Source organism: Pan paniscus, chromosome 20 (assembly GCF_029289425.2).
Source record: "Pan paniscus chromosome 20, NHGRI_mPanPan1-v2.0_pri, whole genome shotgun sequence".
Classification (NCBI taxonomy): Eukaryota; Metazoa; Chordata; class Mammalia; order Primates; family Hominidae; genus Pan; species Pan paniscus.
This window is the reverse complement of record NC_073269.2, coordinates 68,387,487-68,531,665: the sequence shown is the minus strand read 5'-3', so window position 1 is coordinate 68,531,665 and position 144,179 is coordinate 68,387,487.

Sequence of the window (144,179 nt, the reverse complement as noted above, 5' to 3'; positions counted from 1 at the left end):
GTATAAACATGGAAATATCTACAGCGCCTTCTCTATAAACATTGAAATATCTACACTGAAATCCGTAAAAACATGGAAATATCTACACAGTCATCTGAATAAACATGGAAATATCTTCACCACCATGTGTATAAACATGGAAATACCTACAATACCATCTGTATACACATGGAGATATCTACACAGACATCTGTATAAGTATGGAAATATCTACACCGCCATCTGTATAAACATGGAAATATCTACACTGCCATCTGTAGAAAGATGGAAATATCTACACCGCTATCTCTATAAATATGGAAATATCTACACCACCATCTCTATAAACATGAAAATATCTGCACTGCCATCTCCATAAAGATGGAAGTATCTACTCCGCCATGTGTATAAACACGGAAATATCTACACCAACATCTGTGAAAACATGGAAATATCTACACCGCTCTCTGTATAAACATGGAAATATCTACACCGCCATCTGCATGTCCATGGAAATATCTACGCTGCCATCTGTATAAACATGGAAATATCTACACGGCCATGTGTGTATAGATGGAAATATCAACAACGCCATCTGTACAAACATGGAAATATCTACACCGCTATCTCTATAAACTTGGAAATATCTGCACAGCCATCTGTAAAACATGGAAATACCTCTACAGTCATCTGTATAAACATGGAAATATCTACAATGCCATCTGTATACACATGGAAATATCTACACTGCCATCTCTATAAACATGAAAATATCTACACTGCCATCTCCATAAACATGGAACTAACTACTCCGCCATCTGTATAAACATGGAAACATCTACACCGCCATCTGTGTGAATAAGGAAATATCTAAAATGCCATCTGTATAAAGATATAAATATCTGCACCGCGAGCTGTGTAAACATGGAAATATCTACATCGCTATCTGTATAAACGTGGAAATACCAACACATCTATCGGTATAAACATGGAAATATCTACACCGCGATCTGTATAAACATGGAAATATCTACACCGCGATCTGTATATACATGGAAATATCTTCACCACGATCTGTATAAACATGGAAATATCTACACCGCTATCTGCATGTCCATGGAAATATCTACGCTGCCATCTGTATAAACATGGAAATATCTACACGGCCATCTGTGTATAGATGGAAATATCAACAACGCCATCTGTACAAACATGGAAATATCTACACCGCTATCTCTATAAACATGGTAATATCTGCACAGCCATCTGTAAAACATGGGAATACCTCTACAGTCATCTATATAAACATGGAAATATCTACAATGCCATCTGTCTACACATGGAAATATCTACACCGCCATCTCTATAAACATGAAAATATCTACACTGCCATCTGCATAAACATGGAACTAACTACTCCGCCGTCTGTATAAACATGGAAACATCTACACCGCCATCTGTGTGAGAAAGGAAATATCTACAATGCCATCTGTATAAAGTTATAAATATCTGCACCGTGAGCTGTATAAACATGGGAATATCTACATCGCTATCTGTATAAACGTGGAAATACCAACACATCTATCGGTATAAACAGGGAAATATCTACAACGCCATCTATATAAACATGGAAATATCTACACCGCTATGTCTATAAACATGGAAATACCTACACCGCTATCTCTATAAACATGGAAATATCTACACCGCGATCTGTATAAACATGGAAATATCTACACCGCCATCAGCATGCCCATGGAAATATCTACGCTGCCATCTGTATAAACATGGAAATATCTACACGGCCATCTGTGTATAGATGGAAATATCAACAACGCCATCTGTACAAACCTGGAAATATCTACACCGCTATCTCTATAAACATGGAAATATCTGCAGAGCCATCGGTAAAACATGGAAATACCTCTACAGTCATCTGTATAAACATGGAAATATCTACAATGCCATCTGTATACACATGGAAATATCCACACAGCCATCTGTATAAACACGTAAATATCTACACTGCTATCTCTATAAACATGGAAATATCTACACCGCCATCTCTATAAACTTGAAAATATCTACACTGCCATCTCCATAAACATGGAACTAAGAACTCCGCCATCTGTATAAACATGGAAACATCTACAAAGCCATCTGTGTGAATAAGGAAATATCTACAATGCCATCTGTATAAAGATATAATTATCTGCACCGCGAGCTGTGTAAACATGGAAATATCTACATCGCTATCTGTATAAACGTGGAACTACCAACACATCTATCGGTATAAACATGGAAATATCTACAACGCCATCTATATAAACATGGAAATATCTACACCGCTATGTCTATAAACATGGAAATACCTACACCGCTATCTCTATAAACATGGAAATATCTACACCGCTATCTGTATAAACATGGAAATATCTACACAGCGATCTGTATAAACATGGAAATATCTTCACCACGATCTGTATAAACATGGAAATATCTACACCGCTATCTGTATAAACATGGTAATATCTACACCACCATCTATATAAACATGGAAATATCTACACCGCCATCTGCATAAACATGGAAATATCTACAATGCCATCTGTAGAAAGATGGAAATATCTACACCACAATCTGTGTAAACATGGAAATATCTACACCGATATCTGTAAAAACATGGAAATATCTACACCGCTCTCTGTATAAACATGGAAATATCTACACCGCGATCTGTGTAAACATGGAAATATCTACAGCGCCATCTCTATAAACACTGAAATATCTACACTGCCATCTGTAAAACATGGAAATATCTACACAGTCATCTGAATAAACATGGAAATATCTACACCACCATCTGTATAAACATGGAAACACCTACAATACCATCTGTATACACATGGAAATATCTACACAGACATCTCTATAAGTATGGAAATACCTACACCGCCATCTGTATAAACATGGAAATATCTACACTGCCATCTGTAGAAAGATGGAAATATCTACACCGCTATCTCTATAAATATGGAAATATCTATACCGCCATCTCTATAAACATGAAAATATCTACACTGCCATCTCCATAAAGATGGAAGTATCTACTCCGCCATGTGTATAAACACGGAAATATCTACACCACCATCTGTGAAAACATGGAAATATCTACACCGCTCTCTCTCTAAACATGGAAATCTCTACACCGCCATCTGCATGTCCATGGGAATATCTACGGTGCCATCTGTATAAACATGGAAATATCTACACGGATATCTGTGTATAGATGGAAATATCAACAACGCCATCTGTACAACATGGAAATATCTACACCGCGATCTGTATAATCATGGAAATATCTACACCGTGATCTGTATAAACATGGAAATATCTTCACCACGATCTGTATAAACATGGAAATATCTACACCACTATCTGTATAAACATGGTAATATCTACACCACCATCTATATAAACATGGAAATATATACACCGCCATCCGCATAAACATGGAAATATCTACAATGCCATCTGTAGAAAGATGGAAATACCTACACCGCAATCTGTGTAAACATGGAAATATCTACACCGATATCTGTAAAAACATGGAAATATCTACACCGCTATCTGTATAAACATGGAAATATCTACACCGCGATCTGTATAAACATGGAAATATCTACAGCGCCATCTCTATAAACATTGAAATATCTACACTGCCATCTGTAAAAACATGGAAATATCTACACAGTCATCTGAATAAACATGGAAATATCTTCACCACCATGTGTATAAACATGGAAATACCTACAATATCATCTGTATACACATGGAAATATCTACACAGTCATCTGTATAGGTATGGAAATATCTACACCGCCATCTGTATAAACATGGAAATATCCACACTGCCATCTGTAGAAAGATGGAAATATCTACACCGCTATCTCTATCAATATGGAAATATCTACACCGCCATCTCTATAAACATGAAAATATCTACACTGCCATCTCCATAAAGATGGAAGTATCTACTCCGCCATGTGTATAAACACGGAAATATCTACACCACAATCTGTGAAAACATGGAAATATCTACACCGCTCTCTGTATAAACATGGAAATATCTACACCGCCATCTGCATGTCCATGGAAATATCTACGCTGCCATCTGTATAAACATGGAAATATCTACACGGCCATGTGTGTATAGATGGAAATATCAACAACGCCATCTGTACAAACATGGAAATATCTACACCGCTATCTCTATAAACTTGGAAATATCTGCACAGCCATCTGTAAAACATGGAAATACCTCTACAGTCATCTGTATAAACATGGAAATATCTACAATGCCATCTGTATACACATGGAAATATCTACACTGCCATCTCTATAAACATGAAAATATCTACACTGCCATCTCCATAAACATGGAACTAACTACTCCGCCATCTGTATAAACATGGAAACATCTACACCGCCATCTGTGTGAATAAGGAAATATCTAAAATGCCATCTGTATAAAGATATAAATATCTGCACCGCGAGCTGTGTAAACATGGAAATATCTACATCGCTATCTGTATAAACGTGGAAATACCAACACATCTATCGGTATAAACATGGAAATATCTACACCGCGATCTGTATAAACATGGAAATATCTACACCGCGATCTGTATATACATGGAAATATCTTCACCACGATCTGTATAAACATGGAAATATCTACACCGCTATCTGTATAAACATGGTAATATCTACACCACCATCTATATAAACATGGAAATATCTACACCGCCATCTGCATAAACATGGAAGTATCTACAATGCCATCTGTAGAAAGATGGAAATATCTACACCGCAATCTGTGTAAACATGGAAATATCTACACCGATATCTGTAAAAACATGGAAATATCTACACCGCTATCTGTATAAACATGGAAATATCTACACCGCGATCTGTATAAACATGGAGATATCTACAGCGCCATCTCTATTAACATTGAAATATCTACACTGCCATCTGTAAAAACATGGAAATATCTACACAGTCATCTGAATAAACATGGAAATATCTACACCACCATCTGTATAAACATGGAAATACCTACAATACCATCTGTATACACATGGATATATCTACACAGACATCTGTATAAGTATGGAAATATCTACACCGCCATCTGTATAAACATGGAAATATCTACACTGCCATCTGTAGAAAGATGGAAATATCTACACTGCTATCTCTATAAATATGGAAATATCTGCACCGCCATCTCCATAAACATGAAAATATCTACACTGCCATCTCCATAAAGATGGAAGTATCTACTCCGCCATGTGTATAAACACGGAAATATCTACACCACCATCTGTGAAAACATGGAAATATCTACACCGCTATCTGTATAAACATGGAAATATCTACACCGCCATCTGCATGTCCATGGAAATATCTACGCTGCCATCTGTATAAACATGGAAATATCTACACGGCCATCTGTGTATAGATGGAAATATCAACAACGCCAACGCCATCTGTACAAACATGGAAATATCTACACCGCTATCTCAATAAACATGGAAATATCTGCACAGCCATCTGTAAAACATGGAAATACCTCTACAGTCATCTGTATAAACATGGAAATATCTACAATGCCATCTGTATACACATGGAATTATCTACACAGCCATATGTATAAACATGTAAATATCTACACTGCTATCTCTATAAACATGGAAATATCTACACCGCCATCTCTATAAACATGAAAATATCTACACTGCCATCTCCATAAACATGGAACTAACAACTCCGCCATCTGTATAACATGGAAACATCTACACCGCCATCTGTGTGAATAAGGAAATATCTACAATGCCATCTGTATAAAGATGTAAATATCTGCACCGCGAGCTGTATAAACATGGAGATATCTACATCGCTATCTGTACAAACAGGGAACTACCAACACATCTATGGGTATACGCATGGAAATATCTACAACGCCATCTATATAAACATGGAAATATCTACACCGCTATGTCTATAAACATGGAAATACCTACACCGCTATCTCTATAAACATGGAAATATCTACACCGCTATCTGTATAAACATGGAAATATCTACACAGCGATCTGTATAAACATGGAAATATCTTCACCACGATCTGTATAAACATGGAAATATCTACACCGCTATCTGTATAAACATGGTAATATCTACATCACCATCTATATAAACATGGAAATATCTACACCGCCATCTGCATAAACATGGAAATATCTACAATGCCATCTGTAGAAAGATGGAAATATCTACACCACAATCTGTGTAAACATGGAAATATCTACACCGATATCTGTAAAAACATGGAAATATCTACACCGCTATCTGTATAAACATGGAAATATCTACACCGCGATCTGTATAAACATGGAAATATCTACAGCGCCATCTCTATAAACATTGAAATATCTACACTGCCATCTGTAAAACATGGAAATATCTACACATTCATCTGAATAAACATGGAAATATCTACACCACCATCTGTATAAACATGGAAATACCTACAATACCATCTGTATACACATGGAGATATCTACACAGACATCTGTATAAGTATGGAAATATCTACACCGCCATCTGTATAAACATGGAAATATCTACACTGCCATCTGTAGGAAGATGGAAATATCTACACCGCTATCTCTATAAATATGGAAATATCTATACCGCCATCTCTATAAACATGAAAATATCTACACTGCCATCTCCATAAAGATGGAAGTATCTACTCCGCCATGTGTATAAACACGGAAATATCTACAGCACCATCTGTGAAAACATGGAAATATCTACACCGCTCTCTATCTAAACTTGGAAATATCTACACCGCCATCTGCATGTCCATGGAAATATCTACGCTGCCATCTGTATAAACATGGAAATATCTACACGGACATCTGTGTATAGATGGAAATATCAAGAACGCCATCTGTACAACATGGAAATATCTACACCGCTATCTCTATAAACATGGAAATACCTACACCGCTATCTCTATAAACATGGAAATATCTACACCGCTATCTATATAAACATGGAAATATCTACAACGCTATCTGTATAAACATGGAAATATCTACACCGCGATCTGTATAAACATGGAAATATCTACACCGTGATCTGTATAAACATGGAAATATCTTTACCACGATCTGTATAAACATGGAAATATCTACACCGCTATCTGTATAAACATGGTAATATCTACACCACCATCTATATAAACATGGAAATATATACAGCGCCATCTGCATAAACATGGAAATATCTACAATGCCATCTGTAGAAAGATGGAAATACCTACACCGCAATCTGTGTTAACATGGAAATATCTACACCGATATCTGTAAAAACATGGAAATATCTACACCGCTATCTGTATAAACATGGAAATATCTACACCGCGATCTCTATAAACATGGAAATATCTACAGCGCCATCTCTATAAACATTGAAATATCTACACTGAAATCCGTAAAAACATGGAAATATCTACACAGTCATCTGAATAAACATGGAAATATCTTCACCACCATGTGTATAAACATGGAAATACCTACAATACCATCTGTATACACATGGAGATATCTACACAGACATCTGTATAAGTATGGAAATATCTACACCGCCATCTGTATAAACATGGAAATATCTACACTGCCATCTGTAGAAAGATGGAAATATCTACACCGCTATCTCTATAAATATGGAAATATCTACACCACCATCTCTATAAACATGAAAATATCTGCACTGCCATCTCCATAAAGATGGAAGTATCTACTCCGCCATGTGTATAAACACGGAAATATCTACACCAACATCTGTGAAAACATGGAAATATCTACACCGCTCTCTGTATAAACATGGAAATATCTACACCGCCATCTGCATGTCCATGGAAATATCTACGCTGCCATCTGTATAAACATGGAAATATCTACACGGCCATGTGTGTATAGATGGAAATATCAACAACGCCATCTGTACAAACATGGAAATATCTACACCGCTATCTCTATAAACATGGAAATATCTGCACAGCCATCTGTAAAACATGGAAATACCTCTACAGTCATCTGTATAAACATGGAAATATCTACAATGCCATCTGTATACACATGGAAATATCTACACCTCCATCTCTATAAACATGAAAATATCTACACTGCCATCTCCATAAACATGGAACTAACTACTCCGCCGTCTGTATAAACATGGAAACATCTACACCGCCATCTGTGTGAATAAGGTAATATCTACAATGCCATCTGTATAAAGATATAAATATCTGCACCGCGAGCTGTATAAACATGGAGACATCTACATCGCTATCTGTACAAACGTGGAAATAACAACACATCTATCGGTATAAACATGGAAATATCTACAACGCCATCTATATAAACATGGAAATATCTACACCGCTATGTCTATAAACATGGAAACACCTACACCGCTATCTCTATAAACATGGAAATATCTACACCGCTATCTGTATAAACATGGAAATATCTACACAGCGATCTGTATAAACATGGAAATATCTTCACCACGATCTGTATAAACATGGAAATATCTACACCGCTATCTGTATAAACATGGTAATATCTACACCACCATCTATATAAACATGGAAATATCTACACCGCCATCAGCATAAACATGGAAATATCTACAATGCCATCTGTAGAAAGATGGAAATATCTACACCACAATCTGTGTAAACATGGAAATATCTACACCGATATCTGTAAAAACATGGAAATATCTACACCGCTATCTGTATAAACATGGAAATATCTACACCGCGATCTGTATAAACATGGAAATATCTACAGCGCAATCTCTATAAACATTGAAATATCTACACTGCCATCTGTAAAACATGGAAATATCTACACATTCATCTGAATAAACATGGAAATATCTACACCACCATCTGTATAAACATGGAAATACCTACAATACCATTTGTATACACATGGAAATATCTACACAGACATCTCTATAAGTATGGAAATATCTACACCGCCATCTGTATAAACATGGAAATATCTACACTGCCATCTGTAGAAAGATGGAAATATCTACACAGCTATCTCTATAAATATGGAAATATCTATACCGCCATCTCTATAAACATGAAAATATCTACACTGCCATCTCCATAAAGATGGAAGTATCTATTCCGCCATGTGTATAAACACGGAAATATCTACAGCACCATCTGTGAAAACATGGAAATATCTACACCGCTCTCTATCTAAACATGGAAATATCTACACCGCCATCTGCATGTCCATGGAAATATCTACGCTGCCATCTGTATAAACATGGAAATATCTACACGGACATCTGTGTATAGATGGAAATATCAACAACGCCATCTGTACAACATGGAAATATCTACACCGCTATCTCTATAAACATGGAAATACCTACACCGCTATCTCTATAAACATGGAAATATCTACACCGCTATCTATATAAACATGGAAATATCTACAACGCTATCTGTATAAACATGGAAATATCTACACCGCGATCTGTATAAACATGGAAATATCTACACCGTGATCTGTATAAACATGGAAATATCTTCACCACGATCTGTATAAACATGGAAATATCTACACCGCAATCTGTATAAACATGGTAATATCTACACCACCATCTATATAAACATGGAAATATATACAGCGCCATCTGCATAAACATGGAAATATCTACAATGCCATCTGTAGAAAGATGGAAATACCTACACCGCAATCAGTGTTAACATGGAAATATCTACACCGATATCTGTAAAAACATGGAAATATCTACACCGCTATCTGTATAAACATGGAAATATCTACACCGCGATCTGTATAAACATGGAAATATCTACAGCGCCTTCTCTATAAACATTGAAATATCTACACTGAAATCCGTAAAAACATGGAAATATCTACACAGTCATCTGAATAAACATGGAAATATCTTCACCACCATGTGTATAAACATGGAAATACCTACAATACCATCTGTATACACATGGAGATATCTACACAGACATCTGTATAAGTATGGAAATATCTACACCGCCATCTGTATAAACATGGAAATATCTACACTGCCATCTGTAGAAAGATGGAAATATCTACACCGCTATCTCTATAAATATGGAAATATCTACACCACCATCTCTATAAACATGAAAATATCTGCACTGCCATCTCCATAAAGATGGAAGTATCTACTCCGCCATGTGTATAAACACGGAAATATCTACACCAACATCTGTGAAAACATGGAAATATCTACACCGCTCTCTGTATAAACATGGAAATATCTACACCGCCATCTGCATGTCCATGGAAATATCTACGCTGCCATCTGTATAAACATGGAAATATCTACACGGCCATGTGTGTATAGATGGAAATATCAACAACGCCATCTGTACAAACATGGAAATATCTACACCGCTATCTCTATAAACATGGAAATATCTGCACAGCCATCTGTAAAACATGGAAATACCTCTACAGTCATCTGTATAAACATGGAAATATCTACAATGCCATCTGTATACACATGGAAATACCTACACCTCCATCTCTATAAACATGAAAATATCTACACTGCCATCTCCATAAACATGGAACTAACTACTCCGCCGTCTGTATAAACATGGAAACATCTACACCGCCATCTGTGTGAATAAGGTAATATCTACAATGCCATCTGTATAAAGATATAAATATCTGCACCGCGAGCTGTATAAACATGGAGACATCTACATCGCTATCTGTACAAACGTGGAAATAACAACACATCTATCGGTATAAACATGGAAATATCTACAACGCCATCTATATAAACATGGAAATATCTACACCGCTATGTCTATAAACATGGAAACACCTACACCGCTATCTCTATAAACATGGAAATATCTACACCGCTATCTGTATAAACATGGAAATATCTACACAGCGATCTGTATAAACATGGAAATATCTTCACCACGATCTGTATAAACATGGAAATATCTACACCGCTATCTGTATAAACATGGTAATATCTACAGCACCATCTATATAAACATGGAAATATCTACACCGCCATCAGCATAAACATGGAAATATCTAAAATGCCATCTGTAGAAAGATGGAAATATCTACACCACAATCTGTGTAAACATGGAAATATCTACACCGATATCTGTAAAAACATGGAAATATCTACACCGCTATCTGTATAAACATGGAAATATCTACACCGCGATCTGTATAAACATGGAAATATCTACAGCGCAATCTCTATAAACATTGAAATATCTACACTGCCATCTGTAAAACATGGAAATATCTACACATTCATCTGAATAAACATGGAAATATCTACACCACCATCTGTATAAACATGGAAATACCTACAATACCATTTGTATACACATGGAAATATCTACACAGACATCTCTATAAGTATGGAAATATCTACACCGCCATCTGTATAAACATGGAAATATCTACACTGCCATCTGTAGAAAGATGGAAATATCTACACCGCTATCTCTATAAATATGGAAATATCTATACCGCCATCTCTATAAACATGAAAATATCTACAATGCCATCTCCATAAAGATGGAAGTATCTACTCCGCCATGTGTATAAACACGGAAATATCTACAGCACCATCTGTGAAAACATGGAAATATCTACACCGCTCTCTATCTAAACATGGAAATATCTACACCGCCATCTGCATGTCCATGGAAATATCTACGCTGCCATCTGTATAAACATGGAAATATCTACACGGACATCTGTGTATAGATGGAAATATCAACAACGCCATCTGTACAACATGGAAATATCTACACCGCTATCTCTATAAACATGGAAATACCTACACCGCTATCTCTATAAACATGGAAATATCTACACCGCTATCTATATAAACATGGAAATATCTACAACGCTATCTGTATAAACATGGAAATATCTACACCGCGATCTGTATAAACATGGAAATATCTACACCGTGATCTGTATAAACATGGAAATATCTTCACCACGATCTGTATAAACATGGAAATATCTACACCGCAATCTGTATAAACATGGTAATATCTACACCACCATCTATATAAACATGGAAATATATACAGCGCCATCTGCATAAACATGGAAATATCTACAATGCCATCTGTAGAAAGATGGAAATACCTACACCGCAATCAGTGTTAACATGGAAATATCTACACCGATATCTGTAAAAACATGGAAATATCTACACCGCTATCTGTATAAACATGGAAATATCTACACCGCGATCTGTATAAACATGGAAATATCTACAGCGCCTTCTCTATAAACATTGAAATATCTACACTGAAATCCGTAAAAACATGGAAATATCTACACAGTCATCTGAATAAACATGGAAATATATTCACCACCATGTGTATAAACATGGAAATACCTACAATACCATCTGTATACACATGGAGATATCTACACAGACATCTGTATAAGTATGGAAATATCTTCACCGCCATCTGTATAAACATGGAAATATCTACACTGCCATCTGTAGAAAGATGGAAATATCTACACCGCTATCTCTATAAATATGGAAATATCTACACCACCATCTCTATAAACATGAAAATATCTGCACTGCCATCTCCATAAAGATGGAAGTATCTACTCCGCCATGTGTATAAACACGGAAATATCTACACCAACATCTGTGAAAACATGGAAATATCTACACCGCTCTCTGTATAAACATGGAAATATCTACACCGCCATCTGCATGTCCATGGAAATATCTACGCTGCCATCTGTATAAACATGGAAATATCTACACGGCCATGTGTGTATAGATGGAAATATCAACAACGCCATCTGTACAAACATGGAAATATCTACACCGCTATCTCTATAAACATGGAAATATCTGCACAGCCATCTGTAAAACATGGAAATACCTCTACAGTCATCTGTATAAACATGGAAATATCTACAATGCCATCTGTATACACATGGAAATACCTACACCTCCATCTCTATAAACATGAAAATATCTACACTGCCATCTCCATAAACATGGAACTAACTACTCCGCCGTCTGTATAAACATGGAAACATCTACACCGCCATCTGTGTGAATAAGGTAATATCTACAATGCCATCTGTATAAAGATATAAATATCTGCACCGCGAGCTGTATAAACATGGAGACATCTACATCGCTATCTGTACAAACGTGGAAATAACAACACATCTATCGGTATAAACATGGAAATATCTACAACGCCATCTATATAAACATGGAAATATCTACACCGCTATGTCTATAAACATGGAAACACCTACACCGCTATCTCTATAAACATGGAAATATCTACACCGCTATCTGTATAAACATGGAAATATCTACACAGCGATCTGTATAAACATGGAAATATCTTCACCACGATCTGTATAAACATGGAAATATCTACACCGCTATCTGTATAAACATGGTAATATCTACACCACCATCTATATAAACATGGAAATATCTACACCGCCATCAGCATAAACATGGAAATATCTACAATGCCATCTGTAGAAAGATGGAAATATCTACACCACAATCTGTGTAAACATGGAAATATCTACACCGATATCTGTAAAAACATGGAAATATCTACACCGCTATCTGTATAAACATGGAAATATCTACACCGCGATCTGTATAAACATGGAAATATCTACAGCGCAATCTCTATAAACATTGAAATATCTACACTGCCATCTGTAAAACATGGAAATATCTACACATTCATCTGAATAAACATGGAAATATCTACACCACCATCTGTATAAACATGGAAATACCTACAATACCATTTGTATACACATGGAAATATCTACACAGACATCTCTATAAGTATGGAAATATCTACACCGCCATCTGTATAAACATGGAAATATCTACACTGCCATCTGTAGAAAGATGGAAATATCTACACCGCTATCTCTATAAATATGGAAATATCTATACCGCCATCTCTATAAACATGAAAATATCTACACTGCCATCTCCATAAAGATGGAAGTATCTATTCCGCCATGTGTATAAACACGGAAATATCTACAGCACCATCTGTGAAAACATGGAAATATCTACACCGCTCTCTATCTAAACATGGAAATATCTACACCGCCATCTGCATGTCCATGGAAATATCTACGCTGCCATCTGTATAAACATGGAAATATCTACACGGACATCTGTGTATAGATGGAAATATCAACAACGCCATCTGTACAACATGGAAATATCTACACCGCTATCTCTATAAACATGGAAATACCTACACCGCTATCTCTATAAACATGGAAATATCTACACCGCTATCTATATAAACATGGAAATATCTACAACGCTATCTGTATAAACATGGAAATATCTACACCGCGATCTGTATAAACATGGAAATATCTACACCGTGATCTGTATAAACATGGAAATATCTTCACCACGATCTGTATAAACATGGAAATATCTACACCGCAATCTGTATAAACATGGTAATATCTACACCACCATCTATATAAACATGGAAATATATACAGCGCCATCTGCATAAACATGGAAATATCTACAATGCCATCTGTAGAAAGATGGAAATACCTACACCGCAATCTGTGTTAACATGGAAATATCTACACCGATATCTGTAAAAACATGGAAATATCTACACCGCTATCTGTATAAACATGGAAATATCTACACCGCGATCTGTATAAACATGGAAATATCTACAGCGCCATCTCTATAAACATTGAAATATCTACACAGAAATCCGTAAAAACATGGAAATATCTACACAGTCATCTGAATAAACATGGAAATATCTTCACCACCATGTGTATAAACATGGAAATACCTACAATACCATCTGTATACACATGGAGATATCTACACAGACATCTGTATAAGTATGGAAATATCTACACCGCCATCTGTATAAACATGGAAATATCTACACTGCCATCTGTAGAAAGATGGAAATATCTACACCGCTATCTCTATAAATATGGAAATATCTACACCACCATCTCTATAAACATGAAAATATCTACACTGCCATCTCCATAAAGATGGAAGTATCTACTCCGCCATGTGTATAAACACGGAAATATCTACACCAACATCTGTGAAAACATGGAAATATCTACACCGCTCTCTGTATAAACATGGAAATATCTACACCGCCATCTGCATGTCCATGGAAATATCTACGCTGCCATCTGTATAAACATGGAAATATCTACACGGCCATGTGTGTATAGATGGAAATATCAACAACGCCATCTGTACAAACATGGAAATATCTACACCGCTATCTCTATAAACATGGAAATATATGCACAGCCATCTGTAAAACATGGAAATACCTCTACAGGCATCTGTATAAACATGGAAATATCTACAATGCCATCTGTATACACATGGAAATATCTACACCGCCATCTCTATAAACATGAAAATATCTACACTGCCATCTCCATAAACATGGAACTAACTACTCCGCCGTCTGTATAAACATGGAAACATCTACACCGCCATCTGTGTGAATAAGGTAATATCTACAATGCCATCTGTATAAAGATATAAATATCTGCACCGCGAGCTGTATAAACATGGAGACATCTACATCGCTATCTGTACAAACGTGGAAATAACAACACATCTATCGGTATAAACATGGAAATATCTACAACGCCATCTATATAAACATGGAAATATCTACACCGCTATGTCTATAAACATGGAAACACCTACACCGCTATCTCTATAAACATGGAAATATCTACACCGCTATCTGTATAAACATGGAAATATCTACACAGCGATCTGTATAAACATGGAAATATCTTCACCACGATCTGTATAAACATGGAAATATCTACACCGCTATCTGTATAAACATGGTAATATCTACAGCACCATCTATATAAACATGGAAATATCTACACCGCCATCAGCATAAACATGGAAATATCTAAAATGCCATCTGTAGAAAGATGGAAATATCTACACCACAATCTGTGTAAACATGGAAATATCTACACCGATATCTGTAAAAACATGGAAATATCTACACCGCTATCTGTATAAACATGGAAATATCTACACCGCGATCTGTATAAACATGGAAATATCTACAGCGCAATCTCTATAAACATTGAAATATCTACACTGCCATCTGTAAAACATGGAAATATCTACACATTCATCTGAATAAACATGGAAATATCTACACCACCATCTGTATAAACATGGAAATACCTACAATACCATTTGTATACACATGGAAATATCTACACAGACATCTCTATAAGTATGGAAATATCTACACCGCCATCTGTATAAACATGGAAATATCTACACTGCCATCTGTAGAAAGATGGAAATATCTACACCGCTATCTCTATAAATATGGAAATATCTATACCGCCATCTCTATAAACATGAAAATATCTACACTGCCATCTCCATAAAGATGGAAGTATCTACTCCGCCATGTGTATAAACACGGAAATATCTACAGCACCATCTGTGAAAACATGGAAATATCTACACCGCTCTCTATCTAAACATGGAAATATCTACACCGCCATCTGCATGTCCATGGAAATATCTACGCTGCCATCTGTATAAACATGGAAATATCTACACGGACATCTGTGTATAGATGGAAATATCAACAACGCCATCTGTACAACATGGAAATATCTACACCGCTATCTCTATAAACATGGAAATACCTACACCGCTATCTCTATAAACATGGAAATATCTACACCGCTATCTATATAAACATGGAAATATCTACAACGCTATCTGTATAAACATGGAAATATCTACACCGCGATCTGCATAAACATGGAAATATCTACACCGTGATCTGTATAAACATGGAAATATCTTCACCACGATCTGTATAAACATGGAAATATCTACACCGCAATCTGTATAAACATGGTAATATCTACACCACCATCTATATAAACATGGAAATATATACAGCGCCATCTGCATAAACATGGAAATATCTACAATGCCATCTGTAGAAAGATGGAAATACCTACACCGCAATCAGTGTTAACATGGAAATATCTACACCGATATCTGTAAAAACATGGAAATATCTACACCGCTATCTGTATAAACATGGAAATATCTACACCGCGATCTGTATAAACATGGAAATATCTACAGCGCCTTCTCTATAAACATTGAAATATCTACACTGAAATCCGTAAAAACATGGAAATATCTACACAGTCATCTGAATAAACATGGAAATATCTTCACCACCATGTGTATAAACATGGAAATACCTACAATACCATCTGTATACACATGGAGATATCTACACAGACATCTGTATAAGTATGGAAATATCTACACCGCCATCTGTATAAACATGGAAATATCTACACTGCCATCTGTAGAAAGATGGAAATATCTACACCGCTATCTCTATAAATATGGAAATATCTACACCACCATCTCTATAAACATGAAAATATCTACACTGCCATCTCCATAAAGATGGAAGTATCTACTCCGACATGTGTATAAACACGGAAATATCTACACCACAATCTGTGAAAACATGGAAATACCTACACCGCTCTCTGTATAAACATGGAAATATCTACACCGCCATCTGCATGTCCATGGAAATATCTACGCTGCCATCTGTGCAAACATGGAAATATCTACACGGCCATGTGTCTATAGATGGAAATATCAACAACGCCATCTGTACAAACATGGAAATATCTACACCGCTATCTCTATAAACATGGAAATATCTGCACAGCCATCTGTAAAACATGGAAATACCTCTACAGTCATCTGTATAAACATGGAAATATCTACAATGCCATCTGTATACACATGGAAATATCTACACCGCCATCTCTATAAACATGAAAATATCTACACTGCCATCTCCATAAACATGGAACTAACTACTCCGCCGTCTTTATAAACATGGAAACATCTACACCGCCATCTGTGTGAATAACGAAATATCTACAATGCCATCTGTATAAAGATATAAATATCTGCACTGCGATCTGTATAAACATGGAGATATCTACACCGCTATCTGTACAAACGTGGAAATACCAACACATCTATCGGTATAAACATGGAAATATATACAACGCCATCTATATAAACATGGAAATATCTACACCGCTATGTCTATAAACATGGAAATACCTACACCGCTATCTCTATAAACATGGAAATATCTACACAACTATCTGTATAAACATGGAAATATCTACACAGCGATCTGTATAAACATGGAAATATCTTCACCACGATCTGTATAAACATGGAAATATCTACACCGCTATCTGTATAAACATGGTAATATCTACACCACCATCTATCTAAACATGGAAATATCTACACCGCCATCTGCATAAACATGGAAGTATCTACAATGCCATCTGTAGAAAGATGGAAATATCTACACCGCAATCTGTGTAAACATGGAAATATCTACACCGATATCTGTAAAAACATGGAAATATCTACACCGCTATCTTTATAAACATGGAAATATCTACACCGCAATCTGTATAAACATGGAGATATCTACAGCGCCATCTCTATAAACATAGAATTATCTACACTGCCATCTGTAAAAGCATGGAAATATCTACACAGTCATCTGAATAAACATGGAAATATCTACACCACCATCTGTATAAACATGGAAATACCTACAATAACATCTGTATACACATGGAAATATCTACACAGACATCTGTATAAGTATGGAGATATCTACACCGCCATCTGTATAAACATGGAAATATCTACACTGCCATCTGTAGAAAGATGGAAATATCTACACCGCTATCTCTATAAATATGGAAATATCTACACCGCCATCTCTATAAACATGAAAATATCTACACTGCCATCTCCATAAAGATGGAAGTATCTACTCCGCCATGTGTATAAACACGGAAATATCTACACCACCATCTGTGAAAACATGGAAATGTCTACACCGCTATCTGTATAAACATGGAAATATCTACACCGCCATCTGCATGTCCATGGAAATATCTACGCTGCCATCTGTATAAACATGGAAATATCTACACGGCCATCTGTGTATTGATGGAAATATCAACAACGCCATCTGTACAAACATGGAAATATCTACACCGCTATCTCTATAAACATGGAAGTATCTGCACAGCCATCTGTAAAACATGGAAATACCTCTACAGTCATCTGTATAAAAATGGAAATATCTACAATGCCGTCTGTATACACTTGGAATTATCTACACAGCCATATGTATAAACATGTAAATATCTACACTGCTATCTCTATAAACATGGAAATATCTACACCGCCATCTCTATAAACATGAAAATATCTACACTGCCATCTCCATAAACATGGAACTAACAACTCCGCCATCTGTATAAACATGGAAACATCTACACAGCGATCTGTATAAACATGGAAATATCTTCACCACGATCTGTATAAACATGGAAATATCTACACCGCTATCTGTATAAACATGGTAATATCTACACCACCATCTATAGAAACATGGAAATATATACACCGCCATCTGCATAAACATGGAAATATCTACAATGCCATCTGTAGAAAGATGGAAATATCTACACCACAATCTGTGTAAACATGGAAATATCTACACTGATATCTGTAAAAACATGGAAATATCTACACCGCTATCTGTATACACATGGAAATATCTACACCGCGATCTGTATAAACATGGAAATATCTACAGCGCCATCTCTATAAACATTGAAATATCTACACTGCCATCTGTAAAACATGGAAATATCTACACAGTCATCTGAATAAACATGGAAATATCTACACCACCATCTGTATAAACATTGAAATACCTACAATACCATCTGTATACACATGGAAATATCTACACAGACATCTCTATAAGTATGGAAATATCTACACCGCCATCTGTATAAACATGGAAATATCTACACTGCCATCTGTAGAAAGATGGAAATATCTACACCGCTATCTCTATAAATATGGAAATATCTATACCGCCATCTCTATAAACATGAAAATATCTACACTGCCATCTCCATAAAGATGGAAGTATCTACTCCGCCATGTGTATAAACACGGAAATATCTACAGCACCATCTGTGAAAACATGGAAATATCTACACCGCTCTCTATCTAAACATGGAAATATCTACACCGCCATCTGCATGTCCGTGGAAATATCTACGCTGCCATCTGTATAAACATGGAAATATCTACACGGACATCTGTGTATAGATGGAAATATCAACAACGCCATCTGTACAACATGGAAATATCTACACCGCTATCTCTATAAACATGGAAATACCTACACCGCTATCTCTATAAACATGGAAATATCTACACCGCTATCTATATAAACATGGAAATATCTACAACGCTATCTGTATAAACATGGAAATATCTACACCGCGATCTGTATAAACATGGAAATATCTACACCGCTATCTGTATATACATGGTAATATCTTCACCACGATCTGTATAAACATGGAAATATCTACAGCGCCATCTCTATAAACATTGAAATATCTACACTGAAATCCGTGAAAACATGGAAAAATCTACACAGTCATCTGAATAAACATGGAAATATCTTCACCACCATGTGTATAAACTTGGAAATACCTACAATACCATCTGTATACACATGGAGATATCTACACAGACATCTGTATAAGTATGGAAATATCAACACCGCCATCTGTATAAACATGGAAATATCTACACTGCCATCTGTAGAAAGATGGAAATATCTACAACGCTATCTCTGTAAATATGGAAATATCTACACCGCCATCTCTATAAACATGAAAATATCTACACTGCCATCTCCATAAAGATGGAAGTATCTACTCCGCCATGTGTATAAACACGGAAATATCTACACCACAATCTGTGAAAACATGGAAATATCTACACCGCTCTCTGTATAAACATGGAAATATCTACACCGCCATCTGCATGTCCATGGAAATATCTACGCTGCCATCTGTATAAACATGGAAATATCTACACGGCCATCTGTGTATAGATGGAAATATCAACAACGCCATCTGTACAAACATGGAAATATCTACACCGCTATCTCTATAAACATGGAAATATCTGCACAGCCATCTGTAAAACATGGAAAAACCTCTACAGTCATCTGTATACACATGGAAATATCTACACCGCCATCTGTATATACATGGAAATATCTACACTGCCATCTGTTGAAAGATGGAAATATCTACACCGCTATCTCTATAAATATGGAAATATCTATACCGCCATCTCTATAAACCTGAAAATATCTACACTGCCATCTCCATAAAGATGGAAATATCTACTCCGCCATGTGTATAAACACGGAAATATCTACACCACCATCTGTGAAAACATGGAAATATCTACACCTCTCTCTGTATAAACATGGAAATATCTACACCGCCATCTGCATGTCCATGGAAATATCTACGCTGCCATCTGTATAAACATGGAAATATATACACGGCCATCTGTGTATAGATGGAAATATCAACAACGCCATCTGTACAACATGGAAATATCTACACCGCTATCTCTATAAACATGGAAATACCTACACCGCTATCTCTATAAACATGGAAATATCTACACCGCTATCTATATAAACATGGAAATATCTACAACGCTATCTGTATAAACATGGAAATAACTACACCGCGATCTGTATAAACATGGAAATATCTACACCGTGGTCTGTATAAACATGGAAATATCTTCAACACGATCTGTTTAAACATGGAAATATCTACACCGCTATCTATATAAACATGGTAATATCTACACCACCATCTATATAAACATGGAAATATATACAACGCCATCTGCATAAACATGGAAATATCTACAATGCCATCTGTAGAAAGATGGAAATACCTACAGCGCTATCTGTGTAAACATGGAAATATCTACACCGATATCTGTAAAAACATGGAAATATCTACACCACTATCTGTATAAACATGGAAATATCTACACCGCGATCTGTATAAACATGGAAATATCTACAGCGCCATCTCTATAAACATTGAATTATCTACACTGCCATCTGTAAAAACATGGAAATGTCTACACAGACATCTGAATAAACATGGAAATATCTGCGCAGCCATCTGTAAAACATGGAAATACCTCTACAGTCATCTGTATAAACATGGAAATATCTACAATGCCATCTGTATACACATGGAAATATCTACACAGCGATCTGTATAAACATGTAAATATCTACACTGCAATCTCTATGAACATGGGATTGTCTACACCGCCATCTCTATAAACATGAAAATATCTACACTGCCAACTCCATAAACATGGAACTAACTACTCCGCCATCTGTATAAACATGGAAACATCTACACCGCCATCTGTGTGAATAAGGAAATATCTACAATGCCATCTGTATAAAGATATAAATATCTGCACCGCGAGCTGTATAAACATGGAAATATCTACATCGCTATCTGTTTAAACGTTGAAATACCAACACATCTATCGGTATAAAGATGGAAATATCAACAACGCCATCTATATAAACATGGAAATATCTACACCGCTATGTATATAAACATGGAAATACCTACACTGCTATCTCTATAAACATGGAAATATCTACACCGCTATCTGTATAAACATGGAAATATCTACAACGCTATCTGTATAAACATGGAAATATCTACACCGCTATCTGTATAAACATGGAAATATCTACACCGCGATCTGTATAAACATCGAAATATCTTCACCACGATCTGTATAAACATGGAAATATCTACACCGCTATCTGTATAAACATGGTAAAATCTACACCACCATCTATATAAACATGGAAATATATACACCGCCATCTGCATAAACATGGAAATATCTACAATGCCATCTGTAGAAAGATGGAAATATCTACACCGCAATCTGTGTAAACATGGAAATATCTACACCGATATCAGTAAAAACATGGAAATATCTACACCGCTATCTGTATAAACATGGAAATATCTACACCGCGATCTGTATAAACATGGAAATATCTACAGCGCCATCTCTATAAACATTGAAATATCTACACTGCCATCTGTAAAAACATGGAAATATCTACACAGTCATCAGAATAAACATGGAAATATCTACACCACCATATGTATAAACATGGAAATACGTACAATACCATCTGTATACACATGGAAATATCTACACAGACATCTGTATAAGTATGGAAATGTCGACACCGCCGTCTGTATAAACATGGAAATATCTACACTGCCATCTGTAGAAAGATGGAAATATCTACACCGCTATCTCTATAAATATGGAAATATCTACACCGCCATCTCTATAAACATGAAAATATCTACACTGCCATCTCCATAAAGATGGAAGTATCTACTCCGCCATGTGTATAAACACGGAAATATCTACACCACCATCTGTGAAAACATGGAAATATCTACACCGCTATCTGTATAAACATGGAAATATCTACACCGCCATCTGCATGTCCATGGAAATATCTACGCTGCCATCTGTATAAACATGGAAATATCTACATGGCCATCTGTGTATAGATGGAAATATCAACAACGCCATCTGTACAAACATGGAAATATCTACACCGCTATCTCTATAAACATGGAAATATCTGCGCAGCCATCTGTAAAACATGGAAATACCTCTACAGTCATCTGTATAAACATGGAAATATCTACAACGCCATCTGTATACACATGGAAATATCTACACAGCCATCTGTATAAACATGTAAATATCTACACTGCAATCTCTATGAACATGGGAATATCTAACCGCCATCTCTATAAACATGAAAATATCTACACTGCCATCTCCATAAATATGGAACTAACTACTCCGCCATCTGTATAAACATGGAAACATCTACACCGCCATCTGTGTGAATAAGGAAATATCTACAATGCCATCTGTATAAAGATATAAATATCTGCACCGCGAGCTGTATAAACATGGAAATATCTACATCGCTATCTGTTTAAACGTTGAAATACCAACACATCTATCGGTATAAAGATGGAAATATCTACAACGCCATCTATATAAACATGGAAATATCTACACCGCTATGTATATAAACATGGAAATACCTACACCGCTATTTCTATAAACATGGAAATATCTACACCGCTATCTGTACTAACATGGAAATATCTACACCGCTATCTGTATAAACATGGAAATATCTACACCGCGATCTGTATACACCTGGAAATATCTACACCACGATCTGTATGAACATGGAAATACCTTCACCACGATCTGTATAAACATGGAAATATCTGCACCGCTATCTGTATAAACATGGTAATATCTACACCACCATCTATATAAACATGGAAATATCTACACCGCCATCTGCATAAACATGGAAATATCTACAATGCCATCTGTAGAAAGATGGAAATATCTACACCGCAATCTGTGTAAACATGGAAATATCTACACCGATATCAGTAAAAACATGGAAATATCTACACCGCTATCTGTATAAACATGGAAATATCTACACCGCGATCTGTATAAACATGGAAACATCTACAGCGCCATCTCTATAAACATTGAAATATCTACACTGCCATCTGTAAAAACATGGAAATATCTACACAGTCATCAGAATAAACATGGAAATATCTACACCACCATATGTATAAACATGGAAATACCTACAATACCATCTGTATACACATGGAAATATCTACACAGACATCTGTATAAGTATGGAAATATCGACACCGCCATCTGTATAAACATGGAAATATCTACACTGCCATCTGTAGAAAGATGGAAATATATACACCTCTATCTCTATAAATATGGAAATATCTACACCGCCATCTCTATAAACATGAAAATATCTACACTGCCATCTCCATAAAGATGGAAGTGTCTACTCCGCCATGTGTATAAACACGGAAATATCTACACCACCATCTGTGAAAACATGGAAATAGCTACACCGCTCTCTGTATAAACATGGAAATATCTACACCGCCATCTGCATGTCCATGGAAATATCTACGCTGCCATCTGTATAAACATGGAAATATCTACACGGCCATCTGTGTATAGATGGAAATATCAACAACGCCATCTGTACAAACATGGAAATATCTACACCGCTATCTCTATAAACATGGAAATATCTGCAGAGCCATCGGTAATACATGGAAATACCTCTACAGTCATCTGTATAAACATGGAAATATCTACAATGCCATCTGTATACACATGGAAATATCTACACAGCCATCTGTATAAACATGTAAATATCTACACTGCTATCTCTATAAACATGGAAATATCTACACCGCCATCTCTATAAACATGAAAATATCTACACTGCCATCTCCATAAACATGGAACTAACTACTCCGCCATCTGTATAAACATGGAAACATCTACACCGCCATCTGTGTGAATAAGGAAATATCTACAATGTCATCTGCATAAAGATATAAATATCTGCACCGCGAGCTGTATAAACATGGAAATATCTACATCGCTATCTGTATAAACGTGGAAATAACAACACATCTATCGGTATAAACATGGAAATATCTACAACGCCATCTATATAAACATGGAAATATCTACACTGCCATCTCCATAAAGATGGAAGTATCTACTCCGCCGTGTGTATAAACACGGAAATATCTACACCACCATCTGTGAAAACATGGAAATATCTACACCGCTCTCTGTATAAACATGGAAATATCTACACCGCCATCTGCATGTCCATGGAAATATCTACGCTGCCATCTGTATAAACATGGAAATATCTACACCGCTATCTCTATAAACATGGAAATATCTGCAGAGCCATCGGTAAAACATGGAAATACCTCTACAGTCATCTGTATAAACATGGAAATATCTACAATGCCATCTGTATACACATGGAAATATCTACACTGCCATCTCCATAAACATGGAACTAACTACTCCGCCATCTGTATAAACATGGAAACATCTACACCGCCATCTGTGTGAATAAGGAAATATCTACAATGCCATCTGTATAAAGATATAAATATCTGCACCGCGAGCTGTATAAACATGGAAATATCTACATCGCTATCTGTATAAACGTGGAAATACCAACACATCTATCGGTATAAACATGGAAATATCTACAACGCCATCTATATAAACATGGAAATATCTACACCGCTATGTCTGTAAACATGGAAATACCTACACCGCTATCTCTATAAACATGGAAATATCTACACCGCTATCTGTACTAACATGGAAATATCTACACCGCTATCTGTATAAACATGGAAATATCTACACCGCGATATGTATACACATGGAAATATCTACACCACGATCTGTATGAACATGGAAATACCTTCACCACGATCTGTATAAACATGGAAATATCTACACCGCTATCTGTATAAACATGGTAAAATCTACACCACCATCTATATAAACATGGAAATATCTACACCGCCATCTGCATAAACATGGAAATATCTACAATGCCATCTGTAGAAAGATGGAAATATCTACACCGCAATCTGTGTAAACATGGAAATATCTACACCGATGTCAGTAAAAACATGGAAATATCTACACCGCTATCTGTATAAACATGGAAATATCTACACTGCGATCTGTATCAACATGGAAATATCTACAGCGCCATCTCTATAAACATTGAAATGTCTACACTGCCATCTGTAAAAACATGGAAATATCTACACAGTCATCGGAATAAACATGGAAATATCTACACCACCATATGTATAAACATGGAAATACCTGCAATACCATCTGTATACACATGGAAATATCTACACAGACATCTGTATAAGTATGGAAATATCTACACCGCCATCTGTATAAACATGGAAATATCTACACTGCCATCTGTAGAAAGATGGAAATATCTACACCGCTATCTCTATAAATATGGAAATATTTACACCGCCATCTCTATAAACATGAAAATATCTACACTGCCATCTCTATAAAGATGGAAGTATCTTCTCCGCCATGTGTATAAACACGGAAATATCTACACCACCATCTGTGAAAACATGGAACTATCTACACCGCTATCTGTATATACATGGAAATATCTACACCACCATCTGCATGTCCATGGAAATAACTACGCTGCCATCTGTATAAACATGGAAATATCTACACGGACATCTGTGTATAGATGGAAATATCAACAACGCCATCTGTAGAAACATGGAAATATCTACACCGCTATCTATATAAACATGGAAATATCTGCACAGCCATCTGTAAAACATGGAAATACCTCTACAGTCATCTGTAAAACATGGAAATACCTCTACAGTCATCTGTATAAACATGGAAATATCTACAATGCCATCTGTATACTCATGGAAATATCTACACCGCCATCTCTATAAACATGAAAATATCTACACTGCCATCTCCATAAACATGGAACTAACTACTCCGCCATCTGTATAAACATAGAAACATCTACAGCGCCATCTGTGTGAATAAGTAAATATCTACAATGCCATCTGTATAAAGATATAAATATCTGCACCGCGGGCTGTATAAACATGGACATATCTACTTCGCTATCTTTATAAACGTGGAAATACCAGCACATCTATCGGTATAAACATGGAAATATCTACAACGCCATCTATATAAACATGGAAATATCTACACCGCTATGTCTATAAACATGGAAATACCTACACCGCTATCTCTATAAACATGGAAATATCTACACCGCTATCTGTATAAACATGGAAATATCTACACCGCTATCTGTATAAACATGGAAATATCTATACCGTGATCTGTATAAACATGGAAATATCTACACCGCGATTTGTATAAACATGGAAATATCTTCACCACGATCTGTATAAACATGGAAATATCTACACCGCTATCTGTATAAACATGGTAATATCTTCACCACCATCTATAAAAACATGGAAATATATACACCGCCATCTGCATAAACATGGAAATATCTACAATGCCATCTGTAGAAAGATGGAAATATCTACACCGCAATCTGTGTAAACATGGAAATATCTACACCGATATCTGTAAAAACATGGAAATATCTACACCGCTATCTGTATAAACATGGAAATATCTTCACCACGATCTGTATAAACATGGAAATATCTTCACCACGATCTGTATAAACATGGAAATATCTACACCGCTATCTGTATAAACATGGAAATATCTACACCGCCATCTGCATGTCCATGGAAATATCTACGCTGCCATCTGTATAAACATGGAAATATCTACACGGACATCTGTGTATAGATGGAAATATCAACAACCCCATCTGTACAAATATGGAAATATCTACACCGCTATCTCTATAAAGATGGAAATATCTGCACAGCCATCTGTAAAACATGGAAATACATCTACAGTCATCTGTATAAACATGGAAATATCTACAATGCCATCTGTATACACATGGAAATATCTACACAGCCATCTGTATAAACATATAAATATCTACACTGCTATCTCTATAAACATGGAAATATCTACACCGCCATTTATATAAAAATGAAAATATCTACAATGCCATCTCCATAAACATGGAACTAACTACTCCGCCATCTGTATAAACATGGAAACATCTACACCGCCGTCTGTGTGAATAAGGAAATATCTACAATGCCATCTGTATAAAGATATAAATATCTGCACCGCGAGCTGTATAAACATGGAAATATCTACATCGCTATCTTTATAAACGTGGAAATACCAACACATCTATCGGTATAAACATGGAAATATCTACAACGCCATCTATATAAACATGGAAATATCTACACCGCTATGCCTATAAACATGGAAATACCTACACCGCTATCTCTATAAACATGGAAATATCTACAACGCCATCTATATAAACATGGAAATATCTACACTGCTATGCCTATAAACATGGAAATACCTACACCGCTATCTCTATAAACATGGAAATATCTACACCGTGATCTGTATAAAGATGGAAATATCTACACCGCGATCTGTATAAACATGGAAATATCTTCACCACGATCTGTATAAACATGGAAATATCTACACCGCTATCTGTATAAACATGTTAATATCTACACCACCATCAATATAAACGTGGAAATATATACACCGCCATCTGCATTCACATGGAAATATCTACAATGCCATCTGTAGAAAGATGGAAATATCTACACCACAATCTGTATAAACATGGAAATATCTACACCGCTATCTGTATAAACATGGAAATATCTACACTGCGATTTGTATAAACATGGAAATATCTAAAGCGCCATCTCTATAAACATTGAATTATCTACACTGCCATCTGTAAAAACATGGAAATATATACACAGTCATCTGAATAAACATGGAAATAAATACACCACCATCTGTATAAACATGGAAATACCTACTATACCATCTGTATACACATGGAAATATCTACACAGACATCTGTATAAGTATGGAAATATCTACACCGCCATCTGTATAAACATGGAAATATCTACACTGCCATCTGTACAAAGATGGAAATATCTACTCCGCTATCTCTATAAATACGGAAATAACTACACCGCCATCTCTATAAACATGAAAATATCTACACTGCCATCTCCAGAAAGATGGAACTATCTACTCCGCCATGTGTATAAACACGGAAATATCTACACCACCATCTGTGAAAACATGGAAATATCTACACCGCTATCTGTATAAACATGGAAATATCTACAACGCGTTCTGTATAAACATGGAAATAACTACAGCGCCATCTCTATAAACATTGAAATATCCACACTGCCGTCTGTAAAAACATGGAAATATCTACACAGTCAACTGAATAAACATGGAAATATCTACACCACCTTCTGTATAAACATGGAAATACCTACAATACCTTCTGTATACACATGGAAATATCTACACAGACATCTGTATAAGTTTGGAAATATCTACACCGCCATCTGTATACACATGGAAATATCTTCACCGCTATCTGTATAAACATGGAAATATCTTCACCACGAGCTGTATAAACATGGAAATATCTACACCGCGATCTGTATAAACATGGAAATATCTACACCGCGATCTGTATAAACATGGAAATATCTACACCGCTATCTGTATAAACATGGAAACATCTACACCGCGATCTGTATAAACATGGAAACATCTACAGCGCCATCTCAATAAACATTGAAATATCTACACTGCCATCTGTAAAAACATGGAAATATCTTCACAGTCATCACAATAAACATGGAAATATCTACACCACCATATGTATAAACATGGAAATACATACAATACTATCTGTATACATATGGAAATATCTACACAGACATCTGTATAAGTATGGAAATATCGACACCGCCATCTGTATAAACATGGAAATATCTACACTCCCATCTGTAGAAAGATGGAAATATCTACACCGCTATCTCTATAAATATGGAAATATCTACACCGCCATCTCTATAAACATGAAAATATCTACACTGCCATCTCCATAAAGATGGACGTATCTACTCCGCCATGTGTATAAACACGGAAATATCTACACCACCATCTGTGAAAACATGGAAATATCTACACCGCTCTCTGTATAAACATGGAAATATCTACACCGCCATCTGCATGTCCATGGAAATATCTACGCTGCCATCTGTATAAACATGGAAATATCTACACGGCCATCTGTGTATAGATGGAAATATCAACAACGCCATCTGTACAAACATGGAAATATCTACACCGCTATCTCTATAAACATGGAAATATCTGCAGAGCCATCGGTAAAACATGGAAATAACTCTACAGTCATCTGTATAAACATGGAAATATCTACAATGCCATCTGTATACACATGGAAATATCTACACAGCCATCTGTATAAACATGTAAATATCTACACTGCTATCTCTATAAACATGGAAATATCTACACCGCCATCTCTATAAACATGAAAATATCTACACTGCCATCTCCATAAACATGGAACTAACTACTCCGCCTTCTGTATAAACATGGAAACATCTACACCGCCATCTGTGTGAATAAGGAAATATCTACAATGCCATCTGTATAAAGATATAAATATCTGCACCGCGAGCTGTATAAACATGGAAATATCTACATCGCTATCTGTATAAACGTGGAAATACCAACACATCTATCGGTATATACATGGAAATATCTACAACGCCATCTATATAAACATGGACATATCTACACCGCTATGTCTGTAAACATGGAAATACCTACACCACTATCTCTATAAACCTGGAAATATCTACACTGCTATCTGTACAAACATGGAAATATCTACACCGCTATCTGTATAAAGATGGAAATATCTACACCGCGATCTGTATACACATGGAAATATCTACACCACGATCTGTATGAACATGGAAATATCTTCACCACGATCTGTATAAACATGGAAATATCTACTCCGCTATCTGTATAAACATGGTAATATCTACACCACCATCTATATAAACATGGAAATATCTACACCGCTATGCCTATAAACATGGAAATACCTACACCGCTATCTCTATAAACATGGAAATATCTACAACGCCATCTATATAAACATGGAAATATCTACACCGCTATGCCTATAAACATGGAAATACCTACACCGCTATCTCTATAAACATGGAAATATCTACACCGTGATCTGTATAAACATGGAAATATCTACACCGCGATCTGTATAAACATGGAAATATCTTCACCACGATCTGTATAAACATGGAAATATCTACACCGCTATCTGTATAAACATGTTAATATCTACACCACCATCAATATAAACGTGGAAATATATACACCGCCATCTGCATTCACATGGAAATATCTACAATGCCATCTGTAGAAAGATGGAAATATCTACACCACAATCTGTATAAACATGGAAATATCTACACCGCTATCTGTATAAACATGGAAATATCTACACTGCGATTTGTATAAACATGGAAATATCTAAAGCGCCATCTCTATAAACATTGAATTATCTACACTGCCATCTGTAAAAACATGGAAATATATACACAGTCATCTGAATAAACATGGAAATAAATACACCACCATCTGTATAAACATGGAAATACCTACTATACCATCTGTATACACATGGAAATATCTACACAGACATCTGTATAAGTATGGAAATATCTACACCGCCATCTGTATAAACATGGAAATATCTACACTGCCATCTGTACAAAGATGGAAATATCTACTCCGCTATCTCTATAAATACGGAAATAACTACACCGCCATCTCTATAAACATGAAAATATCTACACTGCCATCTCCAGAAAGATGGAACTATCTACTCCGCCATGTGTATAAACACGGAAATATCTACACCACCATCTGTGAAAACATGGAAATATCTACACCGCTATCTGTATAAACATGGAAATATCTACAACGCGTTCTGTATAAACATGGAAATAACTACAGCGCCATCTCTATAAACATTGAAATATCCACACTGCCGTCTGTAAAAACATGGAAATATCTACACAGTCAACTGAATAAACATGGAAATATCTACACCACCTTCTGTATAAACATGGAAATACCTACAATACCTTCTGTATACACATGGAAATATCTACACAGACATCTGTATAAGTTTGGAAATATCTACACCGCCATCTGTATACACATGGAAATATCTTCACCGCTATCTGTATAAACATGGAAATATCTTCACCACGAGCTGTATAAACATGGAAATATCTACACCGCGATCTGTATAAACATGGAAATATCTACACCGCGATCTGTATAAACATGGAAATATCTACACCGCTATCTGTATAAACATGGAAACATCTACACCGCGATCTGTATAAACATGGAAACATCTACAGCGCCATCTCAATAAACATTGAAATATCTACACTGCCATCTGTAAAAACATGGAAATATCTACACAGTCATCACAATAAACATGGAAATATCTACACCACCATATGTATAAACATGGAAATACATACAATACTATCTGTATACATATGGAAATATCTACACAGACATCTGTATAAGTATGGAAATATCGACACCGCCATCTGTATAAACATGGAAATATCTACACTCCCATCTGTAGAAAGATGGAAATATCTACACCGCTATCTCTATAAATATGGAAATATCTACACCGCCATCTCTATAAACATGAAAATATCTACACTGCCATCTCCATAAAGATGGACGTATCTACTCCGCCATGTGTATAAACACGGAAATATCTACACCACCATCTGTGAAAACATGGAAATATCTACACCGCTCTCTGTATAAACATGGAAATATCTACACCGCCATCTGCATGTCCATGGAAATATCTACGCTGCCATCTGTATAAACATGGAAATATCTACACGGCCATCTGTGTATAGATGGAAATATCAACAACGCCATCTGTACAAACATGGAAATATCTACACCGCTATCTCTATAAACATGGAAATATCTGCAGAGACATCGGTAAAACATGGAAATAACTCTACAGTCATCTGTATAAACATGGAAATATCTACAATGACATCTGTATACACATGGAAATATCTACACAGCCATCTGTATAAACATGTAAATATCTACACTGCTATCTCTATAAACATGGAAATATCTACACCGCCATCTCTATAAACATGAAAATATCTACACTGCCATCTCCATAAACATGGAACTAACTACTCCGCCTTCTGTATAAACATGGAAACATCTACACCGCCATCTGTGTGAATAAGGAAATATCTACAATGCCATCTGTATAAAGATATAAATATCTGCACCGCGAGCTGTATAAACATGGAAATATCTACATCGCTATCTGTATAAACGTGGAAATACCAACACATCTATCGGTATAAACATGGAAATATCTACAACGCCATCTATATAAACATGGAAATATCTACACCGCTATGTCTGTAAACATGGAAATACCTACACCACTATCTCTATAAACCTGGAAATATCTACACTGCTATCTGTACAAACATGGAAATATCTACACCGCTATCTGTATAAACATGGAAATATCTACACCGCGATCTGTATACACATGGAAATATCTACACCACGATCTGTATGAACATGGAAATATCTTCACCACGATCTGTATAAACATGGAAATATCTACTCCGCTATCTGTATAAACATGGTAATATCTACACCACCATCTATATAAACATGGAAATATCCACACCGCCATCTGCATAAACATGGAAATATCTACAATGCCATCTGTAGAAAGATGGAAATATCTACACCGCAATCTGTGTAAACATGGAAATATCTACACCGATATCTGTAAAAACATGGAAATATCTACACCGCTATCTGTATAAACATGGAAATATCTACACCGCGATCTGCATAAACTTGGAAATATCTACAGCGCCATCTCTATAAACATTGAAATATCTACACTGCCATCTGTAAAAACATGGAAATATCTACACAGTCATCTGAATAAACATGGAAATAAATACACCACCATCTGTGTAAACATGGAAATACCTACAATACCATCTGTATACACATGGAAATACCAACACAGACATCTGTATAAGTATGGAAATATCTACACCGCCATCTGTATAAACATGGAAATATCTACACTGCCATCTGTAGAAAGATGGAAATATCTACACCGCTATCTCTATAAATATGGAAATATCTACACCGCCATCTCTATAAACATGAAAATATCTACACTGCCATCTCTATAAAGATGGAAGTATCTTCTCCGCCATGTGTATAAACACGGAAATATCTACAGCACCATCTGTGAAAACATGGAACTATCTACACCGCAATCTGTATAAACATGGAAATATCTACACCGCCATCTGCATGTCCATGGAAATATCTACGCTGCCATCTGTATAAACATGGAAATATCTACACGGCCATCTGTGTATAGATGGAAATATCAACAACGCCATCTGTACAAACATGGAAATATCTACACCGCTATCTATATAAACATGGAAATATCTGCACAGCCATCTGTAAAACATGGAAATACCTCTACAGTCATCTGTATAAACATGGAAATATCTACAATGCCATCTGTATACACATGGAAATACATAAACAGCCATCTGTATAAACATGCAAATATCTACACTGCTATCTCTATAAACATGGAAATATCTACACCGCCATCTCCATAAGCATGGAACTAACTACTCCGCCATCTGTATAAACATGGAAACATCTACACCGCCATCTGTGTGAATAAGGAAATATCTACAATGCCATCTGTATAAAGACATAAATATCTGCACCGCAAGCTGTATAAACATGGAAATATCTACATCGCTATCTGTATAAACGTGGAAATAACAACACATCTATCGGTATAAACATGGAAATATCTACAACGCCATCTATATAAACATGGAAATATTTACACCGCTATGTCTATAAACATGGAAATACCTACACCGCTATCTCTATAAACATGGAAATATCTACACCGCTATCTGTATAAACATGGAAATATCTACAACGATATCTGTATAAACATGGAAATATCTACACCGCGATCTGTTTAAACATGGAAATATCTACACCGCGATCGGTATAAACATGGAAATATCTTCACCACGATCTGTATAAACATGGAAATATCTACACCGCAATCTGTATAAACATGGTAATATCTACACCACCATCTATATAAACATGGAAATATATACACCGCCATCTGCATACACATGGAAATATCTACAATGCCATCTGTAGAAAGATGGAAATATCTACACCGCAATCTGTGTAAACATGGAAATATCTACAACGATATCTGTATAAACATGGAAATATCTACACCGCGATCTGTATGAACATGGAAATATCTACAGTGCCATCTGTAGAAAGATGGAAATATCTACACCGCAATCTGTGTAAACATGGAAATATCTACACCGATATCTGTAAAAACATGGAAATATCTACACCGCTATCTGTATAAACATGGAAATATCTACACCGCGATCTGTATAAACATGGAAATATCTACAGCGCCATCTCTATAAACATTGAAATATCTACACTGCCATCTGTAGAAACATGGAAATATCTACACAGTCATCAGAATAAACATGGAAATATCTACACCACCATCTGTGTAAACATGGAAATAACTACAATACCGTCTGTATACACATGGAAATATCTACAGAGACATCTGTATAAGTATGGAAATACCTACACCGCCATCTGTATAAACATGGAAATATCTACACTGCCATCTGTAGAAAGATGGAAATATCTACACCGCTATCTCTATAAATATGGAAATATCTACACCGCCATCTCTATAAACATGAAAATATCTACACTGCCATCTCCATAAAGATGGAAGTATCTACTCCGCCATGACTATAAACAAGGAAATATCTACACCACCATCTGTGTAAACATGGAAATATCTACACCGCTATCTGTATAAACATGGAAATATCTACAACGCCATCTGCATGTCCTTGGAAATATCTACGCTGCCATCTGTATAAACATGGAAATATCTACACGGCCATCTGTGTATAGATGGAAATATCAACAACGCCATCTGAACAAACATGGAATTATCTACACCGCTATCTCTATAAACATGGAAATATCTACACCGCTATCTCTATATACATGGAAATATCTGCAGAGCCATCTGTAAAACATGGAAATACCTCTACAGTCATCTGTATAAACATGGAAATATCTACAATTCCATCTGTATACACATGGAAATATCTACACAGCCAACTGTATAAACATGTAAATATCTACACTGCTATCTCTATAAACATGGAAATATCTACACCGCCATCTCTATAAACATGAAAATATCTACACTGCCATCTCCATAAACATGGAACTAACTACTCCGCCTTCTGTATAAACATGGAAACATCTACACCGCCATCTGTGTGAATAAGGAAATATCTACAATGCCATCTGTATAAAGATAAAAATATCTGCACCGCGAGCTGTATAAACATGGAAATATCTACATCGCTATCTGTATAAACGTGGAAATACCAACACATCTATTGGTATAAACATGGAAATATCTACAACGCCATCTATATAAACATGGAAATATCTACACCGCTATGTCTGTAAACATGGAAATACCTACACCACTATCTCTATAAACCTGGAAATATCTACACTGCTATCTGTACAAACATGGAAATATCTACACCGCTATCTGTATAAACATGGAAATATCTACACCGCGATCTGTATACACATGGAAATATCTACACCACGATCTGTATGAACATGGAAATATCTTCACCACGATCTGTATAAACATGGAAATATCTACTCCGCTATCTGTATAAACATGGTAATATCTACACCACCATCTATATAAACATGGAAATATCTACACCGCCATCTGCATAAACATGGAAATATCTACAATGCCATCTGTAGAAAGATGGAAATATCTACACCGCAATCTGTGTAAACATGGAAATATCTACACCGATATCTGTAAAAACATGGAAATATCTACACCGCTATCTGTATAAACATGGAAATATCTACACCGCGATCTGCATAAACATGGAAATATCTACAGCGCCATCTCTATAAACATTGAAATATCTACACTGCCATCTGTAAAAACATGGAAATATCTACACAGTCATCTGAATAAACATGGAAATATATACACCACCATCTGTATAAACATGGAAATACCTACAATACCATCTGTATACACATGGAAATACCTACACAGACATCTGTATAAGTATGGAAATATCTACACCGCCATCTGTATAAACATGGAAATATCTACACTGCCATCTGTAGAAAGATGGAAAGATCTACACCGCTATCTCTATAAATATGGAAATATCTACACCGCCATCTCTATAAACATGAAAATATCTACACTGCCAACTCTATAAAGATGGAAGTATCTTCTCCGCCATGTGTATAAACACGGAAATATCTACACCACCATCTGTGAAAACATGGAACTATCTACACCGCAATCTGTATAAACATGGAAATATCTACACCGCCATCTGCATGTCCATGGAAATATCTATGCTGCCATCTGTATAAACATGGAAATATCTACACGGCCATCTGTGTATAGATGGAAATATCAACAACGCCATCTGTACAAACATGGAAATATCTACACCGCTATCTATATAAACATGGAAATATCTGCACAGCCATCTGTAAAACATGGAAATACCTCTACAGTCATCTGTATAAACATGGAAATATCTACAATGCCATCTGTATACACATGGAAATACATAAACAGCCATCTGTATAAACATGCAAATATCTACACTGCTATCTCTATAAACATGGAAATATCTACACCGCCATCTCCATAAGCATGGAACTAACTACTCCGCCATCTGTATAAACATGGAAACATCTACACCGCCATCTGTGTGAATAAGGAAATATCTACAATGCCATCTGTTTAAAGACATAAATATCTGCACCGCGAGCTGTATAAACATGGAAATATCTACATCGCTATCTGTATAAACGTGGAAATAACAACACATCTATCGGTATAAACATGGAAATATCTAAAACGCCATCTATATAAACATGGAAATATTTACACCGCTATGTCTATAAACATGGAAATACCTACACCGCTATCTCTATAAACATGGAAATATCTACATCGCTATCTGTATAAACGTGGAAATACCAACACATCTATCGGTATAAACATGGAAATATCTACAACGCCATCTATATAAACATGGAAATATCTACACCGCTATGTCTGTAAACATGGAAATACCTACACCGCTATCTCTATAAACATGGAAATATCTACACCGCTATCTGTACAAACATGGAAATATCTACACCTCTATCTGTATAAACATGGAAATATCTACACCGCGATTTGTATACACATGGAAATATCTACAGCACGATCTGTATGAACATGGAAATATCTTCACCACGATCTGTATAAACATGGAAATATCTACACCGCTATCTGTATAAACATGGTAATATCTACACCACCATATATATAAACATGGAAATATCTACACCGCCATCTGCATAAACATGGAAATATCTACAATGCCATCTGTAGAAAGATGGAAATATCTACACCGCAATCTGTGTAAACATGGAAATATCTACACTGATATCTGTAAAAACATGGAAATATCTACAACGCTATCTGTATAAACATGGAAATATGTACACCGCGATCTGTATAAACATGGAAATATCTACAGCGCCTTCTCTATAAACATTGAAATATCTACACTGCCATCTGTAAAAACATGGAAATATCTACACAGTCATCAGAATAAACATGGAAATATCTACACCACCATATGTATAAACATGGAAATACCTACAATACTATCTGTATACATATGGAAATATCTACACAGACATCTGTATAAGTATGCAAATATCGACACCGCCATCTGTATAAACATGGAAATATCTACACTGCCATCTGTAGAAAGATGGAAATATCTACACCGCTATCTCTATAAATATGGAAATATCTACACCGCCATCTCTATAAACATGAAAATATCTACACTGCCATCTCCATAAAGATGGAAGTATCTACTCCGCCATGTGTATAAACACGGAAATATCTACACCACCATCTGTGAAAACATGGAAATATCTACACCGCTCTCTGTATAAACATGGAAATATCTACACCGCCATCTGCATGTCCATGGAAATATCTACGCTGCCATCTGTATAAACATGGAAATATCTACACGGCCATCTGTGTATAGATGGAAATATCAACAACGCCATCTGTACAAACATGGAAATATCTACACCGCTATCTCTATAAACATGGAAATATCTGCAGAGCCATCGGTAAAACATGGAAATAACTCTACAGTCATCTGTATAAACATGGAAATATCTACAATGCCATCTGTATACACATGGAAATATCTACACAGCCATCTGTATAAACATGTAAATATCTACACTGCTATCTCTATAAACATGGAAATATCTACACCGCCATCTCTATAAACATGAAAATATCTACACTGCCATCTCCATAAACATGGAACTAACTACTCCGCCATCTGTATACACATGGAAACATCTACACCGCCATCTGTGTGAATAAGGAAATATCTACAATGCCATCTGTATAAAGATATAAATATCTGCACCGCGAGCTGTATAAACAAGGAACTATCTACATCGCTATCTGTATAAACGTGGAAATACCAACACATCTATCGGTACAAACATGGAAATATCTACACCGCTATGTTTGTAAACATGGAAATACCTACACCGCTATCTCTATACACATGGAAATATCTACACCGCTATCTGTACAAACATGGAAATATCTACACCTCTATCTGTATAAACATGGAAATATCTACACCGCGATTTGTATACACATGGAAATATCTACACCACGATCTGTATGAACATGGAAATATCTTCACCACGATCTGTATAAACATGGAAATATCTACACCACTATCTGTATAAACATGGTAATATCTACACCACCATATACATAAACATGGAAATATCTACACCGCCATCTGCATAAACATGGAAATATCTACAATGCCATCTGTAGAAAGATGGAAATATCTACACCGCAATCTGTGTAAACATGGAAATATCTACACCGATATCTGTGAAAACATGGAAATATCTACACCGCTATCTGTATAAACATGGAAATATGTACACCGCGATCTGTATAAACATGGAAATATCTACAGCACCTTCTCTATAAACATTGAAATATCTACACTGCCATCTGTAAAAACATGGAAATATCTACACAGTCATCAGAATAAACATGGAAATATCTACACCACCATATGTATAAACATGGAAATACCTACAATACTATCTGTATACATATGGAAATATCTACACAGACATCTGTATAAGTATGGAAATATCGACACCGCCATCTGTATAAACATGGAAATATCTGTACTGCCATCTGTAGAAAGATGGAAATATCTACACCGATATCTCTACAAATATGGAAATATCTACACCGCCATCTCTATAAACATGAAAATATCTACACTGCCATCTCCATAAAGATGGAAGTATCTACTCCGCCATGTGTATAAACACGGAAATATCTACACCACCATCTGTGAAAACATGGAAATATCTACACCGCTCTCTCTATAAACATGGAAATATCTACACCGCCATCTGCATGTCCATGGAAATATCTACGCTGCCATCTGCATAAACATGGAAATATCTACAATGCCATCTGTAGAAAGATGGAAATATCTACACCGCAATCTGTGTAAACATGGAAATATCTACACCGATATCTGTAAAAACATGTAAATATCTACACCGCTATCTGTATAAACATGGAAATATCTACACCGCAATCTCTATAAACATGAAAATATCTACACTGCCATCTCCATAAACATGGAACTAACTACTCCGACATCTGTATAAACATGGAAACATCTACACCGCCATCTGTGTGAATAAGGAAATATCTACAATGCCATCTGTATAAAGATATAAATATCTGCACCGCGAGCTGTATAAACATGGAAATATCTACATCGCTATCTGTATAAACGTGGAAATACCAACACATCTATCGGTATAAACATGGAAATAACTACAACGCCATCTATATAAACATGGAAATATCTACACCGCTATGTCTGTAAACATGGAAACACCTACACCGCTATCTCTATAAACATGGAAATATCTACACCGCTATCTGTATAAACATGGGAATATCTACACCGCGATCTGTATAAACATGGAAATATCTACACCGCAATCTGTATAAACATGGAAATATCTTCACCACGATCTGTATAAACATGGAAATATCTACACCGCTATCTGTATAAACATGGTAATATCTACACCACCATCTATATAAACATGGAAATATCTACACCGCCATCTGCATAAACATGGAAATATCTACAATGCCATCTGTAGAAAGATGGAAATATCTACACCGCAATCTGTGTAAACATGGAAATATCTACACCGATATCTGTAAAAACATGGAAATATCTACACCGCTATCTGTATAAACATGGAAATATCTACGCCACCATCTCTATAAACATGAAAATATCTACACTGCCATCTCCATAAACATGGAACTAACTACTCCGCCATCTGTGTAAACATGGAAACATCTACACAGACATCTGTGTGAATAAGGAAATATCTACAATGCCATCTGTATAAAGTTATAAATATCTGCACCGCGAGCTGCATAAACATGGAAATATCTACATCGCTATCTCTATGAACGTGGAAATACCAACACATCTATCAGTATAAACATGGAAATATCTACAACGCCATCTGTAGAAACATGGAAATATCTACACCGCTATGTCTATAAACATGGAAATACCTACACCGCTATCTATATAAACATGGAAATATCTACACCGCGATCTGTATAAACATGGAAATATCTACAGCGCCATCTCTATAAACTTTGAAATATCTACACTGCCATCTGTAAAACCATGGAAATATCTACACTGTCATCTGAATAAACATGGAAATATCTACACCACCATCTGTATAAACATGGAAATACCTACAATACCATCTGTATACACATGGAAATATCTACACAGACATCTCTATAAGTATGGAAATATCTACAACGCCATCTGTATAAACATGGAAATATCTACACTGCCATCTGTAGAAAGATGGAAATATCTACACCGCTATCTCTATAAATATGGAAATATCTACACCGCCATCTCTATAAACATGAAAATATCTACACTGCCATCTCCATAAAGATGGAAGTATCTACTCCGCCATATGAATAAACACGGAAGTATCTTCACCACCATCTGTGAAAACATGGAAATATCTACAGCGCTATCTGTATAAAGATGGAAATATCTACACCGCCATCTGCATGTCCATGGAAATATCTACGCTGCCATCTGTATAAACATGGAAATATCTACACGGCCATCTGTGTATAGATGGAAATTTCAACAACGCCATCTGTGTATAGATGGAAATTTCAACAACGCCATCTGTACAAACATGGAAATATCTACACCGCTATCTGTATAAACATGGAAATATCTACACCGCAATCAGTATAAACATGGAAATATCTACACCGCGATCTGTATAAACATGTAAATATCTACACCGCGATCTGTATAAACATGGAAATATCTTCACCACGATCTGTATAAACATGGAAATATCTACACCGCTATCTGTATAAACATGGTAATATCTACACCACCATCTATATAAACATGGAAATAGCTACACCGCCATCTGCATAAACATGGAAATATCTACAATGCCATCTGTAGAAAGATGGAAATAACTACAGCGCAGTCTGTGTAAACATGGAAATATCTACACCGATATCTGTAAAAACATGGAAATATCTACACCGCTATCTGTATAAACATGGAAATATCTACACCGCGATCTGTATAAACATGGAGATATCTACAGCGCCATATCTATAAACATTGAAATATCTACACTGCCATCTGTAAAAATATGGAAATATCTACATAGTCATCTGAATAAACATGGAAATATCTACACCACCATCTGTATAAACATGGAAATACCTACAATACCATCTGTATACACATGGAAATATCTACACAGACATCTGTATAAGTATGGAAATAACTACACCGCCATCTGTATAAACATGGAAGTTTCTACAGCGCCATCTCTATAAACGTTGAAATATCTACACTGCCATCTGTAAAACCATGGAAATATCTACACTGTCATCTGAATAAACATGGAAATATCTACACCACCATCTGTATAAACATGGAAATACCTACAATACCATCTGTATACACCTGGAAATATCTACACCGACTTCTCTATAAGTATGGAAATATCTACACCGCCATCTGTATAAACATGGAAATATCTACACTGCCATCTGTAGAAAAATGGAAATATCTACACCGCTATCTCTATAAATATGGAAATATCTACTCCGCCATCTCTATAGACATGAAAATATCCACACTGCCATCTCCATAAAGATGGAAGTATCTACTCCGCCATGTGAATAAACACGGAAATATCTACACCACCATCTGTGAAAACATGGAAATACCTACAGCGCTATCTGTATAAAGATGGAAATATCTACACCGCCATCTGCATGTCCATGGAAATATCTACGCTGCCATCTGTATAAACATGGAAATATCTACACCGCTATCTGTATAAACATGGAAATATCTACACCGCAATCTGTATAAACATGGAAATATCTACACCGCGATCTGTATAAACATGGAAATATCTACACCGCGATCTGTATAAACATGGAAATATCTTCACCACGATCTGTATAATCATGGAAATATCTACACCGCTATCTGTATAAACATGGTAATATCTACACCACCATCTATATAAACATGGAAATAGCTACACCGCCATCTGCATAAACATGGAAATATGTACAATGCCATCTGTAGAAAGATGGAAATATCTACACCGCAATCTGTGTAAACATGGAAATATCTACACCGCTATCTGTATAAACATGGAAATTTCTACACCGCCATCTGCATGTCCATGGAAATATCTATGCTGCCATCTGTATAAACATGGAAATATCTACACGGCCATCTGTGTATAGATGGAAATATCAACAACCCCATCTGTACAAACATGGAAATATCTAAACCGCTATCTCTATAAAGATGGAAATATCTGCACAGCCATCTGTAAAACATGGAAATACCTCTACAGTCATCTGTATAAACATGGAAATATCTACAATGCCATCTGTATTCACATGGAAATATCTACACAGCCATCTGTATAGACATAGAAATATCTACACTGCTATCTCTATAAACATGGAAATATCTACACCGCCATCTCTATAAACATGAAAATATCTACACTGCCATCTCCATAAACATGGAACTAACTACTCCGCCATCTGTATAAACATGGAAACATCTACACCGCCATCTGTGTGAATAAGGAAATATCTACAATGCCATCTGTATGAAGATATAAATATCTGCACCGCGAGCTGTATAAACATGGAAATATCTACATCGCTATCTGTATAAACGTGGAAATACCAACACATCTATCGGTATAAACATGGAAATATCTACAACGCCATCTATATAAACATGGAAATATCTACACCGCTATGTCTGTAAACATGGAGACACCTACACCGCTATCTCTATAAACATGGAAATATCTACACCGCTATCTGTATAAACATGGAAATATCTACACCGCGATCTGTATAAACATGGAAATATCTACACCGCAATCTGTATAAACATGGAAATATCATCACCACGATCTGTATAAACATGGAAATATCTACACCGCTATCTGTATAAACATGGTAATATCTACACCACCAACTATATAAACATGGAAATATCTACACCGCCATCTGCATAAACATGGAAATATCTACAATGCCATCTGTAGAAAGATGGAAATATCTACACCGCAATCTGTGTAAACATGGAAATATCTACACCGATATCTGTAAAAACATGGAAATATCTACACCGCTATCTGTATAAACATGGAAATATCTACACCGCGATCTGCATAAACTTGGAAATATCTACAGCGCCATCTCTATAAACATTGAAATATCTACACTGCCATCTGTAAAAACATGGAAATATCTACACAGTCATCTGAATAAACATGGAAATAAATACACCACCATCTGTGTAAACATGGAAATACCTACAATACCATCTGTATACACATGGAAATACCAACACAGACATCTGTATAAGTATGGAAATATCTACACCGCCATCTGTATAAACATGGAAATATCTACACTGCCATCTGTAGAAAGATGGAAATATCTACACCGCTATCTCTATAAATATGGAAATATCTACACCGCCATCTCTATAAACATGAAAATATCTACACTGCCATCTCTATAAAGATGGAAGTATCTTCTCCGCCATGTGTATAAACACGGAAATATCTACAGCACCATCTGTGAAAACATGGAACTATCTACACCGCAATCTGTATAAACATGGAAATATCTACACCGCCATCTGCATGTCCATGGAAATATCTACGCTGCCATCTGTATAAACATGGAAATATCTACACGGCCATCTGTGTATAGATGGAAATATCAACAACGCCATCTGTACAAACATGGAAATATCTACACCGCTATCTATATAAACATGGAAATATCTGCACAGCCATCTGTAAAACATGGAAATACCTCTACAGTCATCTGTATAAACATGGAAATATCTACAATGCCATCTGTATACACATGGAAATACATAAACAGCCATCTGTATAAACATGCAAATATCTACACTGCTATCTCTATAAACATGGAAATATCTACACCGCCATCTCCATAAGCATGGAACTAACTACTCCGCCATCTGTATAAACATGGAAACATCTACACCGCCATCTGTGTGAATAAGGAAATATCTACAATGCCATCTGTATAAAGACATAAATATCTGCACCGCAAGCTGTATAAACATGGAAATATCTACATCGCTATCTGTATAAACGTGGAAATAACAACACATCTATCGGTATAAACATGGAAATATCTACAACGCCATCTATATAAACATGGAAATATTTACACCGCTATGTCTATAAACATGGAAATACCTACACCGCTATCTCTATAAACATGGAAATATCTACACCGCTATCTGTATAAACATGGAAATATCTACAACGATATCTGTATAAACATGGAAATATCTACACCGCGATCTGTTTAAACATGGAAATATCTACACCGCGATCGGTATAAACATGGAAATATCTTCACCACGATCTGTATAAACATGGAAATATCTACACCGCAATCTGTATAAACATGGTAATATCTACACCACCATCTATATAAACATGGAAATATATACACCGCCATCTGCATACACATGGAAATATCTACAATGCCATCTGTAGAAAGATGGAAATATCTACACCGCAATCTGTGTAAACATGGAAATATCTACAACGATATCTGTATAAACATGGAAATATCTACACCGCGATCTGTATGAACATGGAAATATCTACAGTGCCATCTGTAGAAAGATGGAAATATCTACACCGCAATCTGTGTAAACATGGAAATATCTACACCGATATCTGTAAAAACATGGAAATATCTACACCGCTATCTGTATAAACATGGAAATATCTACACCGCGATCTGTATAAACATGGAAATATCTACAGCGCCATCTCTATAAACATTGAAATATCTACACTGCCATCTGTAGAAACATGGAAATATCTACACAGTCATCAGAATAAACATGGAAATATCTACACCACCATCTGTGTAAACATGGAAATAACTACAATACCGTCTGTATACACATGGAAATATCTACAGAGACATCTGTATAAGTATGGAAATACCTACACCGCCATCTGTATAAACATGGAAATATCTACACTGCCATCTGTAGAAAGATGGAAATATCTACACCGCTATCTCTATAAATATGGAAATATCTACACCGCCATCTCTATAAACATGAAAATATCTACACTGCCATCTCCATAAAGATGGAAGTATCTACTCCGCCATGACTATAAACAAGGAAATATCTACACCACCATCTGTGTAAACATGGAAATATCTACACCGCTATCTGTATAAACATGGAAATATCTACAACGCCATCTGCATGTCCTTGGAAATATCTACGCTGCCATCTGTATAAACATGGAAATATCTACACGGCCATCTGTGTATAGATGGAAATATCAACAACGCCATCTGAACAAACATGGAATTATCTACACCGCTATCTCTATAAACATGGAAATATCTACACCGCTATCTCTATATACATGGAAATATCTGCAGAGCCATCTGTAAAACATGGAAATACCTCTACAGTCATCTGTATAAACATGGAAATATCTACAATTCCATCTGTATACACATGGAAATATCTACACAGCCAACTGTATAAACATGTAAATATCTACACTGCTATCTCTATAAACATGGAAATATCTACACCGCCATCTCTATAAACATGAAAATATCTACACTGCCATCTCCATAAACATGGAACTAACTACTCCGCCTTCTGTATAAACATGGAAACATCTACACCGCCATCTGTGTGAATAAGGAAATATCTACAATGCCATCTGTATAAAGATAAAAATATCTGCACCGCGAGCTGTATAAACATGGAAATATCTACATCGCTATCTGTATAAACGTGGAAATACCAACACATCTATTGGTATAAACATGGAAATATCTACAACGCCATCTATATAAACATGGAAATATCTACACCGCTATGTCTGTAAACATGGAAATACCTACACCACTATCTCTATAAACCTGGAAATATCTACACTGCTATCTGTACAAACATGGAAATATCTACACCGCTATCTGTATAAACATGGAAATATCTACACCGCGATCTGTATACACATGGAAATATCTACACCACGATCTGTATGAACATGGAAATATCTTCACCACGATCTGTATAAACATGGAAATATCTACTCCGCTATCTGTATAAACATGGTAATATCTACACCACCATCTATATAAACATGGAAATATCTACACCGCCATCTGCATAAACATGGAAATATCTACAATGCCATCTGTAGAAAGATGGAAATATCTACACCGCAATCTGTGTAAACATGGAAATATCTACACCGATATCTGTAAAAACATGGAAATATCTACACCGCTATCTGTATAAACATGGAAATATCTACACCGCGATCTGCATAAACATGGAAATATCTACAGCGCCATCTCTATAAACATTGAAATATCTACACTGCCATCTGTAAAAACATGGAAATATCTACACAGTCATCTGAATAAACATGGAAATATATACACCACCATCTGTATAAACATGGAAATACCTACAATACCATCTGTATACACATGGAAATACCTACACAGACATCTGTATAAGTATGGAAATATCTACACCGCCATCTGTATAAACATGGAAATATCTACACTGCCATCTGTAGAAAGATGGAAAGATCTACACCGCTATCTCTATAAATATGGAAATATCTACACCGCCATCTCTATAAACATGAAAATATCTACACTGCCAACTCTATAAAGATGGAAGTATCTTCTCCGCCATGTGTATAAACACGGAAATATCTACACCACCATCTGTGAAAACATGGAACTATCTACACCGCAATCTGTATAAACATGGAAATATCTACACCGCCATCTGCATGTCCATGGAAATATCTATGCTGCCATCTGTATAAACATGGAAATATCTACACGGCCATCTGTGTATAGATGGAAATATCAACAACGCCATCTGTACAAACATGGAAATATCTACACCGCTATCTATATAAACATGGAAATATCTGCACAGCCATCTGTAAAACATGGAAATACCTCTACAGTCATCTGTATAAACATGGAAATATCTACAATGCCATCTGTATACACATGGAAATACATAAACAGCCATCTGTATAAACATGCAAATATCTACACTGCTATCTCTATAAACATGGAAATATCTACACCGCCATCTCCATAAGCATGGAACTAACTACTCCGCCATCTGTATAAACATGGAAACATCTACACCGCCATCTGTGTGAATAAGGAAATATCTACAATGCCATCTGTTTAAAGACATAAATATCTGCACCGCGAGCTGTATAAACATGGAAATATCTACATCGCTATCTGTATAAACGTGGAAATAACAACACATCTATCGGTATAAACATGGAAATATCTAAAACGCCATCTATATAAACATGGAAATATTTACACCGCTATGTCTATAAACATGGAAATACCTACACCGCTATCTCTATAAACATGGAAATATCTACATCGCTATCTGTATAAACGTGGAAATACCAACACATCTATCGGTATAAACATGGAAATATCTACAACGCCATCTATATAAACATGGAAATATCTACACCGCTATGTCTGTAAACATGGAAATACCTACACCGCTATCTCTATAAACATGGAAATATCTACACCGCTATCTGTACAAACATGGAAATATCTACACCTCTATCTGTATAAACATGGAAATATCTACACCGCGATTTGTATACACATGGAAATATCTACAGCACGATCTGTATGAACATGGAAATATCTTCACCACGATCTGTATAAACATGGAAATATCTACACCGCTATCTGTATAAACATGGTAATATCTACACCACCATATATATAAACATGGAAATATCTACACCGCCATCTGCATAAACATGGAAATATCTACAATGCCATCTGTAGAAAGATGGAAATATCTACACCGCAATCTGTGTAAACATGGAAATATCTACACTGATATCTGTAAAAACATGGAAATATCTACAACGCTATCTGTATAAACATGGAAATATGTACACCGCGATCTGTATAAACATGGAAATATCTACAGCGCCTTCTCTATAAACATTGAAATATCTACACTGCCATCTGTAAAAACATGGAAATATCTACACAGTCATCAGAATAAACATGGAAATATCTACACCACCATATGTATAAACATGGAAATACCTACAATACTATCTGTATACATATGGAAATATCTACACAGACATCTGTATAAGTATGCAAATATCGACACCGCCATCTGTATAAACATGGAAATATCTACACTGCCATCTGTAGAAAGATGGAAATATCTACACCGCTATCTCTATAAATATGGAAATATCTACACCGCCATCTCTATAAACATGAAAATATCTACACTGCCATCTCCATAAAGATGGAAGTATCTACTCCGCCATGTGTATAAACACGGAAATATCTACACCACCATCTGTGAAAACATGGAAATATCTACACCGCTCTCTGTATAAACATGGAAATATCTACACCGCCATCTGCATGTCCATGGAAATATCTACGCTGCCATCTGTATAAACATGGAAATATCTACACGGCCATCTGTGTATAGATGGAAATATCAACAACGCCATCTGTACAAACATGGAAATATCTACACCGCTATCTCTATAAACATGGAAATATCTGCAGAGCCATCGGTAAAACATGGAAATAACTCTACAGTCATCTGTATAAACATGGAAATATCTACAATGCCATCTGTATACACATGGAAATATCTACACAGCCATCTGTATAAACATGTAAATATCTACACTGCTATCTCTATAAACATGGAAATATCTACACCGCCATCTCTATAAACATGAAAATATCTACACTGCCATCTCCATAAACATGGAACTAACTACTCCGCCATCTGTATACACATGGAAACATCTACACCGCCATCTGTGTGAATAAGGAAATATCTACAATGCCATCTGTATAAAGATATAAATATCTGCACCGCGAGCTGTATAAACAAGGAACTATCTACATCGCTATCTGTATAAACGTGGAAATACCAACACATCTATCGGTACAAACATGGAAATATCTACACCGCTATGTTTGTAAACATGGAAATACCTACACCGCTATCTCTATACACATGGAAATATCTACACCGCTATCTGTACAAACATGGAAATATCTACACCTCTATCTGTATAAACATGGAAATATCTACACCGCGATTTGTATACACATGGAAATATCTACACCACGATCTGTATGAACATGGAAATATCTTCACCACGATCTGTATAAACATGGAAATATCTACACCACTATCTGTATAAACATGGTAATATCTACACCACCATATACATAAACATGGAAATATCTACACCGCCATCTGCATAAACATGGAAATATCTACAATGCCATCTGTAGAAAGATGGAAATATCTACACCGCAATCTGTGTAAACATGGAAATATCTACACCGATATCTGTGAAAACATGGAAATATCTACACCGCTATCTGTATAAACATGGAAATATGTACACCGCGATCTGTATAAACATGGAAATATCTACAGCACCTTCTCTATAAACATTGAAATATCTACACTGCCATCTGTAAAAACATGGAAATATCTACACAGTCATCAGAATAAACATGGAAATATCTACACCACCATATGTATAAACATGGAAATACCTACAATACTATCTGTATACATATGGAAATATCTACACAGACATCTGTATAAGTATGGAAATATCGACACCGCCATCTGTATAAACATGGAAATATCTGTACTGCCATCTGTAGAAAGATGGAAATATCTACACCGATATCTCTACAAATATGGAAATATCTACACCGCCATCTCTATAAACATGAAAATATCTACACTGCCATCTCCATAAAGATGGAAGTATCTACTCCGCCATGTGTATAAACACGGAAATATCTACACCACCATCTGTGAAAACATGGAAATATCTACACCGCTCTCTCTATAAACATGGAAATATCTACACCGCCATCTGCATGTCCATGGAAATATCTACGCTGCCATCTGCATAAACATGGAAATATCTACAATGCCATCTGTAGAAAGATGGAAATATCTACACCGCAATCTGTGTAAACATGGAAATATCTACACCGATATCTGTAAAAACATGTAAATATCTACACCGCTATCTGTATAAACATGGAAATATCTACACCGCAATCTCTATAAACATGAAAATATCTACACTGCCATCTCCATAAACATGGAACTAACTACTCCGACATCTGTATAAACATGGAAACATCTACACCGCCATCTGTGTGAATAAGGAAATATCTACAATGCCATCTGTATAAAGATATAAATATCTGCACCGCGAGCTGTATAAACATGGAAATATCTACATCGCTATCTGTATAAACGTGGAAATACCAACACATCTATCGGTATAAACATGGAAATAACTACAACGCCATCTATATAAACATGGAAATATCTACACCGCTATGTCTGTAAACATGGAAACACCTACACCGCTATCTCTATAAACATGGAAATATCTACACCGCTATCTGTATAAACATGGGAATATCTACACCGCGATCTGTATAAACATGGAAATATCTACACCGCAATCTGTATAAACATGGAAATATCTTCACCACGATCTGTATAAACATGGAAATATCTACACCGCTATCTGTATAAACATGGTAATATCTACACCACCATCTATATAAACATGGAAATATCTACACCGCCATCTGCATAAACATGGAAATATCTACAATGCCATCTGTAGAAAGATGGAAATATCTACACCGCAATCTGTGTAAACATGGAAATATCTACACCGATATCTGTAAAAACATGGAAATATCTACACCGCTATCTGTATAAACATGGAAATATCTACGCCACCATCTCTATAAACATGAAAATATCTACACTGCCATCTCCATAAACATGGAACTAACTACTCCGCCATCTGTGTAAACATGGAAACATCTACACAGACATCTGTGTGAATAAGGAAATATCTACAATGCCATCTGTATAAAGTTATAAATATCTGCACCGCGAGCTGCATAAACATGGAAATATCTACATCGCTATCTCTATGAACGTGGAAATACCAACACATCTATCAGTATAAACATGGAAATATCTACAACGCCATCTGTAGAAACATGGAAATATCTACACCGCTATGTCTATAAACATGGAAATACCTACACCGCTATCTATATAAACATGGAAATATCTACACCGCGATCTGTATAAACATGGAAATATCTACAGCGCCATCTCTATAAACTTTGAAATATCTACACTGCCATCTGTAAAACCATGGAAATATCTACACTGTCATCTGAATAAACATGGAAATATCTACACCACCATCTGTATAAACATGGAAATACCTACAATACCATCTGTATACACATGGAAATATCTACACAGACATCTCTATAAGTATGGAAATATCTACAACGCCATCTGTATAAACATGGAAATATCTACACTGCCATCTGTAGAAAGATGGAAATATCTACACCGCTATCTCTATAAATATGGAAATATCTACACCGCCATCTCTATAAACATGAAAATATCTACACTGCCATCTCCATAAAGATGGAAGTATCTACTCCGCCATATGAATAAACACGGAAGTATCTTCACCACCATCTGTGAAAACATGGAAATATCTACAGCGCTATCTGTATAAAGATGGAAATATCTACACCGCCATCTGCATGTCCATGGAAATATCTACGCTGCCATCTGTATAAACATGGAAATATCTACACGGCCATCTGTGTATAGATGGAAATTTCAACAACGCCATCTGTGTATAGATGGAAATTTCAACAACGCCATCTGTACAAACATGGAAATATCTACACCGCTATCTGTATAAACATGGAAATATCTACACCGCAATCAGTATAAACATGGAAATATCTACACCGCGATCTGTATAAACATGTAAATATCTACACCGCGATCTGTATAAACATGGAAATATCTTCACCACGATCTGTATAAACATGGAAATATCTACACCGCTATCTGTATAAACATGGTAATATCTACACCACCATCTATATAAACATGGAAATAGCTACACCGCCATCTGCATAAACATGGAAATATCTACAATGCCATCTGTAGAAAGATGGAAATAACTACAGCGCAGTCTGTGTAAACATGGAAATATCTACACCGATATCTGTAAAAACATGGAAATATCTACACCGCTATCTGTATAAACATGGAAATATCTACACCGCGATCTGTATAAACATGGAGATATCTACAGCGCCATATCTATAAACATTGAAATATCTACACTGCCATCTGTAAAAATATGGAAATATCTACATAGTCATCTGAATAAACATGGAAATATCTACACCACCATCTGTATAAACATGGAAATACCTACAATACCATCTGTATACACATGGAAATATCTACACAGACATCTGTATAAGTATGGAAATAACTACACCGCCATCTGTATAAACATGGAAGTTTCTACAGCGCCATCTCTATAAACGTTGAAATATCTACACTGCCATCTGTAAAACCATGGAAATATCTACACTGTCATCTGAATAAACATGGAAATATCTACACCACCATCTGTATAAACATGGAAATACCTACAATACCATCTGTATACACCTGGAAATATCTACACCGACTTCTCTATAAGTATGGAAATATCTACACCGCCATCTGTATAAACATGGAAATATCTACACTGCCATCTGTAGAAAAATGGAAATATCTACACCGCTATCTCTATAAATATGGAAATATCTACTCCGCCATCTCTATAGACATGAAAATATCCACACTGCCATCTCCATAAAGATGGAAGTATCTACTCCGCCATGTGAATAAACACGGAAATATCTACACCACCATCTGTGAAAACATGGAAATACCTACAGCGCTATCTGTATAAAGATGGAAATATCTACACCGCCATCTGCATGTCCATGGAAATATCTACGCTGCCATCTGTATAAACATGGAAATATCTACACCGCTATCTGTATAAACATGGAAATATCTACACCGCAATCTGTATAAACATGGAAATATCTACACCGCGATCTGTATAAACATGGAAATATCTACACCGCGATCTGTATAAACATGGAAATATCTTCACCACGATCTGTATAATCATGGAAATATCTACACCGCTATCTGTATAAACATGGTAATATCTACACCACCATCTATATAAACATGGAAATAGCTACACCGCCATCTGCATAAACATGGAAATATGTACAATGCCATCTGTAGAAAGATGGAAATATCTACACCGCAATCTGTGTAAACATGGAAATATCTACACCGCTATCTGTATAAACATGGAAATTTCTACACCGCCATCTGCATGTCCATGGAAATATCTATGCTGCCATCTGTATAAACATGGAAATATCTACACGGCCATCTGTGTATAGATGGAAATATCAACAACCCCATCTGTACAAACATGGAAATATCTAAACCGCTATCTCTATAAAGATGGAAATATCTGCACAGCCATCTGTAAAACATGGAAATACCTCTACAGTCATCTGTATAAACATGGAAATATCTACAATGCCATCTGTATTCACATGGAAATATCTACACAGCCATCTGTATAGACATAGAAATATCTACACTGCTATCTCTATAAACATGGAAATATCTACACCGCCATCTCTATAAACATGAAAATATCTACACTGCCATCTCCATAAACATGGAACTAACTACTCCGCCATCTGTATAAACATGGAAACATCTACACCGCCATCTGTGTGAATAAGGAAATATCTACAATGCCATCTGTATGAAGATATAAATATCTGCACCGCGAGCTGTATAAACATGGAAATATCTACATCGCTATCTGTATAAACGTGGAAATACCAACACATCTATCGGTATAAACATGGAAATATCTACAACGCCATCTATATAAACATGGAAATATCTACACCGCTATGTCTGTAAACATGGAGACACCTACACCGCTATCTCTATAAACATGGAAATATCTACACCGCTATCTGTATAAACATGGAAATATCTACACCGCGATCTGTATAAACATGGAAATATCTACACCGCAATCTGTATAAACATGGAAATATCATCACCACGATCTGTATAAACATGGAAATATCTACACCGCTATCTGTATAAACATGGTAATATCTACACCACCAACTATATAAACATGGAAATATCTACACCGCCATCTGCATAAACATGGAAATATCTACAATGCCATCTGTAGAAAGATGGAAATATCTACACCGCAATCTGTGTAAACATGGAAATATCTACACCGATATCTGTAAAAACATGGAAATATCTACACCGCTATCTGTATAAACATGGAAATATCTACACCACCATCTCTATAAACATGAAAATATCTACACTGCCATCTCCATAAACATGGAACTAACTACTCCGCCATCTGTATAAACATGGAAACATCTACACCGACATCTGTGTGAATAAGGAAATATCTACAATGCCATCTGTATAAAGATATAAATATCTGCACCGCGAGCTGTATAAACATGGAAATATCTACATCGCTATCTGTATGAACGTGGAAATACCAACACATCTGTCAGTATAAACATGGAAATATCTACAACGCCATCTATATAAACATGGAAATATCTACACCGCTATGTCTATAAACATGGAAATACCAACACCGCTATCTCTATAAACATGGAAATATCTGCACCGCGATCCGTATAAACATGGAAATATCTACAGCGCCATCTCTATAAACTTTGAAATATCTACACTGCCATCTGTAAAACCATGGAAATATCTACACTGTCATCTGAATAAACATGGAAATATCTACACCACCATCTGTATAAACATGGAACTACCTACAATACCATCTGTATACACATGGAAATATCTACACAGGCATCTCTATAAGTATGGAAATATCTACAACGCCATCTGTATAAACATGGAAATATCTACACTGCCATCTGTAGAAAGATGGAAATATCTACACCGCTATCTCTATAAATATGGAAATATCTACACCGCCATCTCTATAAACATGAAAATATCTACACTGCCATCTCCATAAAGATGGAAGTATCTATTCCGCCATGTGAATAAACACGGAAATATCTACACCACCATCTGTGAAAACATGGAAATACCTACAGCGCTATCTGTATAAAGATGGAAATATCTACACCGCCATCTGCATGTCCATGGAAATATCTACGCTGCCATCTGTATAAACATGGAAATATCTACACGGCCATCTGTGTATAGATGGAAATTTCAACAACGCCATCTGTACAAACATGGAAATATCTACACCGCTATCTGTATAAACATGGAAATATCTACACCGCAATCTGTATAAACATGGAAATATCTACACCGCGATATGTATAAACATGGAAATATCTACACCGCGATCTGTATAAACATGGAAATATCTTCACCACGATCTGTATAAACATGGAAATATCTACACCGCTATCTGTATAAACATGGTAATATCTACACCACCATCTATATGAACATGGAAATAGCTACACCGCCATCTGCATAAACATGGGAATATCTACAATGCCATCTGTAGAAAGATGGAAATAACTACAACGCAATCTGTGTAAACATGGAAATATCTACACCGATATCTGTAAAAACATGGAAATATCTACACCGCTATCTGTATAAACATGGAAATATCTACACCGCGATCTGTATAAACATGGAAATATCTACAGCGCCATCTCTATAAACATTGAAATATCTACACTGCCATCTGTAAAAATATGGAAATATCTACACAGTCATCTGAATAAACATGGAAATATCTACACCACCATCTGTATAAACATGGAAATATCTACAATACCATCTGTATACACATGGAAATATCTACACAGACATCTGTATAAGTATGGAAATAACTACACCGCCATCTGTATAAACATGGAAATATCTACAGCGCCATCTCTATAAACGTTGAAATATCTACACTGCCATCTGTAAAACCATGGAAATATCTACACTGTCATCTGAATAAACATGGAAATATCTACACCACCATCTGTATAAACATGGAAATACCTACAATACCATCTGTATACACATGGAAATATCTACACAGACATCTCTATAAGTATGGAAATATCTACACCGCCATCTGTATAAACATGGAAATATCTACACAGCCATCTGCAGAAAAATGGAAATATCTACACCGCTATCTCTATAAATATGGAAATATCTACACCGCCATCTCTATAGACATGAAAATATCTACACTGCCATCTCCATAAAGATGGAAGTATCTACTCCGCCATGTGAATAAACACGGAAATATCTACACCACCATCTGTGAAAACATGGAAATATCTACAGCGCTATCTGCATAAAGATGGAAATATCTACACCGCCATCTGCATGTCCATGGAAATATCTACGCTGCCATCTGTATAAACATGGAAATATCTACACGGCCATCTGTGTATAGATGGAAATTTCAACAACGACATCTGTACAAACATGGAAATATCTACACCGCTATCTATATAAACATGGAAATATCTACACAGCAATCTGTATAAACATGGAAATATCTACACCGCGATCTGTATAAACATGGAAATATCTACACCACGATCTGTATAAACATGGAAATATCTACACCGCTATCTGTATAAACATGGTAATATCTACACCACCATCTATATAAACATGGAAATAGCTACACCGCCATCTGCATAAACATGGAAATATCTACAATGCCATCTGTAGAAAGATGGGAATATCTACACCGCAATCTGTGTAAACATGGAAATATCTTCACCGTGATCTGTATAAACATGGAAATATCTACACCGCTATGTCTATAAACATGGAAATACCTACACCGCTATCTCTATAAACATGGAAATATCTACACCGCTATCTGTATAAACATGGAAATATCAACACCGCTATCTGTATAAACATGGAAATAACTACACCGTGATCTGTATAAACATGGAAATATCTTCACCACGATCTGTATAAACATGGAAATATCTTCACCGCGATCTGTATAAACATAGAAATATCTACACCGCTATCTGTATAAACATGGTAATATCTACACCACCATCTATATAAACATGGAAATATATACACCGCCATCTGCATAAACATGGAAATATCTACAATGCCATCTGTAGAAAGATGGAAATATCTACACCGCAATATGTGTAAATATGGAAATATCTACACCGATATCTGTAAAAACATGGAAATATCTACACCGCTATCTGTATAAACATGGACATTTCTTCACCACGATCTGTATAAACATGGAAATATCTTCACCACGATCTGTATAAACATGGAAATATCTACACCGCTATCTGTATAAACATGGAAATATCTACACCGCCATCTGCATGTCCATGGAAATATCTACGCTGCCATCTGTATAAACATGGAAATATCTACACGGCCATCTGTGTATAGATGGAAATATAAACAACCCCATCTGTACAAACATGGAAATATCTACACCGTTATCTCTATAAATATGGAAATATCTGCACAGCCATCTGTAAAACATGGAAATACCTCTACAGTTATCTGTATAAACATGGAAATATCTACAATGCCATCTGTATACACATGGAAATATCTACACCGCCATCTCTATAAACATGAAAATATCTACACTGCCATCTCCATAAACATGGAACTAACTACTCCGCCATCTGTATAAACATGGAAACATCTACACCGTCATCTGTGTGAATAAGGAAATATCTACAATGCCATCTGTATAAAGATATAAATATCTGCACCGCGAGCTGTATAAACATGGAAATATCTACATCGCTATCTTTATAAACGTGGAAATACCAACACATCCATCGGTATAAACATGGAAATACCTACAACGCCATCTCTATAAACATGGAAATATCTACACCGCTATGCCTATAAACATGGAAATACCTACACCGCTATCTCTATAAACATGGAAATATCTACACCACTATCTGTATAAACATGGAAATATCTACACCGCTATCTGTATAAACATGGAAATATCTACACCGTGATCTGTATAAACATGTAAATATCTACACCGCGATCTGTATAAACATGGAAATATCTTCACCACGATCTGTATAAACAAGGAAATAGCTACACCGCTATCTGTAGAAACATGGTAATATCTACACCACCATCTATATTAACATGGAAATATATACACCCCCATCTGCATAAACATGGAAATATCTACAATGCCATCTGTAGAAAGATGGAAATATCTACACCGCAATCTGTATAAACATGGAAATATCTACACCGCTATCTGTATAAACATGGAAATATATACACCGTGATCTGTATAAACATGGAAATATCTAAAGCGCCATCTCTATAAACATTGAAATATCTACACTGCCATCTGTAAAAACATGGAAATATATACACAGTCATCAGAATAAACATGGAAATAAATACACCACCATCTCTATAAACATGGAAATACCTACAATACCATCTGTATACACATGGAAATATCTACACAGACATCTCTATAAGTATGGAAATATCTACACCGCCATCTGGATAAACATGGAAATATCTACACTGCCATCTGTAGAAAGATGGAAATATCTGCACCGCTATCTCTATAAATACGGAAATATCTACACCGCCATCTCTATAAACATGAAAATATCTACACTGCCATCTCCATAAAGATGGAAGTATCTACTCCGCCATGTGTATAAACACGGAAATATCTACAACACCATCTGTGAAAACATGGAAATATCTACACCGCTCTCTGTATAAACATGGAAATATCTACACCGCCATCTGCATGTCCATGGAAATATCTACGCTGCCATCTGTATAAACATGGAAATATCTACACGGCCATCTGTGTATAGATGGAAATATCAAGAACGCCATCTGTACAAACATGGAAATATCTATACCGCTATCTCTAAAAACATGGAAATATCTGCACAGCCATCTGTAAAACATGGAAATACCTCTACAGTCATCTGTATAAACATGGAAATATCTACAATACCATCTGTATACACATGGAAATATCTACACAGTCATCTGCATAAACATGGAAATATCTGCACTGCTGTCTCTATAAACATGGAAATACCTACACCGCCATCTCTATAAACATGAAAATATCTACACTGCCATCTCCATAAACATGGAACTAACTACTCCGCCATCTGTATAAACATGGAAACATCTACACCGCCATCTGTGTGAATAAGGAATTATCTACAATGCCATCTGTATAAAGATATAAATATCTGCACCGCGGGCTGTATAAACATGGAAATATCTACATCGCTATCTTTATAAACGTGGAAATACCAGCACATCTATCGGTATAAACATGGAAATATCTACAACGCCATCTATATAAACATGGAAGTATCTACACCGCTATGTCTATAAACATGGAAATACCTACACCGCTATCTCTATAAACATGGAAATATCTACACCGCTATCTGTATAAACATGGAAATATCTACACCGCTATCTGTATAAACATGGAAATATCTATACCGTGATCTGTATAAACATGGAAATATCTACACAGCGATCTGTATAAACATGGAAATATCTTCACCACGATCTGTATAAACATGGAAATATCTACACCGCTATCTGTATAAACATGGTAATATCTACACCACCATCTATAAAAACATGGAAATATATACACCGCCATCTGCATAAACATGGAAATATCTACAATGCCATCTGTAGAAAGATGGAAATATCTACACCGCAATCTGTGTAAACATGGAAATATCTACACCGATATCTGTAAAAACATGGAAATATCTACACCGCTATCTGTATAAACATGGAAATATCTTCACCACGATCTGTATAAACATGGAAATATTTTCACCACGATCTGTATAAACATGGAAATATCTACACCGCTATCTGTGTAAACATGGAAATATCTACACCGCCATCTGCATGTCCATGGAAATATCTACGCTGCCATCTGTATAAACATGGAATTATCTACACGGCCATCTGTGTATAGATGGAAATATCAACAACCCCATCTGTACAAACATGGAAATATCTGCACCGCTATCTCTATAAAGATTGAAATATCTGCACAGCCATCTGTAAAACATGGAAATACCTCTACAGTCATCTGTATAAACATGGAAATATCTACAATGCCATCTGTATACACATGGAAATTTCTACACAGCCATCTGTATAAACATGTAAATATCTACACTGCTATCTCTATAAACATGGAAATATCTACACCGCCATCTCTATAAAAATGAAAATATCTACAATGCCATCTCCATAAACATGGAACTAACTACTCCGCCATCTGTATAAACATGGAAACATCTACACCGCCGTCTGTGTGAATAAGGAAATATCTACAATGCCATCTGTATAAAGATATAAATATCTGCACCGCGAGCTGTATAAACATGGAAATATCTACAACGCCATCTATAGAAACATGGAAATATCTACACCGCTATGTCTATAAACATGGAAATACCTACACCGCTGTCTCTATAAACATGGAAATATCTACACCGCTATCTGTATAAACATGGAAATATCTACACTGCTATCTGTATAAACATGGAAATATCTACACCGTGATCTGCATAAACATGGAAATATCTACACCGCGTTCTGTATAAACATGGAAATATCTACACGGCGAATTGTATAAACATGGAAATATCTAAAGCGCCATCTCTATAAACATTGAAATATCTACACTGCCATCTGTAAAAACATGGAAATATATACACAGTCATCTGAATAAACATGGAAATAAATACAACACCATCTGTATAAACATGGAAATACCTACTATACCATCTGTATTCACATGGAAATATCTACACAGACATCTGTATAAGTATGGAAATATCTACACCGCCATCTGTATAAACATGGAAATATCTACACTGCCATCTGTAGAAAGATGGAAATATCTACACCGCTATCTCTATAAATACGGAAATATCTACACCGCCATCTCTATAAACATGAAAATATCTACACTGCCATCTCCATAAAGATGGAACTATCTACTCCGCCATGTGTATAAACACGGAAATATCTACACCACCATCTGTGAAAACATGGAAATATCTACACCGCTATCTGTATAAACATGGAAATGTCTACACCGCGTTCTGTATAAACATGGAAATAAGTACAGCGCCATCTCTATAAACATTGAAATATCTACACTGCCGTCTGTAAAAACATGGAAATATCTACACAGTCATGTGAATAAACATGGAAATATCTACACCACCTTCTGTATGAACATGGAAATACCTACAATACCATCTGAATACACATGGAAATATCTACACAGACATCTGTATAAGTATGGAAATATCTACACCGCCATCTGTATACACATGGAAATATCTACACCGCTATCTGTATAAACATGGAAATATCTACACCGCTATCTGTATAAACATGGAAATATCTACACCGCGATCTGTATAAACATGGAAATATCTACAGTGCCATCTCTATAAACATTGAAATATCTACACTGCCATCTGTAAAAACATGGAAATATCTACACAGTCATCAGAATAAACATGGAAATATCTACACCACCATCTGTATAAACATGGAAAAACCTACAATACCATCTGTATACACATGGAAATATCTACACAGACATCTGTATAAGTATGGAAATTTCTACACCGCCATCTGTGTAAACATGGAAATATCTACACTGCCATCTGTAGAAAGATGGAAATATCTACACCGCTATCTCTATAAATATGGAAATATGTACACCGCCATCTCTATAAACATGAAAATATCTACACTGCCATCTCCATAAAGATGGAATTATCTACTCCGCCATGTGTATAAACACGGAAATATCTACACCACCATCTGTGAAAACATGGAAGTATCTACACCGCTATCTGTATAAACATGGAAATATCTACACCGCCATCTGCATGTCCATGGAAATATCTACGCTGCCATCTGTATAAACATGGAAATATCTACACGGTCATCGGTGTATAAATGGAAATATCAACAACGCCATCTGTACAAACTTGGAAATATCTACACCGCTATCTCTATAAACATGGAAATATCTGCACAGCCATCTGTAAAACATGGAAATACCTCTACAGTCATCTGTATAAACATGGAAATATCTACAATGCCATCTGTATACACATGGAAATACCTACACAGCCATCTGTATAAACATGTAAATATCTACACTGCTATCTCTATAAACATGGAAATATCTACACCGCCATCTCTATAAACATGAAAATATCTACACTGCCATCTCCATAAACATGGAACTAACTACTCCGCCGTCTGTATAAACATGGAAACATCTACACCGCCATCTGTGTGAATAAGGAAATATCTACAATGCCATCTGTATAAAGATATAAATATCTGCACCGCGAGCTGTATAAACATGGAAATATCTACATCGCTATCTGTATGAACGTGGAAATACCAACACATCTATCAGTATAAACATGGAAATATCTACAACGCCATCTATAGAAACATGGAAATATCTACACCGCTATGTCTATAAACATGGAAATACCTACACCGCTATCTCTATAAACATGGAAATATCTACACCGCGATCTGTATAAACATGGAAATATCTACAGCGCCATCTCTATAAACTTTGAAATATCTACACTGCCATCTGTAAAACCATGGAAATACCTACACTGTCATCTGAATAAACATGGAAATATCTACACCACCATCTGTATAAACATGGAAATACCTACAATACCATCTGTATACACATGGAAATATCTACACAGACATCTCTATAAGTATGGAAATATCTACAACGCCATCTGTATAAACATGGAAATATCTACACTGCCATCTGTAGAAAGATGGAAATATCTACACCGCTATCTCTATAAATATGGAAATATCTACACCGCCATCTCTATAAACATGAAAATATCTACACTGCCATGTCCATAAAGATGGAAGTATCTACTCCGCCATGTGAATAAACACGGAAATATCTACACCACCATCTGTGAAAACATGGAAATATCTACAGCGCCATCTGCATGTCCATGGAAATATCTACGCTGCCATCTGTATAAACATGGAAATATCTACACGGCCATCTGTGTAAAGATGGAAATTTCAACAACGCCATCTGTACAAACATGGAGACATCTACACCGCTATCTGTATAAACATGGAAATATCTACACCGCAATCTGTATAAACATGGAAATATCTACACCGCGATCTGTATAAACATGGAAATATCTTCACCACGATCTGTATAAACATGGAAATATCTACACCGCTATCTGTATAAACATGGTAATATCTACACCACCATCTATATAAACATGGAAATAGCTACACCGCCATCTGCATAAACATGGAAATATCTACAATGCCATCTGTAGAAAGATGGAAATATCTACACAGCAATCTGTGTAAACATGGAAATATCTACACCGATATCTGTAAAAACATGGAAATATGTACACCGCTGTCTGTATAAACATGGAAATATCTACACCGCGATCTGTATAAACATGGAGATATCTACAGCGCCATCTCTATAAACATTGAAATATCTACACTGCCATCTGTAAAAACATGGAAATATCTACACAGTCATCTGAATAAACATGGAAATATCTACACCAACATCTGTATAAACATGGAAATACCTACAATACCATCTGTATACACATGGAAATATCTACACAGACATCTGTATAAGTATGGAAATAACTACACCGCCATCTGTATAAACATGGAAATATCTACAGCGCCATCTCTATAAACGTTGAAATATCTACACTGCCATCTGTAAAACCATGGAAATATCTACACTGTCATCTGAATAAACATGGAAATATCTATACCACCATCTGTATAAACATGGAAATACCTACAATACCATCTGTATACACATGGAAATATCTACACAGACATCTCTATAAGTATGGAAATATCTACACCGCCGTCTGTATAAACATGGAAATATCTACACTGCCATCTGTAGAAAGATGGAAATATCTACACCGCTATCTCTATAAATATGGAAATATCTACACCGCCATCTCTATAGACATGAAAATATCTACACTGCCATCTCCATAAAGATGGAAGTATCTACTCCGCCATGTGAATAAACACGGAAATATCTACACCACCATCTGTTAAAACATGGAAATATCTACTGCGCTATCTGTATAAAGATGGAAATATCTACACCGCCATCTGCATGTCCATGGAAATATCTACGCTGCCATCTGTATAAACATGGAAATATCTACACGGCCATCTGTGTATAGATGGAAGTTTCAACAACGCCATCTGTACAAACATGGAAATATCTACACCGCTATCTGTATAAACATGGAAATATCTACACCGCAATCTGTATAAACATGGAAATATCTACACCGCGATCTGTATAAACATGGAAATATCTACACCGCGATCTGTATAAACATGGAAATATCTTCACCGCGAGCTGTATAAACATGGAAATATCTACATCGCTATCTGTATAAACGTGGAAATACCAACACATCTATCGGCGTAAACATGGAAATATCTACAACGCCATCTATATAAACATGGAAATATCTACACCGCTATGTCTGTAAACATGGAAATACCTACACCGCTATCTCTTTAAACATGGAAAATCTACACCGCTATCTGTATAAACATGGAAATATCTACACCGCTATCTGTATAAACATGGAAATATCTACACCGCGATCTGTATAAACATGGAAATATCTACACCGCGATCTGTATAAACATGGAAATATCTTCACCACGATCTGTATAAACATGGAAATATCTACACCGCTATCTGTATAAACATGGTAATATCTACACCACCATCTATATAAACATGGAAATATATACACCGCCATCTGCATAAACATGGAAATATCTACAATGCCATCTGTAGAAAGATGGAAATATCTACACCGCAATCTGTGTAAACATGGAAATATCTACTCCGATATCTGTAAAAACATGGAAATATCTACACCGCTATCTGTATAAACATGGAAATATCTACACCGCGATCTGTATAAACTTGGAGATATCTACAGCGCCATCTCCATAAACATTGAAATATCTACACTGCCATCTGTAAAAACATGGAAATATCTAAACAGTCATCTGAATAAACATGGAAATATCTACACCAACAACTGTATAAACATGGAAATACCTACAATACCATCTGCATACACATGGAAATATCTACACAGACATCTGTATAAGTATGGAAATAACTACACCGCCATCTGTATAAACATTTAAATATCTTCACTGCCATCTGTAGAAAGATGGAAATACCTACACCGCTATCTCTATAAATATGGAAATATCTACACCGCCATGTCTATAAACATGAAAATATCTACACTGCCATCTCCATAAAGATGGAAGTATCGACTGCGCCATGTGTATAAACACGGAAATATCTACACCACCATCTGTGAAAACATGGAAATATCTACACCGCTATCTGTATAAACATGGAAATATCTACACCGCCATCTGCATGTCCATGGAAATGTCTACGCTGCCATCTGTATGAACATGGAAATATCTACACGGCCATCTGTGTATAGATGGAAATATCAACAACGCCATCTGTAAAAACATGGAAATATCTACACCGCTATCTGTATAAACATGGAAATATCTACACCACCATCTCTATAAACATGAAAATATCTACACTGCCATCTCCATAAACATGGAACTAACTACTCCGCCATCTGTATAAACATGGAAACATCTACACCGACATCTGTGTGAATAAGGAAATATCTACAATGCCATCTGTATAAAGATATAAATATCTGCACCGCGAGCTGTATAAACATGGAAATATCTACATCGCTATCTGTATGAACGTGGAAATACCAACACATCTATCAGTATAAACATGGAAATATCTACAACGCCATCTATAGAAACATGGAAATATCTACACCGCTATGTCTATAAACATGGAAATACCTACACCGCTATCTCTATAAACATGGAAATATCTACACCGCGATCTGTATAAACATGGAAATATCTACAGCGCCATCTCTATAAACTTTGAAATATCTACACTGCCATCTGTAAAACCATGGAAATATCTACACTGTCATCTGAATAAACATGGAAATATCTACACCACCATCTGTATAAACATGGAAATACCTACAATACCATCTGAATACACATGGAAATATCTACACAGACATCTCTATAAGTATGGAAATATCTACAACGCCATCTGTATAAACATGGAAATATCTACACTGCCATCTGTAGAAAGATGGAAATATCTACACCGCTATCTCTATAAATATGGAAATATCTACACCGCCATCTCTATAAACATGAAAATATCTACACTGCCATCTCCATAAAGATGGAAGTATCTACTCCGCCATGTGAATAAACACGGAAATATCTACACCACCATCTGTGAAAACATGGAAACATCTACAGCGCTATCTGTATAAAGATGGAAATATCTACACCGCCATCTGCATGTCCATGGAAATATCTACGCTGCCATCTGTATAAACATGGAAATATCTACACGGCCATCTGTGTAAAGATGGAAATTTCAACAACGCCATCTGTACAAACATGGAAATATCTACACCGCTATCTGTATAAACATGGAAATATCTACCCCGCAATCTGTATAAACATGGAAATATCAACACCGCGATCTGTATAAACATGGAAATATCTACACCGCGATCTGTATAAACATGGAAATATCTTCACCACGATCTGTATAAACATGGAAATATCTACACCGCTATCTGTATAAACATGGTAATATCTACACCACCATCTATATAAACATGGAAATAGCTACACCGCCATCTGCATAAACATGGAAATATCTACAATGCCATCTGTAGAAAGATGGAAATATCTACACAGCAATCTGTGTAAACATGGAAATATCTACACCGATATCTGTAAAAACATGGAAATATCTACACCGCTATCTGTATAAACATGGAAATATCTACACCGCGATCTGTATAAACATGGAGATATCTACAGCGCCATCTCTATAAACATTGAAATATCTACACTGCCATCTGTAAAAATATGGAAATATCTACACAGTAATCTGAATAAACATGGAAATATCTACACCAACATCTGTATAAACTTGGAAATACCTACAATACCATCTGTATACACATGGAAATATCTACACAGACATTTGTATAAGTATGGAAATAACTACACCGCCATCTGTATAAACATGGAAATATCTACAGCGCCATCTCTATAAACGTTGAAATATCTACACTGCCATCTGTAAAACCATGGAAATATCTACACTGTCATCTGAATAAACATGGAAATATCTACACCACCATCTGTATAAACATGGAAATACCTACAATACCATCTGTATACACATGGAAATATCTACACAGACATCTCTATAAGTATGGAAATATCTACACCGCCATCTGTATAAACATGGAAATATCTACACAGCCATCTGCAGAAAAATGGAAATATCTACACCGCTATCTCTATAAATATGGAAATATCTACACCGCCATCTCTATAGACATGAAAATATCTACAGTGCCATCTCCATAAAGATGGAAGTATCTACTCCGCCATGTGAATAAACACGGAAATATCTACACCACCATCTGTGAAAACATGGAAATATCTACAGCGCTATCTGCATAAAGATGGAAATATCTACACCGCCATCTGCATGTCCATGGAAATATCTACGCTGCCATCTGTATAAACATGGAAATATCTACACGGCCATCTGTGTATAGATGGAAATTTCAACAACGACATCTGTACAAACATGGAAATATCTACACCGCTATCTATATAAACATGGAAATATCTACACAGCAATCTGTATAAACATGGAAATATCTACACCGCGATCTGTATAAACATGGAAATATCTACACCACGATCTGTATAAACATGGAAATATCTACACCGCTATCTGTATAAACATGGTAATATCTACACCACCATCTATATAAACATGGAAATAGCTACACCGCCATCTGCATAAACATGGAAATATCTACAATGCCATCTGTAGAAAGATGGGAATATCTACACCGCAATCTGTGTAAACATGGAAATATCTTCACCGTGATCTGTATAAACATGGAAATATCTACACCGCTATGTCTATAAACATGGAAATACCTACACCGCTATCTCTATAAACATGGAAATATCTACACCGCTATCTGTATAAACATGGAAATATCAACACCGCTATCTGTATAAACATGGAAATAACTACACCGTGATCTGTATAAACATGGAAATATCTTCACCACGATCTGTATAAACATGGAAATATCTTCACCGCGATCTGTATAAACATAGAAATATCTACACCGCTATCTGTATAAACATGGTAATATCTACACCACCATCTATATAAACATGGAAATATATACACCGCCATCTGCATAAACATGGAAATATCTACAATGCCATCTGTAGAAAGATGGAAATATCTACACCGCAATATGTGTAAATATGGAAATATCTACACCGATATCTGTAAAAACATGGAAATATCTACACCGCTATCTGTATAAACATGGACATTTCTTCACCACGATCTGTATAAACATGGAAATATCTTCACCACGATCTGTATAAACATGGAAATATCTACACCGCTATCTGTATAAACATGGAAATATCTACACCGCCATCTGCATGTCCATGGAAATATCTACGCTGCCATCTGTATAAACATGGAAATATCTACACGGCCATCTGTGTATAGATGGAAATATAAACAACCCCATCTGTACAAACATGGAAATATCTACACCGTTATCTCTATAAATATGGAAATATCTGCACAGCCATCTGTAAAACATGGAAATACCTCTACAGTTATCTGTATAAACATGGAAATATCTACAATGCCATCTGTATACACATGGAAATATCTACACCGCCATCTCTATAAACATGAAAATATCTACACTGCCATCTCCATAAACATGGAACTAACTACTCCGCCATCTGTATAAACATGGAAACATCTACACCGTCATCTGTGTGAATAAGGAAATATCTACAATGCCATCTGTATAAAGATATAAATATCTGCACCGCGAGCTGTATAAACATGGAAATATCTACATCGCTATCTTTATAAACGTGGAAATACCAACACATCCATCGGTATAAACATGGAAATACCTACAACGCCATCTCTATAAACATGGAAATATCTACACCGCTATGCCTATAAACATGGAAATACCTACACCGCTATCTCTATAAACATGGAAATATCTACACCACTATCTGTATAAACATGGAAATATCTACACCGCTATCTGTATAAACATGGAAATATCTACACCGTGATCTGTATAAACATGTAAATATCTACACCGCGATCTGTATAAACATGGAAATATCTTCACCACGATCTGTATAAACAAGGAAATAGCTACACCGCTATCTGTAGAAACATGGTAATATCTACACCACCATCTATATTAACATGGAAATATATACACCGCCATCTGCATAAACATGGAAATATCTACAATGCCATCTGTAGAAAGATGGAAATATCTACACCGCAATCTGTATAAACATGGAAATATCTACACCGCTATCTGTATAAACATGGAAATATATACACCGTGATCTGTATAAACATGGAAATATCTAAAGCGCCATCTCTATAAACATTGAAATATCTACACTGCCATCTGTAAAAACATGGAAATATATACACAGTCATCAGAATAAACATGGAAATAAATACACCACCATCTCTATAAACATGGAAATACCTACAATACCATCTGTATACACATGGAAATATCTACACAGACATCTCTATAAGTATGGAAATATCTACACCGCCATCTGGATAAACATGGAAATATCTACACTGCCATCTGTAGAAAGATGGAAATATCTGCACCGCTATCTCTATAAATACGGAAATATCTACACCGCCATCTCTATAAACATGAAAATATCTACACTGCCATCTCCATAAAGATGGAAGTATCTACTCCGCCATGTGTATAAACACGGAAATATCTACAACACCATCTGTGAAAACATGGAAATATCTACACCGCTCTCTGTATAAACATGGAAATATCTACACCGCCATCTGCATGTCCATGGAAATATCTACGCTGCCATCTGTATAAACATGGAAATATCTACACGGCCATCTGTGTATAGATGGAAATATCAAGAACGCCATCTGTACAAACATGGAAATATCTATACCGCTATCTCTAAAAACATGGAAATATCTGCACAGCCATCTGTAAAACATGGAAATACCTCTACAGTCATCTGTATAAACATGGAAATATCTACAATACCATCTGTATACACATGGAAATATCTACACAGTCATCTGCATAAACATGGAAATATCTGCACTGCTGTCTCTATAAACATGGAAATACCTACACCGCCATCTCTATAAACATGAAAATATCTACACTGCCATCTCCATAAACATGGAACTAACTACTCCGCCATCTGTATAAACATGGAAACATCTACACCGCCATCTGTGTGAATAAGGAATTATCTACAATGCCATCTGTATAAAGATATAAATATCTGCACCGCGGGCTGTATAAACATGGAAATATCTACATCGCTATCTTTATAAACGTGGAAATACCAGCACATCTATCGGTATAAACATGGAAATATCTACAACGCCATCTATATAAACATGGAAGTATCTACACCGCTATGTCTATAAACATGGAAATACCTACACCGCTATCTCTATAAACATGGAAATATCTACACCGCTATCTGTATAAACATGGAAATATCTACACCGCTATCTGTATAAACATGGAAATATCTATACTGTGATCTGTATAAACATGGAAATATCTACACAGCGATCTGTATAAACATGGAAATATCTTCACCACGATCTGTATAAACATGGAAATATCAACACCGCTATCTGTATAAACATGGTAATATCTACACCACCATCTATAAAAACATGGAAATATATACACCGCCATCTGCATAAACATGGAAATATCTACAATGCCATCTGTAGAAAGATGGAAATATCTACACCGCAATCTGTGTAAACATGGAAATATCTACACCGATATCTGTAAAAACATGGAAATATCTACACCGCTATCTGTATAAACATGGAAATATCTTCACCACGATCTGTATAAACATGGAAATATTTTCACCACGATCTGTATAAACATGGAAATATCTACACCGCTATCTGTGTAAACATGGAAATATCTACACCGCCATCTGCATGTCCATGGAAATATCTACGCTGCCATCTGTATAAACATGGAATTATCTACACGGCCATCTGTGTATAGATGGAAATATCAACAACCCCATCTGTACAAACATGGAAATATCTGCACCGCTATCTCTATAAAGATTGAAATATCTGCACAGCCATCTGTAAAACATGGAAATACCTCTACAGTCATCTGTATAAACATGGAAATATCTACAATGCCATCTGTATACACATGGAAATTTCTACACAGCCATCTGTATAAACATGTAAATATCTACACTGCTATCTCTATAAACATGGAAATATCTACACCGCCATCTCTATAAAAATGAAAATATCTACAATGCCATCTCCATAAACATGGAACTAACTACTCCGCCATCTGTATAAACATGGAAACATCTACACCGCCGTCTGTGTGAATAAGGAAATATCTACAATGCCATCTGTATAAAGATATAAATATCTGCACCGCGAGCTGTATAAACATGGAAATATCTACAACGCCATCTATAGAAACATGGAAATATCTACACCGCTATGTCTATAAACATGGAAATACCTACACCGCTGTCTCTATAAACATGGAAATATCTACACCGCTATCTGTATAAACATGGAAATATCTACACTGCTATCTGTATAAACATGGAAATATCTACACCGTGATCTGCATAAACATGGAAATATCTACACCGCGTTCTGTATAAACATGGAAATATCTACACGGCGAATTGTATAAACATGGAAATATCTAAAGCGCCATCTCTATAAACATTGAAATATCTACACTGCCATCTGTAAAAACATGGCAATATATACACAGTCATCTGAATAAACATGGAAATAAATACAACACCATCTGTATAAACATGGAAATACCTACTATACCATCTGTATTCACATGGAAATATCTACACAGACATCTGTATAAGTATGGAAATATCTACACCGCCATCTGTATAAACATGGAAATATCTACACTGCCATCTGTAGAAAGATGGAAATATCTACACCGCTATCTCTATAAATACGGAAATATCTACACCGCCATCTCTATAAACATGAAAATATCTACACTGCCATCTCCATAAAGATGGAACTATCTACTCCGCCATGTGTATAAACACGGAAATATCTACACCACCATCTGTGAAAACATGGAAATATCTACACCGCTATCTGTATAAACATGGAAATGTCTACACCGCGTTCTGTATAAACATGGAAATAAGTACAGCGCCATCTCTATAAACATTGAAATATCTACACTGCCGTCTGTAAAAACATGGAAATATCTACACAGTCATGTGAATAAACATGGAAATATCTACACCACCTTCTGTATGAACATGGAAATACCTACAATACCATCTGAATACACATGGAAATATCTACACAGACATCTGTATAAGTATGGAAATATCTACACCGCCATCTGTATACACATGGAAATATCTACACCGCTATCTGTATAAACATGGAAATATCTACACCGCTATCTGTATAAACATGGAAATATCTACACCGCGATCTGTATAAACATGGAAATATCTACAGTGCCATCTCTATAAACATTGAAATATCTACACTGCCATCTGTAAAAACATGGAAATATCTACACAGTCATCAGAATAAACATGGAAATATCTACACCACCATCTGTATAAACATGGAAAAACCTACAATACCATCTGTATACACATGGAAATATCTACACAGACATCTGTATAAGTATGGAAATTTCTACACCGCCATCTGTGTAAACATGGAAATATCTACACTGCCATCTGTAGAAAGATGGAAATATCTACACCGCTATCTCTATAAATATGGAAATATGTACACCGCCATCTCTATAAACATGAAAATATCTACACTGCCATCTCCATAAAGATGGAATTATCTACTCCGCCATGTGTATAAACACGGAAATATCTACACCACCATCTGTGAAAACATGGAAGTATCTACACCGCTATCTGTATAAACATGGAAATATCTACACCGCCATCTGCATGTCCATGGAAATATCTACGCTGCCATCTGTATAAACATGGAAATATCTACACGGTCATCGGTGTATAAATGGAAATATCAACAACGCCATCTGTACAAACTTGGAAATATCTACACCGCTATCTCTATAAACATGGAAATATCTGCACAGCCATCTGTAAAACATGGAAATACCTCTACAGTCATCTGTATAAACATGGAAATATCTACAATGCCATCTGTATACACATGGAAATACCTACACAGCCATCTGTATAAACATGTAAATATCTACACTGCTATCTCTATAAACATGGAAATATCTACACCGCCATCTATATAAACATGAAAATATCTACACTGCCATCTCCATAAACATGGAACTAACTACTCCGCCGTCTGTATAAACATGGAAACATCTACACCGCCATCTGTGTGAATAAGGAAATATCTACAATGCCATCTGTATAAAGATATAAATATCTGCACCGCGAGCTGTATAAACATGGAAATATCTACATCGCTATCTGTATGAACGTGGAAATACCAACACATCTATCAGTATAAACATGGAAATATCTACAACGCCATCTATAGAAACATGGAAATATCTACACCGCTATGTCTATAAACATGGAAATACCTACACCGCTATCTCTATAAACATGGAAATATCTACACCGCGATCTGTATAAACATGGAAATATCTACAGCGCCATCTCTATAAACTTTGAAATATCTACACTGCCATCTGTAAAACCATGGAAATACCTACACTGTCATCTGAATAAACATGGAAATATCTACACCACCATCTGTATAAACATGGAAATACCTACAATACCATCTGTATACACATGGAAATATCTACACAGACATCTCTATAAGTATGGAAATATCTACAACGCCATCTGTATAAACATGGAAATATCTACACTGCCATCTGTAGAAAGATGGAAATATCTACACCGCTATCTCTATAAATATGGAAATATCTACACCGCCATCTCTATAAACATGAAAATATCTACACTGCCATGTCCATAAAGATGGAAGTATCTACTCCGCCATGTGAATAAACACGGAAATATCTACACCACCATCTGTGAAAACATGGAAATATCTACAGCGCCATCTGCATGTCCATGGAAATATCTACGCTGCCATCTGTATAAACATGGAAATATCTACACGGCCATCTGTGTAAAGATGGAAATTTCAACAACGCCATCTGTACAAACATGGAGACATCTACACCGCTATCTGTATAAACATGGAAATATCTACACCGCAATCTGTATAAACATGGAAATATCTACACCGCGATCTGTATAAACATGGAAATATCTTCACCACGATCTGTATAAACATGGAAATATCTACACCGCTATCTGTATAAACATGGTAATATCTACACCACCATCTATATAAACATGGAAATAGCTACACCGCCATCTGCATAAACATGGAAATATCTACAATGCCATCTGTAGAAAGATGGAAATATCTACACAGCAATCTGTGTAAACATGGAAATATCTACACCGATATCTGTAAAAACATGGAAATATGTACACCGCTATCTGTATAAACATGGAAATATCTACACCGCGATCTGTATAAACATGGAGATATCTACAGCGCCATCTCTATAAACATTGAAATATCTACACTGCCATCTGTAAAAACATGGAAATATCTACACAGTCATCTGAATAAACATGGAAATATCTACACCAACATCTGTATAAACATGGAAATACCTACAATACCATCTGTATACACATGGAAATATCTACACAGACATCTGTATAAGTATGGAAATAACTACACCGCCATCTGTATAAACATGGAAATATCTACAGCGCCATCTCTATAAACGTTGAAATATCTACACTGCCATCTGTAAAACCATGGAAATATCTACACTGTCATCTGAATAAACATGGAAATATCTACACCACCATCTGTATAAACATGGAAATACCTACAATACCATCTGTATACACATGGAAATATCTACACAGACATCTCTATAAGTATGGAAATATCTACACCGCCGTCTGTATAAACATGGAAATATCTACACTGCCATCTGTAGAAAGATGGAAATATCTACACCGCTATCTCTATAAATATGGAAATATCTACACCGCCATCTCTATAGACATGAAAATATCTACACTGCCATCTCCATAAAGATGGAAGTATCTACTCCGCCATGTGAATAAACACGGAAATATCTACACCACCATCTGTTAAAACATGGAAATATCTACTGCGCTATCTGTATAAAGATGGAAATATCTACACCGCCATCTGCATGTCCATGGAAATATCTACGCTGCCATCTGTATAAACATGGAAATATCTACACGGCCATCTGTGTATAGATGGAAGTTTCAACAACGCCATCTGTACAAACATGGAAATATCTACACCGCTATCTGTATAAACATGGAAATATCTACACCGCAATCTGTATAAACATGGAAATATCTACACCGCGATCTGTATAAACATGGAAATATCTACACCGCGATCTGTATAAACATGGAAATATCTTCACCGCGAGCTGTATAAACATGGAAATATCTACATCGCTATCTGTATAAACGTGGAAATACCAACACATCTATCGGCGTAAACATGGAAATATCTACAACGCCATCTATATAAACATGGAAATATCTACACCGCTATGTCTGTAAACATGGAAATACCTACACCGCTATCTCTTTAAACATGGAAAATCTACACCGCTATCTGTATAAACATGGAAATATCTACACCGCTATCTGTATAAACATGGAAATATCTACACCGCGATCTGTATAAACATGGAAATATCTACACCGCGATCTGTATAAACATGGAAATATCTTCACCACGATCTGTATAAACATGGAAATATCTACACCGCTATCTGTATAAACATGGTAATATCTACACCACCATCTATATAAACATGGAAATATATACACCGCCATCTGCATAAACATGGAAATATCTACAATGCCATCTGTAGAAAGATGGAAATATCTACACCGCAATCTGTGTAAACATGGAAATATCTACTCCGATATCTGTAAAAACATGGAAATATCTACACCGCTATCTGTATAAACATGGAAATATCTACACCGCGATCTGTATAAACTTGGAGATATCTACAGCGCCATCTCCATAAACATTGAAATATCTACACTGCCATCTGTAAAAACATGGAAATATCTAAACAGTCATCTGAATAAACATGGAAATATCTACACCAACAACTGTATAAACATGGAAATACCTACAATACCATCTGCATACACATGGAAATATCTACACAGACATCTGTATAAGTATGGAAATAACTACACCGCCATCTGTATAAACATTTAAATATCTTCACTGCCATCTGTAGAAAGATGGAAATACCTACACCGCTATCTCTATAAATATGGAAATATCTACACCGCCATGTCTATAAACATGAAAATATCTACACTGCCATCTCCATAAAGATGGAAGTATCGACTGCGCCATGTGTATAAACACGGAAATATCTACACCACCATCTGTGAAAACATGGAAATATCTACACCGCTATCTGTATAAACATGGAAATATCTACACCGCCATCTGCATGTCCATGGAAATGTCTACGCTGCCATCTGTATGAACATGGAAATATCTACACGGCCATCTGTGTATAGATGGAAATATCAACAACGCCATCTGTAAAAACATGGAAATATCTACACCGCTATCTGTATAAACATGGAAATATCTACACCACCATCTCTATAAACATGAAAATATCTACACTGCCATCTCCATAAACATGGAACTAACTACTCCGCCATCTGTATAAACATGGAAACATCTACACCGACATCTGTGTGAATAAGGAAATATCTACAATGCCATCTGTATAAAGATATAAATATCTGCACCGCGAGCTGTATAAACATGGAAATATCTACATCGCTATCTGTATGAACGTGGAAATACCAACACATCTATCAGTATAAACATGGAAATATCTACAACGCCATCTATAGAAACATGGAAATATCTACACCGCTATGTCTATAAACATGGAAATACCTACACCGCTATCTCTATAAACATGGAAATATCTACACCGCGATCTGTATAAACATGGAAATATCTACAGCGCCATCTCTATAAACTTTGAAATATCTACACTGCCATCTGTAAAACCATGGAAATATCTACACTGTCATCTGAATAAACATGGAAATATCTACACCACCATCTGTATAAACATGGAAATACCTACAATACCATCTGAATACACATGGAAATATCTACACAGACATCTCTATAAGTATGGAAATATCTACAACGCCATCTGTATAAACATGGAAATATCTACACTGCCATCTGTAGAAAGATGGAAATATCTACACCGCTATCTCTATAAATATGGAAATATCTACACCGCCATCTCTATAAACATGAAAATATCTACACTGCCATCTCCATAAAGATGGAAGTATCTACTCCGCCATGTGAATAAACACGGAAATATCTACACCACCATCTGTGAAAACATGGAAACATCTACAGCGCTATCTGTATAAAGATGGAAATATCTACACCGCCATCTGCATGTCCATGGAAATATCTACGCTGCCATCTGTATAAACATGGAAATATCTACACGGCCATCTGTGTAAAGATGGAAATTTCAACAACGCCATCTGTACAAACATGGAAATATCTACACCGCTATCTGTATAAACATGGAAATATCTACCCCGCAATCTGTATAAACATGGAAATATCAACACCGCGATCTGTATAAACATGGAAATATCTACACCGCGATCTGTATAAACATGGAAATATCTTCACCACGATCTGTATAAACATGGAAATATCTACACCGCTATCTGTATAAACATGGTAATATCTACACCACCATCTATATAAACATGGAAATAGCTACACCGCCATCTGCATAAACATGGAAATATCTACAATGCCATCTGTAGAAAGATGGAAATATCTACACAGCAATCTGTGTAAACATGGAAATATCTACACCGATATCTGTAAAAACATGGAAATATCTACACCGCTATCTGTATAAACATGGAAATATCTACACCGCGATCTGTATAAACATGGAGATATCTACAGCGCCATCTCTATAAACATTGAAATATCTACACTGCCATCTGTAAAAATATGGAAATATCTACACAGTAATCTGAATAAACATGGAAATATCTACACCAACATCTGTATAAACTTGGAAATACCTACAATACCATCTGTATACACATGGAAATATCTACACAGACATCTGTATAAGTATGGAAATAACTACACCGCCATCTGTATAAACATGGAAATATCTACAGCGCCATCTCTATAAACGTTGAAATATCTACACTGCCATCTGTAAAACCATGGAAATATCTACACTGTCATCTGAATAAACATGGAAATATCTACACCACCATCTGTATAAACATGGAAATACCTACAATACCATCTGTATACACATGGAAATATCTACACAGACATCTCTATAAGTATGGAAATATCTACACCGCCATCTGTATAAACATGGAAATATCTACACTGCCATCTGTAGAAAGATGGAAATATCTACACCGCTATCTCTATAAATATGGAAATATCTACACCGCCATCTCTATAGACATGAAAATATCTACAGTGCCATCTCCATAAAGATGGAAGTATCTACTCCGCCATGTGAATATACACGGAAATATCTACACCACCATCTGTGAAAACATGGAAATATCTACTGCGCTATCTGTATAAAGATGGAAATATCTACACCGCCATCTGCATGTCCATGGAAATATCTACGCTGCCATCTGTATAAACATGGAAATATCTACACGGCCATCTGTGTATAGATGGAAGTTTCAACAACGCCATCTCTACAAACATGGAAATATCTACACCGCTATGTGTATAAACATGGAAATATCTACACCGCCATCTGCATGTCCATGGAAATGTCTACGCTGCCATATGTATAAACATGGAAATATCTACACGGCCATCTGTGTATAGATGGAAATATCAACAACGCCATCTGTAAAAACATGGAAATATCTACACCGCTATCTGTATAAACATGGAAATAACTACACCGCCATCTCTATAAACATGAAAATATCTACACTGCCATCTCCATAAACATGGAACTAACTACTCCGCCATCTGTATAAACATGGAAACATCTACACCGACATCTGTGTGAATAAGGAAATATCTACAATGCCATCTGTATAAAGATATAAATATCTGCACCGCGAGGTGTATAAACATGGAAATATCTACATCGCTATCTGGATGAACGGGGAAATACCAACACATCTATCAGTATAAACATGGAAATATCTACAACGCCATCTATAGAAACATGGAAATATCTACACCGCAATGTCTATAAACATGGAAATACCTACACCGCTATCTCTATAAACATGGAAATATCTACACCGCAATCTGTATAAACATGGAAATATCTACAGCACCATCTCTATAAACTTTGAAATATCTACACTGCCATCTGTAAACCCATGGAAATATCTACACTGTCATCTGAATAAACATGGAAATATCTACACCACCATCTGTATAAACATGGAAATACCTACAATACCATCTGTATACACATGGAAATATCTACACAGACATCTCTATAAGTATGGAAATATCTACAACGCCATCTGTATAAACATGGAAATATCTACACTGCCATCTTTAGAAAGATGGAAGTATCTACACCGCTATCTCTATAAATATGGAAATATCTACACCGCCATCTCTATAAACATGAAAATATCTACACTGCCATCTCCATAAAGATGGAAGTATCTACTCCGCCATGTGAATAAACACGGAAATATCTACACCACCATCTGTGAAAACATGGAAATATCTACAGCGCTATCTGTATAAAGATGGAAATATCTACACCGCCATCTGCATGTCCATGGAAATATCTACGCTGCCATCTGTATAAACATGGAAATATCTACACGGCCATCTGTGTAAAGATGGAAATTTCAACAACGCCATCTGTACAAACATGGAAATATCTACACCGCTATCTGTATAAACATGGAAATATCTACACCGCAATCTGTATAAACATGGAAATATCTACACCGTGATCTGTATAAACATGGAAATATCTACACCGCGATCTGTATAAACATGGAAATATCTTCACCACGATCTGTATAAACATGGAAATATCTACACTGCTATCTGTATAAACATGGTAATATCTACACCACCATCTATATAAACATGGAAATAGGTACACCGCCATCTGCATAAACATGGAAATATCTACAATGCCATCTGTAGAAAGATGGAAATATCTACACAGCAATCTGTGTAAACATGGAAATATCTACACCGATATCTGTAAAAACATGGAAATATCTACACCGCTATCTGTATAAACATGGAAATATCTACACCGCGATCTGTATAAACATGGAGATATCTACAGCGCCATCTCTATAAACATTGAAATATCTACACTGCCATCTGTAAAAACATGGAAATATCTACACAGACATCTGTATACGTATGGAAATAACTACACCGCCATCTGTATAAACATGGAAATATCTACAGGGCCATCTCTATAAACGTTGAAATATCTACACTGCCATCTGTAAAACCATGGATATATCTACACTGTCATCTGAATAAACATGGAAATATCTACACCACCATCTGTATAAAGATGGAAATACCTACAATACCATCTGTATAGACATGGAAATATCTACACAGACATCTCTATAAGTATGGAAATATCTACACCGCCATCTGTATAAACATGGAAATATCTACACTGCCATCTGTAGAAAGATGGAAATATCTACACCGCTATCTCTATAAATATGGAAATATCTACACCGCCGTCTCTATAGACATGAAAATATCTACACTGCCATCTCCATAAAGATGGAAGTATCTACTGCGCCATGTGAATAAACACGGAAATATCTACACCACCATCTGTGAAAACATGGAAATATCTACTGCGCTATCTGTATAAAGATGGAAATATCTACACCGCCATCTGCATGTCCATGGAAATATCTACGCTGCCATCTGTATAAACATGGAAATATTTACACGGCCATCTGTGTATAGATGGAAATTTCAACAACGCCATCTGTACAAACATGGAAATATCTACTCCGCTATCTGTATAAACATGGAAATATCTACACCGCAATCTGTATAAACATGGAAATATCTACACCACGATCTGTATAAACATGGAAATATCTACACAGAGATCTGTATAAACATGGAAATATCTTCACCGCGAGCTGTATAAACATGGAAATATCTACATCGCTATCTGTATAAACGTGGAAATGCCAACACATCTATCGGCATAAACATGGAAATATCTACAACGCCATCTATATAAACATGGAAATATCTACACCGCTATGTCTGTAAACATGGAAATACCTACACCGCTATCTCTTTAAACATGGAAAATCTACACCGCTATCTGTATAAACATGGAAATATCTACACCGCTATCTGTATAAACATGGAAATATCTACACCGCGATCTGTATAAACATGGAAATATCTACACCGCTATCTGTATAAACATGGAAATATCTTCACCACGATCTGTATAAACATGGAAATATCTACACCGCTATCTGTATAAACATGGTAATATCTACACCACCATCTATATAAACATGGAAATATCTACACCGCCATCTGCATAAACATGGAAATATCTACAATGCCATCTGTAGAAAGATGGAAATATCTACACCGCAATCAGTGTAAACATGGAAATATCTACTCCGATATCTGTAAAAACATGGAAATATCTACACCGCTATCTGTATAAACATGGAAATATCTACACCGCGATCTGCATAAACTTGGAGATATCTACAGCGCCATCTCCATAAACATTGAAATATCTACACTGCCATCTGTAAAAACATGGAAATATCTAAACAGTCATCTGAATAAACATGGAAATATCTACACCACCATCTGTATAAACTTGGAAATACCTACAATACCATCTGCATACACATGGAAATATCTACACAGACATCTGTATAAGTATGGAAATAACTACACCGCCATCTGTATAAACATGGAAATATCTTCACTGCCATCTGTAGAAAGATGGAAATACCTACACCGCTATCTCTATAAATATGGAAATATCTACACCGCCATCTCCATAAACATGAAAATATCTACACTGCCATCTCCATAAAGATGGAAGTATCGACTGCGCCATGTGTATAAACACGGAAATATCTACACCACCATCTGTGAAAACATGGAATTATCTACACCGCTATCTGTATAAACATGGAAATATCTACACCGCCATCTGCATGTCCATGGAAATGTCTACGCTGCCATTTGTATAAACATGGAAATATCTACACGGCCATCTGTGTATAGATGGAAATATCAACAACGCCATCTGTACAAACATGGAAATATCTACACCGCTATCTCTATAAACATGGAAATATCTGCAGAGCCATCTGTAAAACATGGAAACACCTCTACAGCCATCTGTATAAACATGGAAATATCTACAATGCCATCTGTATACACATGGAAATATCTACACAGCCATCTGTATAAACATGTAAATATCTACACTGCTATCTCTATAAACATGGAAATATCTACACCGCCTCTCTATAAACATGAAAATATCTACACTGCCATCTCCATAAACATGGAACTAACTACTCCGCCATCTGTATAAACATGGAAACATCTACACAGCCATCTGTGTGAATAAGGAAATATCTACAATTCCATCTGTATAAAGATATAAGTATCTTCACCGCGAGCTGTATAAACATGGAAATATCTACATCGCTATCTGTATAAACGTCGAAATACCAACACATCTATCGGTATAAACATGGAAATATCTACAACGCCATCTATATAAACATGGAAATATCTACACCGCTATGTCTATAAACATGGAAATACCTACACTGCTATCTATATAAACATGGAAATATCTACACCGCTATCTGTATAAACATGGAAATATCTACACCGCTATCTGTATAAACATGGAAATATCTACACCGCTATCTGTATAAACATGGAAATATCTACACCGCGATCTGTATAAACACGGAAATACCTTCACCACGATCTGTATAAACATGGAAATATCTACACCGCTATCTGTATAAACATGGTAGTATCTACACCACCATCTATATAAACATGGAAATATCTACACCGCCGTCTGCATAAACATGGAAATATCTACAATGCCATCTGAAGAAAGATGGAAATATCTACACCGCAATCTGTGTAAACATGGAAATATCTACACCGCGATCTGTGTAAACATGGAAATATCTGCAGCGCCATCTCTATAAACATGGAAATATCTACACCGCCATCTCTATAAACATGAAAATATCTACACTGCCATCTCCATAAACATGGAACTAACTACTCCACCATCTGTATAAACGTGGAAACATCTACACCGCCATCTGTGTGAATAAGGAAATATCTACAATGCCATCTGTATAAAGATATAAATATCTGCACCGCGAGCTGTATAAACATGGAAATATCTACATCGCTATCTGTATAAACGTGGAAATACCAACATATCTATCGGTATAAACATGGAAATATCTACAACGCCATCTATGTAAACATGGAAATATCTACACCGCTATGTCTATAAACATGGAAACACCTACACTGCTATCTCTATAAACATGGAAATATCTACACCGCTATCTGTATAAACATGGAAATATCTTCACCGCTATCTGTATAAACATGGAAATATCTACACCGCGATCTGTATAAACATGGAAATATCTACACAGCGATCTGTATAAACATGGAAATATCTTCACCACGATCTGTATAAACATGGAAATATCTACACCGCTATCTGTATAAACATGGTAATATCTATACCACCATCTATATAAACATGGAAATATCTACACCGCTCTCTGTATAAACATGGAAATATCTACACCGCGATCTGTATAAACATGGAAATATCTACAGCGCCATCTCTATAAACATTGAAATATGTACACTGCCATCTGTAAAAACATGGAAATATCTACACAGTCATATGAATAAACATGGAAATAACTACACCACCATCTGTATAAACATGGAAATACCTACAATACCATCTGTATACACATGGAAATATCTACACAGACATCTGTATAAGTATGGAAATATCTACACCGCCATCTGTATAAAAATGGAAATATGTACACCACGATCTGTATAAACATAGAAATATCTTCACCACGATCTGTATAAACATGGAAATATCTACACCGCGATGTGTATAAACATGGAAATATCTACACCGCGATCTGTATAAACATGGAAATATCTACACCGCTATCTGTATAAACATGGAAATATCTACACCGCGATCTGTATAAACATGGAAATATCTACAGCGCCATCTCTATAAACATTGAAATATCTACACTGCCATCTGTAAAATAATGGAAATATCTACACAGTCATCTGAATAAACATGGAAATATCTACACCACCATCTGTATAAACATGGAAATACCTACAATACCATCTGTATACACATGGAAGTATCTACACAGACATCTGTATAAGTATGGAAATATCTACACCGCCATCTGTATAAACATGGAAATATCTACACTGCCATCTGTAGAAAGATGGAAATATCTACACCGCTATCTCTATAAATATGGAAATATCTACACCGCCATCTCTATAGACATGAAAATATCTTCAGTGCCATCTCCATAAAGATGGAAGTATCTACTCCGCCATGTGAATATACACGGAAATATCTACACCACCATCTGTGAAAACATGGAAATATCTACTGCGCTATCTGTATAAAGATGGAAATATCTACACCGCCATCTGCATGTCCATGGAAATATCTACGCTGCCATCTGTATAAACATGGAAATATCTACACGGCCATCTGTGTATAGATGGAAATTTCAACAACGCCATCTCTACAAACATGGAAATATCTACACCGCTATCTGTATAAACATGGAAATATCTACATCGCTATCTGTATAAACGTGGAAATACCAACACATCTATCGGCATAAACATGGAAATATCTACAACGCCATCTATATAAACATGGAAATATCTACACCGCTATGTCTGTAAACATGGAAATACCTACACCGCTATCTCTTTAAACATGGAAAATCTACACCGCTATCTGTATAAACATGGAAATATCTACACCGCTATCTGTATAAACATGGAAATATCTACACCGCAATCTGTATAAACATGGAAATATCTACACCGCTATCTGTATAAACATGGAAATATCTTCACCACGATCAGTATAAACATGGAAATATCTACACCGCTATCTGTATAAACATGGTAATATCTACACCACCATCTATATAAACATGGAAATATCTACACCGCCATCTGCATAAACATGGAAATATCTACAATGCCATCTGTAGAAAGATGGAAATATCTACACCGCAATCTGTGTAAACATGGAAATAACTACTCCGATATCAGTAAAAACATGGAAATATCTACACCGCTATCTGTATAAACATGGAAATATCTACACCGCGATCTGTATAAACTTGGAGATATCTACAGCGCCATCTCCATAAACATTGAAATATCTACACTGCCATCTGTAAAAACATGGAAATATCTAAACAGTCATCTGAATAAACATGGAAATATCTACACCACCATCTGTATAAACATGGAAATACCTACAATACCATCTGCATACACATGGAAATATCTACACAGACATCTGTATAAGTATGGAAATAACTACACCGCCATCTGTATAAACATGGAAATATCTTCACTGCCATCTGTAGAAAGATGGAAATACCTACACCGCTATCTCTATAAATATGGAAATATCTACACCGCCATCTCTATAAACCTGAAAATATCTACACTGCCATCTCCATAAAGATGGAAGTATCGACTGCGCCATGTGTATAAACACGGAAATATCTACACCACCATCTGTGAAAACATGGAAATATCTACACCGCTATCTGTATAAACATGGAAATATCTACACCGCCATCTGCATGTCCATGGAAATATCTACGCTGCCATATGTATAAACATGGAAATATCTACACGGCCATCTGTGTATAGATGGAAATATCAACAACGCCATCTGTAAAAACATGGAAATATCTACACCGCTATCTGTATAAACATGGAAATAACTACACCGCCATCTCTATAAACATGAAAATATCTACACTGCCATCTCCATAAACATGGAACTAACTACTCCGCCATCTGTATAAACATGGAAACATCTACACCGACATCTGTGTGAATAAGGAAATATCTACAATGCCATCTGTATAAAGATATAAATATCTGCACCGCGAGCTGTATAAACATGGAAATATCTACATCGCTATCTGGATGAACGGGGAAATACCAACACATCTATCAGTATAAACATGGAAATATCTACAACGCCATCTATAGAAACATGGAAATATCTACACCGCAATGTCTATAAACATGGAAATACCTACACCGCTATCTCTATAAACATGGAAATATCTACACCGCGATCTGTATAAACATGGAAATATCTACAGCACCATCTCTATAAACTTTGAAATATCTACACTGCCATCTGTAAACCCATGGAAATATCTACACTGTCATCTGAATAAACATGGAAATATCTACACCACCATCTGTATAAACATGGAAATACCTACAATACCATCTGTATACACATGGAAATATCTACACAGACATCTCTATAAGTATGGAAATATCTACAACGCCATCTGTATAAACATGGAAATATCTACACTGCCATCTTTAGAAAGATGGAAGTATCTACACCGCTATCTCTATAAATATGGAAATATCTACACCGCCATCTCTATAAACATGAAAATATCTACACTGCCATCTCCATAAAGATGGAAGTATCTACTCCGCCATGTGAATAAACACGGAAATATCTACACCACGATCTGTGAAAACATGGAAATATCTACAGCGCTATCTGTATAAAGATGGAAATATCTACACCGCCATCTGCATGTCCACGGAAATATCTACGCTGCCATCTGTATAAACATGGAAATATCTACACGGCCATCTGTGTACAGATGGAAATTTCAACAACGCCATCTGTACAAACATGGAAATATCTACACCGCTATCTGTATAAACATGGAAATATCTACACCGCAATCTGTATAAACATGGAAATATCTACACCGTGATCTGTATAAACATGGAAATATCTACACCGCGATCTGTATAAACATGGAAATATCTTCACCACGATCCGTATAAACATGGAAATATCTACACTGCTATCTGTATAAACATGGTAATATCTACACCACCATCTATATAAACATGGAAATAGGTACACCGCCATCTGCATAAACATGGAAATATCTACAATGCCATCTGTAGAAAGATGGAAATATCTACACAGCAATCTGTGTAAACATGGAAATATCTACACCGATATCTGTAAAAACATGGAAATATCTACACCGCTATCTGTATAAACATGGAAATATCTACACCGCGATCTGTATAAACATGGAGATATCTACAGCGCCATCTCTATAAACATTGAAATATGTACACTGCCATCTGTAAAAACATGGAAATATCTACACAGTCATCTGAATAAACATTGAAATATCTACACCAACATCTGTATAAACATGGAAATACCTACAATACCATCTGTATACACATGGAAATATCTACACAGACATCTGTATAAGTATGGAAATAACTACACCGCCATCTGTATAAACATGGAAATATCTACAGCGCCATCTCTATAAACGTTGAAATATCTACACTGCCATCTGTAAAACCATGGATATATCTACACTGTCATCTGAATAAACATGGAAATATCTACACCACCATCTGTATAAAGATGGAAATACCTACAATACCATCTGTATAGACATGGAAATATCTACACAGACATCTCTATAAGTATGGAAATATCTACACCGCCATCTGTATAAACATGGAAATATCTACACTGCCATCTGTAGAAAGATGGAAATATCGACACCGCTATCTCTATAAATATGGAAATATCTACACCGCCGTCTCTATAGACATGAAAATATCTACACTGCCATCTCCATAAAGATGGAAGTATCTACTCCGCCATGTGAATAAACACGGAAATATCTACACCACCATCTGTGAAAACATGGAAATATCTACTGCGCTATCTGTATAAAGATGGAAATATCTACACCGCCATCTGCATGTCCATGGAAATATCTACGCTGCCATCTGTATAAACATGGAAATATTTACACGGCCATCTGTGTATAGATGGAAATTTCAACAACGCCATCTGTACAAACATGGAAATATCTACTCCGCTATCTGTATAAACATGGAAATATCTACACCGCAATCTGTATAAACATGGAAATATCTACACCACGATCTGTATAAACATGGAAATATCTACACAGAGATCTGTATAAACATGGAAATATCTTCACCGCGAGCTGTATAAACATGGAAATATCTACATCGCTATCTGTATAAACGTGGAAATACCAACACATCTATCGGCATAAACATGGAAATATCTACAACGCCATCTATATAAACATGGAAATAACTACACCGCTATGTCTGTAAACATGGAAATACCTACACCGCTATCTCTTTAAACATGGAAAATCTACACCGCTATCTGTATAAACATGGAAATATGTACACCGCTATCTGTATAAACATGGAAATATCTACACCGCGATCTGTATAAACATGGAAATATCTACACCGCTATCTGTATAAACATGGAAATATCTTCACCACGATCTGTATAAACATGGAAATATCTACACCGCTATCTGTATAAACATGGTAATATCTACACCACCATCTATATAAACATGGAAATATCTACACCGCCATCTGCATAAACATGGAAATATCTCCAATGCCATCTGTAGAAAGATGGAAATATCTACACCGCAATCAGTGTAAACATGGAAATATCTACTCCGATATCTGTAAAATCATGGAAATATCTACACCGCTATCTGTATAAACATGGAAATATCTACACCGCGATCTGCATAAACTTGGAGATATCTACCGCCATCTCCATAAACATTGAAATATCTACACTGCCATCTGTAAAAACATGGAAATATCTAAACAGTCATCTGAATAAACATGGAAATATCTACACCACCATCTGTATAAACTTGGATATACCTACAATACCATCTGCATACACATGGAAATATCTACACAGACATCTGTATAAGTATGGAAATAACTACACCGCCATCTGTATAAACATGGAAATATCTTCACTGCCATCTGTAGAAAGATGGAAATACCTACACCGCTATCTCTATAAATATGGAAATATCTACACCGCCATCTCTATAAACATGAAAATATCTACACTGCCATCTCCATAAAGATGGAAGTATCGACTGCGCCATGTGTATAAACACGGAAATATCTACACCACCATCTGTGAAAACATGGAATTATCTACACCGCTATCTGTATAAACATGGAAATATCTACACCGCCATCTGCATGTCCATGGAAATGTCTACGCTGCCATTTGTATAAACATGGAAATATCTACACGGCCATCTGTGTATAGATGGAAATATCAACAACGCCATCTGTACAAACATGGAAATATCTACACCGCTATCTCTATAAACATGGAAATATCTGCAGAGCCATCTGTAAAACATGGAAATACCTCTACAGACATCTGTATAAACATGGAAATATCTACAATGCCATCTGTATACACATGGAAATATCTACACAGCCATCTGTATAAACATGTAAATATCTACACTGCTATCTCTATAAACATGGAAATATCTACACCGCCTCTCTATAAACATGAAAATATCTACACTGCCATCTCCATAAACATGGAACTAACTACTCCGCCATCTGTATAAACATGGAAACATCTACACAGCCATCTGTGTGAATAAGGAAATATCTACAATTCCATCTGTATAAAGATATAAGTATCTGCACCGTGAGCTGTATAAACATGGAAATATCTACATCGCTATCTGTATAAACGTCGAAATACCAACACATCTATCGGTATAAACATGGAAATATCTACAACGCCATCTATATAAACATGGAAATATCTACACCGCTATGTCTATAAACATGGAAATACCTACACTGCTATCTATATAAACATGGAAATATCTACACCGCTATCTGTATAAACATGGAAATATCTACACCGCAATCTGTATAAACATGGAAATATCTACACCGCTATCTGTATAAACATGGAAATATTTACACCGCGATCTGTATAAACACGGAAATACCTTCACCACGATCTGTATAAACATGGAAATATCTACACCGCTATCTGTATAAACATGGTAGTATCTACACCACCATCTATATAAACATGGAAATATCTACACCGCCGTCTGCATAAACATGGAAATATCTACAATGCCATCTGAAGAAAGATGGAAATATCTACACCGCAATCTGTGTAAACATGGAAATATCTACACCGCGATCTGTGTAAACATGGAAATATCTGCAGCGCCATCTCTATAAACATGGAAATATCTACACCGCCATCTCTATAAACATGAAAATATCTACACTGCCATCTCCATAAACATGGAACTAACTACTCCACCATCTGTATAAACATGGAAACATCTACACCGCCATCTGTGTGAATAAGGAAATATCTACAATGCCATCTGTATAAAGATATAAATATCTGCACCGCGAGCTGTATAAACATGGAAATATCTACATCGCTATCTGTATAAACGTGGAAATACCAACATATCTATCGGTATAAACATGGAAATATCTACAACGCCATCTATATAAACATGGAAATATCTACACCGCTATGTCTGTAAACATGGAAACACCTACACTGCTATATCTATAAACATGGAAATATCTACACCGCTATCTGTATAAACATGGAAATATCTTCACCGCTATCTGTATAAACATGGAAATATCTACACCGCGATCTGTATAAACATGGAAATATCTACACAGCGATCTGTATAAACATGGAAATATCTTCACCACGATCTGTATAAACATGGAAATATCTACACCGCTATCTGTATAAACATGGTAATATCTATACCACCATCTATATAAACATGGAAATATCTACACCGCTCTCTGTATAAACATGGAAATATCTACACCGCGATCTGTATAAACATGGAAATATCTACAGCGCCATCTCTATAAACATTGAAATATGTACACTGCCATCTGTAAAAACATGGAAATATCTACACAGTCATATGAATAAACATGGAAATAACTACACCACCATCTGTATAAACATGGAAATACCTACAATACCATCTGTATACACATGGAAATATCTACACAGACATCTGTATAAGTATGGAAATATCTACACCGCCATCTGTATAAAAATGGAAATATGTACACCACGATCTGTATAAACATAGAAATATCTTCACCACGATCTGTATAAACATGGAAATATCTACACCGCGATGTGTATAAACATGGAAATATCTACACCGCGATCTGTATAAACATGGAAATATCTACACCGCTATCTGTATAAACATGGAAATATCTACACCGCGATCTGTATAAACATGGAAATATCTACAGCGCCATCTCTATAAACATTGAAATATCTACACTGCCATCTGTAAAATAATGGAAATATCTACACAGTCATCTGAATAAACATGGAAATATCTACACCACCATCTGTATAAACATGGAAATACCTACAATACCATCTGTATACACATGGAAGTATCTACACAGACATCTGTATAAGTATGGAAATATCTACTCTGCCATCTGTATAAACATGGAAATATCTACACTGACATCTGTAGAAAGATGGAAATATCTACACCGCTATCTCTATAAATATGGAAATACCTACACCGCCATCTCTATAAACATGAAAATATCTACACTGCCATCTCCATAAAAATGGAAGTATCTACGCCGCCATGTGTATAAACACGGAAATATCTACACCTCCATCTGTGAAAACATGGAAATATCTACACCGCTATCTGTATAAACATGGAAATATCTACACCGCCATCTGCATGTCCATGGAAATGTCTACGCTGCCATCTGTATAAACATGGAAATATCTACACGGCCATCCGTGTATAGATGGAAATATTAACAACGCCATCTGTACAAACATGGAAATATCTACACCGCTATCTCTGTAAACATGGAAATATCTGCACAGCCATCTGTAAAACATGGAAATACCTCTACAGTCATCTGTATAAACATGGAAATATCTACAATGCCATCTGGATACACATGGAAATACCTACACAGCCATCTGTATAAACATGTAAATATCTACACTGCTATCTCTATAAAATGGAAATATCTACACCGCCATCTCTATAAACATGAAAATATCTACACTGCCATCTCCATAAACATGGAACTAACTACTCCGCCATCTGTATAAACATGGAAACATCTACACAGCCATTTGTGTGAATAAGGAAATATCTACAATGCCATCTGTATAAAGATATAAATATCTGCACCGCGAGCTGTATAAACATGGAAATATCTACATCGCTATCTGTATAAACGTGGAAATACCAACACATCTACCCGTATAAACATGGAAATATCTACAACGACATCTATATAAACAAGGAAATATCTACACCTCTATGTCTATAAACATGGAAATACCTACACCGCTATCTCTATAAACATGGAAATATCTACACCGCTATCTGTAGAAACAATGAAATATCTACAACGTTATCTGTATAAACATGGAAATATCTACACCGCGATCTGTATAAACATTGAAATATCTACACCACGATCTGTATGAACATGGAAATATCTTCACCACGATCTGTATAAACATGGAAATATCTACACTGCTATCTGTATAAACATGGTAATATCTACACCACCATCTATATAAACATGGAAATATGTACACCGCCATCTGTATAAACATGGAAATATCTACACTGCCATCTGTAGAAAGATGGAAATATCTACACCGCTATCTCTATAAATATGGAAATATCTACACCGCCATCTCTATAAACATGAAAATATCTACACTGCCATCTCCATAAAGATGGAAGTATCTACTCCGCCATGTGTATAAACACGGAAATATCTACACCACCATCTGTGAAAACATGGAAATATCTACACCGCTCTCTGTATAAACATGGAAATATCTACACCGCCATCTGCATGTCCATGGAAATATCTACGCTGCCATCTGAATAAACATGGAAATATCTACACGGCCATCTGTGTATAGATGGAAATATCAACAACGCCATCTGTACAAACATGGAAATACCTACACCGCTATCTCTATAAACATGGAAATATCTGCACAGCCATCTTTAAAACATGGAAATACCTCTACAGTCATCTGTATAAATATGGAAATATCTACAATGCCATCTGTATACACATGGAAATATCTACACAGCCATCTGTATAAACATGTACATATCTACACTGCTATCTCTATAAACATGGAAATATCTACACCGCCATCTCTATAAACATGAAAATATCTACACTGCCATCTCCATAAACATAGAACTAACAACTCCGCCATCTGTATAAACATGGAAACATCTACACCGCCATCTGTGTGAATAAGGAAATATCTACAATGCCATCTGTATAAAGATATAAATATCTGCACCGCAAGCTGTATAAACATGGAAATATCTACATCGCTATCGGTATAAACGTGGAAATACCAACACATCTATCGGTATAAACATGGAAATACTACAACGCCATCTATATAAACATGGAAATATCTACACCGCTATGTCTATAAACATGGAAATATCTACACCGCTATCTCTATAAATATCGAAATATCTACACCGCCATCTCTATAAACATGAAAATATCTACACTGCCATCTCCATAAAGATGGAATTATCTACTCCGCCATATGTATAAACACGGAAATATCTACACCACCATCTGTGAAAACTTGGAAATATCTACAACGCCATCTATATAAACATGGAAATATCTACACCGCTATGTCTGTAAACATGGAAATACCTACACCACTATCTCTATAAACATGGAAATATCTACACCGCTATCTGTATAAACATGGAAATATCTACAACGCTATCTGTATAAACATGGAAATATCTACACCGCGATCTGTATACACATGGAAATATCTACACCACGATCTGTATGAACATGGAAATATCTTCACCACGATCTGTATAAACATGGAAATATCTACACCGCTATCTGTATAAACATGGTAATATCTACACCACCATCTATATAAACATGGAAATATCTACACCGCCATCTGCATAAACATGGAAATATCTACAATGCCATCTGTAGAAAGATGGAAATATCTACACTGCAATCTGTGTAAACATGGAAATATCTACACCAATATCTGTAAAAACATGGAAATATCTACACCGCGATCTGTATAAACATGGAAATATCTACACCGCGATCTGTATAAACATGGAAATATCTACAGCGCCATCTTTATAAACATGGAAATATCAACACTGCCATCTGTAAAAACATGGAAATATCTACACAGTCATCTCAATAAACATGGAAATAAATACACCACCATCTGTATAAACATGGAAATACCTACAATACCATCTGTATACACATGGAAATATCTACACAGACATCTGTATAAGTATGGAAATATCTACACCGCCATCTGTATAAACATGGAAATATCTACACTGCCATCTGTAGAAAGATGGAAATATCTACACCGCTATCTCTATATATATGGAAATATCTACACCGCCATCTCTGTAAACATGAAAATATCTACACTGCCATCTCTATAAAGATGGAAGTATCTACTCCGCCATGTGTATAAACACGGAAATACCTACACCACCATCTGTGAAAACATGGAACTATCTACACCGCTATCTGTATAAACATGGAAATATCTACACCGCCATCTGCATGTCCATGGAAATATCTACGCTGCCATCTGTATAAACATGGAAATATCTACACGGCCATCTGTGTATAGATGGAAATATCAACAACGCCATCTGTACAAACATGGAAATATCTACACCGCTATCTCTATAAACATGGAAATATCTGCACAGCCATCTGTAAAACATGGAAATACCTCTACAGTCATCTGTATAAACATGGAAATATCTACAATGCCATCTGTATACACATGGAAATACCTACACAGCCATCTGTATAAACATGCAAATATCTACACTGCTATCTCTTTAAACATGGTAATATCTACACCGCTATCTCTATAAACATGGAAATATCTGCACAGCCATCTGTAAAACATGGAAATACCTCTACAGTCATCTGTATAAACATGGAAATATCTACAATGCCATCTGTATACACATGGAAATACCTACACAGCCATCTGTATAAACATGCAAATATCTACACTGCTATCTCTTTAAACATGGAAATATCTACACCGCCATCTCTATAAACATGAAAATATCTACACTGCCATCTCCATAAACATGGAACTATCTTCTCCGCCATCTGTATAAACATGGAAACATCTACACCGCCATCTGTGTGAATAAGGATATATCTACAATGCCATCTGTATAAAGATATAAATATCTGCACCGCGAGCTGTATAAACATGGAAATATCTACATCGCTATCTGTATAAACGTGGAAATACCAACACATCTATCGGTATAAACATGGAAATATCTACAACGCCATCTATATAAACATGGAAATATCTACACCGCTATGTCTATAAACATGGAAATACCTACACCGCTATCTCTATAAACATGGAAATATCTACACCGCTATCTGTATAAACATGGAAATATCTACACAGCGATCTGTATAAACATGGAAATATCTACACCACGATCTGTATGAACATGGAAATATCTTCACCACGATCTGTATAAACATGGAAATATCTACACCGCTATCTGTATAAACATGGTAATATCTACACCACCATCTATATAAACATGGAAATATGTACACCGCCATCTGTATAAACATGGAAATATCTACACTGCCATCTGTAGAAAGATGGAAATATCTACACCGCTATCTCTATAAATATGGAAATATCTACACCGCCATCTCTATAAACATGAAAATATCTACACTGCCATCTCCATAAAGATGGAAGTATCTACTCCGCCATGTGTATAAACACGGAAATATCTACACCACCATCTGTGAAAACATGGAAATATCTACACCGCTCTCTGTATAAACATGGAAAAATCTACACCGCCATCTGCATGTCCATGGAAATATCTACGCTGCCATCTGAATAAACATGGAAATATCTACACGGCCATCTGTGTATAGATGGAAATATCAACAACGCCATCTGTACAAACATGGAAATACCTACACCGCTATCTCTATAAACATGGAAATATCTGCACAGCCATCTGCAAAACATGGAAATACCTCTACAGTCATCTGTATAAATATGGAAATATCTACAATGCCATCTGTATACACATGGAAATATCTACACAGCCATCTGTATAAACATGTACATATCTACACTGCTATCTCTATAAACATGGAAATATCTACATCGCCATCTCTATAAACATGAAAATATCTACACTGCCATCTCCATAAACATGGAACTAACTACTACGCCATCTGTATAAACATGGAAACATCTACACCGCCATCTGTGTGAATAAGGAAATATCTACAATGCCATCTGTATAAAGATATAAATATCTGCACCGCAAGCTGTATAAACATGGAAATATCTACATCGCTATCGGTATAAACGTGGAAATACCAACACATCTATCGGTATAAACATGGAAATTCTACAACGCCATCTATATAAACGTGGAAATATCTACACCGCTATGTCTATAAACATGGAAATACCTACACCGCTATCTCTATAAATATCGAAATATCTACACCGCCATCTCTATAAACATGAAAATATCTACACTGCCATCTCCATAAAGATGGAATTATCTACTCCGCCATATGTATAAACACGGAAATATCTACACCACCATCTGTGAAAACTTGGAAATATCTACAACGCCATCTATATAAACATGGAAATATCTACACCGCTATGTCTGTAAACATGGAAATACCTACACCACTATCTGTATAAACATGGAAATATCTACACCGCTATCTGTATAAACATGGAAATATCTACAACGCTATCTGTATAAACATGGAAATATCTACACCGCGATCTGTATACACATGGAAATATATACACCACGATCTGTATGAACATGGAAATATCTTCACCACGATCTGTATAAACATGGAAATATCTACACCGCTATCTGTATAAACATGGTAATATCTACACCACCATCTATATAAACATGGAAATATCTACACCGCCATCTGCATAAACATGGAAATATCTACAATGCCATCTGTAGAAAGATGGAAATATCTACACTGCAATCTGTGTAAACATGGAAATATCTACACCAATATCTGTAAAAACATGGAAATATCTACACCGCGATCTGTATAAACATGGAAATATCTACACCGCGATCTGTATAAACATGGAAATATCTACAGCGCCATCTTTATAAACATTGAAATATCTACACTGCCATCTGTAAAAACATGGAAATATCTACACAGTCATCTCAATAAACATGGAAATAAATACACCACCATCTGTATAAACATGGAAATACCTACAATACCATCTGTATACACATGGAAATATCTACACAGACATCTGTATAAGTATGGAAATATCTACACCGCCATCTGTATAAACATGGAAATATCTACACTGCCATCTGTAGAAAGATGGAAATATCTACACCGCTATCTCTATATATATGGAAATATCTACACCGCCATCTCTATAAACATGAAAATATCTACACTGCCATCTCTATAAAGATGGAAGTATCTACTCCGCCATGTGTATAAACACGGAAATACCTACACCACCATCTGTGAAAACATGGAACTATCTACACCGCTATCTGTATAAACATGGAAATATCTACACCGCCATCTGCATGTCCATGGAAATATCTACGCTGCCATCTGTATAAACATGGAAATATCTACACGGCCATCTGTGTATAGATGGAAATATCAACAACGCCATCTGTACAAACATGGAAATATCTACACTGCTATCTCTATAAACATGGAAATATCTGCACAGCCATCTGTAAAACATGGAAATACCTCTACAGTCATCCGTATAAACATGGAAATATCTACAATGCCATCTGTATACACATGGAAATACCTACACAGCCATCTGTATAAACATGCAAATATCTACACTGCTATCTCTTTAAACATGGAAATATCTACACCGCTATCTCTATAAACATGGAAATATCTGCACAGCCATCTGTAAAACATGGAAATACCTCTACAGTCATCTGTATAAACATGGAAATATCTACAATGCCATCTGTATACACATGGAAATACCTACACAGCCATCTGTATAAACATGCAAATATCTACACTGCTATCTCTTTAAACATGGAAATAACTACACCACCATCTCTATAAACATGAAAATATCTACACTGCCATCTCCATAAACATGGAACTATCTTCTCCGCCATCTGTATAAACATGGAAACATCTACACCGCCATCTGTGTGAATAAGGATATATCTACAATGCCATCTGTATAAAGATATAAATATCTGCACCGCGAGCTGTATAAACATGGAAATATCTACATCGCTATCTGTATAAACGTGGAAATACCAACACATCTATCGGTATAAACATGGAAATATCTACAACGCCATCTATATAAACATGGAAATATCTACACCGCCATGTCTATAAACATGGAAATACCTACACCGCTATCTCTATAAACATGGAAATATCTACACCGGTATCTGTATAAACATGGAAATATCTACACAGCGATCTGTATAAACATGGAAATATCTACACCACGATCTGTATGAACATGGAAATATCTTCACCACGATCTGTATAAACATGGAAATATCTACACCGCTATCTGTATAAACATGGTAATATCTACACCACCATCTATATAAACATGGAAATATCTACACCGCCATCTGCATAAACATGGAAATATCTACAATGCCATCTGTAGAAAGATGGAAATATCTACACCACAATGTGTGTAAACATGGAAATATCTACACCGCTATCTGTAAAAACATGGAAATATCAACACCGCTATCTTTATAAACATGGAAATATCTACACTACCATCTGTAGAAAGATGGAAATATCTACACCGCTATCTCTATAAATATGGAAATATCTATACCGCCATCTAAATAAACATGAAAATGTCTACACTGCCATCTCCATAAAGATGGAAGTATCTACTCCGCCATGTGTTTAAACACGGAAATATCTACACCACCATCTGTGAAAACATGGAAATATCTACACCGCTCTCTGTATAAACATGGAAATATCTACACCGCCATCTGCATGTCCTTGGAAATATTTACGCTGCCATCTGTATAAACATGGAAATATCTACACGGCCATCTGTGTATCGATGGAAATATCAACAATGCCATCTGTACAACATGGAAATATCTACACCGCTATCTCTATAAACATGGAAATATCTGCACAGCCATCTGTAAAACATGGAAATACCTCTACAGTCATCTGTATAAACATGGAAATATCTACAATGCCATCTGTATACACATGGAAATATCTACACAGCCATCTGTTTAAACATGTAAATATCTACACTGCTATCTCTATAAACATGGAAATATCTACACCGCCATCTCTATGAACATGAAAATATCTACACTGCCATCTCCATAAACATGGAACTAACTACTCCGCCATCTGTATAAACATGGAAACATCTACACCGATATCTGTGTGAATAAGGAAATATCTACAATGCCATCTGTATAAAGGTATAAATATCTGCACCGCGAGCTGTATAAACATGGAAATATCTACATCGCTATCTGTATAAACATGGAAATATCTACACCGCGATCTGTATAAACATGGAAATATCTACAGCGCCATCTCTGTAAACATTGAAATATCTACACTGCCATCTGTAAAAACATGGAAATATCTACACAGTCATCTGAATAAACATAGAAATAAATACACCACCATCTGTATAAACATGGAAATACCTACAATACCATCTGTATACACATGGAAATATCTACACAGACATCTGTATAAGTATGGAAATATCTACACCGCCATCTGTATAAACATGGAAATATCTACACTGCCATCTGTAGAAAGATGGAAATATCTACACCGCTATCTCTATAAATATGGAAATATCTACACCGCCATCTCTATAAACATGAAAATATCTACACTGCCATCTCCATAAACATGGAACTAACTACTCCGCCATCTGTATAAACATGGAAACATCTACACCGCCATCTGTGTGAATAAGGAAATATCTACAATGCCATCTGTATAAAGATATAAATATCTGCACTGCGAGCTGTATAAACATGGAAATATCTACATCGCTATCTGTATAAACATGGAAATATCTACACCGCGATCTGTATAAACATGGAAATATCTACAGCGCCATCTCTATAAACATTGAAATATCTACAATGCCATCTGTAAAAACATGGAAATATCTACACAGTCATCTGAATAAACATGGAAATAATTACACCACCATCTGTATAAACATGGAAATACCTACAATACCATCTGTATACACATGGAAATATCTACACAGACATCAGTATATGTATGGAAATATCTACACCGCCATCTGTATAAACATGGAAATATCTACACTGTCATCTGTAGAAAGATGGAAATATCTACACCGCTATCTCTATGAATATGGAAATATCTACACCGCCATCTCTATAAACATGAAAATATCTACACTGCCATCTCTATAAATATGGAAGTATCTACTCCGCCATGTGTATAAACACGGAAATATCTACACCACCGTCTGTGAAAACATGGAACTATCTACACCGCTATCTGTATAAACATGGAAATATCTACACCGCCATCTGCATGTCCATGGAAATATCTACGCTGCCATCTGTATAAACATGGAAATATCTACACGGCCATCTGTGAATAGATGGAAATATCAACAACGCCAACTGTACAAACATGGAAATATCTACACCGCTATCTCTATAAACATGGAAATATCTGCACAGCCATCTGTAAAACATGGAAATACCTCTACAGTCATCTGTATAAACATGGAAATATCTACAATGCCATCTGTATACACATGGAAATACCTACACAGCCATCTGTATAAACATGCAAATATCTACAATGCTATCTCTTTAAACATGGAAATATCTACACCGCCATCTCTATAAACATGAAAATAACTACACTGCCATCTCCATAAACATGGAACTAACTACTCCGCCATCTGCATAAACATGGAAACATCTACACCGCCATCTGTGTGAATAAGGATATATCTACAATGCCATATGTATAAAGATATAAATATCTGCACCGCGAGCTGTATAAACCTGGAAATATCTACATCGCTATCTGTATAAACGTGGAAATACCAACACATCTATCGGTATAAACATGGAAATATCTACAACGCCATCTATATAAACATGGAAATATCTACACCGCTATGTCTATAAACATGGAAATACCTACACCGCTATCTCTATAAACATGGAAATATCTACACCGCTATCTGTATAAACATGGAAATATCTACACAGCGATCTGTGTAAACATGGAAATATCTACACCGCGATCTGTATAAACATGGAAATATCTTCACCACGATCTGTATAAACATGGAAATATCTACACCGCTATCTGTATTAACATGGAAATATCTACACCGCCATCTGCATAAACATGGAAATATCTACAATGCCATCAGTAGAAAGATGGAAATATCTACACCACAATCTGTGTAAACATGGAAATATCTACAACGCTATCTGTAAAAACATGGAAATATCTACACCGCTATCTGTATAAACATGGAAATATCTACACCGCGATCTGTATAAACATGGAAATATCTACAGCGCCATCTCTATAAACATTGAAATATCTACACTGCCATCTGTAAAACATGGAAATATCTACACAGTCATCTGAATAAACATGGAAATATCTACACCACCATCTGTATAAACATGGAAATACCTACAATACCATCTGTATACACATGGAAATATCTACACTGCCATCTGTAGAAAGATGGAAATATCTACACCGCTATCTCTATAAATATGGAAATATCTATACCGCCATCTCTATAAACATGAAAATATCTACACTGCCATCTCCATAAAGATGGAAGTATCTACTCCGCCATGTGTATAAACACGGAAATATCTACACCACCATCTGTGAAAACATGGAAATATCTACACCGCTCTCTGTATAAACATGGAAATATCTACACCGCCATCTGCATATCCATGGAAATATCTACGCTGCCATCTGTATAAACATGGAAATATCTACACGGCCATCTGTGTATAGATGGAAATATCAACAACGCCATCTGTACAACATGGAAATATCTACACCGCTATCTCTATAAACATGGAAATATCTGCACAGCCATCTGTAAAACATGGAAATACCTCTACAGTCATCTGTATAAACATGGAAATATCTACAATGCCATCTGTATACACATGGAAATAACTACACAGCCATCTGTATGAACATGTAAATATCTACACTGCTATCTCTGTAAACATGGAAATATCTACACCGCCATCTCTATAAACATGAAAATATCTACACTGCCATCTCCATAAACATGGAACTAACTACTCCGCCATCTGTATAAACATGGAAACATCTACACCGCCATCTGTGTGAATAAGGAAATATCTACAATGCCATCTGTATAAAGATATAAATATCTGCACCGCGAGCTGTATAAACATGGAAATATCTACATCGCTATCTGTATAAACGTGGAAATACCAACACATCTATCAGTATAAACATGGAAATATCTACAACGCCATCAATATAAAGATAGAAATATCTACACCGCTATGTCTGTAAACATGGAAATACCTACACCGCTATCTCTATAAACATGGAAATATCTACACCGCTATCTGTATAAACATGGAAATATCTACAACGCTATCTGTATAAACATGGAAATATCTACACCGCGATCTGTATACACATGGAAATATCTACACCACGATCTGTATGAACATGGAAATATCTTCACCACGATCTATATAAACATGGAAATATCTACACCGCTATCTGTATAAACATGGTAATATCTACACCACCATCTATATAAACATGGAAATATGTACACCACCATCTGCATAAACATGGAAATATCTACAATGCCATCTGTAGAAAGATGGAAATATCTACACCGCAATCTGTGTAAACATGGAAATATCTACACCGATATCTGTAAAAACATGGAAATATCTACACCGCTATCTGTATAAACATGGAAATATCTACACCGCGATCTGTATAAACATGGAAATATCTACAGCGCCATCTCTGTAAACATTGAAATATCTACACTCCAATCTGTAAAAACATGGAAATATCTACACAGTCATCTGAATAAACATGGAAATAAATACACCACCATCTGTATAAACATGGAAATACCTACAATACCATCTGTATACACATGGATATATCTACACAGACATCTGTATAAGTATGGAAATATCTACACCGCCATCTGTATAAACATGGAAATATCTACACTGCCATCTGTAGAAAGATGGAAATATCTACACCGCTATCTCTATAAATATGGAAATATCTACACCGCCATCTCTATAAACATGAAAATATCTACACTGCCATCTCTATAAATATGGAAGTATCTACTCCGCCATGTGTATAAACACGGAAATATCTACACCACCATCTGTGAAAACATGGAACTATCTACACCGCTCTCTGTATAAACATGGAAATATCTACACCGCCATCTGCATGTCCATGGAAATATCTACGCTGCCATCTGTATAAACATGGAAATATCTACACGGCCATCTGTGTATAGATGGAAATATCAACAACGCCATCTGTACAAACATGGAAATATCTACACCGCTATCTCTATAAACATGGAAATATCTGCACAGCCATCTGTAAAACATGGAAATACCTCTACAGTCATCTTTATAAACATGGAAATATCTACAATGCCATCTGTATACACATGGAAATATCTACACAGCCATCTGTATAAACATGTAAATATCTACAGTGCTATCTCTATAAACATGGAAATATCTACACCGCCATCTCTATAAACATGAAAATATCTACACTGCCATCTCCAAAAACATGGAACTAACTACTCCGCCGTCTGTATAAACATGGAAACATCTACACCGCCATCTGTGTGAATAAGGAAATATCTACAATGCCATCTGTATAAAGGTAGAAATATCTGCACCGCGAGCTGTATAAACATGGAAATACCTACATCGATATCTGTATAAACGTGGAAATACCAACACATCTATCGGTATAAACATGGAAATATCTACAACGCCATCTATATAAACATGGAAATATCTACACCGCTATGTCTATAAACATGGAATTACCTACACCGCTATCTCTATAAACATGGAAATATCTACACCGCTATCTGTATAAACATGGAAATATCTACACCGCTATCTGTATAAACATGGAAATACCTACACCGCGATCTGTATAAACATGGAAATATCTACACCACGATCTGTATGAACATGGAAATATCTTCACCACGATCTGTATAAACATGGAAATATCTACACCGCTATCTCTATAAACATGGAAATATCTGCACAGCCATCTGTAAAACATGGAAATACCTCTACAGTCATCTGTATAAACATGGAAATATCTACAATGCCATCTGTATACACATGGAAATACCTACACAGCCATCTGTATAAACATGCAAATATCTACACTGCTATCTCTTTAAACATGGAAATATCTACACCGCTATCTCTATAAACATGGAAATATCTGCACAGCCATCTGTAAAACATGGAAATACCTCTACAGTCATCTGTATAAACATGGAAATATCTACAATGCCATCTGTATACACATGGAAATACCTACACAGCCATCTGTATAAACATGCAAATATCTACACTGCTATCTCTTTAAACATGGAAATATCTACACCGCCATCTCTATAAACATGAAAATATCTACACTGCCATCTCCATAAACATGGAACTATCTTCCCCGCCATCTGTATAAACATGGAAACATCTACACCGCCATCTGTGTGAATAAGGATATATCTACAATGCCATCTGTATAAAGATATAAATACCTGCACCGCGAGCTGTATAAACATGGAAATATCTACATCGCTATCTGTATAAACGTGGAAATACCAACACATCTATCGGTATAAACATGGAAATATCTACAACGCCATCTATATAAACATGGAAATATCTACACCGCTATGTCTATAAACATGGAAATACCTACACCGCTATCTCTATAAACATGGAAATATCTACACCGCTATCTGTATAAACATGGAAATATCTACACAGCGATCTGTATAAACATGGAAATATCTACACCACGATCTGTATGAACATGGAAATATCTTCACCACGATCTGTATAAACATGGAAATATCTACACCGTGATCTGTATAAACATTGAAATATCTACACCACGATCTGTATGAACATGGAAATATCTTCACCACGATCTTTATAAACATGGAAATATCTACACCGCTATCTGTATAAACATGGTAATATCTACACCACCATCTATATAAACATGGAAATATGTACACCGCCATCTGTATAAACATGGAAATATCTACACTGCCATCTGTAGAAAGATGGAAATATCTACACCGCTATCTCTATAAATATGGAAATATCTACACCGCCATCTCTATAAACATGAAAATATCTACACTGCCATCTCCATAAAGATGGAAGTATCTACTCCGCCATGTGTATAAACACGGAAATATCTACAACACCATCTGTGAAAACATGGAAATATCTACACCGCTCTCTGTATAAACATGGAAATATCTACACCGCCATCTGCATGTCCATGGAAATATCTACGCTGCCATCTGAATAAACATGGAAATATCTACACGGCCATCTGTGTATAGATGGAAATATCAACAACGCCATCTGTACAAACATGGAAATACCTACACCGCTATCTCTATAAACATGGAAATATCTGCACAGCCATCTGTAAAACATGGAAATACCTCTACAGTCATCTGTATAAATATGGAAATATCTACAATGCCATCTGTATACACATGGAAATATCTACACAGCCATCTGTATAAACATGTACATATCTACACTGCTATCTCTATAAACATGGAAATATCTACACCGCCATCTCTATAAACATGAAAATATCTACACTGCCATCTCCATAAACATGGAACTAACTACTCCGCCATCTGTATCAACATGGAAACACCTACACCGCCATCTGTGTGAATAAGGAAATATCTACAATGCCATCTGTATAAAGATATAAATATCTGCACCGCAAGCTGTATAAACATGGAAATATCTACATCGCTATCTGTATAAACGTGGAAATACCAACACATCTATCGGTATAAACATGGAAATTCTACAACGCCATCTATATAAACATGGAAATATCTACACCGCTATGTCTATAAACATGGAAATACCTACACCGCTATCTCTATAAATATCGAAATATCTACACCGCCATCTCTATAAACATGAAAATATCTACACTGCCATCTCCATAAAGATGGAATTATCTACTCCGCCATATGTATAAACACGGAAATATCTACACCACCATCTGTGAAAACATGGAAATATCTACAACGCCATCTATATAAACATGGAAATATCTACACCGCTATGTCTGTAAACATGGAAATACCTACACCACTATCTCTATAAACATGGAAATATCTACACCGCTATCTGTATAAACATGGAAATATCTACAACGCTATCTGTATAAACATGGAAATATCTACACCGCGATCTGTATACACATGGAAATATCTATACCACGATCTGTATGAACATGGAAATATCTTCACCACGATCTGTATAAACATGGAAATATCTACACCGCTATCTGTATAAACATGGTAATATCTACACCACCATCTATATAAACATGGAAATATCTACACCGCCATCTGCATAAACATGGAAATATCTACAATGCCATCTGTAGAAAGATGGATATATCTACACTGCAATCTGTGTAAACATGGAAATATCTACACCAATATATGTAAAAACATGGAAATAACTACACCGCGATCTGTATAAACATGGAAATATCTACACCGCGATCTGTATAAACATGGAAATATCTACAGCGCCATCTTTATAAACATTGAAATATCTACACTGCCATCTGTAAAAACATGGAAATATCTACACAGTCATCTGAATAAACATGGAAATAAATACACCACCATCTGTATAAACATGGAAATACCTACAATACCATCTGTATACACATGGAAATATCTACACAGACATCTGTATAAGTATGGAAATATCTACACCGCCATCTGTATAAACATGGAAATATCTACACTGCCATCTGTAGAAAGATGGAAATATCTACACCGCTATCTCTCTATATATGGAAATATCTACACCGCCATCTCTATAAACATGAAAATATCTACACTGCCATCTCCATAAAGATGGAAGTATCTACTCCGCCATGTGTATAAAAACGGAAATACCTACACCACCATCTGTGAAAACATGGAACTATCTACACCGCTATCTCTATAAACATGGAAATATCTACACCGCCATCTGCATGTCCATGGAAATATCTACGCTGCCATCTGTATAAACATGGAAATATCTACACGGCCATCTGTGTATAGATGGAAATATCAACAACGCCATCTGTACAAACATGGAAATATCTACACCGCTATCTCTATAAACATGGAAATATCTGCCCAGCCATCTGTAAAACATGGAAATACCTCTACAGTCATCTGTATAAACATGGAAATATCTACAATGCCATCTGTATACACATGGAAATACCTACACAGCCATCTGTATAAACATGCAAATATCTACACTGCTATCTCTTTAAACATGGAAATATCTACACCGCTATCTCTATAAACATGGAAATATCTGCACAGCCATCTGTAAAACATGGAAATACCTCTACAGTCATCTGTATAAACATGGAAATATCTACAATGCCATCTGTATACACATGGAAATACCTACACAGCCATCTGTATAAACATGCAAATATCTACACTGCTATCTCTTTAAACATGGAAATATCTACACCGCCATCTCTATAAACATGAAAATATCTACACTGCCATCTCCATAAACATGGAACTATCTTCTCCGCCATCTGTATAAACATGGAAACATCTACACCGCCATCTGTGTGAATAAGGATGTATCTACAATGCCATCTGTTTAAAGATATAAATATCTGCACCGCGAGCTGTATAAACATGGAAATATCTACATCGCTATCTGTATAAACGTGGAAATACCAACACATCTATCGGTATAAACATGGAAATATCTACAACGCCATCTATATAAACATGGAAATATCTACACCGCTATGTCTATAAACATGGAAATACCTACACCGCTATCTCTATAAACATGGAAATATCTACACCGCTATCTGTATAAACATGGAAATATCTACACAGCGATCTGTATAAACATGGAAATATCTACACCACGATCTGTATGAACATGGAAATATCTTCACCACGATCTGTATAAACATGGAAATATCTACACCGCTATCTGTATAAACATGGTAATATCTACACCACCATCTATATAAACATGGAAATATCTACACCGCCATCTGCATAAACATGGAAATATCTACAATGCCATCTGTAGAAAGATGGAAATATCTACACCACAATCTGTGTAAGCATGGAAATATCTACACCGCTATCTGTAAAAACATGGAAATATCAACACCGCTATCTGTATAAACATGGAAATATCTACACTACCATCTGTAGAAAGATGGAAATATCTACACCGCTATCTCTATAAATATGGAAATATCTATACCGCCATCTCTATAAACATGAAAATGTCTACACTGCCATCTCCATAAAGATGGAAGTATCTACTCCGCCATGTGTTTAAACACGGAAATATCTACACCACCATCTGTGAAAACATGGAAATATCTACACCGCTCTCTGTATAAACATGGAAATATCTACACCGCCATCTGCATGTCCTTGGAAATATTTACGCTGCCATCTGTATAAACATGGAAATATCTACACGGCCATCTGTGTATAGATGGAAATATCAACAACGCCATCTGTACAACATGGAAATATCTACACCGCTATCTCTATAAACATGGAAATATCTGCACAGCCATCTGTAAAACATGGAAATACCTCTACAGTCATCTGTATAAACATGGAAATATCTACAATGCCATCTGTATACACATGGAAATATCTACACAGCCATCTGTTTAAACATGTAAATATCTACACTGCTATCTCTATAAACATGGAAATATCTACACCGCCATCTCTATGAACATGAAAATATCTACACTGCCATCTCCATAAACATGGAACTAACTACTCCGCCATCTGTATAAACATGGAAACATCTACACCGCCATCTGTGTGAATAAGGAAATATCTACAATGCCATCTGTATAAAGGTATAAATATCTGCACCGCGAGCTGTATAAACATGGAAATATCTACATCGCTATCTGTATAAACATGGAAATATCTACACCGCGATCTGTATAAACATGGAAATATCTACAGCGCCATCTCTGTAAACATTGAAATATCTACACTGCCATCTGTGAATACATGGAAATATCTACACAGTCATCTGAATAAACATAGAAATAAATACACCACCATCTGTATAAACATGGAAATACCTACAATACCATCTGTATACACATGGAAATATCTACACAGACATCTGTATAAGTATGGAAATATCTACACCGCCATCTGTATAAACATGGAAATATCTACACTGCCATCTGTAGAAAGATGGAAATATCTACACCGCTATCTCTATAAATATGGAAATATCTACACTGCCATCTCTATAAACATGAAAATATCTACACTGCCATCTCCATAAACATGGAACTAACTACTCCGCCATCTGTATAAACATGGAAACATCTACACCGCCATCTGTGTGAATAAGGAAATATCTACAATGCCATCTGTATAAAGATATAAATATCTGCACCGCGAGCTGTATAAACTTGGAAATATCTACATCGCTATCTGTATAAACGTGGAAATACCAACACATCTATCGGTATAAACATGGAAATATCTACAACGCCATCTATATAAACATGGAAATATCTACACCGCTATGTCTGTAAACATGGAAATACCTACAACACTATCTCTATAAACATGGAAATATCTACACCGCTATCTGTATAAACATAGAAATATCTACAACGCTATCTGTATAAACATGGAAATATCTACACCGCGATCTGTATACACATGGAAATATCTACACCACGATCTGTATGAACATGGAGATATCTTCACCACGATCTGTATAAACATGGCAATATCTACACCACGATCTGTATGAACATGGAGATATCTTCACCACGATCTGTATAAACATGGAAATATCTACACTGCTATCTGTATAAACATGGTAATATCTACACCACCATCTATATAAACATGGAAATATCTACACCGCCATCTGCATAAACATGGAAATATCTACAATGCCATCTGTAGAAAGATGGAAATATCTACACCGCAATCTGTGTAAACATGGAAATATCTACACCGATATCTGTAAAAACATGGAAATATCTACACCGCGATCTGTATAAACATGGAAATAACTACACCGCGATCTGTATAAACATGGAAATATCTACAGCGCCATCTCTATAAACATTGAAATATCTACAATGCCATCTGTAAAAACATGGAAATATCTACACAGTCATCTGAATAAACATGGAAATAATTACACCACCATCTGTATAAACATGGAAATACCTACAATACCATCTGTATACACATGGAAATATCTACACAGACATCTGTATATGTATGGAAATATCTACACCGCCATCTGTATAAACATGGAAATATCTACACTGTCATCTGTAGAAAGATGGAAATATCTACACCGCTATCTCTATAAATATGGAAATATCTACACCGCCATCTCTATAAACATGAAAATATCTACACTGCCATCTCTATAAATATGGAAGTATCTACTCCGCCATGTGTATAAACATGGAAATATCTACACCACCATCTGTGAAAACATGGAACTATCTACACCGCTATCTGTATAAACATGGAAATATCTACACCGCCATCTGCATGTCCATGGAAATATCTACGCTGCCATCTGTATAAACATGGAAATATCTACACGGCCATCTGTGAATAGATGGAAATATCAACAAAGCCAACTGTACAAACATGGAAAAATCTACACCGCTATCTCTATAAACATGGAAATATCTGCACAGCCATCTGTAAAACATGGAAATACCTCTACAGTCATCTGTATAAACATGGAAATATCTACAATGCCATCTGTATACACATGGAAATACCTACACAGCCATCTGTATAAACATGCAAATATCTACACTGCTATCTCTTTAAACATGGAAATATCTACACCGCCATCTCTATAAACATGAAAATAACTACACTGCCATCTCCATAAACATGGAACTAACTACTCCGCCATCTGTATAAACATGGAAACATCTACACCGCCATCTGTGTGAATAAGGATATATCTACAATGCCATCTGTATAAAGATATAAATATCTGCACCGCGAGCTGTATAAACCTGGAAATATCTACATCGCTATCTGTATAAACGTGGAAATACCAACACATCTATCAGTATAAACATGGAAATATCTACAACGCCATCTATATAAACATGGAAATATCTACAACGCTATGTATATAAACATGGAAATACCTACACCGCTATCTCTATAAACATGGAAATATCTACACCGCTATCTGTATAAACATGGAAATATCTACACAGCGATCTGTGTAAACATGGAAATATCTACACCGCGATCTGTATAAACATGGAAATATCTTCACCACGATCTGTATAAACATGGAAATATCTACACAGCTATCTGTATTAACATGGAAATATCTACACCGCCATCTGCATAAACATGGAAATATCTACAATGCCATCAGTAGAAAGATGGAAATATCTACACCACAATCTGTGTAAACATGGAAATATCTACAACGCTATCTGTAAAAACATGGAAATATCTACACCGCTATCTGTATAAACATGGAAATATCTACACCGCGATCTGTATAAACATGGAAATATCTACAGCGCCATCTCTATAAACATTGAAATATCTACACTGCCATCTGTAAAACATGGAAATATCTACACAGTCATCTGAATAAACATGGAAATATCTACACCACCATCTGTATAAACATGGAAATACCTACAATACCATCTGTATACACATGGAAATATCTACACTGCCATCTGTAGAAAGATGGAAATATCTACACCGCTATCTCTATAAATATGGAAATATCTATACCGCCATCTCTATAAACATGAAAATATCTACACTGCCATCTCCATAAAGATGGAAGTATCTACTCCGCCATGTGTATAACCACGGAAATATCTACACCACCATCTGTGAAAACATGGAAATAACTACACCGCTCTCTGTATAAACATGGAAATATCTACACCGCCATCTGCATGTCCATGGAAATATCTACGCTGCCATCTGTATAAACATGGAAATATCTACACGGCCATCTGTGTATAGATGGAATTATCAACAACGCCATCTGTACAACATGGAAATATCTACACCGCTATCTCTATAAACATGGAAATATCTGCACAGTCATCTGTAAAACATGGAAATACCTCTACAGTCATCTGTATAAACATGGAAATATCTACAATGCCATCTGTATACACATGGAAATAACTACACAGCCATCTGTATGAACATGTAAATATCTACACTGCTATCTCTATAAACATGGAAATATCTACACCGCCATCTCTATAAACATGAAAATATCTACACTGCCATCTCCATAAACATGGAACTAACTACTCCGCCATCTGTATAATCATGGAAACATCTACACCGCCATCTGTGTGAATAAGGAAATATCTACAATGCCATCTGTATAAAGATATAAATATCTGCACCGCGAGCTGTATAAACATGGAAATATCTACATCGCTATCTGTATAAACGTGGAAATACCAACACATCTATCAGTATAAACATGGAAATATCTACAACGCCATCAATATAAAGATGGAAATATCTACACCGCTATGTCTGTAAACATGGAAATACCTACACCGCTATCTCTATAAACATGGAAATATCTACACCGCTATCTGTATAAACATAGAAATATCTACAACGCTATCTGTATAAACATGGAAATATCTACACCGCTATCTGTATACACATGGAAATATCTACACCACGATCTGTATGAACATGGAGATATCTTCACCACGATCTGTATAAACATGGAAATATCTACACTGCTATCTGTATAAACATGGTAATATCTACACCACCATCTATATAAACATGGAAATATCTACACCGCCATCTGCATAAACATGGAAATATCTACAATGCCATCTGTAGAAAGATGGAAATATCTACACCGCAATCTGTGTAAACATGGAAATATCTACACCGATATCTGTAAAAACATGGAAATATCTACACCGCGATCTGTATTAACATGGAAATAACTACACCGCGATCTGTATAAACATGGAAATATCTACAGCGCCATCTCTATAAACATTGAAATATCTACAATGCCATCTGTAAAAACATGGAAATATCTACACAGTCATCTGAATAAACATGGAAATAATTACACCACCATCTGTATAAACATGGAAATACCTACAATACCATCTGTATACACATGGAAATATCTACACAGACATCTGTATATGTATGGAAATATCTACACCGCCATCTGTATAAACATGGAAATATCTACACTGTCATCTGTAGAAAGATGGAAATATCTACACCGCTATCTCTATAAATATGGAAATATCTACACCGCCATCTCTATAAACATGAAAATATCTACACTGCCATCTCTATAAATATGGAAGTATCTACTCCGCCATGTGTATAAACACGGAAATATCTACACCACCATCTGTGAAAACATGGAACTATCTACACCGCTATCTGTATAAACATGGAAATATCTACACCGCCATCTGCATGTCCATGGAAATATCTACGCTGCCATCTGTATAAACATGGAAATATCTACACGGCCATCTGTGAATAGATGGAAATATCAACAAAGCCAACTGTACAAACATGGAAAAATCTACACCGCTATCTCTATAAACATGGAAATATCTGCACAGCCATCTGTAAAACATGGAAATACCTCTACAGTCATCTGTATAAACGTGGAAATATCTACAATGCCATCTGTATACACATGGAAATACCTACACAGCCATCTGTATAAACATGCAAATATCTACACTGCTATCTCTTTAAACATGGAAATATCTACACCGCCATCTCTATAAACATGAAAATAACTACACTGCCATCTCCATAAACATGGAACTAACTACTCCGCCATCTGTATAAACATGGAAACATCTACACCGCCATCTGTGTGAATAAGGATATATCTACAATGCCATCTGTATAAAGATATAAATATCTGCACCGCGAGCTGTATAAACCTGGAAATATCTACATCGCTATCTGTATAAACGTGGAAATACCAACACATCTATCGGTATAAACATGGAAATATCTACAACGCCATCTATATAAACATGGAAATATCTACACCGCTATGTCTATAAACATGGAAATACCTACACCGCTATCTCTATAAACATGGAAATATCTACACCGCTATCTGTATAAACATGGAAATATCTACACAGCGATCTGTGTAAACATGGAAATATCTACACCGCGATCTGTATAAACATGGAAATATCTTCACCACGATCTGTATAAACATGGAAATATCTACACAGCTATCTGTATTAACATGGAAATATCTACACCGCCATCTGCATAAACATGGAAATATCTACAATGCCATCAGTAGAAAGATGGAAATATCTACACCACAATCTGTGTAAACATGGAAATATCTACAACGCTATCTGTAAAAACATGGAAATATCTACACCGCTATCTGTATAAACATGGAAATATCTACACCGCGATCTGTATAAACATGGAAATATCTACAGCGCCATCTCTATAAACATTGAAATATCTACACTGCCATCTGTAAAACATGGAAATATCTACACAGTCATCTGAATAAACATGGAAATATCTACACCACCATCTGTATAAACATGGAAATACCTACAATACCATCTGTATACACATGGAAATATCTACACTGCCATCTGTAGAAAGATGGAAATATCTACACCGCTATCTCTATAAATATGGAAATATCTATACCGCCATCTCTATAAACATGAAAATATCTACACTGCCATCTCCATAAAGATGGAAGTATCTACTCCGCCATGTGTATAAACACGGAAATATCTACACCACCATCTGTGAAAACATGGAAATATCTACACCGCTCTCTGTATAAACATGGAAATATCTACACCGCCATCTGCATGTCCATGGAAATATCTACGCTGCCATCTGTATAAACATGGAAATATCTACACGGCCATCTGTGTATAGATGGTATTATCAACAACGCCATCTGTACAACATGGAAATATCTACACCGCTATCTCTATAAACATGGAAATATCTGCACAGCCATCTGTAAAACATGGAAATACCTCTACAGTCATCTGTATAAACATGGAAATATCTACAATGCCATCTGTATACACATGGAAATAACTACACAGCCATCTGTAAGAACATGTAAATATCTACACTGCTATCTCTATAAACATGGAAATATCTACACCGCCATCTCTATAAACATGAAAATATCTACACTGCCATCTCCATAAACATGGAACTAACTACTCCGCCATCTGTATAATCATGGAAACATCTACACCGCCATCTGTGTGAATAAGGAAATATCTACAATGCCATCTGTATAAAGATATAAATATCTGCACCGCGAGCTGTATAAACATGGAAATATCTACATCGCTATCTGTATAAACGTGGAAATACCAACACATCTATCAGTATAAACATGGAAATATCTACAACGCCATCAATATAAAGATGGAAATATCTACACCGCTATGTCTGTAAACATGGAAATACCCACACCGCTATCTCTATAAACATGGAAATATCTACACCGCTATCTGTATAAACATGGAAATATCTACAACGCTATCTGTATAAACATGGAAATATCTACACCGCGATCTGTATACACATGGAAATATCTACACCACGATCTGTATGAACATGGAAATATCTTCACCACGATCTATATAAACATGGAAATATCTACACCGCTATCTGTATAAACATGGTAATATCTACACCACCATCTATATAAACATGGAAATATGTACACCGCCATCTGCATAAACATGGAAATATCTACAATGCCATCTGTAGAAAGATGGAAATATCTACACCGCAATCTGTGTAAACATGGAAATATCTACACCGATATCTGTAAAAACATGGAAATATCTACACCGCTATCTGTATAAACATGGAAATATCTACACCGCGATCTGTATAAACATGGAAATATCTACAGCGCCATCTCTGTAAACATTGAAATATCTACACTCCAATCTGTAAAAACATGGAAATATCTACACAGTCATCTGAATAAACATGGAAATAAATACACCACCATCTGTATAAACATGGAAATACCTACAATACCATCTGTATACACATGGATATATCTACACAGACATCTGTATAAGTATGGAAATATCTACACCGCCATCTGTATAAACATGGAAATATCTACACTGCCATCTGTAGAAAGATGGAAATATCTACACCGCTATCTCTATAAATATGGAAATATCTACACCGCCATCTCTATAAACATGAAAATATCTACACTGCCATCTCTATAAATATGGAATTATCTACTCCGCCATGTGTATAAACACGGAAATATCTACACCAACATCTGTGAAAACATGGAACTATCTACACCGCTCTCTGTATAAACATGGAAATATCTACACCGCCATCTGCATGTCCATGGAAATATCTACGCTGCCATCTGTATAAACATGGAAATATCTACACGGCCATCTGTGTATAGATGGAAATATCAACAACGCCATCTGTACAAACATGGAAATATCTACACCGCTATCTCTATAAACATGGAAATATCTGCACAGCCATCTGTAAAACATGGAAATACCTCTACAGTCATCTTTATAAACATGGAAATATCTACAATGCCATCTGTATACACATGGAAATATCTACACAGCCATCTGTATAAACATGTAAATATCTACAGTGCTATCTCTATAAACATGGAAATATCTACACCGCCATCTCTATAAACATGAAAATATCTACACTGCCATCTCCAAAAACATGGAACTAACTACTCCGCCGTCTGTATAAACATGGAAACATCTACACCGCCATCTGTGTGAATAAGGAAATATCTACAATGCCATCTGTATAAAGGTATAAATATCTGCACCGCGAGCTGTATAAACATGGAAATACCTACATCGATATCTGTATAAACGTGGAAATACCAACACATCTATCGGTATAAACATGGAAATATCTACAACGCCATCTATATAAACATGGAAATATCTACACCGCTATGTCTATAAACATGGAAATACCTACACCGCTATCTCTATAAACATGGAAATATCTACACCGCTATCTGTATAAACATGGAAATATCTACACCGCTATCTGTATAAACATGGAAATATCTACACCGCGATCTGTATAAACATTGAAATATCTACACCACGATCTGTATGAACATGGAAATATCTTCACCACGATCTGTATAAACATGGAAATATCTACACCGCTATCTGTATAAACATGGTAATATCTACACCACCATCTATATAAACATGGAAATATCTACACCGCTATCTGTATAAACATGGAAATATCTACACCGCCATCTGTATAAACATGGAAATATCTACACTGCCATCTGTAGAAAGATGGAAATATCTACACTGCTATCTCTATAAATATGGAAATATCTACACCGCCATCTCTATAAACATGAAAATATCTACACTGCCATCTCCATAAAGATGGAAGTATCTACTCCGCCATGTGTATAAACACGGAAATATCTACACCACCATCTGTGAAAACATGGAAATATCTACACCGCTCTCTGTATAAACATGGAAATATCTACACCGCCATCTGCATGTCCATGGAAATATCTACGCTGCCATCTGAATAAACATGGAAATATCTACACGACCATCTGTGTATAGATGGAAATATCAACAACGCCATCTGTACAAACATGGAAATACCTACACCGCTATCTCTATAAACATGGAAATATCTGCACAGCCATCTGTAAAACATGGAAATACCTCTACAGTCATCTGTATAAATATGGAAATATCTACAATGCCATCTGTATACACATGGAAATATCTACACAGCCATCTGTATAAACATGTACATATCTACACTGCTATCTCTATAAACATGGAAATATCTACACCGCCATCTCTATAAACATGAAAATATCTACACTGCCATCTCCATAAACATGGAACTAACTACTCCGCCATCTGTATAAACATGGAAACATCTACACCGCCATCTGTGTGAATAAGGAAATATCTACAATGCCATCTGTATAAAGATATAAATATCTGCACCGCAAGCTGTATAAACATGGAAATATCTACATCGCTATCTGTATAAACGTGGAAATACCAACACATCTATCAGTATAAACATGGAAATTCTACAACGCCATCTATATAAACATGGAAATATCTACACCGCTATGTCTATAAACATGGAAATACCTACACCGCTATCTCTATAAATATCGAAATATCTACACCGCCATCTCTATAAACATGAAAATATCTACACTGCCATCTCCATAAAGATGGAATTATCTACTCCGCCATATGTATAAACACGGAAATATCTACACCACCATCTGTGAAAACATGGAAATATCTACAACGCCATCTATATAAACATGGAAATATCTACACCGCTATGTCTGTAAACATGGAAATACCTACACCACTATCTCTATAAACATGGAAATATCTACACCGCTATCTGTATAAACATGGAAATATCTACAACGCTATCTGTATAAACATGGAAATATCTACACCGCGATCTGTATACACATGGAAATATCTACACCACGATCTGTATGAACATGGAAATATCTTCACCACGATCTGTATAAACATGGAAATATCTACACCGCTATCTGTATAAACATGGTAATATCTACACCACCATCTATATAAACATGGAAATATCTACACCGCCATCTGCATAAACATGGAAATATCTACAATGCCATCTGTAGAAAGATGGAAATATCTACACTGCAATCTGTGTAAACATGGAAATATCTACACCAATATCTGTAAAAACATGGAAATATCTACACCGCGATCTGTATAAACATGGAAATATCTACACCGCGATCTGTATAAACATGGAAATATCTACAGCGCCATCTTTATAAACATTGAAATATCTACACTGCCATCTGTAAAAACATGGAAATATCTACACAGTCATCTGAATAAACATGGAAATAAATACACCACCATCTGTATAAACATGGAAATACCTACAATACCATCTGTATACACATGGAAATATCTACACAGACATCTGTATAAGTATGGAAATATCTACACCGCCATCTGTATAAACATGGAAATATCTACACTGCCATCTGTAGAAAGATGGAAATATCTACACCGCTATCTCTATATATATGGAAATATCTACACCGCCATCTCTATAAACATGAAAATATCTACACTGTCATCTCTATAAAGATGGAAGTATCTACTCCGCCATGAGTATAAACACGGAAATACCTACACCACCATCTGTGAAAACATGGAACTATCTACACCGCTATCTGTATAAACATGGAAATATCTACACCGCCATCTGCGTGTCCATGGAAATATCTACGCTGCCATCTGTATAAACATGGAAATATCTACACGGCCATCTGTGTATAGATGGAAATATCAACAACGCCATCTGTACAAACATGGAAATATCTACACCGCTATCTCTATAAACATGGAAATATCTGCACAGCCATCTGTAAAACATGGAAATACCTCTACAGTCATCTGTATAAACATGGAAATATCTACAATGCCATCTGTATACACATGGAAATACCTACACAGCCATCTGTATAAACATGCAAATATCTACACTGCTATCTCTTTAAACATGGAAATATCTACACCGCTATCTCTATAAACATGGAAATATCTGCACAGCCATCTGTAAAACATGGAAATACCTCTACAGTCATCTGTATAAACATGGAAATATCTACAATGCCATCTGTATACACATGGAAATACCTACACAGCCATCTGTATAAACATGCAAATATCTACACTGCTATCTCTTTAAAGATGGAAATATCTACACCGCCATCTCTATAAACATGAAAATATCTACACTGCCATCTCCATAAACATGGAACTATCTTCTCCGCCATCTGTATAAACATGGAAACATCTACACCGCCATCTGTGTGAATAAGGATATATCTACAATGCCATCTGTATAAAGATATAAATATCTGCACCGCGAGCTGTATAAACATGGAAATATCTACATCGCTATCTGTATAAACGTGGAAATACCAACACATCTATCGGTATAAACATGGAAATATCTACAACGCCATCTATATAAACATGGAAATATCTACACCGCTATGTCTATAAACATGGAAATACCTACACCGCTATCTCTATAAACATGGAAATATCTACACCGCTATCTGTATAAACATGGAAATATCTACACAGCGATCTGTATAAACATGGAAATATCTACACCACGATCTGTATGAACATGGAAATACCTTCACCACGATCTGTATAAACATGGAAATATCTACACCGCTATCTGTATAAACATGGTAATATCTACACCTCCATCAATATAAACATGGTAATATCTACACCGCCATCTGCATAAACATGGAAATATCTACAATGCCATCTGTAGAAAGATGGAAATATCTACACCACAATCTGTGTAAACATGGAAATATCTACACCGCTATCTGTAAAAACATGGAAATATCTACACCGCTATCTGTATAAACATGGAAATATCTACACTACCATCTGTAGAAAGATGGAAATATCTACACCGCTATCTCTATAAATATGGAAATATCTATACCGCCATCTCTATAAACATGAAAATATCTACACTGCCATCTCCATAAAGATGGAAGTATCTACTCCGCCATGTGTTTAAACACGGAAATATCTACACCACCATCTGTGAAAACATGGAAATATCTACACCGCTCTCTGTATAAACATGGAAATATCTACACCGCCATCTGCATGTCCTTGGAAATATTTTCGCTGCCATCTGTATAAACATGGAAATATCTACACGGCCATCTGTGTATCGATGGAAATATCAACAACGCCATCTGTACAACATGGAAATATCTACACCGCTATCTCTATAAACATGGAAATATCTGCACAGCCATCTGTAAAACATGGAAATACCTCTACAGTCATCTGTATAAACATGGAAATATCTACAATGCCATCTGTATACACATGGAAATATCTACACAGCCATCTGTTTAAACATGTAAATATCTACACTGCTATCTCTATAAACATGGAAATATCTACACCGCCATCTCTATGAACATGAAAATATCTACACTGCCATCTCCATAAACATGGAACTAACTACTCCGCCATCTGTATAAACATGGAAACATCTACACCGCCATCTGTGTGAATAAGGAAATATCTACAATGCCATCTGTATAAAGGTATAAATATCTGCACCGCGAGCTGTATAAACATGGAAATATCTACATCGCTATCTGTATAAACATGGAAATATCTACACCGCGATCTGTATAAACATGGAAATATCTACAGCGCCATCTCTGTAAACATTGAAATATCTACACTGCCATCTGTAAAAACATGGAAATATCTACACAGTCATCTGAATAAACATAGAAATAAATACACCACCATCTGTATAAACATGGAAATACCTACAATACCATCTGTATACACATGGAAATATCTACACAGACATCTGTATAAGTATGGAAATATCTACACCGCCATCTGTATAAACATGGAAATATCTACACTGCCATCTGTAGAAAGATGGAAATATCTACACCGCTATCTCTATAAATATGGAAATATCTACACCGCCATCTCTATAAACATGAAAATATCTACACTGCCATCTCTGTAAATATGGAAGTATCTACTCCGCCATGTGTATAAACACGGAAATATCTACACCACCATCTGTGAAAACATGGAACTATCTACACCGCTATCTGTATAAACATGGAAATACCTACACCGCCATCTGCATGTCCATGGAAATACCTACGCTGCCATCTGTATAAACATGGAAATATCTACATGGCCATCAGTGTATAGATGGAAATATCAACAACGCCATCTGTACAAACATGGAAATATCTACACCGCTATCTCTATAAAGATGGAAATATCTGCACAGCCATCTGTAAAACATGGAAATACCTCTACAGTCATCTGTATAAACATGGAAATATCTACAATGCCATCTGTATACACATGGAAATACCTACACAGCCATCTGTATAAACATGCAAATATCTACACTGCTATCTCTATAAACATGGAAATATCTACACCGCCATCTCTATAAACATGAAAATATCTACACTGCCATCTCCATAAACATGGAACTAACTACTCCGCCATCTGTATAAACATGGAAACATCTACACCTCCATCTGTGTGAATAAGGAAATATCTACAATACCATCTGTATAAAGATATAAATATCTGCACTGCGAGCTGTATAAACATGGAAATATCTACATCGCTATCTGTATAAACGTGGAAATAACAACACATCTATCGGTACAAACATGGAAATATCTACAACGCCATCTATATAAACATGGAAATATCTACACCGCTATGTCTATAAACATGGAAATACCTACACCGCTATCTCTATAAACATGGAAATATCTACAACGCTATCTGTATAAACATGGAAATATCTACAACGATATCTGTATAAACATGGAAATATCTACACCGCGATCTGTATAAACATGGAAATATCTACACCGCGATCGGTATAAACATGGAAATATCTTCACCACGATCTGTATAAACATGGAAATATCTACACCGCAATCTGTATAAACATGGTAATATCTACACCACCATCTATATAAACATGGATATATATACACCGCCATCTGCATACACATGGAAATATCTACAATGCCATCTGTAGAAAGATGGAACTACCTACACCGCAATCTGTGTAAACATGGAAATATCTACACCGTTATCTGTAAAAACATGGAAATATCTACACCGCTATCTGTATAAACATGGAAATATCTACAGCGCCATCTCTATAAGCATTGAAATATCTACACTGCCATCTGTAAAAACATGGAAATATCTACACAGTCATCTGAATAAACATGGAAATATCTACACCACCATCTGTATAAACATGGAAATACCTACAATACCATCTGTATACACATGGAAATATCTACACAGACATCTGTATAAGTATGGGAATATCTACACCGCCATCTGTATAAACATGGAAATATCTACACAGCCATCTGTACAAAGATGGAAATATCTACACCGCTATCTCTGTAAATATCGAAATATCTACACCGCCATCTCTATAAACATGAAAATATCTACACTGCCATCTCCATAAAGATGGAAGTATCTACTCCACCATGTGTATAAACACGGAAATATCTACACCACCATCTGTGAAAACATGGAAATATCTACACCGCTCTCTGTATAAACATGGAAATATCTACACCGCCATCTGCATGTCCATGGAAATATCTACGCTGCCATCAGTATAAACATGGAAATATCTACACGGCCATCTGTGTATAGATGGAAATATCAACAACGCCATGTGTACAAACATGGAAATATCTACACCGCTATCTCTATAAACATGGAAATATCTGCACAGCCATCTGTAAAACATGGAAATACCTCTACAGTCATCTGTATAATCATGGAAATATCTACAATGCCATCTGTATTCACATGGAAATATCTACACAGCCATCTGTATAGACATAGAAATATCTACACTGCTATCTCTATAAACATGGATATATCTACACCGCCATCTCTATAAACATGAAAATATCTACACTGCCATCTCCATAAACATGGAACTAACTACTCCGCCATCTGTATAAACATGGAAACATCTACACCGCCATCTGTGTGAATAAGGAAATATCTACAATGCCATCTGTATGAAGATATAAATATCTGCACCGCGAGCTGTATAAACATGGAAATATCTACATCGCTATCTGTATAAACGTGGAAATACCAACACATCTATCGGTATAAACATGGAAATATCTACAACGCCATCTATATAAACATGGAAATATCTACACCGCTATGTCTGTAAACATGGAGACACCTACACCGCTATCTCTATAAACATGGAAATATCTACACCGCTATCTGTATAAACATGGAAATATCTACACAGCGATCTGTATAAACATGGAAATATCTACACCGCAATCTGTATAAACATGGAAATATCTTCACCACGATCTGCATAAACATGGAAATATCTACACCGCTATCAGTATAAACATGGTAATATCTACACCACCATCTATATAAACATGGAAATACCTACACCGCCATCTGCATAAACATGGAAATATCTACAATGCCATCTGTAGAAAGATGGAAATATCTACACCGCAATCTGTGTAAACATGGAAATATCTACACCGATATCTGTAAAATCATGGAAATATCTACACCGCTATCTGTATAAACATGGAAATATCTACACCACCATCTCTATAAACATGAAAATATCTACACTGCCATCTCCATAAACATGGAACTAACTACTCCGCCATCTGTATAAACATGGAAACATCTACACCGACATCTGTGTGAATAAGGAAATATCTACAATGCCATCTGTATAAAGATATAAATATCTGCACCACGAGCTGTATAAACATGGAAATATCTACATCGCTATCTGTATGAACGTGGAAATACCAACACATCTATCAGTATAAACATGGAAATATCTACAACGCCATCTATAGAAACATGGAAATATCTACACCGCTATGTCTATAAACATGGAAATACCTACACCGCTATCTCTATAAACATGGAAATATCTACACCGCGATCTGTATAAACATGGAAATATCTACAGCGCCATCTCTATAAACTTTGAAATATCTACACTGCCATCTGTAAAACCATGGAAATATCTACACTGTCATCTGAATAAACATGGAAATATCTACACCACCCTCTGTATAAACATGGAACTAACTACAATACCATCTGTATACACATGGAAATATCTACACAGACAACTCTATAAGTATGGAAATATCTACAACGCCATCTGTATAAACATGGAAATATCTACACTGCCATCTGTAGAAAGGTGGAAATATCTACACCGCTATCTCTATAAATATGGAAATATCTACACCGCCATCTCTATAAACATGAAAATATCTACACTGCCATCTCCATAAAGATGGAAGTATCTACTCCGCCATGTGAATAAACACGGAAATATCTACACCACCATCTGTGAAAACATGGAAATATCTACAGCGCTATCTGTATAAACATGGAAATATCTACACTGCCATCTGCAGAAAAATGGAAATATCTACACCGCTATCTCTATAAATATGGAAATATCTACACCGCCATCTCTATAGACATGAAAATATCTACACTGCCATCTCCATAAAGATGGAAGTATCTACTCCGCCATGTGAATAAACATGGAAATATCTACGCTGCCATCAGTATAAACATGGAAATATCTACACGGCCATCTGTGTATAGATGGAAATATCAACAACGCCATGTGTACAAACATGGAAATATCTACACCGCTATCTCTATAAACATGGAAATATCTGCACAGCCATCTGTAAAACATGGAAATACCTCTACAGTCATCTGTATAATCATGGAAATATCTACAATGCCATCTGTATTCACATGGAAATATCTACACAGCCATCTGTATAGACATAGAAATATCTACACTGCTATCTCTATAAACATGGATATATCTACACCGCCATCTCTATAAACATGAAAATATCTACACTGCCATCTCCATAAACATGGAACTAACTACTCCGCCATCTGTATAAACATGGAAACATCTACACCGCCATCTGTGTGAATAAGGAAATATCTACAATGCCATCTGTATGAAGATATAAATATCTGCACCGCGAGCTGTATAAACATGGAAATATCTACATCGCTATCTGTATAAACGTGGAAATACCAACACATCTATCGGTATAAACATGGAAATATCTACAACGCCATCTATATAAACATGGAAATATCTACACCGCAATGTCTGTAAACATGGAGACACCTACACCGCTATCTCTATAAACATGGAAATATCTACACCGCTATCTGTATAAACATGGAAATATCTACACAGCGATCTGTATAAACATGGAAATATCTACACCGCAATCTGTATAAACATGGAATTATCTTCACCACGATCTGCATAAACATGGAAATATCTACACCGCTATCTGTATAAACATGGTAATATCTACACCACCATCTATATAAACATGGAAATACCTACACCGCCATCTGCATAAACATGGAAATATCTACAATGCCATCTGTAGAAAGATGGAAATATCTACACCACAATCTGTGTAAACATGGAAATATCTACACCGATATCTGTAAAAACATGGAAATATCTACACCGCTATCTGTATAAACATGGAAATGTCTACACCACCATCTCTATAAACATGAAAATATCTACACTGCCATCTCCATAAACATGGAACTCACTACTCCGCCATCTGTATAAACATGGAAACATCTACACCGACATCTGTGTGAATAAGGAAATATCTACAATGCCATCTGTATAAAGATATAAATATCTGCACCACGAGCTGTATAAACATGGAAATATCTACATCGCTATCTGTATGAACGTGGAAATACCAACACATCTATCAGTATAAACATGGAAATATCTACAACGCCATCTATAGAAACATGGAAATATCTACACCGCTATGTCTATAAACATGGAAATACCTACACCGCTATCTCTATAAACATGGAAATATCTACACCGCGATCTGTATAAACATGGAAATATCTACAGCGCCATCTCTATAAACTTTGAAATATCTACACTGCCATCTGTAAAACCATGGAAATATCTACAATGTCATCTGAATAAACATGGAAATATCTACACCACCCTCTGTATAAACATGGAACTACCTACAATACCATCTGTATACACATGGAAATATCTACACAGACATATCTATAAGTATGGAAATATCTACAACGCCATCTGTATAAACATGGAAATATCTACACTGCCATCTGTAGAAAGATGGAAATATCTACACCGCTATCTCTATAAATATGGAAATATCTACACCGCCATCTCTATAAACTTGAAAATATCTACACTGCCATCTCCATAAAGATGGAAGTATCTACTCCGCCATGTGAATAAACACGGAAATATCTACACCACCATCTGTGAAAACATGGAAATATCTACAGCGCTATCTGTATAAACATGGAAATATCTACACTGCCATCTGCACAAAAATGGAAATATCTACACCGCTATCTCTATAAATATGGAAATATCTACACCGCCATCTCTATAGACATGAAAATATCTACACTGCCATCTCCATAAAGATGGAAGTATCTACTCCGCCATGTGAATAAACATGGAAATATCTACGCTGCCATCAGTATAAACATGGAAATATCTACACGGCCATCTGTGTATAGATGGAAATTTCAACAACGCCATCTGTACAAACATGGAAATATCTACACCGCTATCTGTATAAACATGGAAATATCTACACCGCAATCTGTATAAACATGGAAATATCTACACCGCGATCTGTATAAACATGGAAATATCTACACCGCGATCTGAATAAACATGGAAATATCTTCACCGCGATCTGTATAAACATGGAAATATCTACACCGCTATCTGTATAAACATGGTAATATCTACACCACCATCTATATAAACATGGAAATAGCTACACCGCCATCTGCATAAACATGGAAATATCTACAATGCCATCTGTAGAAAGATGGAAATATCTACACCGCAATCTGTGTAAACATGGAAATATCTACACCGCTATCTGTATAAACATGGAAATTTCTACACCGCCATCTGCATGTCCATGGAAATATCTACACAGCCATCTGTATAAACATGTAAATATCTACACTGCTATCTCTATAAACATGGAAATATCTACACCGCCATCTCTATAAAAATGAAAATATCTACAATGCCATCTCCATAAACATGGAACTAACTACTCCGCCATCTGTATAAACATGGAAACATCTACACCGCCGTCTGTGTGAATAAGGAAATATCTACAATGCCATCTGTATAAAGATATAAATATCTGCACCGCGAGCTGTATAAACATGGAAATATCTAGATCGCTATCTGTATAAACGTGGAAATACCAACATATCTATCGGTATAAACATGGAAATATCTACAACGCCATCTATATAAACATGGAAATATCTACACCGCTATGTCTATAAACATGGAAAAACCTACACCGCTATCTCTATAAACATGGAAATATCTACACCGCTATCTGTATAAACATGGAAATATCTACACAGCGATCTGCATAAACATGGAAATATCTACACCGCGATCTGTATAAACATGGAAATATCTTCACCACGATCTGTATAAACATGGAAATATCTACACCGCTATCTGTATTAACATGGAAATATCTACACCGCCATCTGCATAAACATGGAAATATCTACACCGCCATCTGCATAAACATGGAAATATCTACATTGCCATCTGTAGAAAGATGGAAATATCTACACCACAATCTGTGAAAACATGGAAATATCTACACCGCTATCTGTAAAAACATGGAAATATCTACCCCGCTATCTGAATAAACATGGAAATATCTACACCGCGATCTGTATAAACATGGAAATACCTACAGCGCCATCTCTATAAACATTGAAATATCTACACTGCCATCTGTAAAACATGGAAATATCTACACAGTCATCTGAATAAACATGGAAATATCTACACCACCATCTGTATAAACATGGAAATACCTACAATACCATCTGTATACACATGGATATATCTACACTGACATCTCTATGAGTATGGAAATATCTACACCGCTATCTGTATAAACATGGAAATATCTACAATGCTATCTGTATAAACATGGAAATATCCACAATGCCATCTGTATACACATGGAAATACCTACACCGCTATCTCTATAAACACGGAAATATCTACAATGCCATCATTATACACATGGAAATACCTACACAGCCATCTGAATAAACATGTAAATATCTACACTGCTATCTCTATAAACATGGAAATATCTACACCGCCATCTCTATAAACATGATAATATCTACACTGCCATCTCCATAAACAGGGAACTAACTACTCCGCCATCTGTATAAACATGGAAACATCCACACCGCCATCTGTGTGAATAAGGAAATATCTACAATGCCATCTGTATAAAGATATATATATCTGCACCGCGAGCTGTATAAACATGGAAATATCTACATCGCTATCTGTATAAACGTGGAAATACCAACACATCTATCGGTATAAACATGCAAATATCTACAACGCCATCTATATAAACATGGAAATATCTACACCGCTATGTCTATAAACATGGAAATAACTACACCGCTGTCTCTATAAACATGGAAATATCTACACCGCTATCTATATAAACATGAAAATATCTACAACGCTATCTGTATAAACATGGAAATATCTACACCACGATCTGTATAAACATGGAAATATCTTCACCACGATCTGTATAAACATGGAAATATCTACAACGCTATCTGTATAAACATGCTAATATCTACACCACCATCTATATAAACATGGAAATATCTACACCGCCATCTGCATAAACATGGAATTACGTACAATGCCATCTGTAGAAAGATGGAAATATCTACACCGCTCTCTCTATAAATATGGAAATATCTACACCGCCATCTCTATAAACATGAAAATATCTACACTGCCATCTCCATAAAGATGGAAGTATCTACTCCGCCATGTGTATAAACACGGAAATATCTACACCACCATCTGTGAAAACATGGAAATATCTACACCGCTCTCTCTATAAACATGGAAATATCTACACCGCCATCTGCATGTCCATGGAAATATCTACGCTGCCATCTGTATAAACATGGAAATATCTACACGGCCATCTGTGTATAGATGGAAATATCAACAACGCCATCTGTACAAACATGGAAATATCTACACCGCTATCTCTATAAACATGGTAATATCTGCACAGCCATCTGTAAAACATGGAAATAGCTCTACAGTCATCTGTATAAACATGGAAATATCTACAATGCCATCTGTATACACATGGAAATATCTACACAGCCATCTGAATAAACATGGAAATATCTACACCACCATCTGTATAAACATGGAAATACCTACAATACCATCTGTATACACATGGATATATCTACACTGACATCTCTATGAGTATGGAAATATCTACACCGCCATCTGTATAAACATGGAAATATCTACACTGCCATCTGTAGAAAGATGGAAATATCTACACCGCTATCTATATAAATATGGAAATATCTATACCGCCATCTCTATGAACATGAAAATATCTACACTGCCATCTCCATAAAGATGGAAGTATCTACTCCGCCATGTGTATTAACACGGAAATATCTACACCACCATCTGTGAAAACATGGAAATATCTACACCGCTATCTGTAAAAACATGGAAATATCTACACCGCTATCTGTATAAACATGGAAATATCTACACCGCTATCTGTATAAACATGGAAATACCTACACCGCTATCTCTATAAACATGGAAATATCTACACCGCTATCTGTATAAACATGGAAATATCTACAATGCTATCTGTATAAACATGGAAATATCCACAATGCCATCTGTATACACATGGAAATACCTACACCGCTATCTCTATAAACACGGAAATATCTACAATGCCATCATTATACACATGGAAATACCTACACAGCCATCTGAATAAACATGTAAATATCTACACTGCTATCTCTATAAACATGGAAATATCTACACCGCCATCTCTATAAACATGATAATATCTACACTGCCATCTCCATAAACATGGAACTAACTACTCCGCCATCTGTATAAACATGGAAACATCCACACCGCCATCTGTGTGAATAAGGAAATATCTACAATGCCATCTGTATAAAGATATATATATCTGCACCGCGAGCTGTATAAACATGGAAATATCTACATCGCTATCTGTATAAACGTGGAAATACCAACACATCTATCGGTATAAACATGCAAATATCTACAACGCCATCTATATAAACATGGAAATATCTACACCGCTATGTCTATAAACATGGAAATAACTACACCGCAGTCTCTATAAACATGGAAATATCTACACCGCTATCTATATAAACATGAAAATATCTACAACGCTATCTGTATAAACATGGAAATATCTACACCATGATCTGTATAAACATGGAAATATCTTCACCACGATCTGTATAAACATGGAAATATCTACAACGCTATCTGTATAAACATGCTAATATCTACACCACCATCTATATAAACATGGAAATATCTACACCGCCATCTGCATAAACATGGAATTACGTACAATGCCATCTGTAGAAAGATGGAAATATCTACACCGCTCTCTCTATAAATATGGAAATATCTACACCGCCATCTCTATAAACATGAAAATATCTACACTGCCATCTCCATAAAGATGGAAGTATCTACTCCGCCATGTGTATAAACACGGAAATATCTACACCACCATCTGTGAAAACATGGAAATATCTACACCGCTCTCTCTATAAACATGGAAATATCTACACCGCCATCTGCATGTCCATGGAAATATCTACGCTGCCATATGTATAAACATGGAAATATCTACACGGCCATCTGTGTATAGATGGAAATATCAACAACGCCATCTGTACAAACATGGAAATATCTACACCGCTATCTCTATAAACATGGTAATATCTGCACAGCCATCTGTAAGACATGGAAATAGCTCTACAGTCATCTGTATAAACATGGAAATATCTACAATGCCATCTGTATACACATGGAAATATCTACACAGCCATCTGTATAAACATGTAAATATCTACACTGCTATCTCTATAAACATGGAAATATCTACACCGCCATCTCTATAAACATGAAAATATCTACACTGCCATCTCCATAAACATGGAACTAACAACTCCGCCATCTGTATAAACATGGAAACATCTACACCGCCATCTGTGTGAATAAGGAAATATCTACAATGCCGTCTGTATAAAGATATAAATATCTGCACCGCGAGCTGTATAAACATGGAGATATCTACATCGCTATCTGTACAAACGTGGAACTACCAACACATCTATCGGTATAAACATGGAAATATCTACAACGCCATCTATATAAACATGGAAATATCTACACTGCTATGTCTATAAACATGGAAAAACCTACACCGCTATCTCTATAAACATGGAAATATCTACACCGCGATCTGTATAAACATGGAAATATCTACAGCGCCGTCTCTATAAACATTGAAATATCTAGACTGCCATCTGTAAAAACATGGAAATATCTACCCAGTCATCTGAATAAACATGGAAATATCTTCACCACCATGTGTATAAACATGTAAATACCTACAATACCATCTGTATACACATGGAAATATCTACACAGTCATCTGTATAAGTATGGAAATATCTACACCGCCATCTGTATAAACATGGAAATATCTACACTGCCATCTGTAGAAAGATGGAAATACCTACACCGCTATCTTTATAAATATGGAAATATCTACACCGCCATCTCTATAAACATGAAAATATCTACACTGCCATCTCCATAAAGATGGAAGTATCTACTCCGCCATGTGTATAAACACGGAAATATCTACACCACAATCTGTGAAAACATGGAAATATCTACACCGCTATCTGTATAAACATGGAAATATCTACAACGCCATCTGCATGTCCATGGAAATATCTACGCTGCCATCTGTATAAACATGGAAATATCTACACGGCCATCTGTGTATAGATGGAAATATCAACAACGCCATCTGTACAAACATGGAAATATCTACACCGCTATCTCTATAAACATGGAAATATCTGCACAGCCATCTTTAAAACATGGAAATACCTCTACAGTCATCTGTATAAACATGGAAATATCTACAATGCCATCTCTATACACATGGAAATATCTACACCGCCATCTCTATAAACATGAAAATATCTACACTGCCATCTCCATAAACATGGAACTAACTACTCCGCCGTCTGTATAAACATGGAAACATCTACACCGCCATCTGTGTGAATAAGGAAATATCTACAATGCCATCTGTATAAAGATATAAATATCTGCACCGCGAGCTGTATAAACATGGAAATATCTACACCGCCATCTATATAAACATGGAAATATCTACACCGCTATGTCTATAAACATGGAAATACCTACACCACTCTCTCTATAAACATGGAAATATCTACACCGCTATCTGTATAAACATGGAAATATCTACACCGCGATCTGTATAAACATGGAAATATCTACACCGCGATCTGTATAAACATGGAAATATCTTCACCACGATCTGTATAAACATGGAAATATCTACACCGCTATCTGTATAAACATGGTAATATCTACACCACCATCTATATAAACATGGAAATATCTACACCGCCATCTGCATAAACATGGAAATATCTACAATGCCATCTGTAGAAAGATGGAAATATCTACACCACAATCTGTGTAAACATGGAAATATCTACACCGATATCTGTAAAAACATGGAAATATCTACACCGCTATCTGTATAACCATGGAAATATCTACACCGCGATCTGTACAAACATGGAAATATCTACAGCGCCATCTCTATAAACATTGAAATATCTACACTGCCATCTGTAAAACATGGAAATATCTACACATTCATCTGAATAAACATGGAAATATCTACACCACCATCTGTATAAACATGGAAATACCTACAATACCATCTGTATACACATGGAAATATCTACACAGACATCTGTATAAGTATGGAAATATCTACACCGCCATCTGTATAAACATGGAAATATCTACACTGCCATCTGTAGAAAGATGGAAATATCTACACCGCTATCTCTATAAATATGGAAATATCTACACCGCCATCTCTATAAACATGAAAATATCTACACTGCCATCTCTGTAAATATGGAAGTATCTACTCCGCCATGTGTATAAACACGGAAATATCTACACCACCATCTGTGAAAACATGGAACTATCTACACCGCTATCTGTATAAACATGGAAATACCTACACCGCCATCTGCATGTCCATGGAAATACCTACGCTGCCATCTGTATAAACATGGAAATATCTACATGGCCATCAGTGTATAGATGGAAATATCAACAACGCCATCTGTACAAACATGGAAATATCTACACCGCTATCTCTATAAAGATGGAAATATCTGCACAGCCATCTGCAAAACATGGAAATACCTCTACAGTCATCTGTATAAACATGGAAATATCTACAATGCCATCTGTATACACATGGAAATACCTACACAGCCATCTGTATAAACATGCAAATATCTACACTGCTATCTCTATAAACATGGAAATATCTACACCGCCATCTCTATAAACATGAAAATATCTACACTGCCATCTCCATAAACATGGAACTAACTACTCCGCCATCTGTATAAACATGGAAATATCTACACCTCCATCTGTGTGAATAAGGAAATATCTACAATACCATCTGTATAAAGATATAAATATCTGCACCACGAGCTGTATAAACATGGAAATATCTACATCGCTATCTGTATGAACGTGGAAATACCAACACATCTATCAGTATAAACATGGAAATATCTACAACGCCATCTATAGAAACATGGAAATATCTACACCGCTATGTCTATAAACATGGAAATACCTACACCGCTATCTCTATAAACATGGAAATATCTACACCGCGATCTGTATAAACATGGAAATATCTACAGCGCCATCTCTATAAACTTTGAAATATCTACACTGCCATCTGTAAAACCATGGAAATATCTACACTGTCATCTGAATAAACATGGAAATATCTACACCACCCTCTGTATAAACATGGAACTAACTACAATACCATCTGTATACACATGGAAATATCTACACAGACAACTCTATAAGTATGGAAATATCTACAACGCCATCTGTATAAACATGGAAATATCTACACTGCCATCTGTAGAAAGGTGGAAATATCTACACCGCTATCTCTATAAATATGGAAATATCTACACCGCCATCTCTATAAACATGAAAATATCTACACTGCCATCTCCATAAAGATGGAAGTATCTACTCCGCCATGTGAATAAACACGGAAATATCTACACCACCATCTGTGAAAACATGGAAATATCTACAGCGCTATCTGTATAAACATGGAAATATCTACACTGCCATCTGCAGAAAAATGGAAATATCTACACCGCTATCTCTATAAATATGGAAATATCTACACCGCCATCTCTATAGACATGAAAATATCTACACTGCCATCTCCATAAAGATGGAAGTATCTACTCCGCCATGTGAATAAACATGGAAATATCTACGCTGCCATCAGTATAAACATGGAAATATCTACACGGCCATCTGTGTATAGATGGAAATATCAACAACGCCATGTGTACAAACATGGAAATATCTACACCGCTATCTCTATAAACATGGAAATATCTGCACAGCCATCTGTAAAACATGGAAATACCTCTACAGTCATCTGTATAATCATGGAAATATCTACAATGCCATCTGTATTCACATGGAAATATCTACACAGCCATCTGTATAGACATAGAAATATCTACACTGCTATCTCTATAAACATGTATATATCTACACCGCCATCTCTATAAACATGAAAATATCTACACTGCCATCTCCATAAACATGGAACTAACTACTCCGCCATCTGTATAAACATGGAAACATCTACACCGCCATCTGTGTGAATAAGGAAATATCTACAATGCCATCTGTATGAAGATATAAATATCTGCACCGCGAGCTGTATAAACATGGAAATATCTACATCGCTATCTGTATAAACGTGGAAATACCAACACATCTATCGGTATAAACATGGAAATATCTACAACGCCATCTATATAAACATGGAAATATCTACACCGCTATGTCTGTAAACATGGAGACACCTACACCGCTATCTCTATAAACATGGAAATATCTACACCGCTATCTGTATAAACATGGAAATATCTACACAGCGATCTGTATAAACATGGAAATATCTACACCGCAATCTGTATAAACATGGAATTATCTTCACCACGATCTGCATAAACATGGAAATATCTACACCGCTATCTGTATAAACATGGTAATATCTACACCACCATCTATATAAACATGGAAATACCTACACCGCCATCTGCATAAACATGGAAATATCTACAATGCCATCTGTAGAAAGATGGAAATATCTACACCGCAATCTGTGTAAACATGGAAATATCTACACCGATATCTGTAAAAACATGGAAATATCTACACCGCTATCTGTATAAACATGGAAATGTCTACACCACCATCTCTATAAACATGAAAATATCTACACTGCCATCTCCATAAACATGGAACTCACTACTCCGCCATCTGTATAAACATGGAAACATCTACACCGACATCTGTGTGAATAAGGAAATATCTACAATGCCATCTGTATAAAGATATAAATATCTGCACCACGAGCTGTATAAACATGGAAATATCTACATCGCTATCTGTATGAACGTGGAAATACCAACACATCTATCAGTATAAACATGGAAATATCTACAACGCCATCTATAGAAACATGGAAATATCTACACCGCTATGTCTATAAACATGGAAATACCTACACCGCTATCTCTATAAACATGGAAATATCTACACCGCGATCTGTATAAACATGGAAATATCTACAGCGCCATCTCTATAAACTTTGAAATATCTACACTGCCATCTGTAAAACCATGGAAATATCTACAATGTCATCTGAATAAACATGGAAATATCTACACCACCCTCTGTATAAACATGGAACTACCTACAATACCATCTGTATACACATGGAAATATCTACACAGACATATCTATAAGTATGGAAATATCTACAACGCCATCTGTATAAACATGGAAATATCTACACTGCCATCTGTAGAAAGATGGAAATATCTACACCGCTATCTCTATAAATATGGAAATATCTACACCGCCATCTCTATAAACATGAAAATATCTACACTGCCATCTCCATAAAGATGGAAGTATCTACTCCGCCATGTGAATAAACACGGAAATATCTACACCACCATCTGTGAAAACATGGAAATATCTACAGCGCTATCTGTATAAACATGGAAATATCTACACTGCCATCTGCACAAAAATGGAAATAACTACACCGCTATCTCTATAAATATGGAAATATCTACACCGCCATCTCTATAGACATGAAAATATCTACACTGCCATCTCCATAAAGATGGAAGTATCTACTCCGCCATGTGAATAAACATGGAAATATCTACGCTGCCATCAGTATAAACATGGAAATATCTACACGGCCATCTGTGTATAGATGGAAATTTCAACAACGCCATCTGTACAAACATGGAAATATCTACACCGCTATCTGTATAAACATGGAAATATCTACACCGCAATCTGTATAAACATGGAAATATCTACACCGCGATCTGTATAAACATGGAAATATCTACACCGCGATCTGTATAAACATGGAAATATCTTCACCGCGATCTGTATAAACATGGAAATATCTACACCGCTATCTGTATAAACATGGTAATATCTACACCACCATCTATATAAACATGGAAATAGCTACACCGCCATCTGCATAAACATGGAAATATCTACAATGCCATCTGTAGAAAGATGGAAATATCTACACCGCAATCTGTGTAAACATGGAAATATCTACACCGCTATCTGTATAAACATGGAAATTTCTACACCGCCATCTGAATGTCCATGGAAATATCTACACAGCCATCTGTATAAACATGTAAACGTCTACACTGCTATCTCTATAAACATGGAAATATCTACACCGCCATCTCTATAAAAATGAAAATATCTACAATGCCATCTCCATAAACATGGAACTAACTACTCCGCCATCTGTATAAACATGGAAACATCTACACCGCCGTCTGTGTGAATAAGGAAATATCTACAATGCCATCTGTATAAAGATATAAATATCTGCACCGCGAGCTGTATAAACATGGAAATATCTACATCGCTATCTGTATAAACGTGGAAATACCAACATATCTATCGGTATAAACATGGAAATATCTACAACGCCATCTATATAAACATGGAAATATCTACACCGCTATGTCTATAAACATGGAAATACCTACACCGCTATCTCTATAAACATGGAAATATCTACACCGCTATCTGTATAAACATGGAAATATCTACACAGCGATCTGTATAAACATGGAAATATCTACACCGCGATCTGTATAAACATGGAAATATCTTCACCACGATCTGTATAAACATGGAAATATCTACACCGCTATCTGTATTAACATGGAAATATCTACACCGCCATCTGCATAAACATGGAAATATCTACACCGCCATCTGCATAAACATGGAAATATCTACATTGCCATCTGTAGAAAGATGGAAATATCTACACCACAATCTGTGTAAACATGGAAATATCTACACCGCTATCTGTAAAAACATGGAAATATCTACCCCGCTATCTGAATAAACATGGAAATATCTACACCGCGATCTGTATAAACATGGAAATACCTACAGCGCCATCTCTATAAACATTGAAATATCTACACTGCCATCTGTAAAACATGGAAATATCTACACAGTCATCTGAATAAACATGGAAATATCTACACCACCATCTGTATAAACATGGAAATACCTACAATACCATCTGTATACACATGGATATATCTACACTGACATCTCTATGAGTATGGAAATATCTACACCGCTATCTGTATAAACATGGAAATATCTACAATGCTATCTGTATAAACATGGAAATATCCACAATGCCATCTGTATACACATGGAAATACCTACACCGCTATCTCTATAAACACGGAAATATCTACAATGCCATCATTATACACATGGAAATACCTACACAGCCATCTGAATAAACATGTAAATATCTACACTGCTATCTCTATAAACATGGAAATATCTACACCGCCATCTCTATAAACATGATAATATCTACACTGCCATCTCCATAAACAGGGAACTAACTACTCCGCCATCTGTATAAACATGGAAACATCCACACCGCCATCTGTGTGAATAAGGAAATATCTACAATGCCATCTGTATAAAGATATATATATCTGCACCGCGAGCTGTATAAACATGGAAATATCTACATCGCTATCTGTATAAACGTGGAAATACCAACACATCTATCGGTATAAACATGCAAATATCTACAACGCCATCTATATAAACATGGAAATATCTACACCGCTATGTCTATAAACATGGAAATAACTACACCGCTGTCTCTATAAACATGGAAATATCTACACCGCTATCTATATAAACATGAAAATATCTACAACGCTATCTGTATAAACATGGAAATATCTACACCACGATCTGTATAAACATGGAAATATCTTCACCACGATCTGTATAAACATGGAAATATCTACAACGCTATCTGTATAAACATGCTAATATCTACACCACCATCTATATAAACATGGAAATATCTACACCGCCATCTGCATAAACATGGAATTACGTACAATGCCATCTGTAGAAAGATGGAAATATCTACACCGCTCTCTCTATAAATATGGAAATATCTACACCGCCATCTCTATAAACATGAAAATATCTACACTGCCATCTCCATAAAGATGGAAGTATCTACTCCGCCATGTGTATAAACACGGAAATATCTACACCACCATCTGTG